Genomic DNA, 144,179 nt, shown 5'->3' with positions numbered 1-144,179 from the left:
ATGACTGGACATGGCATTTCAGGATATTTGTGCTTAAAAACCCAAACAAAAGTATAGTTGATTTCTAAGGTAAATTGGGGATTAAGATTGTAAGACACGCTTTTAGAAATAATGTGATAATATATTTTCATACAAAGCACACTCGGTTCTTTTTTGGGCACTCAAATGGCACAGGATACTTGGAAAGACCTGCAACAACAACAATGGGTGTTAGGTGTGACAGAGGTGCACCTTAGACAAACTCAAATTCTGTCAACAGCACACTATGTTGTCAAAATATCACAACAGAGTCCACTGATACTACTACCAAAACTATGTTCATATAATAATATTCTTTGTGAAGAATAAACATAGATGACAGGTCAGAAAGATTGTAGGGAACAAGAAAGCAACAATTAAAAGAGCATGACAAGAAGTGTGAATGTGTCCTTGGAAAAAACCCCAGAAACTTTAAGTTTTACAAATAAATTTATGACTAGTTGTGTTTTTCATACACAAATCCATCTTATCCTAATTCAGATATTGTTTTTAAGAAAACGCACCCTCTGCTGTGGCTCTAATGTATGAAAACCTGTCAAAAACACATATTTGTGTGTGAAAGGTTGAGATGAAAAACTATTATCTCATAATAAAAATCTTAAATCAATGGTCTGGATGACTTGTTACCTTTAAATATTTGTAGGTAAATACAATCACAGTTTTAATTGTAATTTTAGATAAAATACATTGATGTTCCTTTTAATTACAGGGGAATTACGCGTTAGTCGTGGGCTATATTATAAAGTGTTGCCATGTTTTTACCTTCTGTGATAAGTAGACTGATTTTACATGTACTGAAATGTGCTATATAATTGTCATTGTCATCTGAATGAACCATAACTAAACTCATGAAATAAAACCATTAAAGTAGATCAAAACATATGTAGAGTGATGTGAATCTCTTTCAGTTTTTCCTCCAACTTCTCTGCTAGCCTCAAGATTTAAAACATTAAAAGAGACAAATGTCTTACAGAAATAAAAATCCAGAATCACTTTTGACATTCACAAAATCAAAGTCAAATGTCACCAAAGACCAAATAAAAACAACTGAAAAGGATTGAGACCAAATCGGATGTTTTCTTTGTTTTAAACAGCACTTCCTCTGGTAAGACCTGTTTGTGTCCAGGCTTCTGCAGTTTCTACCTGGTCAGCAAATCTGAAACATTAAAAAAAGAGAGCAAAGGTTTGACAATAAACAATAACCAATGAACATAATATAATTTCTACATTTTTAAAATCGTAATATTGCTTGTAAAACTCCTCACACTAAAGAATACTAATGGCTATAATTAGTTTAAATGTTGAATTGCAGATTCCCCTAAAATGGACTCATTGCAGCCTCTCAGCTGATCATCATACTTTGGCTTAAAATAATTGTTAACATTGTTAAGAGCAAAAATTCTTTATTTTTTGTAAAATTTTTAATATTTAATGTAATACCATTGATAACATATTAGGAGTTACCCAGTAAGGGACACTTCATCATCTGGAGTGCCTGGAAGTTCATCATAACGTTTCTTCACCATATCAAGCTCTGTTGAAACATCTGAAAAACAAATTTGAATTTTTGTGAATCAGTAATTTATAAGTTAATTTAAAAAATAGATAAATAGTTACATAGACTAAGTTATCAGGTGCAAGATTGCGAAGATAAAGAGAAAAGGACGGAAGCATTATCAAGCACTTGGAACCGATGTAATTACAGCAAACTGTCCTGTTTACCTGGGAGTGAGCTCCCATCAGTTCTGAATGAAAGTTCAAAGGATTCCTTCATAGTAGTCTCCAGAATCTCAAGGATGTCTCTCTAATTTAAAAAAAAAAATTGTATTCACTTATCACAGATCAAATATTGTATTAAAGTCAAATTAAATTACATTTAGAAATTTCTCAGACTTGATTTAAAACATAAATGGAAACATAACTTTTTGTATAAGTCTATTCCAGTTAAACACAGAAAAAGCCTTCAGGTGAGCTATAACAAAATACGGTCATAATATTCCTTCATAAAACATGGCAAACCCTTAAACTGCGTAACTTCTCCAACATGGTATTTTTTGCCTGCTCAAACATGTCCTTTTTTGAGTGCACATGGTTCTTAATAGTCTCCCTCATGTTGTACAGCGTGTCTTTTCCAATAAATTCTGCAGCCTCTACAATAAGACAGAAAACTCCAATCAGATTTCTCTTGCTCAATAACGATAAATATAAATATGTGTTTTAGTGCCAAGTTGTGAATAATATTATCTCTTACTCTTGTAGCCTTCTTCCATAATGTTCACAATTGTCTCTGTCAGACTGCTGTAGAGTTTTTTCTTCTGTTCCCGGATCATTCTGTTCAGTTTTGCCTTAATTTTTTCTTCCTTAGAGACAAAACATGAAATACAGATGAACGTCGTTTTAAATTACATCAAGCTATAAAACTAATTTTTCATTTTTTCCTTTTACTGTACTTTACTGTTTGAATTGATGTATAGGAAAGTTTCATCTCTTACCTCTGTCTTGAGAAATCTAAGCTGCAGTTCAGTATTTTTGTACTTTTCAATCAGAGAATCAGTGTTAAGAGAAAAACTCTTGATGACGCCGTTGAATGCTCCACATTCTGAGTCATTTCTAAAACATGTAAACATTGTGGTTATTAATGGCAGAGTTGGCAAGTTTATATTTGAAAATTGTGATATGTTATAAATTACATATCTTGAATAATATTATGTGACTGTTTAGAACTTGTCTTTTCTTACGGGAAGGTCTCTCTGAATTTTTCATCAATGCTGTCAGTCAGGCATGAAGCCAACTTCATGTTAAGGTTAATTAGGGTCCCTTTCCTTGGTTTGTAGACGCCACCATTCTTAACAACACGCTTCAGTAGCCCGGGAAAAGCACCACCCTTCTTTCCCTAAAGCAAAAAAGAAAACAGAATTATTTAAATACATATTACTGTTAAATATGTAATTTTTTTGTAACTAGATTTAAAATACATACGTGATACAAGAAGTTCTTGAGTTTTTCTCCGTATGAACGTTTGGATTTCTCAACGCCATCATTAAGACATTTTTCAAAGGCCGTAATGGTCTCTTCCATTTCTTTGTTGATATTTGCAAGTTGAAGGATCATGTTTCTCTCAAGTTCTGAACACACCTCACCTTTTTTATCATCCTGAAAAATATTTGAAGGAATAAAACTATATAAAAAAAATACTTATTATTTCTTATAGATCTATAAACTCCACTTGGCTTTAAGTCACTCTACTGTAAGTAAAACAGAACGGCAAAAATACATGAATCAATTGATCACTTAATAACCTATAAATTAATACATAAAAAAACATAATAAGAAACACAAAGACATTTGAGAAATCCCAACATGTAAGAGTTGGTTTTACTTGACCTTACCACTCCTCCGGAGTTGGCTCCTTGAATCAAAGCAAGAATCCCATAAGCTCCACTCACATAGTTTACTATCTCAGAGTGACAGTCATTGAGCTCTTGCAAAAATCCCTGAAGTTTGGGTATTTCTGTTAAGAAGAAATTTCAGTGCCACAGTTTGAAATTACGTACTATAATTCAAATTACATAATTCCTCTTTCAGTCAGAGCAAACTAAAACAACATGTGCATCAAGACTTCACCTACCAGTCTCTTCTGGACTTAGATGTTTCCCTTTTAGGAACTCTTTGGAGCTCACTGTGAACACTTTGAAACTGCCGTCAGTGAAGTGTTTCTGCGGAAAAATGATTTAATTTTAAAGCATCTTTGCAACTGTGGAGAGTCTGTATTATTTTCTGTCAGCCTATAAAACTCACATTAATCTTGCTTCGCTTGTTGAATTCTTCCCTTACTCCATCCTTGGCTTGCTGGTTTCTCATTACTATTCCATCATGGATATGAGCTCGTGAACTACAAGAAATGTGCACATCTGTACTGTTACCGTCATCACTATTATCATCACCATCATTAATTTGGGGCAGGCTGGGCGGTTTTGATTTATTCTTGGCCTTTAGGTGAAAATGTGTGAACCAAACTGAGCTTTGCCTGACTTTTGCACACCTGTAACTCTTTGTTAACACATAGATTGTCTTTAAAGACTGGCTGTGGCAATGTTTCTCTGCCTGATGGTGCTGGTACTCCAGTTTGTTGCCTTCTATTTTTAAATGTCTGGTCTGGTTAATATCCTCTCATACTTGCTAACTTGGGTTGTCAGAGCCTCACACCAAAATACTTACCTATTCACTACAGTCTTTCCTTCCAGCCAGTCATTGAGTACTCTCTCCCAAACCACCACCTTAGGGTGGTGCTCTCCACTAAATCACCAGTTTATTGTATACATTTGTTTCATTGGAAATAAACCTATTGAGCTTCAGTTGTGCGAGTCTGCTTTGCGGGTCCAGTCATATATGATTATATGGCTTTATTTGCTTAATGTATTTATTTTGACTGTTTAAAAAAACAAACTCGCAAATATGGGAGTTTGCATGGAAAATGTACTTACAAATCATCTGAATCATCAAGAAGATCAGACTTGGTGCAGATAAAGTGAATTTGCTGACATTCGCCACCATTTCCAATCAGACTACTGACACTTTCCAGGATCTCCCAGGCCTCTTTCTCTGATGCTGCTCGATTAATTTCAGTCACAATCCACACAGTAGAACAATCTCCAACTATCTGAAAGGAGAATAACATGTCTCAGTGCTTCATTGAAGGATAACTGTTTACAGACAACACAGTATAAGCAAAGAGCAGTAAATGTGAATTACCCCTTTCCACATCTGATCTCTGCTCTTGTTACAGTCGCCATTTCCAGGAAAGTCCACAAGTGTGACATGCTGGAGAAGAGACTTGTTTGGCACCCTGACAGTCACACACTTCACTAGTGGCCAAAACCACTTTTTTCCTTCATTGCCTTCTCCTTGTTTTGAATCACTTCTTGTGTACTTGACAAATTGTGCAGAAAGTTCATTAGCCTGCAATAAATAATAAAAGCAGTGCAGTTTAATTTTAATCCTACAGTTTAAGTGCTTTACAAAAACCATTAAAAAGTCTGCGACATAAAAAAAACAACTTAAAGAAATTGGATCACTAAAAAAAGATTTTTTTTAAAAATTATTTTATTTTTTGCTTTTATATTAAACACAGCATGCTTATACAGATTCAACTGAGGACAATTACTACATTTAGCATTTGTGAACTTATAAGGAAAAAAGAAAAAGGAGAAAAAAGAGGAAGAAAAAATTATAACAACATTAACTAAATAAAGAGTAAAATAAAATAAGAAAATTCGCACAGCGTGTGAGGCATGAATTATGATCAGTTAATTAAGAATTCTAGAAATGGCTACCAAATCGTACAAAAACTCGCCAGTTTCCCCTTTCTATCAAATATTATCTGTTCCACCCTGGCCACAGACACCATCTCATTAAACCACCTTTTAAAACACGGGGCCGAAGAAGACCGCCACTGTAAAAGAATAAGTTTCTTTGCAGCCAGCATACCCATTGTAATTATCTGTTTTTGTGAAAAGGAAAAAAGATTCGATTGATGCAAATGATCCAATTATAGCCAGTGTACCACAAGTGGTACTTTTTTCCTAAATTGGTTTGAAAACCACGTAAAAATCTGGCTCCAAAAAGCTTTAAAGACAGGGCAATGCCAAAATAGATGTGCAAGGGAACCTTCGTCAATTTTCGATTTAAATGATCAGATTGTGTCATGTACAAGCTTCCCCTTGCGTTATATTGGATCAAGACTGAGGAGAAATTCAGGTCATGTGAAACCCTTTTTAAAACAATCAACCATTTGATAGTTTTGAGTAAGTCTCTAATTATCATTCGACAGACAGAAATAAAGAAAGAAAAAAACTGTTTTTGGTGTTTTGTGTTTTTTGGACTTTTGGATCTATGCTGCATTTTGTTTTCAGAAGTGAGATGTGTTTCCAATTCGTAATCTTTTGTTAATTTGGTCAGTTCCCTTTTGTGTCCAAGATGTCCTAGTTTCACCTGTGTCCCCTTCCCAGCATCCCCAGTGTGTAGACTATCATGGCTGTCTGTTATAGTAGCAATATGAGTTTGTCTTACTGATTCACATCTCAAAATCTTTCGCCTGGATTGGAGAAATTCTGGAATTTCTTTGAAATATTTGTTCTCCATGAGGTTTTCAGAGGACTTTTCTTTCCATTCTTCTCCATAAAGTGCTGACAGCTTTTCAACAGCATCACGATAATCATCATCGCCTTCCTTGTCCTGATCTTCATTATTGTCAAGAAACTGACGAAATGACCACAACTCATCTTTCCACTCCTACAAAAATAGATGACAAGCCATTTATTGGAGGAATGTACCCAGCCTTAAGCTCCAAGAACTGCACTATAACAAATGATTTAGTTTTAAGTACAAATCAAACTTTGAGAATTCATTTTACCTCCTTTGTGATGAACTCAATTTCTGCCTCATAATTTGTGCTACGTGTGTTAGCTTCCACTTTGATCATGACTGAGGTGCAGGCATTGATGCGTCCTGAGGGTAAAAGATTCTTCTCTTCAATGATGGCATTTATCAAAGAGCTCTTTCCAGCCCCAGTTTTACCAGTGACACCAACCAGCTCCCTCTTGTCCAAATCACTGATCTTTTTCCTGTTGAACAAGATTTTAAAGATGGGTTAATTGATTCAGTCATGAAAACATTTTTAAGCATGCTTCAAAAGGTTTAAAAGAGAGTTTTGTTATTTTTAATAGTAATCACTACTAGGTATTTCAGTTTTATAGACTCGCTCCACTAATTGTTTACTGTATGTTGTTTTGATCTACACCTTCTTTTTTGTGTCAGCTAAAGTGAAAATGTTTCCTTCAAGAGTTGGTAGATACCGGGAACAGGAAAAAAAATGTAGCTAAGTCACCAAAACTTCCTAAAAATATCAGTCTTTGTTGGTCTTAACTTGGAAAGTTTTAGTTTACTACCGAATCATTCCGTCATCTATAATTGTGCGGCTGTAAGTCAAAAGTATGATGTAAAAATAACTAAACAAAGAACCAACACGTCAAACAGACTGACACAAGAAACTAACTGGTGACTATTGAACCAAAAGGGTTCATGTTCATGATGGCACTGTTGTCTCACACCACCATTTGGTTGGGGGCCTTTTTGTTTTGAGTTTACGTGTTCTCTCTGTGTTTGCCTCTGTTCTCTCCAGGTACTTTGGCTTTCTCCAACAGTCCAAAGACGTGCAGTTAGTGCATTTAGGTTAATAAATTTTAAATCCTCATCAATGTAGTTACTCATTCCTGTGACTGTATCTTGGTGTAACCAGTGTGACTTCCATAAAGTTTGTTTGGACTGAATCATTTTAATTGTTCTGATCATGTGAATATACTGCTTATTTTTGCGTGTGTCAAGACTCTTGAAAAGGGACCATCTTCTCTGTGTGACTCAATTACACATAACTAGGAGTTTTTGAGGATGTTTTACAGATATTTTCTGCATTTTTGGTTTCTTCAAACACAATCTCTCTTTGATCTGTTTGTGAAACTGTCACATGATCAGGAGTGGAACCAGGCCCATACATTACAAAATATGAAAAAACTTAATACTCACTTTAAGAAATCACTGAGTTTGTCTTGGTCATTTAGTCTTTCATGTACAAATGTCATGATGCTTTTCACATCAGACAGTATGATTGATTCTGTGGACAAAGAAAGGAAAAAACTATTTAAAACAAATACCGTATTTTCGCAACTATAAGGCGCACATAAAAAAGCCTTAGATTTTCTTTAAAAAGTGCGGCGCGCCCTATAGTGCAGTGCGCCCTGTGTGTTGTAAGGAGGACGTAGTAGAGAACACCATGAGAACGCTAGAGGGTGAAGTGTGGGCGTTGATCGTATATACACCGGGACAATTGCACATACCTGTATAAAAGGACAGGTATGTGCATTATGTGGAACATCGTTGTTTTAACAACCCTGAAAATGGCAAAGAGACACGCATATGAAGCACAGTTTAAACTGAAGGCCATCAGCTACGCGGAGGAACATGGAAATCGAGCAGCCGCGAGAGAATTTAAGATTAATGAATCGATGGTTCGCAAGTGGAGGAAGCTGGAAAACAAGCTCCGACAGGTCAAGAAGACGCAGCAGAGTTTCCGCGGACATAAGGCGAAGTGGCCCGAGTTGGAGGAAAGACTCGAGCGTTGGATCATCGAGCAAAGAACGAGCGGGAGAAGCGTTTCGACGGTCACCATTCGACTAAAAGCAGTTTCGCTAGCAGAAGAAATGAAAATTGAACATTTCCGAGGAGGTCCGTCTTGGTGCTTTCGTTTCATGAAACGGTGCCATTTTTCCATCCGGACCAGGACTACGGTAGCGCAGCAACTTCCAGCAGATTATAATGAAAAGCTGGCCATCTTCCGCTCCTACTGCAGCAAACACATCGCCGACAAACACATCCAGCCCAGCCACATCACTAACATGGACGAGGTGCCGCTCACTTTCGACATCCCGGTGAGTCACACTGTGGAGAAGAAGGGGACCAGCACGGTAGCGATACGCACAACGGGGCACAAAAAGTCTTCTTTTACTGTTGTGCTTGGCTGCCATGCTAATGTACAGAAACTGCCACCTATGGTGATTTTTAAGCGAAAGACTTTGCCTAAAGAGAAGTTTCCAGCAGGAATCATCATTAAGGCAAATGAAAAGGGCTGGATGGATGAGGAAATGATGAAAGACTGGCTGAAGGAGGTGTATGTAAGGAGACCAGGTGGTTTTTTCCACGCATCACCATCGCTGTTGATCTGTGACTCTATGCGTGCCCATCTCACAGCCGATGTGAAAAAACAAGTGAAACAAATGAACTGTGAGCTTGCTGTCATTCCGGGAGGCCTGACAAAGGAACTCCAACCGCTGGACATCGGTGTGAACCGGCCGTTCAAAGTAAGGCTGCGAGCGGCCTGGGAGCGATGGATGACCGATGGAGACCACAGTTTCACCAAGAGTGGAAGGCAGCGCCGGGCGAGTTACGCCACAATTTGCGAATGGATTGTAGATGCTTGGGCTAACATGTCTGCTGGCACTGTTGTTCGAGCTTTCGCAAAAGCCGGCATCATTTCCGAGGAGCCGCACGGCACGGAAAGTGACTCTGACAGTGAAGAAAGAAACCTGGCATGTTTGATGGAGATTTAGCGCAGCTGTTCAATTCAGACACAGAGGATGAGGACTTCCATGGGTTTGATTGATGACAATTACCGGTAATAAAAATGTGAGTTCCAAACTCAGTTTTGCTCCCGCTTTATTTTTAAACACGCATAATTGTATGCGCCCTATAATCAGGTGCGCCTTATGTGTGTGTTAAATACAGTAATGGCACACATAACTGAGACTGCGCCTTTTAGTAAGGTGCGTCTTATAGTCGTGAAAATACGGTATTTAGTCTGGCATGTACAAATGTCATGATGCTTTTCACATCAGACAGTATGACTGGTTCTGTTGGCATAAATGTAAAGAACTATTTAGAAGGAATTATAGACTAGAATAACCAGAAAATGTAAATTCTCATGTTTAACAAGAAAGCAAACCTGCGTGAATTAGAGAATATCAGGACCATAATGTGACCACTTACCAATCAACCATAATATACCATGCAACATGTGACTGTTAAATTTTGACAAAAGCCCAAAGAAAAAGTAACTTCTAGCATCAAAGATGTTCGACAAATTGTGCTGCACAAAGGTTTAACCCTTAAACTGTGACACTGTTTAGTAAGAAACCTAAATACCTTCAGATCCTGGCATAGACAGACGTTGTCGCTTAGCTGGTGACTGCAACCTGATGGTGTCACTTTGAAGGTCTGATTTTCTCTTTCCTGATTGGATAAAAACAACAACAAAAAATAAGAACAAAAAAATGGTTTTCTCTCAGCACTTAAAGTTATTCTTAGTAAAGTTATGTAGATTGCAAAAAATATTTGTGCCTTTAAAACACAGAATAATATGAGATGCAATAAATACGATGCATGTGTCTCACCTGTATCACTTGTGGATGGCAAGACCTGAGGATGAATATGAGTTATACAGGAAATTATTACTATTTGCATTGGCATTGTTCTTTAACAAAATTTAAAGGACACTAACATATAAGTTTTACAATCAACAAACTTAAATGCAGTTATTTTTTATTAACCAGCAGACTGATGAAAAATAAATTACAATAACCTTTTTCTTACTAAATATCAGTGATCCGACGAGATAGTTGTTTTACATAATTAAGTCCCAGTCCCAATGGAGCTTTACTTTGTCTCAGGCAGTTGGCTCATATGTCTGAAATTCAGTATAATCCTTACCTGAACCACATCAGCTGCTTCTTCATGCTCCTGTTCACACTGAAGATAAAAAGTGCAAAGCAGTGTTTAATATTAACCTCTTAAACATGTATTAAAATTGTATTTGTCGTATGGACATTCAATCTGAAGGAAAAAAATGTTTTAAACTGACTTGAAAAGAAATGACTGTTTCCTGATTTGAGTTTTGTTCTTCCTGCCACAATCAAAACAACTCAAATTATATTAGTTAAGAATTAATAAAATTACTCTACAAATAATTACTGCCAGTGAGATGCTGTCAAACACCAGTGGGTCGCTGGTGTTCGCTCTCTGCGGTAAACTATCACTTCTTGTTCCAACACACAGTGATGCTTTTATGTAGCTTATCTGCGTAGCCAATTTAATTAAAAACTTATAACTTACGTCAAGGTGTAATCTTCACACACTCTGTGTATTCACTCACAGTATTCACTCACTTTGTCTTCAGGGGTTCACTAGCTTAGCTTGGCCATAGCCAACTCATTAGCAGCATGGCCTTTTCACCTGTCCCTCTTGCACTTTCCTGCTCATTGTGTCAGATGTTTAGTTACTCCTCAGCCTCCTTCAGCAATAATGATACTTGCAAAAAATGTAGCCTATCTGCAGCTCTGGAGGCCAGGATCACAGAATTGTAGACTCTGCTTCGAAACCTTAAAAATCCCATAGTTATCCAGGCCTCTTTAGCCCGTGCAGCTAAAGGTAGCGTAGGTCCCGTTAGCTCCCTCTGGGAGATTGTCCTGAGCAGTAGTGATGTTCGATTCGTGAACGAATCATTCAACACTCGAGAATCACTTTACTGACTCGTGAATCATGATTCACAATCCCAACTGACTCACTGACTCATCCCTGTTGCTGTTAGCAAGCTAATTCCATTAGTAGAAATATATCTAGCTTATAATTAAAATTGTGTGGGGAAAAAACAACAGCCAGTTTCTTAACAAAAGCATTTCTGCTCTGAACTGGAAGAAAAAACCTTGAGTAGAAACCTCACATCAAGAAAATAGCTCCTTGGTTCACTGTAGCATCGCTCAGCTAACATGCTAACAGCACATTTGAGTTACTCACCCCCTCCATTCCTGTGCTGAATCATAGCATAAGCGAATCACTCAGGACTCACTAATCCCATTCCTTGCTGTGCTGAATCGTAGCACTGAATGGTAAAGCTCTGAATGGTTTGGGACCAAAATACATCAGTGACCTCCTGACCCAGTATGAACCTTCCAGATCCCTCAGGTCATCTGGATCCGGTCTTTTATCAGTTCCCAGAGTCAGAACCAGACACGGAGAAGCTGCATTCAGCTTTTCTGCTCCTTATATCTGGAACAAACTCCCAGAAAGCCTCAGATCAGCTGAAACACTCAGTTTATTTAAATCCAGGTTGAAGACTCACCTATTCTCAGCTGCATTTGAATAAAGCACCAAATCCACACTTTTAAGCTTAAATTTCAAAACTTACATTAACTACAGATTTTATCTACTGTTCTGGTTTTATCTGTTTTGATTTTATATACTGTTTTGTTTGTTTGTTTGTTTAAGTGGGTTTAGAGCTCTGGGTAGCTCCCCAGCTGGGTCTAGACTGGGTCTAGAGAGTATTTTAAATTCAGGGAATTTAAAATAGAAAGTAGCTCGTCCACAGAAGGACTGGTAGCTCCCCTTACAATAAGGGTTCAGATCGCGCGAACAGGTGTGAATGAATGTGTGTGTTTAGTTAGTTTGTTTGCTTGTTTTAATCAATTTTAAATCATGCTTTTTATTTGTTTTTGTTTCTAATGTCTCTGTAAAGCACTTTGAATCACCTTGTTGTTGAATTGTGCTATACAAATAAATTTGCCTTGCCTTGCCTACCCAGATAGCAAGGAGACATTGAACAGATGTTGATTTTCCATCTGAACCATCAGAATCGTCAGGATTGAAATGTCAACACAAAACCAATGTTGAAACAACATTGAAATACTGATGAAACCTGACACTGACATTGAAATAACATTGATTCACTGTTGTTCTGTCATCGTTGATTGTTGATCTATTTATAGTTGACAAGGTGACAACAATCACGTTGAAAAATCATCAATTTATGGCTGAGCGGGAAATTAAAGCTGCTACCACTTGGACTATTCCGCAGCACCCCTATCACATTGGTATGTCCCTCCAGGTAACCATTGTCTTGTACAGTAGAGCGGGACATTAGATTTACTCTCAGCGGAATTGACCGGAGAAGGCATCAGTTCATGGACTGCACTGGCCTGCACCACGATTAGTATAAGGTAAGAATGAATTACTTTTGTTCTATTCGTTATTTCCATGGTTGCATTTGAATAACAGTAAAAAAAAAAAAAAAAAAAAACTTGTTAATGTAAAGTTTCGGATAAAATGTGGGAGCCCGAAATTGTGTCTACTTTCATCTTACAATCCGGCAACAAATAAATTGCACTGCGAACAAAGTCTATCAACAAAGAAAACATTTTCGTTTCATACTTTTCCATTATATTCCCTTACAAAGCTAGCTTTAACGCTTCGAGGGTTCCTTTGTTCTTGCTGTCGCCTCGGCGCTTGACCCAGACTTTCGCTCTGTAGTTGCTTTTTAGCATAGTACTACAAAAAATTGTAAATCTGTGATATATGATTGATAAACGTAAAGGTAACTGTATAAATGTGTTCAATGACTTTGTTACCTATCTTTATCTTTGATTGCTAAGAATTTATGATCTTGTCTTTTATACATATCTGTGGTGCTTCCATACTGCAATATCACCACATAATATAGTCCAAAAAGTGGAAGCTTGTAAACTTTTTATAAATGCAAAGCCGTGTACACTTGTGCACTTCAAAAATTCCTTGTATACTGTACCTTCTTGCACATCTCCGTTTCCTGTGTGTGTTGTTATAAATCAAACTGTAACTTTAGGAAATAATATTCCAAAAGCACATTTGTAATTATTTTTGACCGTTTTCAACTTTTTTTCTTTAGACCAAATCCCCTGTACACATATAGTGACTCAGAGGATGAGCAGCCCACAAAAAAACGGTTTCCCCAGCCCCCTCGAGTGAAAATACCAGGTAATAAAATACTGTCTGGTGTCTTTGTACATATCTGTGTGTGACACAAGGAAACTTTTGACAAGTTGTCTGTATTCTTAAATACTTAAAAAAAAATTATCTTTTTCTGTCAGACCTGACGAGAGCTGTTAACGAACTCCGTGAGGAGGTCAGAGCCATCCGCAATACCGGCTGCAATGAATCGGTAGATGCTGGGGTACTGCCTCTGGATTTGCCCTTGCACAACATTGAGGAGCTAAACAATGCAGAGGCAGCTCTTCAATCACAAGAGGCAAACAAGGCAATGGTAAGTATATAAAGGTTATGTACACTTTGTAACTATAAAGTGTAATAGCTGTCAGATGTGATTTAAATACATAACAACGGCCTGTTGATTAAACACACAAGCACTTGCATACACATTAAAGACATGAGACACGCTAATTCCATCTCTTAAAATGTGTCTATAGGTGAGATGCTTTGCCTTGATTGGAGGGACCACACTGGAGGTGCGAGTACGCCGTGTAATGGCTTATGCCATTACAAACGAGCTGGCCTCGGTACTAAACTGGGCAGGGAAAAAAACCAAGGACCAGACAAAGCAAAAAAGGGCATTTAAAGATACAGCGCTCTGCAAATGCATATTTGGTAAGTTTTACCGTTTTTTTGCTATATTACTTTGTCCTTCTTAATAACAAGACTTTCATGTCCGGTTAATCTGGAGATGGAGTCTTTGGTCTTTGGCTCGGGTTGTAGTTTGTACAGCCCGAGGACCCCATGTTTATTTTGTTTTAAAGACAGTTAACAAGAGCTTATTCATGTGCTCTAATTCACTTTTTTGTGTGTGTGTGTGTGTGTGTGTGTGTGTGTGTGTGTGTGTGTGTGTGTGTGTGTGTGTGTGTATTTTTGTCCTAGATGGCCTGACGCAGCAGTTAGGGGCAAACTCTATGTCCGAGTTTGTCTTTGCACAAGCAGTGCAGAAATGGCTCCGATACGCCCCAGATCGTTTGGGTGGTGCAGGACGCACATCATGCATCCCCATCCCAGAGTAAAAAATTACAAACTTCTGTGAAACATATAAATGTAAATAGGAAACTGTCTTTTAATAAAGTATTTAGCAAACAAAACATGCCTATTGACCTTTTTTTGTTTAGTTTTTTCTCTGTTACATCACATGCAATGCTTTCTTATTTTAGGATATTAATATTGACATGATACATTGTGAGACATTTGTTTTTTGTTTTTTTTTAAAGGGTGTCCAATTTGAGGAATAAGTACAATTATGTGTTTAGGTGGTTTAAGTATTGATGGAAACATGCAGTAGTTTAGTGTTGGTTAAAATACCTATAAAGAGAGGTAGATTTCCAGTCATGATTTAACTGTTGTTTTAATAAAAAGCAACTGTGCGAAAGAGGTGGAAAATCAACACCATAGCTCAACAGTGTTTCAATATCAGAATCTGACATTGTTTCAATGTCAACAGTATTAGAATATATAACGTTGAATCAATGTCAGGTTTCAACATTGATTCAACATCAAAACCTGACGTTGTTTCAACGTTAAAGGGTGCAAGAGTGACGTTAGGTCAACGTCACACTTCAAAGTTGATTCAATGACATCACCTGATATTGACTCAACATTGTTTCAATGTTTCCTTGCTATCTGGGTAGAGTAAGCGAATCACTCAGGACTCACCCCCTCCCTCCTGGCTCACAGCTCAAACGAGTTGAACGAATCACTGACTCACTCACCCCCTCCCTTCCTGTGCTGAATCGTAGCATAGAGGAATCACTCACTCACCCCCTCCCTCCCGATTCGCAGCTTCTTTTTCTTCTTGGTTAGCAACCAACATTAAGGTACATTAGCGCTCGTGCTTCATAAGACACACTCACCCCTCCCTCTCGGTTATCAGCTGTTGAAACTCAGAGCGTGTTACCTTGGAAGAGTCACCTTCACTGAAGACGAAGTCCGATAGTCTGACTGACGCAGTATAACATTCAGTCTACACTTTGTTTTTTTGAAAAGATCATAAGCAGACTTAAGGAAAAAATATATGAACTCAGTTCCACCACTATTAAAAAAATAAAAATGCTCAGACTCGCATTCTGCTGCTGCAATAATGTAAGTTAAATAATTAGAAATTCGCTATTTCACTAAATTATTTAGATAAGAAAATATATATGTGACATGTTTGAGGAAAATACTACTAATAAAAAAAACAGAAAATTCTAAAGGTGTTTTTGTTTTTTTCCACGTGTATGGGGCAAGGGGGCAGTACTACGGTGTTGTTTGCCGGCAGTGCGAGTTAATGATACGAGGAAAAATGGATAGTCGTCGAAGAAGCGATATTTGGATGCATTTTCAAATGAAAAGTGCAACACACGCACAATGCAACATTTGCAAGACAGTTTTGTCTTTTCGAGGGGGAAGTACATCAAATATGAGAAGACATCTCAGTAGCAAGCACCACACAGTTATGCTACAACAACAGCACAGTCAAAACCCAGCTACTAGCATTGGAAAACCTAGCGGCCAGCAGCAGGAGCAACAATCTTCAAAAGCAGCATTATCAACAGCGGTCACATCACCTGTTTATTCCAGCAGCACATCAACAAGTACTCAGCAAGAAAATACAAGCACACACACAGCAGGGCAAGGACAACAATCAGCAAAAAGAATACAGAGGCAGTCTTACATGGGAGCATTTGTGTCAAGGCCCATGATGCCACTTCAGCAGAGCAAGGTTGACCAGGCTCTGGTTAAAATGATTGCCCAAGATTTTCAGCCCTTTTCAATCGTTGATGACAGAGGATTTAGGGAATTCACCAAGGCACTTGATCCTTCATATGTTCTTCCCAGTAGAAGTACAGTATCCAGACAGCTGATGCCCGATTTGTTTCAGAAGATAAGAGCTGATGTTCAGGAAAAAATCAAGACAGCACCTGCTGTGTGCTTAACAACTGACTGCTGGACCTCCAGCACATCAACAAGTTACATGTCTGTTACATGCCACTATGTGGCCGAGTTTAAACTGCAGTCAAACTTGTTGGACTGTTTTGAATTAAAAGACAACCATACATCTGAAAACCTGGCTAGAGAGCTGGAAAGGATTGCAACTGAATGGGCCATTATGGAAAAGATAGTTGCATGTGTAAGTGATAGTGCAGCCAATGTCAAGAAGGCTGTGGGTGACATTCTGCACTGGAACCATCTAAATTGTTTTGCACACATTTTGAATTTAATTGTCAGAAAGGGAATCCAGCAGTCTCAAATTCAAGAAATTATTAGAAAGGTAAAAGCAATAACTGAATATACACGCCGCAGCACAGTGGCTTCTGCTAAACTGAGAGAGACACAGCAGCAGATGGGAGAGCCCCAACTACGACTGAAGCAAGATGTGCCAACCAGGTGGAATTCCACTTATTACATGCTGAAGCGGATTGCGGAAGTGAAGGATCCCCTCATTTCCACCCTGGCCTTGGTAAATCCACAGCTGCAAACCCTGTCACTTGAAGAGTGGGAGATGGTCAAGAAAACCTGTGAGGTCCTGCAGCCTTTTGAGGAAGTGACTGTGAAACTGAGTGCCAAAAGGTATGTTAAAATAGTGTCATAATACATGTATATATTTCATGTTGTGTCATTACATTTGCCTAAACACATTTTTCAATTCTTTCCCAGATAATAGCATTTAAGATGTTTCTTACAACAGCTTATAATTAAATGTAAACTGTAAAATGGTTTTATATGACAATGTATGCTTAATGCACTGCACTGCAGGGGCTGTAACTGCATTAAAACACATGGAACTATAGTCTTTCCTTTATTTCTCCTCAACAGGTTTGTTACTGGATCAAAAGCCATTTTAATGGCAAGAGGGCTGCAGAGGATTACTGCACACAGACAGAGAAGTTCTTCCATCTATCAGCCAATCCGCAACATGGTAGACATCCTCATGGCAGAAATTGTCAAACGGCTGGGGGGGATCGAACAAGTGAGCCTGCTTGCAGATGCTACACTTTTGGATCCCAGGTTCAAGAAGCATGTATTTTTACATGATAGACATGCAGAAGATGCTGTAACAAGAGTTGTGGGAGCTGCATCAAGGTCCTTAAGACCACTGCCACTGGCAACACCCAGCACAGAGGAAGGAGAGGGTGTCCCACAGGCCAGTACTTCCACTGAGACAGTGCCTGTGATTTGGGCCGATTTTGAGGAGCGGGTTGCATCACTGAGGCCAGGAGTCCAAAACCCCTTCACAGAGGCAATGCTGGAGATTAAAGGATTCCTGTCAGAGCCACTCCTACCCCGAACATCTGACCCCCTGGAGTGGTGGAAGTCCCATACCACTGTCTTCAAAAAAACCTGCGATATTATGAAGACGAGACTCTGCATAGTGGCAACTTCTGTTCCATCAGAGCGGATCTTTTCAAAGGCAGGACAAATAATTACAGACAGGAGGAACCGTCTCAGCCCTGGAAAAGTTGGGGAGCTTATTTTCCTCAATGCCAATCTGTAAGGGACAATTAATTTTGAAGTGGACTAGTACTTTTGAACACAGTAATCTGTGAATTTTATTTATTTTTATTTATATTTTTGATTTTGATTTTGTTGATTCACATTTCATTTTCTATCTGTCAGAAATTTCATTGATATTCTATTGAAATAAAAATAAATGTTCCCTTTACAAATCTTTATTTTTTGCTCTTTTTTGCTCTATAAAAGAGTTGTTTTTCTTTTTCAATCACTCATCTTAGCAATAGGGTTTACATGAAAAGACAAACAAATTAAGTTTGCATGAAAATGTACATTTTTTGCACTCTCCTAGCAACTGACTCAGTGACTCAAATGACTCAAAACACCCGATTCATTTTGGTGAGTGACTCATTCAAACTCGATTAAGTAAAAGGAATCAAATTTACCATCACTATTAGTGATATAGTGGTTGGTGGTTGTAAGGATTTTAAGTCATAGACTGGTCTCTAGGCTTTTGTGACTGGGGCTTTACTTTGACTCAGGTCACTTTAGCGCAGTGGTTCCCAAACCTTTTTTGCTAGGCCCCCTTTGTTTTATTAGAAAAATGGTTGTGAATTAAAAATCAAGAATGTGGCATACTGTTTGTCCGTGATGTGAAGAGCCCAGCGCGTGCTCCCGACGCAGGGAAAACCAATTCTGCAGAGGAGACCTACCTTGGCACTTGTGCAGTCGAAGCCAAAGGGATGATATGCATCACCATATTTTCTAGTCTTTGGCTTGAAAGGTTGGTTTGGAAACATATTTGGTGATGCTTCATCTCCTGCTTTGCATTTGTGTGGATGCCCCGTCAAAAACCTGTCCATTATGCGTTCTATTTTTTTTCCTTTTCATACCGTAGTGTCAAGTGCGCCAATTGGTTGAACGATGCACAGTGACTCCATCTGATGCAAGATGATGTTGTAGGTCTTTGGTGCTGGTGTGACAAATGGTGGACTATGACTGTTCTCACCATTTGTCGCTTCTGTCTATCCGAGATTTTTCTTGGTCTGCCACTTAATTTGAACTGAGCCTGTGGTCTTCCATTTTCTCAACATGTTCCTAACTGTGGAAACAGACAGCTTAAATCTCTGAGACAGCTTTCTGTATCCTTCCCCTAAACCATGATGGTGAACAGTCTTTGTTTTCAGGTCATTTAAGAGTTGTTTTGAGACCCCCATGTTGCTACTCTTCAGAGAAAATTAAAAGAGGAGGGAAACTTACAATTGACCCCCTTAAATGCTCTTTCTCATTATTGGATTCACCTGTGTATATAGGTCAGGGGTCACTGAGCTCACCAAGCCAATTTGACTTCCAATAATTAGTTCTAAAGGTTTTGGAATCAATAAAATGACAACAGCGCCCAAATTTATGTACCTGCCTGATTTTGTTTAAACAATTATTGCACACTTTCTGTAAATCCAATAAACTTCATTTCACTTCTCAAATATCACTGTGTGTGTCTCCTATATGATATATTTAACTGACATTTTTTATTGTAACAACCAACGATTTATACAGGAAAATAATGACTATTAACAAGGTTGCCCAAAGTTTTGCATCCCACTGTATGAATGAAGGAAAGCATGCTGGTTCATTATCTGAATTTCAGTAATTCCTACCTGATCGAAATCAGCTGTTTCTTTATAGTTTTGTTTGCAGAGTAGGTAAAGCTAAGTGCAAAGCTATGTAAAATGTTTACTTAAAAATGTAACTTGCAGTACAGATACTGAAGAGGAGTGTCATGAAACAGTTTTTTATACTTACTTGACCAGAAGTATTGACTGATTCCTTTTGTGGTTGAGTTGTATTTGGCTCTTCCTAACACAATAAAAATATTGCAAATCCAAATCAGCATAAAAGTTAAAGAATTTTTCTGAATAATGCTATCAATGTGTGGGAAGGTGTGGTTTTTGCGGTGTTGTGGTGTGTGCAGGGAGGGGGGCACAATAGGATATTCATGAATGTCCCCACACTAGTGATGTGATTTGGTATCCATCTGATACCTTGTAAACACAGGCCCAGTATCAAAGATTCTGATACAGATACTGATGCTTTTTAATAATTAAGGTGGATGAATCATCAAATTGCTAAGTCTGAATGAATTTTCATGACCTGTTAGTGTTTTGGGAGGTTTTTTTCTTTGGATTATTAATTAAAACCAGGCAAGGACAGAAATAATAAAATGATAAGGCTGTAGCACATCTAGTTGTAGCTTAAATATAGTAACTTTACAGTATCCCTTTTACAGTTAACACAAATGGATAATTGTACTCAAACAAATCCGAGTCGAAATCGGGATATTTGCTTCGATTACAGTAAATGTTGCTATGACACTTGAAAGCATCAGCATTTACACAGACAGCCAGGTTGCCTCTTTGATGAATTCGGGAGTAACAAAGAAACAGAAACTAGTATCCCAAAAAGTTGATTCTGTTCATCTGGACTGTTTTCAGTGGGAGGAATGTTTTGTCACTCATCCAAGTGACTTCTTCAGTCTCAGCTGACTGCAGGTTTCAGCTTCTGATCGTTACGGAGGCGAAGTTAATTGGATCCGCTCTCCCCACCAAGCAAATTCACCTGATCCGGGGAAAACAAATTCTGTCGGGGATAACTACCTTGTCACTGAATTTAAGCTATTATAAATGACTTGTTGACTTAAAATTGGTCAATCATATCTTTTACAAAGAATATCAATTTAGAGATCATTTCTATCACAAAGTAGTAGTGCTGAGATTTCCGGCTCTTTTTAGAGAACCAGCTCTTTTGGCTCCCAACTGGCTCTTCAGGTTGTTTTGTTGCTTTTAATTAATTTATTATTAACAACAATATAAAATTATGCACGAAAGGAATTACTAATGTAAAAAAACAAAACAGAAGTGGTTTTATTTATATATGTTTATATATAAATATATACGGTGGCCTCTAGAGACAAAGCATGTACAAACTCCAAAACACATTTCTAGCGTTAACTGAACTTCAAAAACAGAGCTACCTAGATCACTTAAATTACGCAATTGAAAGCATACGTGTAATTTTTGTGTATTTATACACAAGCACTCATATATATTCAAATAATTAAAAAAAAATGTTCATTTACCTTTTACTACCACACACCAAATCCAGTTGTTGGTACTTGCTGGCTTGTGTAGCCACTAGGTAACAAAAGCTCAACACTGCGCGTTTTGGAGTTTGTACATGCTTCGGGGTTTGTATGTGCTTTGTCTCTAGCAGCCACCGTAAATATACTTTTATTCATTCACTCCACATAAAATGTAATAAATAAATCATATAATACAAAAACCAGCTATTTACATTTCAACTTGGGCCTGCATGAATAAACTTTCTGAATCCTTTATCATCCGCAACTGAAAATAGTTGTGGATCATTACTATACTTTTCTAATGTGACATTGTTGTCCATGGCTCTTTTTCTCTGTCTCCCTCCTGCTCTGTTCCTGTGCTACTGAGAGTGTAACTACCACCCCTCCCCTCTCTTCCCAGCGCAAAGCACAAGGCTCGCGTGCGGAGTGAAGCCTATTTAATCTCAAAAAGCTCCTAAAACAGTCAGTGATCACTGTTGACCTCCCTCGGCTTTTATTACCGCTAATCATTTATTTAAGCTCAGTTTTTAAAACCTTGGGATGTAACTACAGCCCAGCTCATGCAGCAGTATATGAATGACTAACCTCGTATTGTGGATGGATTATCTCAGTTGTTCTCCTGACTGAACTTCTTTATTCTAAAGAAACCCCAAACAAACAACAAAAAAACCTTGGTATGTGCCACTTGATTTAACTCTCTGGTATCTGCATTAATTTCAACACTTTCTGTAGCATTTCTAACTCTACACATCTAAATTCAAATCACTTGGATGAGTGACAAAACGTTTCTCCCACTGAAAACGCTACATTCAGATGAACAGAATCCACCTAACTTCTTGCTAACTTCTAACTCCGTTTAATGTCATAAATTCCGTTTTCATGGATGCCTGGATGTAAACTCAATTGTTACACCTGGTAGAGCAGAACGCTGATCTTTTTATTAAAGATGAAAGACTTTAGACAGTTTTTCAACTCTCAGTAATGCCATAGTGATCGTTTGATATATGGACTTGCAGTGGAGTTTAGGCCCAGACACGGCTAGTGATGTCAGACTTAACGACCGGATAAGGAGCCGGCTCGCATTGTTCACTTCCGTTCGCGACTGACACATCACTACAAAATAGCTGTTGCAATCAATTTTTGGCAAAGTAACTGGTATATAACCGGGATTTTTTTCTTCAAGAGAGAGCTAGTCAAGAGTGCAGCAGAAATAACAAATATAACAGCACCTTTCTATAAACAAAAAGAAATGGATTGATGAAAATATGAGTACAAATACACATAACAAGATACTTAGAAAGCAGACCATTTCTTTATTTGATGTACAACCCCTTTGACTAAAGTCTATTTAATAATATAATTAAAAATATTAGATGTTAAAAAAACAAACAAACATCGAAAGTCACTCTTTGGGAGACACTTACCTCCCCTGGCATCAATATTTCTTCCATGCGGTGATGATGGTCTTCTGGGGAGAGTTCCAGCCCGTCCAGAGGGGGCGGATTCGCAGCGGCCCCAAACTGAGCCAAAAAGTTTTGTAGCACCTGCGTCTGCCGCTCAGTCAGGGCCTGCAGGTCTTGCAGATGACGTTGGTGCTCTGCCGCCTGCTCCTGCTGCAAGGCCGCTATGCTGACCATCATTTGAGCTAGTGCCTGAGCTGGCTGGTAGTTCTGCGGGTTTGACATGTCGTAGCGGGAAGCTGGGCACCACTGTATCACTCTGTTCCTGATCTCCGTTATGACGCACACACACAAGGAGACAGTTCTGTGTCAGGTTTCAGTAATTCTTTTCATTCAGTTCACACTTCACTTCACACTCTTCAACTCCCACTGGCTCAGCTCTCTCACTCCGCTCTCAGTTCATTCCTTTTCAGGCCCCAGCAGCTACTAAACCAGGGTGTGGCAGTCATCAGCTCTTTCTCCCAGCCTCCCCTGTCACTGTAACCTGAACCTGCTGCTCCACCCCTCACCTGGTGCTAAACCACAAATCACACCCCACCATAAAATGACATATTGAAATTTAATGTAATTAGCGCACCATAATATTTCTAAAACAAATTCAACTGTAAGCATTTACTGTAAGTGACATTTTTCAGATGAAAAGTAACAAATGTGAAAGGATTTAATTAATTAGTGTGAATGCTTGAAAAGCATTCACAGTATTGTTCTTCTAATTATTGTGAATGCTTGTAAAGAAATTATTTTTTGCAGTGGCACAAATAATTTATGTGGCATCTTATTTAATGCAGAACACCTGATTGTTATGTAAATAGTTTGAAATGGTTATTTAAAAAAAAAAAAAGGTAAATGGCTGCAAATTTGCAGCTAACTTGTGTCATGGTCCTGGGTCGGTGACCCAGTGTTTTGAGTTTTGTGTCATTATTGAATTTTGATTTTGTCATAGTTTATCTTTTCTAGTCTTTCATTTCCTGTGTTCCAGGGTCTGCTGTATTCCCTAGTCAAGTCTGCGTCTGTTATGTTTCCTGTTTTACTTTGGAAGTCTGTGTCCAATGTCAGTGTCTTTAGTTTCACTTCCCCTTCTTTAGGTTCATGTGTGTCAGCTGTGCTCCCATGTGTGACCACTTCCCTTGATCATCCCTTATGTGTATTTAGTCTCTGTGTTTCATTCAGTCTGTGTCGCGTCGTCTGTGTTCCACGCCGTATGTCATGTCAGGTTTCAAGTCTCTGTGCAGGTCATGGCTCATGATGCTTATTCTTATATTTCACAGTTCCCTCATGTTCTGGCACAGTCTTGTTCATAGCCTCACTGTTGTTAGTTTCTTCCCAATTTAGGTTCCTGTTTAGTTGTTGACCCTGTTCACTTCTCGTTTAGTTTAGTTCATGTACTCCAGCCTCAAATAAAGGCTCGCCTTTTGTTTAAAGTTAATTTGGTCTGCTTATCTGTGTCCGCACCTGGGTCCTCCAAACACTCTCCACACGGTCAGCCACTGCGAACCATTACAACTTGTGCATGGGATTTTAAGATTTACAATTTATATTTGTATTTAAGTTATGAAATATGATTCATTAAACATGTTTGTGGTTGTTACAGCATAAAATATAACTTTTTCTACTCAGATTTTGTTTTTTTTGTTTGATTTTAGATCAGTTGTGTTAATAGAGTATGTCAAAATTAAAACATAACTGTAAATTCAGACATGTGAGGCTGTACTGAAAAGAATGACACCAAACAAGGCAAAGTAAATAGTTTTTAATGGTGATATGTAGAGGTCAAATTAAAAGTAGTCAAAAATGGTCAATTATACCCGGGACCCCAGAAAGTTAATGATAGGTTTTGTATTGTTGATTGTCATTTATGCTTAGAAACATTTACTCATATATGCTTAGAAGTGTATAATCATTTGTAGATTGAAAGAATGTTTCATCTTAAAGGAGGTCTGTATTAACTCTGTGTAGAAGGAAGTGCATTCATTCCTCTAGAGTGTATCCTTGGTATAAATCACATACTCCCTAGGAGAGTTTATCTTTTCTTGTTGATTTATGGTATAGCAAGCACACGTATATCTGTTTAAGTATGAGAGCCTTTTGTTAGATGGACTCAGACACCTGGCACCAGCTTTAGGGAGTCTTCACAGGGTCACATCTTGACCTCACACAGATCTCTCACACACACCCATATACACACACACACACACACACACACACACACACACACACACACACACACACACACACACACACACAGGCAAGGTACTCTTTGTGTGAATGTAGACGTCATATGTTAATGAACCTATGCATATTCATGTAACCTCAATAAAAGAACAGTGGTACGGGAGAACGGACGAGAGCAACCGGGTCAGGCGAGGGAACGGCGCCTCTTCGGTCTCTCCCGTGTGCGAGAAACATGAAGAACTTTGCCTACTTCGTGTCTTGCTTTGCGGTGTAATTATATTGTCTTCAACGTTCCAGCGGATAGGTACAAGCTACAAACCTATCAGTTAAAAACTTTCTTTTAAAGTAATGCAATAGTTACTTTTCCTAGTAATTAATTACGTTTAGAAACTCAGTTACTAACTCGATTACTTTTTGAAAAATAACTAGTAACTATAATTAATAACTTTTTCAAAGTAACTTGCCCAACACTGGTGACAAATAAAGGTTGTTTGTTTTGTTTGCTTGTTAAAAATACACCATTATTCGCCATGCCACATGCTGTGAGTTGGGTACTGACTTCACAAAGAATTTTACCAGTACTGTGTTAGTGTTTAGAATATTATGTGTTTTTAGTAAATATCTGAATACAACTATTATTCAATATTTCTCCCACAAGATTGATCAGTATGTGATTTTAAAAATTTTTTAAATTATGCACTTTGACATCTTAATTCACTTACCGATTGTCTGAAGGATCAGACTTGGTGCAGATAAAGTGAATTTGCTCACACTGACCACCATTTCCAATGAGGCCATGTGCACTTTTTAGAATCTCCCAGGCCTCATTCTCTGATGCTGCCAGAGTAATTTCAGCCACAATCCACACAGTAGAACAATCTCCAACAATCTGAAATAAATTATAGCACGTCAATTATAAATAATTAATACAAAAGATGTTAAAACAACACCAGAAAAACAACAAGAAGTTGATGTGAAAAATTACTTGTCTCCACATTTCGTTCCTGCTCTTGTTGCGATCGCCATTTCCAGGAAGGTCCACAAGTGTGACATGATCAAGAAAATCATTGTCTGGCACTTTGACAGTCACACACTTCACAAGTGGCCAGTACCACCTCTTTACTTCTTCTGTCTCATTTGACTCACTTCTTGTATATCTCACAAATTCTTCAGACAACCCTTCAGCCTGCAAAAAACAACAACAACAACAAGATAAATATAAGCCAATTGAATGTATGTGCCCATAACAAAGGTTTTAATGATTGCATGAAAAAGAAGATGGGAAATTAAAATAAGACATCCTATCTCAAAAATCTGAAATGAAAACCAGGAAAATAAATCCAAAGTAATTCGATTTTTTTATTTAAAAAAGAAAGAAAGAAAGAAAGAAAGAAAGAAAGAAAGAAAGAAAGAAAGAAAGAAAGAAAGAAAGAAAGAAAGAAAGAAAGAAAGAAAGAAAGAAAGAAAGAAAGAAAATAAACCTTTTTTATATTTTACTGTGGATCACAGTAAGTGGCCTGGTTCTTATATAGTGATTTCTTGTACTGCATGTAAACATTTGAAGCACTTTATAAAACTTGCCTCATTACCCCAAGCACTTTTTTCTGGGTATGTTATTTCTAGCTAACACTTACAAACATTCATACTCTGATGGATGCATCAAAGATCAACTGGGGGTTTGTAGATATTTGGCATGCTGACTTGAGGGAGCCAGGGATTAAACCCCCAACCCTCCGATTAGTAGGTGACCTGCTCGACCTTCTGAGCAGGAGTTTTACAAATGTGAAACTCTTCAACACCTCCACAAAGAAAATTGCAAGCTCCATAGTAACAGGATAATCAGACAGCAACAGGATAGTAAACCATAAAATTTTAACCACCACAATTTCACTTGTTTTTTTGTTTCTTGTTTGATGGATGTCAAACATTCTGGAAATGAGGCACATCTACATATTGCCGACATATATCTGCTCAGCAATAAACTGCAGCAACATCTGCTTCACCAGTGCTTTGATTCTGTCTGCACTTTCCATTAGGGTGGCATTACACAGCGTGGACATCTTCCTGCTGCAAAGGTGCAGCATCAGGGAAGCTTAATGCTGCTTGGGTAACTATTGACTGCTCACTATGTGATGTTCATAAGCCACACACTGCTATGTATCTCACCCAAACTGTGGTCTAATACAGTGGTCCCCAACCCCCGGGCCTCGGACTGGTACCGGTCCGTGAGTCGTTTGGTACCGGACCGCGAGAGTTGAGGCTCAGGTGTGAAATGTATGGTTTTCAGCGTTATTTTGTTATCGTTTTTATCGTTAACTCGGTTTTCCTGGGTCTTTTCACGTGTGTTATGAATGAATCTTCTTTTTTTCGGTACCGGTACTAGTTTTATTTTGTTGTATTTATCCGCAACACCTTAAAGGCCGGTCCATGAAAATATTGTCGGGCATAAACCGGTCCGTGGTGCAAAAAAGGTTGGGGACCGCTGGTCTAATATATGCTTTAAACTGCAAGTATTCCTTTGTTCTAGAAGAAGAACCAGATTTTATTTTGGCCTGTATTACTGCAGACTTACTGAGTCACTTTCCAAAATTTTTATCTTGGGCTTCAGAAACTCTGGAATATCTCTGAAATATTTGTTGTCCATGAGGCTGAGAGTTGATTTTTCTTTCCACTCTTCTCCATACAGCGCTGATAACTTTCCATCATGGTCAAGACAATCATCATTACCACCACCATCATCATCATCATCATGATCTTCAAGAGCCTGTTTTAGGGACTGCACCTCATTTTCCCAATCCTAAAAAATAAATAAATTATATCTTAATTTTAGTAAAGCAGTTTTCTAACACATTACTTTACTTCAAGAATCACCATATTCATATTTCATTCTACCTCTTTTGTAATGAACTCGATGTGTGCCTCATACTTTGATCCATTGGTAGCCTCCACCTTTATCATTACTGAGGTACATGCACTGACACTTGCAGAAGGCAACAGGCCCTCCTTATTTATGATGGCATTGATTAAAGAGCTCTTTCCAGCCCCAGTTCTACCAAAGACACCAACCAGGTGTCTCCTTTCTGTCTCCAAATCTTTGATTTGATCCCTGTTGAAAGAGATTAAATATGGATTAACTGACCCATTCTCAGAAACATCAAACTGAAAATGCAGTAAAATCAGAAAGATTTGTTTTTTTTTAAATGTGTTGAAAAAAATCGCCTTACTACTGGAACAAACTACACAGCTCCATGTTGAGCTCTGACCGAGTTTAAATCTTTAGTTTAATGTAAAGGTGGATATGTAAAGCCAGCTCATATACACGTACTATAACGTTTGTGCCTTTATTTTGGTAACTTCCTTTGCAAACGGAAGTGAATGTTGTAACGGTAACTAGCTTGATGTACAAAAGACGCAAGAAAACGGTAAACTACTGGTAACGGAGAAAAAAGAGAAAAACACGGCTAAACTGTATAAAAATGAATGGTTCTAGCTACAGTCGACAGGGAACAAGGTATGCAATCTACATAATTTAATTTGAGCAATCGGAAATGTATAATTTGTATTGTATAGTTTAATAGAAAGCACCATAATCATTAGTTAAACTAATGTAATGAACTGTTAAAATGATGTTATATGTATAGCATGCAATTGTTTTCTTTGTTTGTCTAGCTCTTACGTTGGTTCGTTGTCTCATACACAGCAAGCAGTAATAAAAGTCATTCAACAACCATCAGTTCTGGCCTTCTCAGTTCGACTGGATGCCACAATCTTTATTATACCCAATATCAGCAAAATGTTCCTCCTGTGGAGGTATGTAACAACGACAGGAGAGGTCTCAGTGTCTCACTCCAACAACTTTATTAACTGACAGAACTTCACATATAGTCAGCGCCAAAATCTCCACCCCCACACTTCCTTTCAACTTGTGTGTGAGTGGAGCCACCTGGTGGTCCGCCACACATACCCCCCCTTGAACACACAGTCAGGTCTCCATTCAGTCCAGGACCCTGGGTCTAAGCAAACGACCCGCACGACTGAACCTGGGAGGGAGAGAACAGGCAGAGGAAGGTCCATCCTGTGAACGAGGCTGGTGAAGGCGAGCAGGAAAGGCAGGAGGAGGCTCAAACGTTGGTGGTCCGGGGGTAGTCCTGGGGGGAAAACCAGAGACTGTCAACCCCAGCGCAGGAGGTCGGCCACGGCGAGGGGCCTGGGCCGGCACTACATCACTGTCCGGAAGAACATGTGCTGGTTTAAGTCTGTCAACACACACAGTCTCCCTTCGACCCCCAAAATCCAAAACAAAATGTTTCTGGCCCGGTTCAATAACCCTGAACGGGCCGTCATACAGCGGCCGCAGCGGTGTCCTGTGGGCATCGTGCCTGACAAAAACAAACTTAGCAGTCTCTAAAGTCTTTGGAACAAAGGTGTCAGGCACGCAATGGTGCACCGGACCAGGAACCCGAAGCGAGTGCAAAAGCGGGGTGAGAGAGAGCACCGATGGATCGAAGCAGGGAGGAGGATTTTCAGGCAAGAATTCTCCAGGCACGCGGAGGGGCTGACCAAACACTAGCTCAGCTGGGGAAGCGCCGAGATCCTCCTTAACCGCAGAGCGCAGCCCAAGCAAAACCCACAGGAGGCGGTCAACCCAATTGCCATCCTTTAAGGAGGCGCGAAAGGCAGCCTTCAGCGACCGGTGGAACCGTTCACACATCCCATTAGCCTGCGGGTTGTATGCGGTTGTGCGGTGGACTTTAGCCCCCAGTCCATCAGCCATGGCCGACCAAAGCTCGGAAATGAACTGGGGGCCTCTGTCTGACGTAATGTCCGCGGGTGGGCCGAAACGCGAGACCCAGGTCGACAAAAACGCCTTGGCCACCACTGCTGCGGTAGTGGACGCCAGGGGGACCGCCTCCGGCCACCTGGTGGTCCGGTCAACAACAGTCAAAAGGTGCGTAAAACCTTGTGACTGGGGCAAGGGACCCACCAGATCGACATGCACATGATCGAAACGTTTGCCGGGTATGAAGAACGGCTCCAGGGGCGCCTTGGTGTGTTTATGAACCTTCGCGCGCTGGCAGGGAATGCACGCCGACGCCCATTCCTTAACAGATTTGCGAAGGCCTGGCCAAACAAATTTAGAGCTGACCAGTTTAACAGAGGCCTGGACCCCTGGATGAGAGAGAGCATGTACCGAGTCAAAAACTTGACGACGCCAGGAAGCGGGAACCACAGGGCGAGGGCGGCCGGTGGAAACGTCACAGACGAGGAGGGGACCACCGTCCTGCACGGGTCTGTCCTCCAGTATGAGGCCCGTCTGGGTGGATTTAAGCGCGAGGATGTCAGGGTCACCGCTCTGATCGGCAGCCATGGCGGAGTAGTCTATGCCGAGAAAGACGGGAGAAACCAGCGCACGGGACAAACAGTCAGCCACATGATTGGATTTACCAGCCACGTGCCGAATGTCCGTGGTAAACTCAGAAATGGCTGCCAACTGGCGCTGCTGGCGTGCACTCCATGGATCGGAAACCTTGGACATGGCAAACGTCAAGGGTTTGTGGTCCACGTATGCGGTAAAGTGACGACCCTCGAGAAAAAACCGGAAATGACGAGACGCCAGGTGGAGCGCCAGTAGCTCCCTGTCAAAAACGCTGTAATTGCGTTCGCTGTCACGTAGCGTACGGCTGAAAAAGGCGAGCGGTTGCCAGACACCCGAGATTCGCTGTTCCAGCACCGCACCCACCGCTATGTCCGACGCATCAGTGGTCAACGCAATCGGCGCTGAGGGGGATGGGTGGGCCAGAAGGGCAGCATTAGCTAACGCTGACTTAGCATCAGAAAACGCTTGGATGCTGTCCGGAAACCAGTCAACGGGGTCATTAGCTTTTTTACCCTTTAACGCCCCATAAAGGGGCTTCAGCAGATGTGCCGCTCTGGGGAGAAAACGGTTGTAAAAATTCACCATCCCCAAAAATTCCTGCAGTGCCTTAACAGTCGTGGGACGCGGAAATTCCGAAACAGCTCGGACTTTGTCAGGCAACGGAACCGCGCCCTCGGCGGAAACACGGTGCCCAAGGAAATCGAGAACGGGCAACCCAAACTGGCATTTGCTCCAACTTACTTTCTACCCCCCCTTCCTAACCTTTATTTTTTCTTAAAATGGTACATTTTCTCAGATTAAGAACTTGATATGTTTTTGTTTTCTGTTGTCAATAAAATATTAGAGTAAGAGATTTCATGAATGTTGGTTTTTTTTTCCATTTTCATTTTACAGACTGTCCCAACTTCCTTGGAAATGGTTGGAAGAGCGTCCAACAAAAATAGGAAATCTTTATTACTCACTTTAGGAAAGCGCTGAGCTTGTCACGGCCATGTAGTCTTTCACTGACACGTCTCATTATGTCTTTGACATCAGACAGTATTTCTGTTTCTGTCAGAGGGAAAGTAAAAAACTAATAAGTAGGAACCTGGAACCAGTGTAACGCAAATATGGTCCACTGATATGTACCTGACTGTGATCCTGCTGCAGAGTTGTATTGTCGTTTAGGAGATGGTTGCCATTCGACGAACTCACTCTGAAAAAGTTCTGACTTTCTTTTTCCTTTTTGGATTTAAACAAAATGATAAAATTAAAAAAAAAATATCTATGAATATTGAAACTTCTGATTATGGTGTATTTTAGATGTTGCAAAAATAATACTGTGAAAATAAATAAATAAATTAGATGTATTAAAATGAGAGTGAAATACATTTTTCTCACCTTTTTCACTTATGGATGGCAAATCCTGTGGAAGCATATAAATATTCAACTTTCACGTTTGAAATTAAATTATTATAAATTGTACATGTATGCATAATTGAATTTATAGAAGAAATCATTGCTCCTGTACAGAAACAATTTGTTCTTTAACAAACTGTCAAAAACATTCACATGCACTTTTTAAAATGCACACACTTATATTTACATATATTCTCAACTAGCACAGTGATTAAAAAAAAAAGGAAAACTTTTGCATTCTTGCCTCTCAGTAAACATGATCCCATGAGTCAATGTTTCTGCCTAATTCAGCACCAGTGACACAGACCTAGAGATCAGTTGGTGACCATCCCATCCCTGGCAACCACCAGCTGTTAGGGTAAAGTGTGTATTCCAACATCAGGCAACTACATCAGTTGTTTAGTGGTTGGTGGAGGTTGTAAGAACTTTAAGTCGCAGGGTGGTCAGGCTTGTGTGACTGGGGCCTTCACTTTATATAGTTGGGAAAACTTGGGATTTACTTACCTGGATGATTGAGCATGTATCAAGACAGAAACTAATATCAATCTCATTATGCTCCTATTTATCAATATCAAAACAAACTTTGGCATCTATATTTTGGTTTGATCCGCCCACCACCAGGGCCATGCAGAGCTGTTTAAAGGGGCGGGTGCTCAAAGTTAAAAACAGGCACATAGAGCCAGGCTGAACAACAACACACATTCTTTAAGAATCTAATACAGAATCGCATCATACTATATCACTGTTTTACCTGATGGGGTACAATGTTGCTGTTGAGGAGTTTCTGCTGATCCTGCTCCTGATAGTGCAGGAGGAACGGGCTGTGTTGAGCTGCTACTGGAGACTGTAAAAAGTCCATAGGAGAGATGGTAGCTGATTAAACAAGTGCTATGAGATAATAATAAAAAGATTGGTGAAAGTGCCATGTCAGCAACCATAAGGCAACAAAATTGTGAGAAACAAACTAGACTATGAATCACTCTTTGCCTCTCTTCTTCCTCCCATCTCCTCATCTCATTTATCACTCTCCACTTGCTGTCCATCTGAGGCACAATTTACTATTGCAATAAACTATTATTTAATTATCCACACTTAAAAACTCATCCATCTATTCTATAATAAAACAATAAGAGAAAAATGTTATAGAACCAAAGCATTGCAGGTGAGTTTATCATTGTTTTATACTGGAATACCTCTGCAATGCAACAACTGGTACATGTGTTCTTGTGACCTGTGCTGTTTTTTTTTTTATTCCAGCCAGAGAGGGATCCTCTGCGTTTAGCCTCAAAAAGCTCCCTTTGTCACTGTTTCCTTACAGGGCATGTCTGGACAATGTCATATCATGAGTAAAAATGATTAAAAAAAATCTATATGCATAAAATATGCACACATACATACAGGTACACAGGCACATACAGTGATATTTTATACCTTCTCCAGAATACTGCATATATCCTACTATGGCCACATGTTTGCATCATGGTCCTGATCAAGAATCCTTATTGTTTATTCCTAGCGCTCTAATAATAAAGTAATTAAAATTAAAAAAAAATTAAGTAATAAATATATAATAAAGTATTTATGATGATTCAGTTTGTTTGACTATCTACTCTGTGCAGGCAGAAAGCCTATTAAATGCTTAAACTGTAGAGATACAATAATGTTGCTGCTGTAAAATCAGCATTTTGTCATATTTGAAATATAAATCTAATATATTCCGTTTAATATCTTTTCTTTAAAACAGTGTTTTTCCATAATACTGTAATTATAATGAACCATAATTATGTGGACATGCATATTAGATAGTTTTTAGTGAAATATAAGCCCTCCAGAAAGGCAGGGAAACGCCCTGTAACTTACTTTAATACAAAACACGTTCCCTAAAACGGTGGACAGAGCTACAGACCCGTGACAGCGTTACCCAGTTAGCTGGTGGCTAAAACCAACACTACTTGTGCAGTTATTAAAAGGACAGGTAATGTTTGTCCCGCTGTTACACACACAGCACGCTCATTTGTTTCAATTCGTCAGTTGTCACAAGACAGTTTACCAACGTGTATAAAATAAGCTAATACTGCTGTGTGCTGTAGACTAAAGAATACGCTGTACACCTACTTACTGGCTTTTGTTGCATCAGTCTCCTACAGCTCTGCACCGCTCAGACAGCAAAAAATGCACGTGCTCTTTGCGAGTTCGTTCCCGGTTCGTAACCAGCGCGCTCTGCCATCAAGGGCGATCATTGGTTAATGGTAGTCATGTGACTGATGGAAACCACATCCTGTTACTTAGCAAAACTATGATTAATAGTTAAATATTATTGTTGAGGGGAACAGACAGGACTCCACACGCACACAAAAATAAACAAAGAATAGTAATAAAAATAAAAACTAAATAAAAATTATTCTGGCAAACCGTCAGGCGTCTCAGGAGGGGAAAGCGGTGCTCTACCTGCACTGTGTATAGTGCTGGCGGAGCGCTGTTGACGTCGACTGAGAAAATTGTCAGGCGATGGAAGGAATACTTCGAGGACCTCCTTAATCCCACTGACACGTCTTCCGAGGAGGAAGCAGAGTCTGGGGATGAGGGGAATGACCCGCCAATTTCCGGGGGCGAGGTCACTGAGGCAGTTAAACAACTCCTTGGTGGCAGAGCCCCTGGTGTTGATGAGGTCCGCCCCGAGTTCCTGAAGGCTCTGGACGTTGTAGGGCTGTCCTGGTTGACACGCCTTTGCAATGTTGCGTGGAGATCAGGGGCAGTACCTGTGGACTGGCAGACCGGGGTGGTGGTCCCCATCTTTAAGAAGGGGGACCGGAGGGTGTGTTCCAACTACAGGGGGATCACACTCCTCAGCCTCCCTGGGAAAGTCTATGCCAGGGTGCTGGAAAGGAGAGTTCGTCCGCTAGTCGAACCTCGGATACAGGAGGAACAATGCGGTTTTCGTCCTGGTCGTGGAACACTGGACCAGCTCTTTATCCTCTCGAGGATACTTGAGGGTGCATGGGAGTTTGCCCAACCAGTCTACATGTGTTTTGTGGACTTGGAGAAGGCATTCGACTGTGTCCCTCGGGGTGTCCTGTGGGAGGTGCTGCGGGAGTATGGGGTGTCTGGCCCATTGCTACAGGCCATTCGATCCCTATACAACCGTTGCAAGAGCTTGGTTCGCATTGCCGGCAATAAGTCGGACTCGTTCCCGGTGGGTGATGGGCTCCGCCAGGGCTGCCCTTTGTCTCCGGTTCTGTTCATAATTTTTATGGACAGGATTTCTAGGCGCAGCCAAGGGGCGGAGGGCTTTCGCTTTGGTGGCCTCAGAATCTCATCTCTGATTTTTGCGGATGATGTGGTTCTGTTGGCTTCATCGGGTGAGGGCCTCCAGCTCGCACTGGAGCGGTTCGCAGCCGAGTGTGAAGCAGCGGGAATGAGGATCAGCACCTCCAAATCTGAGGCCATGGTTCTCAGCCGGAAAAGGGTGGAGTGCCCACTCCGGGTCGGGGATGAGTTCCTGCCCCAAGTGGAGGAGTTCAAGTATCTCGGGGTCTTGTTCGCGAGTGATGGGAGAAGGGAGCCGGAGATCGACAGACGGATTGGGGCTGCAGCTGCAGTAATGCGGACGCTGCACCGGTCCGTCGTGGTGAAGAGGGAGCTGAGTGTAAAAGCGAAGCTCTCAATTTACCGGTCGATCTACGTCCCTACCCTCACCTATGGCCACGAGCTGTGGGTAGTGACCGAAAGAACGAGATCGCGGATACAAGCGGCAGAAATGAGCTTCCTCCGAAGGGTGGCTGGCCTCTCCCTTAGAGATAGGGTGAGAAGTTCGGCCATCCGGGAGGGGCTCAGAGTAGAGCCGCTGCTGCTCCACATCGAAAGGAGTCAGCTGAGGTGGTTCGGGCATCTGACAAGGATGCCCCCTGGGCGCTTGCTGGGTGAGGTGTTCGAGGCATGTCCCACCGGGAGGAGGCCCCGGGGCAGACCCAGGACACGCTGGAGAGATTATATCTCTCGGCTGACCTGGGAACGCCTTGGTATTCCCCCGGATAAGCTGGAGGAGGTGGCTGGGGAGAGGGAGGTCTGGGCCTCTTTGCTTAGGCTGCTGCCCCCGCGACCCGGCCTCGGATAAAGCGGATGAAAATGGATGGATGGATGGATGGTACACTTCAACTGTGAGAGACAGAATGTGAAAAAAAAAAAAAAAATCCATGAATTCACATGGTAGGATTTGTAAAGAATTTATCCATAAATCAGGGTGGCAAATAAGTATTTGGTCACCTCAAACATGGAAAATCTCTGGCTCTCACAGACCTGTAACGTCTTCTGTAAGACGCTTTTCTGTCCCCCCACTCGTTACCTGTATGAATGGCACCTGTTTGAACTCATCAGCTGTATAAAAGACACCTGTCCACAGCCTCAAACAGTCAGACTCCAAACTCTGCCATGGCCATCTACAATAGGCAAGCAGCTTGGTGTGAAAAAAAATCAACTGTGGGAGCAATCATCAGAAAATGGAAGAAATACAAGACCACTGATAATCTCCCTCGATCTGGGGCTCCACGCAAGATCTCATCCCGTGGGGTCAAAATGATCATGAGAACGGTGAGCAAAGATCCCAGAACCACACGGGGGGACCTGGTGAATGACCTGCAGAGAGCTGGGACCAAAGTAACAAAGGTCACCATCAGTAACACACTAAAACAGCAGGGAATCAAATCCCGCAGTCCCAGACGTGTTCCGCTGCTGAAGCCAGTGCATGTCCAGGCCCGTCTGAAGTTTGCCAGAGAGCACATGGATGATACAGCACAGGATTGGGAGAATGTCATGTGGTCAGATGAAACCAAAGTAGAACTTTTTGGTATAAACTCAACTCGTCGTGTTTGGAGGACGAAGAATACTGAGTTGCATCCCAAGAACACCATACCTACTGTGAAGCATGGGGGTGGGAACATCATGCTATGGGGCTGTTTTTCTGCCAAGGGGACAGGACGACTGAGCCGTGTTAAGGACAGAATGAATGGGGCCATGTATCGTGAGATTTTGAGCCAAAACCTCCTTCCATGAGTGAGAACTTTGAAGATGAAACGCGGCTGGGTCTTCCAACATGACAATGATCCAAAACACACCGCCCGGGCAACAAAGTAGTGGCTCCGTAAGAAGCATTTGAAAGTCCTGGAGTGGCCTAGCCAGTCTCCAGACCTCAACCCCATAGAAAATCTGTGGTGGGAGTTGAAAGTCCGTGTGGCTCGGCGACAGCCCCAAAACATCACTGCTCTTGAGAAGATCTGCATGGAGGAATGGGCCAAAATACCAGCTACTGTGTGTGCAAACCTGGTAAAGACCTATAGTAAACGTTGGACCTCTGTTATTGCCAACAAAGGTTATGTTACAAAGTATTGAGTTGTATTTTTGTTATTGACCAAATACTTATTTGCCACCCTGATTTACAAATAAATTCTTTACAAATCCTACCATGTGAATTCATGGATTTTTTTTTCACATTCTGTCTCTCACAGTTGACGTGTACCTCTGGTGCAAATTACTGACCTCTGTCATCATTTTAGGTGGGGGAACTTGCACAATCGGTGGCTGACTAAATACTTTTTTGCCCCACTGTATGTATCTTATTTACACCCTGAGCTGTTTCCTGTTGTTTTCGTTATAAGGCCCATGATCATGAGTTTCACATCCTGTACCAAATTTACCATATGCAGTTACAAGCAGAAAACTTCTTTTAATACCCTATGATTTGCACATTTATTAACTTCTGGATTACTATGTATGTATTATATTACTATGTACTATATCTATCTATCTAAAACACCCAGCACGCCCCTGCGGGCGGTTTATCCTTCAAGCTCAGGTCCTCTACCAGACGCCTGGGAGCTTGAGGGTCCTGCGCAGTATCTTAGCTGTTCCCAGGACTGTGCTCTTCTGGACAGAGATCTCCGATGTTGTTCCCGGGATCTGCTGGAGCCACTCGCCTAGCTTGGGAGTCACCGCACCTAGTGCTCCGATTACCATGGGGACCACTGTTACCTTCACCCTCCACATCCTCTCGAGCTCTTCTCTGAGCCCTTGGTATTTCTCCAGCTTCTCGTGTTCCTTCTTCCTGATGTTGCTGTCATTCAGAACCGCTACATCGATCACTACGGCCGTCTTCTTCTGTTTGTCTACCACCACTATGTCCGGTTGGTTAGCCACCACCATTTTGTCCGTCTGTATCTGGAAGTCCCACAGGATCTTAGCTCGGTCATTCTCCACCACCCTTGGGGGCATCTCCCATTTTGACCTCGGGACTTCCAGGTTATACTCGGCACAGATGTTCCTGTACACTATGCCGCCCACTTGGTTATGGCGTTCCATGTATGCCTTGCCTGCTAGCATCTTGCACCCTGCTGTTATGTGCTGGATTGTCTCTGGGGCATCTTTACACAGCCTGCACCTGGGGTCTTGCCTGGTGTAATAGACCCCAGCCTCTATGGATCTTGTACTCAGAGCTTGTTCTTGTGCTGCCATGATTAGTGCCTCTGTGCTGTCTTTCAGTCCAGCTACTGGTAGGATTTCTGGATATCAGCCACCTCCTCTATCTGCCGGTGGTACATACCGTGCAGGGCCCTGTCCTTCCATGATGGTTCCTCGTCTCCCTCCTCTTCCTTGGGTTTCTGCTGCCTGAGGTATTCACTGAGCACTCGGTCAGTTGGGGCCATCTTCCCAATGTATTCTTGGATGTTCGTTGTCTCATCCTGGACTGTGGTGCTGGCACTCACCAGTCCCCGGCCCCCTTCCTTCCGCTAAGCGTACAGCCTCAGGGTGCTGGACTTGGGGTGAAACCCTCCATGCATGGTAAGGAGCTTTCTTGTCTTTATGTCAGTGGCTTCTATCTCCTCCTTTGGCCAGCCTATTACCCCACCAGGGTACCTGATCACGGGCAGGGCGTAGGTGTTGATGGCCCGGATCTTGTTCTTACCGTTCAGCTGACTCCTCAGGACTTGCCTGACCCTCTGCAGGTACTTGGTGGTTGCAGCCTTTCTAGCGGCCTCTTCATCGTTCCCATTTGCCTGCGGGATCCCCAGGTGCTTGTAACTGTCCTCTATGTCTGCAATGTTGCCTTCTGGTAGTTCAATTGATGTCTCGTCTCGTTCACTCTTGGCATACAGCTTGATGTCATCCATGTACAGGAGGTGGCTGACAACTGCTCCGTTCCGTAGTCGGTATCCGTAGCCAGTCTTGTTAATGATCTCACTGAGGGGGTTCAGGCCTATGCAGAACAGCAGTGGGGACAGAGCATCTCCTTGGTAGATCCCGCACTTGATGGTGACTTGTGCTATGGGCTTGGAGTTGGCCTCTAGTGTTGTACGCCACATCCCCATTAAGTTCCTGATGAAGGCTCTTAGGGTCCTGTTGATCTTGTACGATTCTAAGCATTCCAGTATCCAGCTGTGGGGCATTGAGTCATAGGCCTTCTTGTAATCAATCCAGGCAGTGCACAGGTTGGTCAGTCTGGTCTTGCAGTCTCGGCTGACTGTTCTGTCTACCAGTAGCTGGTGTTTTGCGCCTCTGGTATTCTTGCCAATCCCTTTCTGTGCCCCATTCATGTATTGACCCATGTGCCTGTTCATCTTAGCCGATATGATGCCTGACAGGAGCTTCCATGTAGTACTGAGGCAGGTTATTGGTCGGTAGTTGGATGGGACCGGTCCCTTCTTGGGGTCCTTGGGGATCAGGACCGTTCGACCTTCGGTTAGCCATTCCGGGTGTCTCTCGTTAACTAGCAGCTGGTTCATTTGTGCTGCCAGACGCTCGTGGAGTGCAGTCAGCTTCTTTAGCCAGTAGGCGTGAACCATGTCGGGCCCTGGTGCTGTCCAACTCTTCATACTGGAGACCCTTTCTTGGATATCTGCCACTGTGATGGTTACTGGACCCTGTTCAGGGAGGTCGCTATGGTCTGCCCTCAAATCCACTAGCCACTGAGCATTGCCGTTATGGGTTGCGTCCTTCTCCCATATGCTCTTCCAGTATTGCTCCGTCTCCAGCCTTGGTGGTGCTGTTCTCTTATTATTGTTCCCTTGCCACAGAGTACACCTTTGCTGGTTCTGTGGAGAACAGCTGGTTTATTCTCCCTTCTATCTCTCTGGTGTACCTCCTCAAGCGGCTGGCCAAGGCTGTAAGTCTTTGCTTGGCAGTTTCCAAGGCCTCAGGTATGGACAGTTTGCTGTATTTCTTATGCACCTTCTTTGCCGCACCTTTCTGCAACTCCGTTAGTTGGCTAACCTCCCTCCGTGCTACTTTGATCTTGCCCTCTAGCCTCCTTCTCCATGGAGGGTACTGCCCCTTGTGGCTGTTCAACTTGTAGCCAAGCATCTCATCTGATCACTGCTGCCGTATTGTAGATCAGCTTGTTAGTGTCAGTAATCGTGGTTGTAGGTATCGTCCGTAGTGCTGCATTAACATCATCTAGCAGACCTTCTGAGGGTACTTCACGTAATCTTGGTAACCGGCTATGGGGGATCCAGGTTTCAAGCTTGGCCATGATCCTATTTTTCAGGTCAGTTCCTCTCGCACTCAACGATCCTTCTCCTATCGCACTTGCCCTATCGGGCTATGTACCCAATCTCGGGTGGGGGTGATGATATCTCCCCCCTGACCTGGCGTCCTGACTCCTCCTTGCCGTAGCATTTATGTTGTACCTCGTCAATCTCTAGCTGTGATAGCAGTCCCTTCTTTAGTTAGTTAGTTGTGCAATGGATCACGGTTGATCCAAAATCCGAACCGATCCCATTCCACGGTTCGGTACGCAAGTGATCCGAAGATTCGAAAAACAAAAAAAAAGTATGTGTATGGTACGCATGGTCAGTCTGTCAAGAGGTAGTGGTCTGCGCTAGCGGTCCAAGTAGCGGAGTAGAGGAGTTTGCGGCATTTAAGCAGCCATTTGCTGCCCAGTCCGACCGGGCTAAAGGCTAATGGGGTGTTTAGCTGCAGACGGGAGGCCATATTCCGTTGTGCAAAACAAAGGGTTTAAACTGTGGCGAATGTGCTTGAGCCATGCTATGATATCTCGTTGCGCGTCCACTTCCATGTGACAAGATCGTTCCAAGCATGTATGAGCAGGAAAACTTTAAATTTATGGCTGAACTGTCCCAGGCATCTTCTGTTGCTCTAACTACAAATGGGTGAACCTCCACGGCAACGGAAAGCCACGTGACCGTGACCACTCGTTGTATCACAGCAGAGTGGTACATACAAAGCCCTGCACTGCCCTATAGATTACATTAGCTTAGATTAAACTTTATTTATCCCTCGGGTGGGTTCCTCCGGGAAATTCAGTTTCCAGTTGCACAGCACCGACAGAATGTGAGCAGAAATATACCATATATACACACATATATAAATACGGAAAATACAAAAGGGATAAATAGAATAAATAGGAATAAGAATATACAAGGTCACGGCACATTTCAAGTATTGTGAGTCTATTACACCGTTGGTTATTAACAAAAACTATTGCACAGTGAAAAGGCACTACAGCTTACTTCTTCCCCCCTCCGTTGTCCCCGTTTCCCCTCCCTCTCCCCTCCAGCGAGGAGTTAAACAGTTTGATGGCGTGTGGGACAAAGGACTTTTTAAGTCTGTTGGTTCTTGTCTTTGGGAGAAGCAACCTGTCACTGAACAGACTCCTCTGGTTGTTTATGGCCATGTGCAGAGGCTGTCCAGCATGGTCCATAATGTCCATATTGCACCTTAATTTGTTTTTATATAAGTGCGTGGAATTAGTCTTCAGCTGAATGTTTTTTAATAGGCAAAAAATACTTAAATAAGTAAATGGTGAGTCGAAGTTTTGTCTTTTTTTTTTCTATTTTTGCTGATCCAATCCGTGACTGAAAACCGTGATCCAATCCGAACCGTGAGATTTTTGATCCGTTGCACCACTACTCGACACCACCGAACAGAGGCAGCAATATAACATAGCTAACATTAACAGTGCAGTGAATCCTGCTTGTGCCGTCATATTCAGGACTGCAAACCGAGCAGCATCACTGACTTTCAGCTTGTTGTGTTTGTGGATATATGACTGACTTTAATTATCCACAAAATCATCACATTCTCTGTAAAATTAAAGTCGACTATTGTATTATTAGATTTTAAAGGCTTTAAAAGCAAGTAAAAGCTGAACGTACAAACATCGCTAATGGCAAATAACTTTGCCGACATGTGGCCAACAGTAATGTTTTCATGTTCCTCATTATTAAACATTTGCACATAAATAAGTGACATAATATTCAGTACTTACTTTTCACAGTTTACTCTTCGGCCGCTCCGCTTCTGCCGTCTGCGGCAGAATTATCCACACCGACTGCCGCGCTATGAATTGTGGGATATATGGGACCACGAAGTCTACACTGCCACAGCCTTAAAATTCAGGGAAATGAAGGACGCATTTGAGGGCAGCATTTCGAGCAGCTTTTGAATTGGGACAGCCTTCGGCGCACCACTGTGACATAATTGGCCTTGAAATGCAGCCTTTAAGGCTGCAGACCCTGAATTGGGATACAGCCATTGTCACGGCTGCCGAGGCGAGCTGTGTGGTGTTGGAGGGAGAAAGGACCCAAAACGCAGGTAGTAGATGATAATGCCTGTGATGTTTATTTACACAGTGGCGTGGTGGCAAAACAGGCAAAGAGGGATAACAAAACTAAAGAAACCTAAACTGGGAAAACTAAATAACCAACCTGAGATGATACCAAACAGGGTGAGCGGCAGAGCGCCGCAGACAAGGCACAGGACACCGTGGAACACAGACAAACCAGCAACAAGCAGAAGAACACACAGGGCTTAATTACACACAGCAGTAATCAGGGGATGAGAGACAGGAGGGCAACACACCTGGGAGAAATCAGAGCCGACGGGACAGGGGAAACGTAAACAGAACACACTCACATGAGACGAGGACCTTCAGAATAAAACAGGAAACTCAGACACAGAGAACCAGACAAGGCACTGAACTAAACAGACAGATTCACAAACAGACAGTGTGACACCATAGACAGACAGAACACAGAAGTGGGACCAGGTGAGGCACAGAACAAAAACCTAACAAATGGCAAATCATAACAGAATACATACTCAGAATAAACAAAAGCATAAAGAAACACAAAACACTGAGTCAGTAGACTCAGGACCATGACAGATATGCCATGCCATCGCATAAACAGTGGCATCATTGCCAGACGTGCCCCACACCTGGTTGACATACACTGTGCCATGACACTGGTCAGTCAGAAGTGCCAGCTTGATGCCAGATTTGGGCCAGACCTGTTTTCTATGGGCCTGGGCCACATATCCACACCACAATCTAGCCCAGGGGTGGGCATTGGGCAATCTCAGTCCACGAGGGCCGGTGTCTCTGCAGGTTTTAGATCTCACCTTGGGTCAACACACCTGAATCACATGATTAGTTCATGCATGTATGTGTGTTGCGTAAAATTTTCACTATGTAATAAATGTCCCCTACAACCACTAAGAGGTCGCATGTACACATAAACACTGCAGTACCAGACTGTGGTCAGACAGTGACTCAGTTTTCTTTTGGATAACCAGGTTTCATATTTGCATAAGGAAATATGCAAATGTTGTGACATGCAAAAATAAAGTACAAATGATTTGGGAACATGATGTCCTCCATCCCCTCTTTCCAACCACATTTATGCAAATGTTCTCTGCCACCACTGCACACACCCCAAATATTTTCACTGTGATCCTCTTTTCTTTGATTTTTTGCTCCCTGTTAGAATTTCTGGATGCAGTTAAAATGATATTGTATGATGAAATTGTGCAAAAAGAAACTGACTTATCATAGTGTCTGAAGGAAAGATTTAAAAAACATTTGACATAACAAGTGTTATGTCATCTTTGGACATGCTTTTCACATCAAGTTAACTGGAGTTTAGTTTGTTAATGATGATGTGGTTATCATATGCATCAGATTTTTAATCTGACGTGAATTTACCTTGCCTATTGCCCTATGGTAGCTGGGATAGGCTTCACCCTTCATGACCTTGATACGGATAAGCAGAAAAGGATGGTGAACTTATGACATGCTGAGGAGGTAATTTAACCATTTAAATCAACTGTGATGGATCAAGGACACATTTAAAACCTGCAGGACACCGGACCTTGAGGACTGGAGTTCGACACCTGTGTACTAAAGCAACAGCTATTGCATGACTCTGTAAAATGAAACTTTCCTGTTTTATGTTAACCTAAGTCAGTCACCAAACTTCCAGTCTGTGAAATACTGTGGGGTTTTTTTTTTTTTTACTTCTGTATACAAAAAAAATAAATTCTTGAACACTTCCACCACAATTGTCACTTTTTGTTCCTTATTTGGTGGGTGCCAAACAATTTGAATGGAAATTCCCAGGCAGCACACTAACATTTTGCCAACATATATTGGCTCAGCAAGACACTGGGCCAACATCTACTTCACCAGTGCTTTGTCTCTGTCTGTGCTTTCCAAGTAGGGAGGCATTAAGATCTCACCCAAACCGAGGTCAAATGTTCTATGTTCTAGCAGATGAAGAACTGAAGGATTATCTATAAAATCACTTCAAAAATACTTTTCTAAACGAGTTCCTCATTGATGTATGAGTTGAATGCGTGTTCGCTTTTGTTTAAAATAACTCTGTAACTTTTAAATTTTAGCACATTTCCATTTGGTTACACATTTTGTGCAGTAAGTATAAAAAAATGCAAGTGCTAACAGATCATATAAGTATCAATATTTGTAGCCATCACTGATGCATAGAAATAATTTATCTTTAAATGTCTCTATCCATTCACTGAGTTTCCATTCAGTCAGTGTGTTTTGCTATCCATGATCAAGAATAGAAACTGAAAGATAAATTGTAATTTCTAAAAAGCCATAACTACTCTATATATTAGACATTTCAGCTCTTTAAATTGAAGGGGAACAGCAGTTACATAGACACACAGATCATAAATTAAGATTTTACAGTGTGCTCAGCTCTTTTTAAAGGTAATACAGCAACTGGTCAGTTATGGAGGGTGATGTTAGCAGGCAAAAAGAGAAGTCCAAAAATGAGCAGATTACGAAGAAAACTAGATTCAGATTAAAGAAAAAAAAAAGCTAGACATGTATGGCTCTGATGGTGCAAAAGACTGTCTGACAGAAATTCATTCTCATGTCCTTTTTCATTAACAACACACATGATTGACAAAACAGAAAAACAAGCTCTGACTTCCAAAGCTATGTTTAGATAAATAGGCATAGTCAAAAAATGCTTGTGTTATACTCTGTGATGAATAAACATGTAATAATATATGTTACAAAATAACCTTTTTCCAAATGACAGAAAAAAGTGTCATGTTCTTAATGGAATGACAACAAGACTGAGTGACTTTCAGTTTCTCATGAAAAGAAAATGAAACTGAACTAAAGATTAAATCCTGCCACCTTTCCATTTCCATTTTGTTTTCATACACAAATAATGTAATTTGCAATAACCAAATTCTTTCTTGTATGTATGATTAACCTCTGTTTCAGTCCTCTTCTTTAGACATGACAACGATCACAAGACACAAACGAAGCAGGGAGAGCAGTCCACAACTAAACCACTAAAAGGCCTGGATGTGTTTTACAATCTGTAGGCTTATATTTTTTAAGTGAGGTTGTGGTATATTTTTTTTTTAAAAAAATGTGTTTATGTAGAAGTAACCTTTTCTGGAAGAATAACACAAGAACAAGGCCTCTCACAATTTGCACATTTACTCTTTTATTGAACAGTATACCATATCAAATACATGCACACGTTTAGATTTAGAGCAGATTGAACTAAAGAAAACAAATAACATAAAATGCTGTAAATAGTTGAATGATGTCATTTTGATCCTGGTTTAATACTTCTTCTTAGAAATAATTCTTCTATTTTGCAACATTTCTCTTTTGGATATTGATATGAACCGTCATCGTACAATAGGCAAATATTTATCCTGAATGTTAATGGCCACTTCAATCATGAAACTGATCAATGATCAGCTGATCGTCTTTTCTCTCTTGTTTGTTTATCTCCCACTTTGCGCCAGAAAGAGGAAACCAGCAGATGTCGCGCTAAACAACAGCAGCACGATTAAGCTTGATCAGCTGTTGTTAGAATGTATTTAATATTAATTTCTAGTATCAGCTGATGTTTGCTGGAGCCAAAGCTGTAAACCTGCTGGTCATGATATCGGTTTGGATATGTGGTGAGAGGGAAACATGAAGATGAAACCAGGAGATGTCCTTACTGAATCATCAGAGCTGAACAAGTGATGGAGAAACAGGTTTACCTTTTAGGTGACATGAATGAGTTGAAGGGAAGTTATGAACTGTTTCTGAGAGACAAATAACACCAGGATCCTTTTTTATGTAGCTGACAGCTGGTAACTGTGCAGGGGTGGATCTAGGAAAGTTTTGCCAGGGGGCCAGGTAGGGCATTAACAGGGAAAGGTGGGGCACAAAGAAATACTTTTCTTTCTTATTCTCATTTAAAATACCTAGTTTTTATTAAATAATTATCTAAATCTTACAACCAAAGTTTTTATCTGACGTAAAATGTATAGAAACCATACATATACCAACAAGACAGTGTACATCACTGTCACAACAGCATTTGTTTTCATTCAAAGTCTTTATGGCTTTAATACCTGGTGGGCTGGTCTCTAGTCAAAATGCCCGATTTTATGTCCCAGTCCAGCCCTGCAGGTTAATACTGGCAGTGTCACCATGCCAGCTGACTGTATTTCATCATCAGCCAGTGTTGTTCTTGATCAATATTACCAAAGTTTACCATAAGGCAGCATATAAAGTATTTACTTGCTTTCAGGTTTTATTCAAATGTTAGTCTTATCAGTTGTTTCCCCACTTTTTTCCTGTTTCAAAATCAAACACCAGTTTGTGAGAAGATTATCTTCTTTTTTTAACAGGCAGATAAAGTTTTACATTGGAATTGGCTAATTTGTCAATTGTTAGTTACAAATGTTCGTATTTTAATATTCAAAAATGTTTTTGCCCAAAACATATGTGCACTATATGTCAGTAAAAATACTATGCAAATATTGCTGACCTTGAATGCTGAGTAAACACTGACAAAGCACTGATTGTATCTCTTGTACTTTATCAACGCAGTATCTAAAAACTTTGCACCATAGTGGTTAAAATCTCATTCTAATAAGAGTTAAAAGTGCATTCAGTTATTAGGTTTATAGGATTATTGAATTATGGTTAACGGTTGGTAGAATTTTTTTTAAACATTATCTGCCAATTACATCTGCCACCCTTCTCCAAATCTGTGCCCCTACCTGGCCCCCCCAACAAAACTTTTCTAGACAAGCCACTGATTGTGTGGACTGATAACAGCCGAAGCGGGTGAATAAAGTCACCCAGTCGCTAGCTGTGCCATTACCCAGCATACACCACTCCCTTCATAAATGCAATAAACGATACAAAAGTAATAGCCTATAATTAATTTATCTGCTGTATCTGCTGTTTCTTAGGTAGTTGTTTACATTATATAATTTATTGTGTTCTGTATACGTCACTGCAATGTGATTTTGGAAATATATATACGGACAACAGGCTCTTCCGCGGCAATCTCTTGTTGTCAAGAAGCAACATTTAGGGAGCTCTATAGTATTCAATGAGAGGACCCTGCACGTCAATTCTCAACGCGAGGGGGGTCGATAAGTGAAGCAGAGGGAGCCTGACCATGCGTCACACATTTGACGAGTTGGGAGTGAGAACGTGTTGCAATTAAAGGAGTTGAACTGACTAACAAATCTCAGTCACCTAAACTAAGACGAAAGTTTAGACAACATGTGATTTTTCATTAAGATAACAATTGGTTGTGTTACAAGAACAAACTCTATTTCTTGACTTAACTTAAAAATTTAAGGCAGCCCTATTTTTAAGTTGAAACAACAAGTTATATTTTACAGTGTAGGAAGGCAGCAATCCAAATACAAAAAATTACTGTTGATATCCCAGAATAGGACAAGTTCAAATCATTTGCACACATAATGACTCGTTTGCACACATGATAAATGGTGTTGGTGGTGCAAGACGTCATTGGTTTTGAGGAAAATTAGGCCACGTCTAGTCAAACTAGTGTGCAAATCACTTGTATGTACTCCAGGATATCTACAGCAGCTTTTTGCCTATCCAAATAAGAAACTTCTTTATTCTAACAAAAACCAAACAAACAAAAAAAACCTTGGTGTGTGCCACTTGTGCCACAACTCTCTGGTATCTGCATTAATTTCAACACTTTCTGTAGCATTTCTAACTCTACACATCTAAATTCAAATCACTTGGTTGAGTGACAAAACGTTTCTCCCACTGAAAACGCTACATTCAGATGAACAGAATCCACCTTTTGGAATTTTCCTACCTGGATGACTCAGCATGCATCAAGACAACTCTGTTGTGACTTAATGTCACACTGAAGGGGTTTATTATTGTCATGTCCAGGAAATAAAGTGTTTCAATCACCTATATGGTCACAGGGGTATAAAACCAAGCGCCTAGACATTTAGACTTATCCTACAAACATTTATGAGACCAGATCACCTTTGTGATGAACTGACTTTGAGACCTATCCCCTCCATCACAGACACACACTGCAGTACCAGTCTCTGTGGCCAGACAGTGGCTCAGAGTTTTTGTTTAGGATAACCAGGTGTGGCATTAACCCGACCCGACGACGTTCAAAACACTCGTTAACACCTTTTATTGCACACTTTTTTCACACTGTTGCCGTTCAGCTTTCCAGCTGCCAGCCACACACCACCACCACCAATAATAATAATAATAATAATAATAATAATAATAATAATAATAATAATAATAATAATAATAATAATAGCAGAGAGAGCACAGACTTTAAGCCGGCGAGGCATAATTGACGATGCCACTGCAGGTGCATCCATCACCCCTGCAGCAGCACCGCAGACCACGCCCTGTTATACCAGGTTTCATATTTGCATGGGCAAACAGCTTCTTTGATTCCCTGAAATATGAAGTACAAATGATTTGGGAACATGATGTCCTCCATCTCCTTTTTCCAGCCACATTAAAGCCAATGTCCTGTTCCACCCACTGCACACACCCAAAGCAAACAACCTCGTGCAAACAGAACACACCATATTTAGTCAGAAGAAAAATTAAGCTTAAACCACTTGCTGAACACAGGCCATCTGATTGCCTGATATCATACCAATAATCTCAATCTAATATTCTCTATCAGTCAATATTTTCTTTGTAATCCTCCTTTTCTCTATTTTTTTGCTCCATGTTATCGTTTCTGTTGAGAGAATTCACCTTTTGGGACCTTCATTTAGAAACTCCATTTTGTGTTTACTTGTATTATTTTTTTGTCTAATGTTTTTATTTGTTTGCTGTTCTGAAACACTGAAGGGTGACAAACACAAAAAAGTAAGAAATCGGGAAGGGGGAACACTTTTTCACACCACGACATGTTGGTCTTGCGATGCAAATTTTTAATGGCTTTAGGGTAAAAAAATCTTATGTAAAAAATAATATATTTGCTTGCACTTTGGATTTATTGAACAGTATACAATATCAAAATGTCAGTATAAAACCAAGCATTTATGAAACAAACAAACAACAAACATTTATAAAGCCTGATCACCTTTGTGATGAACTGACTTTGAGACTGTGAGCCTATCCCCTCCATCACTGAGAGAGGTCACATGTACAGATGCACGCTGCAGTACCAGACTCTGTGGCCAGACAGCAGCTCAGAGTTTTTCTTTAGGATAGCCAGGTGTGGTATTAATGACCGACCAGACCACGTTCAAAACAGTCGTTAACATCTTTTATTGCACACTTTTTTCACACGGTTGCCATTCAGCTTTCCAGCTGCCAGCCACACACCACCACCAACAATAATAATAATAGCATAGAGAGCACAGACTTTAAGCCGACGAGGCATAATTGACTATGCCACTGCAGGTGCATCGATCAACCTTGCAGCAGCACCGCAGACCAGGCCCTGGTACACCAGGTTTCATATTTGCATGGGCAAACAGCTTCTTTGATTCCCTGAAACATGAAGTACAAATGATTTGGGAACATGTCCTCCATCTCCTTTTCTAATGAGCTATAATAATTGATAAATCGCCAAGAGAGCTTATATAAATCCTCGCTGTGAAGGAGATATTATTACAGTAGTATAATAATCAAAACATATCTGTGGCTTTAACAGTTTATTGTGCCAAAAAAAATGAAAAAATGAAAGAACACTTATAATTAACATTTAAATGCTCTATGCCACAAGCCTAGTTTTGATAACCTTATTCTTCAACGTGGTCTAAGGAGCTTGGAAAGAAAAGCGTCTGGACTTCTTGAGTTGCTTGAAGACGTTTCACCTCTCATCCGAGAAGCTTCTTCATTTCAGTTGTTTTAGATTTTGCTGTCAGATTATAAATTTACCTTAAGTTGGTTTAGTGTCTGTTATTTACTCATCTTAGGCATTGTGTCTTTGGTTAAGTGTCAAGTCTTTGTGAAAATCATATTTAAATTTAGTTAAATATTTTGAGCAGAACGAAATGTACCCCTAAATACATGAAAAGTAAAAGCTGTGATCTTAAGGATGGTACCTCATCATTCTGTTGGTGGGTTAGACAAGTATATTTCTTTACTGGTTGTGTGTGTGTGTGTGTGTGTGTGTGTGTGTGTGTGTGTGTGTGTGTGTGTGTGTGTGTGTGTGTGTGTGTGTGTGTGTGTGTGTGTGTGTGTGTTTTAATCAGGTCAGTTGTCTCAGTGTTTGAGACAACTGACCTGATTGTGTTGTGTTATGTTCCCCATGCCACATCCTTGCGGTGAACAATGCTGCATCATACTTTACCTCCCCATATCAGATTACTTTGCTGAAATTTCACTCTTTTTCTCATGCTTCTCAAATAGCAGTTTATCTGTACTGCCGCACATGGGATTGTGCAGTCGTAATTGAAATTTCGTATCATGTGTGATATCACCCTTCATTTTCAAAATTATTGTAAGGAAGGAGCAAACACATCAGGAGTCTGAAAGTGTGATTGATCCCTCACACGGTCATAGATCCACTTTTTGGGGTCCTTTTTAAGATTTCCTGTGAAAGTCTGAAATGGTTCATATTTCCATTCCATTCCCTCCCCCCCACCCCCTCTCTCTCTCTCTCTCTCTGTTTCATTCCCTGAATCTTTCTTTGTGTGTCAGTCTGTGTGCAGGCAGCAGCAGGACAGCTTCAGTGCAGACAGACGTTCCACGCTCCCTGCAGAATCATAGCCCATCAATCATGTTAACATGTTAACTAGTGGGATTTATTTTATTCACCAGAAAACAGTGAGGATCCCATTACAGAGAGTGGCCTAAGGGCAGAATGTGTATGTGTGTGTATGTGTGTAAATGTCTGAGTTGGGGGGAGACCCTCTGGGGAAGACCCCTTTCTCTTCTAGTGCAACATCCAATCTCTCTCAGTGGCACAGTGTGAGAAATAACGATATGTAACGAAGATGTAATGAACAAAAGTCAGTTGTTTTGCTTTGTTTTATTTTTTAAAAAGTCACTGAGTTGTTGTCAAAATTGCAATCTACTGCAGCGGATTTCCAGTATGTCAGGTTCGATTCACCTAAAAAAAGCAAACTTATATTCAAATCACTGGTTCCTTGTTATCGAGAGAAGTTAGTGTTAGCAGCAACTTACATGTGCGAATTGGAGGCCTGCTCAGATGCGACCAGAGATTTACACTCCACTGCTCACTTTCAGAGTGTAAATAGGATTAGCAAATAATACCAGGTGTTCAAGTTACCACACCTGACAGCATATGACAGGTTTCGTTTTGCCTGAATCGCAGAGGCATGTATTACAGTCTGGCTGGGATGCACACACTGACTGTGGTTTTGCTTGAATTTGCTCTCTGTGCATGCTCACGGGTGATGGGCAACGTAGGTATAAGTATGCAGTAAAGGTGATGCTGATATAAGAATGAGCAGAATGTCATAGATATGCCCATAAAAGTTTGTATTTTAAATGTCCTTTCTTCTTCTTTCAGTCTTCTGACACATCAAATTTGATGGAAAATAAACATGTTAATGTATATTCTGTGTGTGCATGTGTGTCTCCACATGTATGTTTTCATACATGCCTGAGTGCAAAGTGTGGCTAATTAAACGGCTTGTTGCCATTTTCATTTCCACGCCTAAGTGTTTTTGTATTTGTGCATGTGACCGAGCTTTTTGTATCTCCGTGGGTGATATAAGTTTAGGGCTGTTTGATTGTTTCACCACCTGTGCCCGACATGTCTGCAGATTGGTACCTCCCACCCTGACACTCAAATCAAACACGGCTCAAGTTTCCTGAGCTGTCTTTTGTGTGGAGCGTGTTAAGCAATTTTTAAAGTGGCCCTTTCTGGTTTCTCCTCCAGGGCTGAGGGGACACACTCCCTCTGGCTCGCTCTAACTTTCTCTCAGTTTTGTTTTCCCTTTGTCAATTGCAGCTTCTCTCAATGTATCTACCCATCTTTTCTGTGTGTGTGAGGAATGAACACAGTGAAGAGAAAAAGAAGAATTTATTTTAGAAAGTTTTCTAATAAAAAAAAAGTTTCCTTGAATCTTCAGTGGCTACAATAAGATGCATTTGCATTTTAGCAGTTAGTTCTCTGCATTCCACAGATGGTTCAAATGCTCATATCTCACTTCTCATTAAGTATTTAGCTGGCATCCTATTTGCATAGCTGAGAACAGAGGGGAGAAATGTGTAGATGTGTATGAGGTGGCTAACGAAGTGGCCTGGAGATTGCACGGATGGATTCTTGCCAAGCAACGCCCCACCTGCTTGCACCCGCCACTTACTCCCAGTCGTGACTGCCCCCAACCCCCTAGCTCATTGAGTGTGCCCACCCTAAGCTCACAAATTCTGCTCCCTTTGACAATGGTTAGGTCAGCCTAGATAAAGCACGTCCATTAGAGGCAATCGAGCCGGCAGGACAGAGTGACAGAGACAGACAGGAGGGCAAAACAGGAGGGGAAGGAGTAGGAAGGCTTTGACAAATACCAAAGGTGGCCATAACTCTGCTTGTCTTCCTGGGAAATTTTTGCACGCTTTTTTTTCCTTAGAGCTTGATAAGTGTCTCTGAATTAAATGGGTTTTAATTAGCAGTCATTAAGAAGTTCATTAGCATATTGCCTGGCTGTTTGGCTGTTTCGATGGGGATGATGGCGCTGCTCTCCGGGGCTTGCTCTGTCTTTTTACCGTGGCAGTAGTGCGTTTGGGTTTAAAGGAGAGGAAGCAGACATTTAAAGAGAGAGTGTGGATTTAAAAAGGAGAGAAAGCACAAGAGAGGGAAAAATCTGATCTGGACACTTTGCACTTGTTTCTAATTTTTTCTAACCTTTCTCACCTCCTCTCATTCTGCACCTTTTTCTCTCTCACTTCTGCATCCTCCCCATTTTGCCCACATCTCTCTCTCACTGTCAGTGGTTACTTTGTGGTTATGTGGTGATGGAAGCTGATAGCTGGCAGTTGAAGGCTGTTCTGTAGGGCTTAAGAAGAATCCATCTGTGACTGTGTGGTTGCAGTTTAGTCAGATGGTGCAGACTGGCCTGCTGAGGTGGCGTTACAGAACGGTACTCGAGATGAAAGCACAGGACATGGACAACAAAAGCCATGATAGTAGCACAGTTATAGAAGCAGATAGTATTTGGTGGCTAGGCTGTTGTACTTACACTGCTTGAGAAATTGTGTGGAAATGTAGCATGGTTAAGCAAGACAAGTGACTGTGTGTGTGTGTGTGTGTGTGTGTGTGTGTGTGTGTGTGTGTGTGTGTGTGTGTGTGTGTGTGTGTGTGTGTGTGTGAGGGTGTTTTATGGAGAGACACATGGAGATAAAAAAAAAAGCTTCTTATTTGTTTCTTTACTTTATGGTTGTGGTTCACTCATGTCATAACTGCTGCTGTGTTTCTTTAATTCATTACTGTAAAATTGTATACAAAAGTACACACAATATTTAGTCTTATTTACTTATTATTAGTCCTATTTTTAGAGTTTTTTCAGTTTAAAATAATGATATAAAGAATATACAAATACACCAATTGTGCTCACCTTGATAAAAGCTTTGGTCACATTCTCACACAGATAACCAGACCTATCAGCATGCACCAATATCTTTTAGGAGAATGATTAGAGTTTGGAAATGAGGAAATGTGCTGGCTTCCCTCACATGAAGACATGTACAAATTAACCTTCCTTTAATCTCTCTTTCTCACTGCTGAACATACATGAATGCAAAGACATACTGAGCAAGATAAGTATTGTGAAAGGAATATATTTGCTGTGATTTGAATTGCATATGTGAGTACTGTGAGAGATCAATAGCTCCAGTTTCCCCTCCAAATCACCTATCCCGCATCCTCCTCTTCTTTCTTTACCTCTTTAAATCAGGCTTTTCAGCTCTGTTTCGATCTTTACCTTTATTTACGCTATCGTTTCCTTATTTGTGCATTACTCTTTCCTTTTTAATCTCCCCAATCTTGCCTTGTTTTCTTTTCCTCCCCCTTTTCTATCCCTCATTTCTTACTGACATCATTCCTTGCCTGTGTTGTAATGCGTAATGTTCTAAAGTTGGCTCAGCCCATGGCAGACTGCTGCCGATACAGACTGATTAGCTATAAATCTTGCCTCAGTGACCAGTTACCTTACAGAGATCAGACAGACAGAAAGACACACATGAGAGGAGGCTGAGCGAGTGTGTTTGTGTTATGCTGTGTGTGGGTACAGCCAACCTAGATCTGTCCGACTTACCGAGCCTTATTAATACAGCAATGACTGATACTCTCACTTTCAATCCATCGTGCACCCAGTTTAAATATTAAGCTATAACCAAAAGCCAGGCCGATGACCTGAGCTTTTCCTGTTCTCGAGCCTGTTTGAATGGGAAACACTTGTGCTCATAATCTTTTGACTAATCCCACAGGAATGTGTCAGTGTGTTTGCGTGTGTGTGTCTTTACTCTCTTTGCTCTTCTTTCACCTGCTAGCGCACAATCAGCTCTGTCAACATCATTAGCTGAGGCGGTTTTCACATCAAAGTTAGCAACAAGCTAACATTTTGTACATCGAGAGAGTTTAACCGGACATTATTGTGACTATTGCTTAAAGATGTTTGATGTGTTGCTGGTTGTTTTATGAGATTTTGTGAGTTAAATGATTAATTCATCTATCAAAATGAGTAAGGGGTCCATAAATATTCCTGATCTCTGAAATATTCTCTAATTCATTAAAATGCTCAATTTGAAATGTGAAGTGTCTGACACATCTTTGGATTGTGGGAGGAAGGTGGAGTCTTCAGAGGGAAACCCCTGTGAAAACGGGAAGAGTGTCCAAACTTCACACAGAAATGGCCAGCACTCAAATTATGTGCAATTGGAGATTGACCTATATGGAAGATTTCCCTAAGTAGCTCTGCAAAATCACAAGAATGCACAAAACACCCAGCCCTTTTCATAAACCTTTAAACACTAGTGCAGATTATATTTGGCTCCTGCCTCTTAATTTTGGAACATAATTGATTTATTTTCTGTTGAGACAAGGGAGGCAGTGATGAGAACTATGAGCAGACAGCTTGACCTTGGCAGTCGGACTCCACAGCTTTGCTCTGTTGAGTCCAGAGAATGGTCTTAAGCTACTCCCACAAGTGGTGTGATTGTCGAACGGACAGACAAGGAATCTGAATTATTTTCTACTTTTATCAGACCTTCCATGTGTACTACACCACGTCCTTTAGCTATTTGCTCTTAACAATGCCTTCCTGCACATGACCATCTGAGAAGACTTTTCCTTTTTTTTGCTTTTTTTATGCAAGGATGATTAGGCCATTTTCACACTCTCTATTGATATACTTATCAATCCTCATGATACATGTTTTCTTGTTACTGCTAGTGCATACACATTGAAAATTATTACTATATCAGCAGCTTCAGGTGCAAGAGGGCACAACCGGATTCTATAACTATTTTGGAATAGCTTTTTCACTTCCTGTTAACTCGAGAACGTTTAATCATATTTGATGGATTTTATCAGTGAGGAGATCAAACTGATCAAATCCTTGTTTTAACTTACAGTGTTTTTACTGCTGTGTATTCCCACTGTGACGACCCACTGCACCCTGCCTTCCTTTTGGCTCATGTGTGTCTTGTTTGCAGGCATTGAAGAGGCGGAGTTCCCATTTACAATCAGTGACATTGGCAACACCTGGGCCAGTGTGCCAGGACACTATACAAAAAGCCTTTAGGGCAAAGCCCTGCCCATCGTCTATCATGTCGGCCGGCCTTGTGGGATTTTGAACAGCTGTAGCTGCTTCTTGTTCTTCGATAAGCCAGGTCCGAGCCAGCTCCAATCAGCCAGAAAAGTTATTGTGGTTCCGAATTGGTAGATGTCCTTCAAAATCCTCCATTGAGACTGTCAAATTCAAATTTTATTTGTCACATACACAGTCATACACAATACGATATGCAGTGAAATGCAACTGCTCGTGACCTAAAATAAAAGACTATGAATAGGATAGAAAATACATATGAAAATTAAAATGAAGGGTAAATTTAACTAGGAAAGAATAAAATAAAATATAAAAATTAAAGTTAAAAATAAAATAACTGTACAACAAAATACACAATATAGAAAATATAAAAGAATATATGAAGAAATACAGAACAATAAGAGCAGCTGTACGAGTAATAAATGGTAATGAAAGAAATGTAATGTCCAGGGTTGTGCAATCCACATATTTAAGTGTCTTGTGCAGTGCAAATATGCTTAAAAGTGATTTATTTAAGTGAGTGATTTGATTTGATGACCACGCGGTGTAGTTGTGCAGTGGCCACTAGTGTAAACAAATGTCCAGTGTGTGTGTAAAAACCATATGTGTGGGTCAGTACTGTGTGGTGGTGTGATTGAGAGACCGTATCGCCTGCGGGAAGAAGCTCCTCCTCAGTCTCTCTGTGTTGGTCTTCAGGGAGCGGAATCGCTTTCCTGACCTCAACAGAGAGAACAGTCTGTTGTTGGGATGGCTGAGGTCCTTCACAATCTTCCTGGCCTTGGTCCAGCACCACCTGCTGTAGATTGAGTGCAGGTCAGGGAGCTCGGAGCGGATGGTGTGCTCAGCTGATCGCACAACCCTCTGTAGCGCTCGTCTGTCCTGCATGGTGCTGTTCCCGAACCAGGTTGAGATGTTCCCCGTCAGGATGCTCTCTATGGTGCAGGAGTAAAAGTTCCTGAGCACCTTGGAGGGCAGTCGGAAGTCTCCCAAGTGTCTGAGGTGGTAGAGACGCTGTCGGGCCTTTTTCACCACAGTGTTGATGGATCTGCCGCTTTGACCAAGGTCAGAGCCACATCACCAGGCTCCTGATTGGTTGTCGCGGCACGTTTTGACGCTGGAGTTCAGATTTTTCCAACTCAAGCGGTAGATGTGAAACACGCGTATGCACAAAATGCAACACAAAAACTGACGCGCGTGGTTTTATTCGCGAGCCAAACGCGCCAGACGCGTACACTGACGCCCGTTTCTCACGTTTTCGTGATGCAAATCTGCTTCCAAATTTTCGCGGGACACGCAATCGCGTGTCATCGCGCTTTTTCCATTGACTTTACATGTAAACCTGACGCTCTGGCCGCCTCTATCGCGTTCGGTGTGAACACACGGTTAGAGTGTGGAAAACCTCTAAACCTCAGGCTTAAAATGACCAACAGTCTCCTTTAAAAAGGACATAGTCACAGGCTCAAACCTGTCAAGGACAGCAAAGCAGGAAACAGAGACTGAGGGGTCATGAGCACAAGGCAAGATTTGAGCCCTTGTGGAGGAGACCTTCTCAATAAAAAAAAATGTAAAACATTTTCACAGGCTTCAGACGAGGGCTTGATACAGTCGATATGTGGTGCACTAAGAACAGAGTTAATAGTTAAAACACATGGGTTGTGACAATTTGACAGAATAATGTCAGATAAGTGTTTCTTTTGGCATCTTTTACAGTTTTTTGATATTGAAGCCAACAGTCCTTTAGCATCTCGAATGACACTTGTAGTTGGTCCTTTTCCCACTTGTGTTCAGCTTCACGGTACTCACATCTGACAGCTTGGGTCATGTCGTTCAACCAGGGCTCAGATTTAGCTTTAGGCAGTTTGGTTTTTAATGGAGCGACAGTGTCCAAAGCAGTCCAACAGGTGGAATAAAACCATGAGCTCAGTTCCTCAGTCTGGCTGCATAAAAACTCTGGGATTGTACAGTTCTGGTTAAAAACTGTTGAAAACCCAGGAGCAGCATGAGGTTTAACTGAGGTACAGGCAAGAGGAACTTCAAACATTACAGGACTGTGGTCAGAAAACACAGCATCACGAATCTCTACGTTAAAAACATAAAAACTATGAGTTAAAACAGGATCAAGTATGTGTCCACGTTCATGTGTGGGACCAGTCAAACATTGCACCAGATTAAAAGAATCAATTTAAAAAGCTCTTTGCCATGGGCATATCAGGACAACACACATGAATATTAAAATCCCCACCAATAAGAACACAATCATATTTTGGCATGTATTCAGCCAAGAAGTCATTCACAAAGTCCTTATTTTATTTTGGAGCAGCCCAGCTGAAACACAGACAGTTTAAAGCTGGTGAATGACGGTGTTGATAGCTGCTTACATTTAAAATGACTTTAAAAATCGTAGCTATTCCTCCTCCTTGGCCCAACATACGCAGGGAATTAAAGTAGCAGCAATTGTTATTGATCTATAAGGAAGAATATTATTTTTCTGTATTTGATTCTTTTAGTAATTTAAATTATTTTAAATTATTTCATTTAATTTGTATCTATATATTAGCTTAAATTGAAATGGATAAATGAACAACTGTTTAGTGGAAATAGTTTTGGTGATTTGCAGTATTATATTGTGAAACTGACTCTAAAATTTGATTCATATATTTTACAATTTCAAAACTTAAATTTTTATATTTTAATGAGTGAAGAGGGGAAAAGCTATCAAAAGAATGTGAAATTAAACTAAATTATAATAATATTGAGGAAATCTTTCATAGGTAACTTTCCAAGTCAAAGTTTTGTGAACAAAGGGCTATCTTATCACACTGCAGTTGCCCAGGAGATACACAGGAGAAGGAAGGGGGACTCCAAGCAGTTGACAATAGGCTGACAGTGGCAATTCTAAGTGGCCGTATGTGTATATAGTGTTTAGTTTTAGTTTAAAATGCATATCTCAGATTGTGATTTAGTGTTAGTTGAAGCTTGCAACCTGTAAGTAGTTTTTATCAAGCAGCTTAGTTTTAGGGCAAGTAAAGGACAAGAACAAGGTTTGAAAAACATTTTCATCTTACAAAAACACTTAAATCAAGGTTTATTGAACTGTATACAAAATCAAATGTTTGCATGCATATACAGATTAGAAACAACAAAAAATAAAATTATAAACTAGTAGCTGAAGTAGAAGCTGATAGTAATGCTGGTGTATTATTATTCATGACACCCAAAGAAACCAATGTAATGCAGGAAAAAAATTCTGATTCTGAAATTGCAATAAAAAATATTGTGCTATATAAGGCTCAAAGATAAAACTGAAAAACATATCCATAAACTAATGGCTCTCATTTCAATGAACTAAGACTTAACACATGCAATTAAAACATTAGAATATACTATAAGATGCTAAAATGTGAAGCAGAAATAAATCAATGTCTTCTTCTGATTATCCAAATCAGGCTTGCCAGGGATATAAGTTCTAGTTTAGTAAAAGCAATATTTATGTAATTAAACACAAAACAGGTAATCAAAGCTGATTAATTTAAGTATTACAAAAATAATAATACCATTTTTATTTTTACCCAGCTACTGTTGTAACATTTCTTCATCTTGACCACCTTGAAGTTGATTATAATGTGTTGTCAAAGTCTCAAGATACTCTGAAACATCTAAAACAACAAAGTGATTTTATTAATAATACATACAGGATTCCTAGTACTCAACATGAAAGATTTACTTTATATTCTGTTTACCTGGGAGTGAGTAGGCAGCAGTCTTCAGTGAGAATTCAATGGCTTTCTTCATGATTTTCTGGAGCGTGAACAGCATGACTTTCTAATTTAACATAAGAGCCTTTATTAGTTTTCACAGAGCCAAATTACGAGTTAAAAAAAAGACTTGAATTACTGATTACATGTTTGTTTAGAGTGAGAATTATTAAAGTGCTGAAAGTAGCCTTTTTCAGTTTAAACTCTTCTATTGGAGTCCTAATTGCAACGCCCAGTAAAAATTTAACAGCCACCTCACTAATGTTTTAAAAAAACAAAAAACAACAAATAGAAGAACTTGGTTTACATTCTCCTTAGACGGGGCAATAGTACTGATTCTGATATATATGTATTACAGAAATATAAAAGAAGCCTTTATGTGAACGAAGAACATTTTGCAAGATAACCTTAGACTATGTTTTTTCTAATTTTCTATTTTGAACAAGTTTGATTCTTTTTTCAGTTTATGCTATTTGTATATGTACAGCACTTTGGGAACCCTGGTTTAATTTAAAGTGCTTTATAAATAAAGGTGGTATGGTATGTTATATAATGTGACAAACCTTCAATGCATCCATCTTCATCAACATGGTCTTTTTTGCCTCCTCATACATTTTCTTATTTGAGTACACATGTCTCTCAATAGTCTTCCTCATGTTTTCCAGTGCTCCAGGTCCCTCAACTTCTTTTACTTCTACAAGAAGACACAAGGTTTTGCAACAAAAAAGAACCCAAAACTTTTTATGCATAATTGCGATGAATGCCTACATTCACAATAAATGCAAATGTGTCAACTTACCAATGTAACATTTTGTCATGTTTTCCTTAACTGTCTCTGTTAGACTGGTGTAGATTTTATTCTTCTGCTTCAGGATGAATTTCTCCATTTGAGCCTTCATTTTGTCCTCCTTAGAAATAGGAAACATTGGTAAAAATGTATTTAAAAAAAACAAAACAAGAGATCAGGGTAATAGAGATGATTCTATTTTTTTCTCCAAAAGTTAATTAGAGCAGAACATACTAATATTTACACATTCTATTTTTTTGTGTAAATATTAATCTTGATGGTAATGGAATCATAAACATTTACAATTAGACAGTGTACCTGTGTCTGAAGAAATATCAGCTGTAGTTCGACATCATTGTATTTTTGAATCAGTGAATTGGTGCCAAGTGAAAACCTGCTTATGACTCCTTTGAATGATCCACATTTAATGTCATTTCTGAAAAATGTGTTTCAGAATAATAGTGTTGATGGCAGCATTGACAAGTGAATAATGTGTATGATGTATATGAGAGAGAGAGAAAGAGAGAGAGAAAAACACTTAATATGATAACACTTTATTATTTATTCTGTTTATTCTTACGGGAAGGTCTCTCTGAACTTTTTATCAATGCTGTCAGTCAGGCATGAAGCCAACATCATGTTGAGGTCTATTTTTTCCCCGCGTTTTGTTGTGTGGATGCCGTGCTTCTTAACTACAGCCACTAGTGTGCTGAAAAAACTGCGGTCTTTCTAAAACAAATCAGGAAAACATTTTTAAACGCATGCTCATAAAGAGTGCAAAATCTGCTGCTTTGATTTAATTATAATTAAGATACATACATCATCCAAAAAGGTCTTCAGTTTTTTTTCAGAGGTTATGAAATTTTTAATCCCTTCTGCGAGACACTGTTCAAAGTCCTTGGTTGCTTCTTCAACTGCTGTTTTTACTGTATTAAGTTGTTCCCTCATGTTTTTCTCAAGGACTTTACATACATCATCTGCTTTTCCAACACCCTGAAATAAAAAACAAATATGTATATATATATATATATATATATATATATATATATATATATATATATATATATATATATACTTTTTTAATATATTTTTTATTTTACATTTTTTTTTAGGTGTCAGAGTTATGCAGACATTTCAAGTTATACATTTTGTCATTATTACACTGAATAAAAATATAAACGCAACACTTTTGCTTTTGCTCCCATTTTTCATGAGCTGAACTCAAACATATACACAAAAGACCCATGATTCTCAAATATTGTTTTCAAATCTTTATAAATCTGTGTTAGTGAGCACTTTTCCTTTACCAAGATAATGCATCCCACCTCACAGGCGTGGTATATCAAGGGGCTGATTAGACAGCATGAATAATGTACAGGTGTGCCTTAGACTGCCCACAATAAAAAGCCACTCTAAAATGTGCACAGTTTTGCTTTATAGGGGTGGAGGGGCAGAAAACCAGTCAGTATCTTCAACACCATTCTTCCCTCGGTTCTAAAGGACAAGCTGGTGAACTCTGGAGTGGACCATCACCTCACTACCTGGATTTTGGACTACCTCACCGACCGACCACAGTATGTGAGGACTCAGGGCTGTGTGTCGGACAGGGTCATCTGCAGTACGGGGGCCCCACAGGGAACGGTTCTGGCTCCGTTCCTCTTCACCATCTACACTGCAGACTTCTCCCACAATTCCACCCAGTGCTTCCTGCAGAAGTTCTCTGATGACTCTGCAATAGTCGGCCTCATCACTGATGGGGACGACAAGGAGTACAGAGGTCTGACCCAAGACTTTGTGGACTGGTGCCAGCTGAACTACCTCCAGATCAACGCCAGTAAAACCAAGGAACTGGTGGTAGACTTCCGCAGGCACAAGCATTCTCCACTGCAACCACTGAACATCCAAGGTATGGACATTGAGGCTGTGGACAGCTACAGATACCTTGGTGTTCATCTGAACAATAGACTGGACTGGACTCATAACTCAGACGCCCTCTACAGGAAAGGGCAGAGCAGGCTGTACCTGCTGCGGAGACTCAGGTCATTTGGAGTGGAGGGCCCACTCCTGAAGAAATTCTATGACTCTGTTGTGGCTTCTGCTATCTTTTATGGTGTGGTCTGCTGGGGCGGCAGCATCTCTGCTGGGGACAGGAAGAGACTGAACAGGGTGATCCGAAGGGCCAGCTCTGTTCTAGGATGTCCTCTGGACCCAGTGGAGGTGGTGAGTGACAGGAGAATGGTGGCTAAGCTGTCATCCCTGATGGACAACATCTCCCACCCCATGCAGCAGACTGTGACAGCACTGAGCAGCTCCTTCAGTGGGAGACTGCGGCACCCACGGTGTGGGATGGAGAGATTTCGCAGGTCTTTCCTCCCCACTGCTGTCAGACTCCATAATAAAGACTTTAACTGATCAAACACACACATCCATACATATGCAATAATACTAAGTGCAATAATCCTTTCTGTCATCGTTGTATTTTTACTCAGTTGTATATAGCATTTGTATTTGTATTCTATTTTTATCTTATTGTATATTAATTTATTTTATTCTACTGTATATAGTATTTTATTTTATTCTATTCTGTACAGTTGTGTACTGTATTTATTCTTATTGTATCCTAATTTTTGCCTCATAACTTTTGCACTGTCCACTTCCTGCTGTGACAAAACAAATTTCCCACGTGTGGGACTAATAAAGGTTATCTTATCTTATCTTATCTGGTGTGGCCACCATTTGCCTCACGCAGGGCAACACCTCCATCGCATAGAGTTGATCAGGTTGTTGATCGTGGCCTGTGGAATGTTGGTCCACTCCTCTTCAATAGCCGTACGAAGCTGCTGAATATTGGCAGGAACTGGAACACGCTGTCGTATACGCCAATCCAGAGCATCCCAGAACATGCTCAATGGGTGACACGTCTGGTGAGTATGCGGGCCATGTGAGAACTGGGATGTTTTCAGCTTCCAGGAATTGTGTACAGATCCTTGCAATATGGGGCCGTGCGTTATCATGCTGCAACATAAGGTTTATGGTTGTGGATAAATGGCACAACAATGGGCCTCAGGATCTCATCACACTACCTCTGTGCATTCAAAATGCCATCAATAAAATGCACCTGTGTTTGTTGTCCATAGCATACGCCTGCCCATATCAGAACCCCACCGCCACCATTGGCCACTCGATCCACAACGTTGACATCAGCAAACCGCTCACCCACACGACGCCACACACGCTGGCTGTGTCCCAATTCAGGGTCTGCACGCTTGAAGTACGCATTTTAAGTGCGATTACGTCACCGCCACGCGACGACGGCTGTCCCAATTCGAAGTGTACTTCAAATGCATACTCCAAATGCGCTGTCGATTTCCCCAAACAAGTTTAATGTTGAGAAACCTAAAGGACCTAAAAATAAATGTTTGTTTCAGTTCTATGAAGCTTTGAGTAATTTGGATTAGTAGTACTGCTTTGTTTGTTGCATCATTTTGCTGGAATTGTTTATATGCTTTATATATTCTGAGGTAGGTTGATCTATAGTGTTACATCATATTCTATAAGGATGTTATGTGTTTGTATACTTTCTGCCCAGTTTGACCCATTTAGCAGAAGTCAGCCTGTTTAAGGCTCTGATATCTATTCTGTATGACTTAAAGCAGTTATGACATGGTCTGATTTTCTCACCCAATACAGGAATATTTAATATATCAGTCTACTCTTCATTCTATGATAATAATAATGGTTTGGATTTATATAGCACTTTTCAAGGCACCCAAAGCGCTTTACAATGCCACTATTCATTCACTCTCAGATTCACACACTGATGGAGGCAACTACGGTTGTAGCCACAGCTGCCCTGGGGCAGACTGACAGAAGCAAGGCTGCCATATCGCGCCATCGGCCCCTCTGGCCAACACCAGTAGGCTGTAGGGTAGAGTGTCTTGCCCAAGGACACAACAACCAGGACAGAGAGCCCGGGGATCGAACCGGCGACCTTCCGGTGACAGATACGCTTCCCAACCCCCTGAGCCACGGTCGCCCCCAACAGAAACAGTTTTCACAGCTCGTCCATTTTCCTTTTTACACATGTATGTAAGCATTGAGCCAAATGTAATAATGCGAACATATGAAACGAACAATATTTGTCTCTTATGTATAATACATCTGTATATACACTTTTGAGTGAAGATTTACGGTGATAGGAAATATAAACAACTGCAACTTGAATCTTTGACCCAGAGTTCAAGCTCACTGCTGTAATATATACATATATATACACGCATATACAGTGGGGCAAAAAAGTATTTAGTCAGCCACCGATTGTGCAAGTTCCCCCACTTACAATGATGACAGAGGTCAGTAATTTGCACCAGAGGTACACTTCAACTGTGAGAGACAGAATGTGAAAAAAAAATCCATGAATTCACATGGTAGGATTTGTAAAGAATTTATTCGTAAATTAGGGTGGAAAATAAGTATTTGGTCACCTCAAACAAGGAAAATCTCTGGCTCTCACAGACCTGTAACATCTTCTGTAAGAAGCTTTTCTGTCCCCCACTCGTTACCTGTATGAATGGCACCTGTTTGAACTCATCATCTGTATAAAAGACACCTGTCCACAGCCTCAAACAGTCAGACTCCAAACTCCGCCATGGCCAAGACCAAAGAGCTTTCGAAGGACACCAGGAAAAGTATTGTAGACCTGCACCAGACTGGGAAGAGGGAATCTACAATAGGCAAGCAGCTTGGTGTGAAAAAATCAACTGTGGGAGCAATCATCAGAAAATGGAAGACATACAAGACCACTGATAATCTCCCTCGATCTGGGGCTCCACGCAAGATCTCATCCCGTGGGGTCAAAATGATCATGAGAACGGTGAGCAAAGATCCCAGAACCACACGGGGGGACCTGGTGAATGACCTGCAGAGAGCTGGGACCAAAGTAACAAAGGTCACCATCAGTAACACACTACAACGGCAGGGAATCAAATCCCGCAGTGCCAGACGTGTTCCGCTGCTGAAGCCAGTGCATGTCCAGGCCCGTCTGAAGTTTGCCAGAGAGCACATGGATGATACAGCAGAGGATTGGGAGAATGTCATGTGGTCAGATGAAACCAAAGTAGAACTTTTTGGTATAAACTCAACTCGTCGTGTTTGGAGGAAGAAGAATACTGAGTTGCATCCCAAGAACACCATACCTACTGTGAAGCATGGGGGTGGAAACATCATGCTATGGGGCTGTTTTTCTGCCAAGGGGACAGGACGACTGATCCGTGTTAAGGACAGAATGAATGGGGCCATGTATCGTGAGATTTTGAGCCAAAACCTGCTTCCATCAGTGAGAACTTTGAAGATGAAACGAGGCTGGGTCTTCCAACATGACAATGATCCAAAACACACCGCCCGGGCAACAAAGGAGTGGCTCCGTAAGAAGCATTTGAAAGTCCTGGAGTGGCCTAGCCAGTCACCAGACCTCAACCCCATAGAAAATCTGTGGCGGGAGTTGAAAGTCCGTGTTGCTCGGCGACAGCCCCAAAACATCACTGCTCTCGAGAAGATCTGCATGGAGGAATGGGCCAAAATACCAGCTACTGTGTGTGCAAACCTGGCAAAGACCTATAGTAAACGTTTGACCTCTGTTATTGCCAACAAAGGTTATGTTACAAAGTATTGAGTTGTATTTTTGTTATTGACCAAATACTTATTTTCCACCCTGATTTACAAATAAATTCTTTACAAATCCTACCATGTGGATTCATGGATTTTTTTTTCACATTCTGTCTCTCACAGTTGAAGTGTACCTCTGGTGCAAATTACTGACCTCTGTCATCATTTTAGGTGGGGGAACTTGCACAATCGATGGCTGACTAAATACTTTTTTGCCCCACTGTGTGTGTGTGTATATATATATATATATATATATATATATATATATATATATATACATTGTTGTACGCCACATCCCCATTGAGTTCCTGATGAAGGCTCTTAGGGTCCCATTGATCTTGTACAATTCTAGGCATTCCAGTATCCAGCTGTGGGGCATTGAGTCATAGGCCTTCTTGTAATCAATCCAGGCAGTGCACAGGTTGGTCAGTCTGGTCTTGCAGTCTCGGCTGACTGTTCTGTCTACCAGTAGCTGGTGTTTTGCGCCTCTGGTATTCTTGCCAATCCCTTTCTGTGCCCCATTCATGTATTGACCCATGTGCCTGTTCATCTTAGCCGATATGATGCCTGACAGGAGCTTCCATGTAGTACTGAGGCAGGTTATTGGTCGGTAGTTGGAGGGGACCGGTCCCTTCTTGGGGTCCTTGGGGATCAGGACCGTCCGGCCTTCAGTTAGCCATTCCGGGTGTCTTTCGTTAACTAGCAGCTGGTTCATTTGTGCTGCCAGACGCTCGTGGAGTGCAGTCAGCTTCTTCAGCCAGTAGGTGTGAACCATGTCGGGCCCTGGTGCTGTCCAACTCTTCATACTGGAGACCCTTTCTTGGATATCTGCCACTGTGATGGTTACTGGACCCTGTTCAGGGAGGTCGCTGTGGTCTGCCCTCAGATCCTCTAGCCACTGAGCATTGCCGTTATGGGTTGCATCCTTCTCCCATATGCTCTTCCAGTATTGTTCTGTTTCCTTGGTGGTGCTGTTCTCTTATTGTTCCCTTGCCACTGAGAGTACACCTTCTGTGGAGAACAGCTGGCATGCCTTCATATTTATCTGTCTCGCTCATGTCTGCGGTAGGCTTGCTTAGCATAGGGGGTCTAGCCTTATATATATATATATATATATATATATATATATATATATATATATATATATATATATTTTTTTTTTTATATTTTGTGGTAAGCTTTTCTTTGGCTGTCACTTCTTCACCCTGACCTGTCTTATTTGGCTCAGCAGAACTAAAATATATATCTGTCTGTGAAGGTTCTCAGTCATCCAGGTCATTGTAGTCAAATATATATCCTGCTGCTTTTACACACGCACTCACATAAGCTCAGCGATTCTCTGCGCGATCAACCTCTCACATGTTTAAGCTTGCTGCGGGAGATTTCACTTGTCATGTTTGCGTAGTAAGCTAACGATTAATAAGACAATGTCAGAGGAATTGGTGCACAAATTATCATCACTCACCAATCAGTGCTGTTGCTCTCTATACACAGTTCACGCGATTGCAAAGTGAAAGCAAAAAACAAGCGCAAATTCAAACGCGATTTCAATATGTCACATATTGACAGTGGCTCACCGATGCCAATGACATAATTACCCAGCTACATTTCTGAAAGAATGCAAAAGCATTGACATATATTTTTCCTTCCTACAATAGCCGGACGGGCAGGGCAGAGATAGATTTTGGTAGCCCGACTGGAAAAATCTCTAGCCCCAGGACGTCGGGCTAGCGATTTTGCGAGCCCTGTATCTGATTGAGGAATCCCTCATCTTTGGAAAAGAGAGTTTATTACAGAGAAACGTCTCTTTCCAAAATAAAAGCTATACTATCCGCTTCTTCTGGGCTATATTCTCAGGAGCATATTAAACATATCAGGTCCCCATAAGGAGAATCATGTGCTAACGGCTGTCTAAATGACTCGGGTAAAGTTTGTAGCATGCATGCTTGTTGTTTTTGTCTTTGCACTAGGATGATGTCGGCGTAAATGTGCAGTCATATTCGTTGTGTTCCCACTAGTGCTTTCAGGTTAACCTCGTTAAAATGACCTTAACGCCACAACACCGCAAATCTCCGTTAACGAGCTACCCCTGATAGCCCCGTGCATGGGGCTAGACAGCCAACACGTTAACGAGCTAACTGCGCTAACACACTAGCTCCCACCCATGTAATTGAGCATTGCGTGGCACATCCAACATACTGTTTTACTTTAGTCCATGACACGCTTACCTCCAGGGTCATACGTCACATGAAAACCAAAATAATTCCAAACGCCAGATCTGAATGAGGGTGGGGGAGGTTCAATTTGCCATGTTGCAAGGAGAGCTTAACTTCTGTCTCGCTAGCTTGCCCTGCGCTCTTCCTTCTGACTATGCTGTCTGTGTGGAGCGCTCAGTGGATCTGCGCTCGACAGTGCAGCCTAGGCGGAGTAGTCGAACGCAGATTCACTGAGCGCTCCACACAGACAGCATCGTCAGAAGGAAAGTTGATGAAATAAATTACAAATGTTGTATTGTTCGATACATATGCGTACCGAACCGAAAGCACTGTATCGAACGGTTCAATATCGATACGAATATCGTTGCACCCCTAATATATATATATATATATATATATATATATATATATATATATATATATATATATATATATATATATATATATATATATATATATATATATATATCATAATAATCTGACAATACATATAATATTGGCCATATTATATTTACATTACCACAGTGAGATGATTTTAGTCTCATGAAAAACATTAGCTAATTGTTATTTACTAACTACTCTTGAAATGACTGTTCAGTACAGAAATGAAGCCCAACAATCATGTTTTACAGTCCTGTGGTCTCAGCCTCAGATACTCAACTAATCACAGTGATGTCATGACAAAAATGAATGACCAACAAAACATTTTTTCTCCTTCATTTCTGTCAAACAATGCTGTATGTAACGTTTCTCGCGGTTAGTATCATGGTTGCTAGGCAACCTGAACAGCGTGACAAAGGCTAGACCGTCCCATTTCACAAGCCTCTCACTTCCGCACTTCTCGTACTTATAGTACGCACCGTACGTAGTACGCGTAGTGCACGTACTTCAAGCGTGCGGTCTCTTAATTGGGACACAGCCCCTGTCTGCCATGTGCCCTAAACAGTGAAAACCGTGACTCATCTGTGAATAGAACACCTCTCCAACGTGCCAAACGCCATCAAATGTGAGTGTTTGCCCACTCAAGTCGGTTACAACGACAAACTGCAGTCAGGGCCAGACCCAGATGAGGACGACGAGCATGCAGATAAGCTTCCCTGAGACGGTTTCTGACAGTTTGTGCAGAAATTCTTTGGTTATGCAAACTGATTGTTGCTGCAGCTGCCTGGGTGGCTGGTCTCAGGCGACCCTGGAGGTGAACATGCTGGATGTTAAGGTCCTGGGCATGTGGGGTCACACGTGGTCTGTGGTTGTGAGGCCGGTTGGATGTACTGCCAAATTCTCTTAAACGCCTTTTGAGACGGCTTATGATAGAGAAATGAACATTCATTTCATGGGCAACAGCTCTGGTAGACATTCCTGCAGTCAGCATGCCAGTTGCACACTCCCTCAAAGGTTGCGACACCTGTGGCATCGTGCTGCTTGATCAAACTGCACATTTCATGGTTGCCTTTTATTGTGGGCAGTCTAAGGCACACCTGTGCAATATTCATGCTGTCTAATCAGCCCCTTGATATGCCACACCTGTGAGGTGGGATGGATTATCTCGGCAAAGGAGAAGTGCTCACTAACACACGCAGACAGATTTGTGAACAATATTTGAGAATCATGGGTCTTTTGTGTATGTAGATAATTTTTCAGATGTTTGAGTTCAGCTCATGAAAAATGGGAGCAAAAACAAAAGTGTTGCGTTTATATTTTTGTTCAGTGTATATTTTCACACGTATATAACTTGATTTTACCTCTTTTCTGCGCCTGGCTCCTTCAATCAAAGACAGAATCCCACAAGCTCCAGTCACATAGTTACATGAGTGACAATGATTGCACTTTTGCAAGAAGTCTTGAAGTTTGGCTATTTCTGTAAATAAAAGTAAATTGAATATTGAATTAGATACTTTGGTTTTAATCTTACAATCCATTTCTGATTTATGAGGAAAAATAAAACAAGATATGCACCGAACAATATATTTTCTTTGAATCACAAAACATCTTGAGATTCTGACTGCCTACCATTGGCATCTTCTTTTACACCTTTTCTTTCTAGGAACTCTTCAGCACTCACTGTGAACACTTTGAAGCAGTCCTCACTGAAGTGGTCCTGAAAAATAAAAGAAAGAGTTTTAATCTTAAAGAAGCTTTGGCTCGCCAAACAATTTTTGGAATGTTATAAAACTCACACTCAGACTCTCATTCAGTTCCCGGAATTCACTCGTCACTTCTTTCTTGGCTTCCTTGTTTTTTATATCTCTTAAATGGGCAGGAAGGGAAATAGGATCAACATATAGCTTAATCACAAAGCAACATATCAAGAAAACAGCTGAGAGGTTTTGTTTTTGAGGATTTGCACATGGAGGGCAACATACCATGAAAAACTTTGAAAACCTTTACCACTTTCAACATGATTAACATTATTAAAGGACTGACCATTTCAGGCCCTGCCCTCCTGCTTTCTTTTTATGTTCTGATGGATCTTGCTTTCTATCCTGTAGATTTCTGTTTTCCTCATAATCTAACATCATACAGTGTAACAGCAGTCTGGCGAGGAAGGAGCGGCTAGCAGGTCCAGCAAGCATGTGGTGTGGAGGTTAGCCAGATAACTCGAAGCCAGTTGGTTAAATCAAACAACAGACCTTTATTCAGTGTCAGCAACATTACACCTTACGAGCCAGGTCTCCACGGCTGTACTCGTCCGTGCATACATGAATGGAGATCGGTATCGTACAACAGTACGGTTTTCTGAGAACAGAACACGAGCGGCATGTAATGGCTGCTGCTAAAAACACACACCCACTAGGAGACTCCCACAACTATTATAATAGTAGGGCAACCCCCCCCCCCCCCCCCCCCCAAGTGGTGCTATAACCCAATAAGGGTTGTTACAACAGCTCTGCCTCATCTGAACCTGCTCCACACAGAACAACTAGACTAGTACAGCAAAAAAGTCTGCTACAACAGATAGAGGTTAGTGTGAAGTAATTCAAATTAATTTGAAGTAATGTGAATTAACAATTATTTAATCTTATTGAAGTTTAATTAATTTGTCCTTGTATTAATTGGAAAAGTTAAAGGTAAAACCCAGATTTTATGTCTCAGTATTACCTAAAGATTGAATGTGCAATTAGAAAATTAAGTATTACAGTTTTTCTTTTGCGTAATTATCAAAGCAGAAAAGTAATTTTCCCTACTGAACTCCCAACCCGTAGTTCTCAAATCAGTAACACACTTCCTCACTCACTTTTGACATTCTCATTGTTTTTTCTACACATACTTTACTACTAAAAATATTTGTCACTATGTTGATATTTCCTACTTAAATCTGACAGCTTATAAAAAGAGTTATTTTTTCTTATATTTCGTGAATCTGTGCAAAATGTAGCCCCAGTTTCCTGTTTATAGCTAACAAGAGTTGTCTCAAATGTGGTCTTCTTTTGTTTTGTTATGTTTAGCGGGAAAATCCCAGTCCATCAACAACGCCTGAAATAATGACACCAGCCCATCTGACATCAACAACAGCGTAGTGTTCAATCATCTTTCTTTCTTATTCTAATGTTCAGTTTGAACTTTGCTTTTCTCAATTTAATAAATTTTGTACCATTACCAGAAGTTCCATGACTTTATTTTTTGTGTCTTTAAAGAGTAGTGAATGGTTTTTATGCAGTCATGGGTTTTTTTTAAGCTATTTGGTCAAAGCTCACATACCTTATACTAAAAAACATGGTTCATTGATTGATTCATTATCATACAACTGTTAAATCTTAAGATAAAAAGTAATTACTGTAACAACTGTGTTGGGTTTAAAGAGCCTTTTAAAAAGTTGAAAATCCCTGCCCATGAAGTAACAACAAACACACATGTGACAGGGTGTGGCTCGAGGCTAAGATGCAGGGAAAGGGTGTAGCAGCCGATTGAGGGGGCAGGGAAGAGTGGATGTCACAGCTGGTTTGTATTAATTCCATCATGTGTCCTCTATTTGGAAGCATGCTGGGGCCCGGGCAAGAGAAGTTAAAGTGGACTGAGTAAGCTGTAAAGAGTGTGAGCACACCGAGAAGCTGAAAGGCCACACAACTGTTGCTGTACATAAAAGCACTGTGAATATGTAAGTTTTTTTTGTTTGTTTTAAAAAAAAGAAAAGCAGCTGGATAGTGCAGTGGTAAGTCTACTCACCTTTGGAGTGGGAATCGCAAGTTTGATTCCCACCTGGTATCCAGTAAGGGTCCTGGATGGTCCCCCCAATGCTAAAAAAAACAAGCCATAGAATGGCGTGGCTACGTCCGCAGCTTGGACACAAGCATTTCACTACATGTTGTACTCTCTATAATTGTGTATGTGATGGGAAGAACGGTGTTAATTTTTTCAGCAACAAGTAATCTAACTAATTACTATTTCTATCGGTACAACGCCGTTACCGTTATTAACAAGAAAATGCGCTTTACTATTTTTCAACAAACAGACAGTTGAAGCTGTCTTCAGCTTACCGCACCTTATATCATTTGCACGGAAGTAGCTGTCTGCGTAAGTAATCTGGGCGCTACAGTTTTAAGCAGTTGCGTGCGCTCCCGCGGACGGCAATCACTTTCTGGCAGACAATCACTTTTTGGCACCTAGAGCTAGGGGGCAAAACAATCTCGTGAGTGCTGCTGTTTGGCTGAGGAAGAATAAAGTAGTAGTGGTAAACCAATCACATGACCACTTCAAGATGCCAAAGTAACAAGGTGCTATATCACAGTTTTTAAATTGTGTTGATAGGCCATGTAAAACCAGAGTCATGATAAACAATATATACGCGGTGTTTTTTCCTGAATACTTTCCTCATGTTTACTGTCCAAGGACAGCGCTAGCAAGCACTCTCTGCTTATGACCAAAAAATAAAACAAAACGAAAAACACCCATTTCGTGTTTGTGGAAAAATGTACAATGTCGACCAATTAAAAATGACATGGCAGCATGACATTTGGTTGTTTAGGAAGAGGGTGAGTTTTAGGAGTGACGGCGAGAGAGAGAAAGAGAAAGAAAGAGAGCTGAAAAAAAGAGAGCAAGTTTTGAGATGTGAGAGATTTGTGACGTTTAGCGTGTTTGGAGTGTGTAGTTAGTGTGTTGTCTTGTGTAGTTAGTGTGTAGTGTTGTGGATAGTTGTGTGTTAGAACAATGAGGTGACTGCTGAATGTTACAGGTGCTGCAAAAAAGGCAACAAAGGCAGATTGCAGTGTTAATGGTGTCTCCAGGTAGAAAAAAGGGGGAGTGATACATCTCCTCTTGTCAGACCTGCAGGTATCAGGCTTGTGATATTCTTCTTTATAGTGGACAGAAATTATTTTTGCAGTGGCCCAAATAATTTGTGTGGCATCTTCTTTAATGTAGAACACCTGATTGTTATGTAAATAGTTTGAAATGGCTATTTTAAAAAAAAAAAAGGTAAATGGCTGCAAATTTGCAGCTAACTTGTGTCATGGTCCTGGGTCGGTGACCCAGTATTTTGAGTTTTGTGTCATTATTGAATTTTGATTTTGTCATAGTTTATCTTTTCTAGTCTTTCGGTTCCTGTGTTCCAGGGTCTGCTGTATTCCCTAGTCAAGTCTGCGTCTGTTATGTTTCCTGTTTTACTTTGGAAGTCTGTGTCCAATGTCAGTGTCTTTAGTTTCACTTCCCCTGTCCCGTCTTTAGGTTCATGTGTGTCAGCTGTGCTCCCATGTGTGACCACTTCCCTTGATCATCCCTTATGTGTATTTAGTCTCTGTGTTTCATTCAGTCTGTGTCGCGTCGTCTGTGTTCCATGCCCTATGTCATGTCAGGTTTCAAGTCTCTGTGCAGGTCATGGCTCATGATGCTTATTCTTATATTTCACAGTTCCCTCATGATCCGGCACAGTCTTGTTCATAGCCTCACTGTTATTAGTTTCTTCCCAGTTTAGGTTCCTGTTTAGTTGTTGTCCCTGTTCAGTTCTCGTTTAGTTTAGTTCATGTACTCCAGCCTCAAATAAAGGCTCTCCTTGTTTAAACATGCACCATGGTGTGGTCTTTCTTTGCTTGTGACTTCTTGATGTTGGTAAATACAATAATTGAAAAATACCACTTTACATATAATATATACATATAATAATGTACAACACATTATGGAGTATGCTTCTGCTGTGAGGTCTTGCCTCCATGCACGTATGCATTTAATCGCTAGACGGGTGTATTTATAAATAATATTATATTAGGGAAATTTTCCCAGACATATTTTTGACCTGGGGGTAGAATTGATTGAGAAATGGAAACGGAAAATGCTTATGAACTTGCAAATTAAAAACATGATGCATTTAAGGTAACCCTTTTCCATTTTTATTTAAAAAGAGAATTTGTTCTAGTGTGCGATGGCCGAACCTGTTCCTTTTCGTGGAGATAATTTCTCCTGCCTTAAGGAAATTCCCTTCACATGGCACAGAAGAGGCTGGAGTGCAGAGAAACTGGTAGAGATGCAGTTATACAGTCTACCTGGGCCCCACAAACTATCAGCTAAAGAGAATAAATAAATTCAATTGCTGCACATTTGGCAGACTAACATTTTCAGATTAATTAAACAATAAAATATATATTTTTACAACATTACATGTAAAGAATCAAGTGGAAGTTTTTCTAAAGTTATTTAATGATATTTATATTATGGAAGCAGATGTTTGACATTTTACCTTTTTCCCATTTTCAGATATAATAAACACGCACAAAACAAAAGCAAACAGCCAGAACACAAAGCTGGAAAACCCACCCGATTGACAAAAATCAACTCAAAATTCTCCCACACAACAGAACCTCCTCTATTCCTCGCTGGCTCCAAATCTCTCAGTAGAATGATCAGTGGTTCGCTATCTGTCACCAGTGTTGGGGAGTAACGGAATACATGTACCGCCGTTACGTATTTAAAATACAAAATATGAGTAACTGTATTCCGTTACAGTTACCGTTTAAAAAGGTGGTATTCAGAATACAGTTACTTTGTTGAAATAAATGGATTACACTGCGGTACTTTCCTGTTTCATTTTGTCGCGGGTCAGGACTGTTTGGGTTTTGTTTGACAGCTACGTTCTGTTGTTCCAGGCGGCAGCGTTACGGTTGCCATGGTTACAGGGCGACGCTCTCTCTCTCTCTCTCTGCGACTGTGTGTTTCCTGGGTGAGAGAGCGCCTTTTCGTTGTTGTTGTTGTTGTGCTAAGCTAACAGGCAGAATGCTACAAGCATAGCTCTAAAGAATGTAGCATCATGGGCAGTGTAGTCCGTGTTGCAGGGAGAATGGACTGCCATACACGTTATGTGTCTGTGAGCGCGAGGAGGGAGAAAAAGGGGAGTGGAAAGGTACGAGTTGTCATCGAGGAAAAACGGGAGCTGGAAGCATGTAAATATAATAATAACCACTTCAGCCAAGAAGAGTGCCTGACGAGCCCAGTTGTAAGTAAGCTATTAAGACTCGACTGTACACCGTGTTCGTGTTTTCCTCCGAAAACAATAAGTTCCGTTGGAGCAGCATTTCAACGCCTCTCTCTGTCTCTCGCAAGAAAAGTTGACCCACACAACAAAGTAAAGCTATTTTTTGGCTACGAGCCGACAGGGACCCCGCTGTATTAGTCAGAGGTCCCTTTACTACAGTTCGGAGTCGCGGACCTTCAGTAATAGTAATAAATCACACAGCAATAGTACATTCACGTTGTTGTAAAAAGCACGATAATATATTAAGTAATCCAAAGTATTCAGAATACGTTACTGTCATTGAGTAACGTAACGGAATACGTTACAGAATACATTTTGGGGCATGTATTCTGTAATGGAATACATTTTAAAAGTAACCTTCCCAACACTGTCTGTCACCATCAAAACACTCCACAAATCCCGCGAATGATTCACCTGCTTATAAACCATTGAATCAGACACCGAAGCAGTTAGGTTCTAAATGAAGCTTCGGACGTCACTGATCACGTGACTCTGGCCAAACGAATCAAGCTTCGACACAGTGCTTCTGAAGCAGTGTGTTGATTTTTTTGACACACGCACCGGAGCTTCAGCTTCAAGCGGGCCATCACTACTCCACACGGTCAGCCACTGCGAACCGTTACAATTTGTGCATGGGATTTTAAGATTTACAATTTATATTTGTATTTAAGTTATGAAATATGATTCATTTAACATGTTTGTGGTTGTTACAGCATAAAATATGACTTTTTCTACTCAGATTTTATGTTTGGTTTTTTTTGTCTGATTTTTAGATCAGTTGTATTAATAGAGTATGTCAAAATGCAAACATAACTGTAAATTCAGATATGTGAGGCTGTACTGAAAAGAATGACACCAAACAAGGCAAAGTAAATAGTTTTTAATGGTGATATGTAAAGGTCAAATTAAAAGTAGTCGAAAATGGTCAATTATACCCGGGACCCCAGAAGGTTAAAAATTTTTTTTTAAAGTAATGCAATAGTTACTTTTCCCAGTAATTAATTACTTTTAGAAACTCAGTTACTAATTTGGTTACTTTTTGAAAAATAACTAGTAACTATAATTAATTACTTTTTCAAAGTAACTTGCCCAACACTGGTGACAAATAAAGGTTGTTTGTTTTGTTTTGTTTTTTTAAAAATACACCATTATTCGCTGTGAGTTGGGTACTGACTTCACAAAGAATTTTACCAGTACTGTGTTAGTGTTGAGAATATTATATGTTTTTTAGTAAATATCTGAATGCAACTATTAAATATTTCTCCAACAAGATTGATCAGTATGTGATTTTAAATTTTTTTAAATTATGCACTTTGACATCTTAATTCACTTACCGATTGTCTGAAGGATCAGACTTGGTGCAGATAAAGTGAATTTGCTCACACTGACCACCATTTCCAATGAGGCCATGTGCACTTTTTAGAATCTCCCAGGCCTCATTCTCTGATGCTGCCCGAGTAATTTCAGCCACAATCCACACAGTAGAACAATCTCCAACAATCTGAAATAAATTATAGCACGTCAATTATAAATAATTAATACAAAAGATGTTAAAACAACACCAGAAAAACAACAAGAAGTTGATGTGAAAAATTACTTGTCTCCACATTTCGTTCCTGCTCTTGTTGCGATCGCCATTTCCAGGAAGGTCCACAAGTGTGACATGCTGGAGAAACTTATTGTTTGGCACCCTGACAGTCACACACTTTACTAGTGGCCAGTACCACTGCTGTGCTTTATATCCATCTTCCTGCTTTGGAACATACTTTGTATATTTAAAAAGTTCTTCAGATAGCTTTTGAGCCTGCAATAAACAAGATAAATAAGATTAATACATTTACAATTAAATCGGTAAATTTAAAAAATAAACCCAAATTGTAGACTAAATTTTTATCTTGGGAAACATTTTAGATTTTTTTTAATGTTTAGATTTAAGGATGATCAAACTTAGGCACATATATGCACACAGCATCACAGACGCATTTGTTAATGCAGCTTCCCTAGTGTTTTATGTTTACAGCTAACAGACGCCCTGTTTGCAGACCTATAGTCTTGTGATATCCAATGCAAATTGTTAACTTATTTGCACGAGCAGTTGAAACTGTTCCTGTTATACCCTTAAACTTTTACATTCATACATTTCTATCATCATACAGGCCTGAGAATTACAGTAAAGTGACAGAGCGTTGTGGTAATGGCTCCTAGACTCTGGAGCTCTCACCCACTGAGACGTGTGATTTGCGTTAAAAAGCAGCTAAAAACTCAACTTTTAAATTTTGGTTTTGTGTAGCTTTCTCTCTTTATGCTGCCAGCACTTTGGTTCTGAACTACATTGTAATATTTATTTCAAAAGTTGTAAAACGGCTTACTTTTTACTTAACATTACAAAAAGTTATTACTTATGAAAAATTGACATTCTTCTGGAGAAAAAGTATAGGATTGACATCAGTAGCTAGTATTGACCCCTTTAATCCTAAACTAGAGATGGTACGATACCACTTTTTTATGACCGATACCGATATCATAAATTTGGATATCTGCCGATACCGATATGAATCCGATATAGTGTTTTTTAATCAATAAAAATGTTTTTTAATATCTTGTTGCATTTTGTATAAGTTCATACTCAAGTTTAAATAAACAACAACACTAAAGCTATTCTGTTATACCTGTATGTAAAAAATACACTGCACCCAAAATATTTCATAGTTCAGCATAGTGATCAATCTAATAAACTTAAACCTACACCATCCTTCCTATTCTGGTATTTTAAAGAGTACTTAGCAGAAAAATTAAGCAACCTAACTAATAGGGTTGCAAACTCCCAGCAAAAAAAATAGGGAACCACCCTCCACCTCATGATGCTTAATCGAAGTAATCAACTTTAATTTGATGCAGTGTGAAAAAAAATGCACAGAATTAAATTATTTTTCAAGAATAATTAAATAGATTCAACATCTTTCTTCAACAAAAATGCAGACTGCACAGATGGTATCTTCCCAAAGGAAAAAGTAGTATAGCTTACTTGGTATATTAGACTTCACAGTTACTATATACAGTAATGGACTTCTATACATTTTTCATCAGATTAAAACTTTGGGTGTAAGATTCAGATAATTATTTATTAAAAGCTAGACATTTTAAATGAGAATAAGAAAGAAAAGTATGTCTTTGTGCCCCCTTTTCCCTGTTCATGCCCTATCGGCCCCCCCTGGCTAAACTTTGCTAGATCCGCCCCTGCACAGTTACCAGCGGTCAGCTACGTAGAAAAGGATCCTGGTGTAGAAAGTAATATTAAATAAATTCTAACAACAACTTATCAAGGTTAAACGTGCTGCTGTTGTTCAGCCGCTGGTTTCCTTTTTCTGGCGCGAAGTGAGCCAAAAACAAAGAAGAGAAACGTGAGTTGCGACAGAAAAGCCGATCAGCTGATCATTGATCAGTTTCATGATTGAAGTAGCAACAGGAGAGGGAGGAAGAGAGAAGAGGCAGTCGCTCCATATATCGGTTGTTAAGCTTAACGTGGGAATGCTTTACAAACATTCAGAGATGAACTTACACACTTGCTTTACTTCTCTCGGGGATAACTTCCTTGGAGATGAAATGCTGGTTTGGTAGCGAGGCTACAATACACAAAGCTGCTCTATCATGTGACGCATACTGCTCCAACGTGCAACAATTATGAGGCAAGTTATGCCGTGTCGCAAGTTTTGTGAGGTGCTTTTTTGATATTTAATGGATCTCGGATTACATTTTTTATTTCTCTCCGATATCCGATCCAGTAATTTACGTCAGTATCGCACCGATACCGATACGTAATATCAGATCGGTCCATCTCTACCCTAAACCCAGCAACTTATGTCTTTTAAAATTATCCACCAATCTCTGACATTAACCTATTGAGAGATTTAACTACTCTGTTGTGCAAATATCTTTACAGCCATAAAATGCTTGATTATTTTCTCAGTTACTGTTACAGTTACTGTGTGATTCAAATTTCAGTAGGATTCAATATTCACTAATAATAATAATAATAATAATGGATTGCATTTATATATCGCTTTTCGAGACCCTCAAAGCACTTTACAATCCCACTATTCATTCACTCTCACATTCACACACTGGTGGAGGCAGCTACAGTTGTAGCCACAGCTTCTTCGGGGCAGACTGACAGAAGCAAGGCTGCCATATCGCAAATTAAATGCTGTGGCCCCAGAAACGGAAACACTAGGAAACGTGGAACACGGAACCAGGAACGATTGAATAGGGACATACGGAGAAATTTAAACCACATGGGACAAGGCGACAGTGGGCAGAGGAAAACACAGGGCTTAAATACACAAGGGAGTAACAAGGGATTGAGACACAACAGGAGAGCACAGCTGGGAGTATTCAAACATGACGAGACAAAGGGGAAGCATAACTCAAAACACTGAACACAGGACATGAGGCTATCAAAGTAAAACAGGAAACACAAGACAGGCATGGAGAAGCAGACTTGACAAGGAGGTATGGCTGACAGGGAAGACAAAGCAAACATAGAGCACAGAAACAAGAGTAACAAAACATGGAAAACAGGGAAAGAAAGGTAACAGAAACCTAAAGACTAAAACTAAGAATATATTTTAATGTGTCTGGGAAAGCTGACCAACACAGCTAATCTCCATCAACTAATCATGCATCTGGGGTGCCTTCAGCACACGAGGTAGAACCGGTTGTCCAATAATCATAAGGTTGGTGGCTAGATCCCTCTAACTTGGGGCAACATACGCCAAGTTAGAGCTATATACGAATCAATCTCTCCTATTTAAGTAGGATGCTTGGACCTGACAAGGGAGCTCAGCTGCAGGAGGCAGCTGGAAAATGTAAATAAACATCCACGTGCCTTGGGTCCTTTTTCCACATCTAGTTTTCAAACCAGTCAAAAGCAGCACTGAAGTTTGATAAGGCAGGAACAGATTTGTTTTAATATTTTGGTCTGCACATTCTACTTTCCTTTTATATTGTTTTTTTCTTATTTTTTTAATAACAGAATAGGCTGTCTATAAATTATATCATATTATATCAATGCAAGCAAATTCCACTCATTGAAACAACAAACATGGAAAAAAAATGAAGTAATAGAATAGTATTTGAACTTACTGTGTCACAATGCAAAACTTTCCTCTTGGGCTCTAAAAATTCTGGAATATTTTTGAAATACTTTTTTTCCAAGAGGTTTTCAGGGGATTTGTCTTTCCATTCTTCTCCATACAGGGCTGACAGCTTTTTAACCATGTCCCGATAATCATCACCTTTCTTAAGATTCTTCAGTGACCATAATTCATCATGCCACTCCTAAAAGACAAAAATCATTGCATTTTAGTTTTATAAATGATAATGTAAAGCAAATACCTGCTGTATTTTTGTAAACGCATATACTGTAGCTTTAAATAAAATATTTAATTCTCACCTCCTTCGTAATGAACTCAATTTCTGCCTCATACTTTGGGCTGCAAGTGTTAGCCTCCACCTTTATCATGACTGTGGTGCATGCACTGATTATTCCAGTGGCCAAAAGATTCTTCTCATTAATGATGGTATTGATTAAAGAGCTCTTTCCAGCCCCAGTTCTTCCAAAGACACCAACAAGCTCTCTCTTGTCGGTTTCCAAATCATTAATTTTGTTCCTGTTGTACAAGTGGGTTAATTTATTCAACCATGAAATGTGTTGCAAAATGAGGAAGACACCTTTCTGTGCCCAGATTGTTAAATAATAATTTAAAAGTCATTATATTATTATATTATTATTATATTATACTTTTAAACGAACAGTAAGATGAGCTATGTACATATGTAATGTACATATGTACAGTATGTAAATGCTCACTGGAATTAGTTGGCTTGGTGGTTCATTCTTCTTGTGTGTTTAAAGTTTTACGATCCAATATTTAACCTATTAATACTACAACAGTTTGGAATGAATGCTTTTGTTCTAATTATCTTTGTTCTAATAAAATCTGTATATGATTTTCTTTCACCATGATTGTTACTAAACTAAAATGTTTTTTACCCAGATGTTTATGTAACAGAATAAGGGAACGTTGATACTCACTTTAGGAAAGTACTTAGCTTGTCTTGGCCATGGAGACTGTCACTGACATCTTTCATGATGCCTTTCACCTCAGATAATATTCTTGTTTCTGTCACTGTGAGAGTAAAGAAGTGTTTAGCAGGCACCAGTTTAATGCACAATGTTATACACTGATAATGAAAAACTGGACTATATCACTTATTAAAGGAGCAGTGCATGGCAGTAGGTTGATTACTTCATTTAAATATTATTTTATTGTATGCCAGACACGACACCAGCAAACCAATAAGAAAGTATTTTCTGTTTCTCTGGCAAAGTCAGACACATGCAATACAACAAAAGATTCACTGCATAGAAGTTTTACCATACAGTGCAGTGAAACTGTCATTCTTTGGAAACAAATGTAAAAACCTGAGTCACGTTGTCTTTTAGTTGGTGATTGCCATTTGTTGGATTGCCCCTGAAGATCTGATTTTCTTTTTCCTTATTAGATTAGAAAACACAAAAGGTTAGGTTTGTTGTCTCTGTCAGTGGAGGTATTTGGTCAAAATCAAAGTGTTTCTGTCTTAAAAGATGAATATTATAAGTAATTCATATGTGACATGTGTCTCACCTTTTGAACTTGTGGATGGTGGAACCTGGAAATTAAAATGGACATTTAGTTTTTTTTTTTTTAATGCAAAGAAATGAAAGCTCTTCACACAGGTATCATTTAACCGCATTTTTAAGAACATATGTCTGAACACATACTTCCGCAATCCACACAGTGAAATGCAAATTTACTTTCTGTCTCATCTGGGATTAGAAATATTAACCCTTAAAAGCTAAATACAGAAAATGGACAATGTACATCAGCTGTATATGCATGAAGAATAAAGGCGTGTCTTGAAATTTAACATAATTCTGACCTGAACCAATTTTGTTGTTTCTTCATTCTCCTGTTTACAATAAAGATTAAACACACAGGTGCAAGATCATGTAAAATTTTGAGCAAACAGTGAAAGTATGACTCCTGGTAAAAAATCATAGCCAATCAGAATTAAACTTCTTAACTTACCTGAGTGGAAAAATCAGGTGTTTCTTGCCTTATGTTTTGTTTACTCTAGCAAAAAGAAAATCCATAACTGTAAATGAGTGATACAATTCTAGAAAATGCTATTGTTGTCACAAAGATATAATCTCAAAAAGCTGATCGCAATTATTTATGAGGGCTAGAAGGATCACGTGAAATGAAGCATTTTGTGCTTTAATTAAATGTGCAGTTTATTATGGTTAGTAAATGTATTTGCAAATCCTTTTTTAAATTCTTTTATTTATTTAAACATTGCTAAACTCAAGTTTATAGAAAATTAAAAGGGTAATTGTAAATCCACACTTAACTGACTTATTAATTAATTAACAAATACTTAAAACTACAAGTGGATTTCACAAAATACAATTGAACTGTCAATGAAATTAAACCCTTTTTGAATTGAACCTTTTTTTGCCTCTAAAGAACACCTACCTGCCTTTGGTCTTCATGGTAATTATAAAATGTTCTCTAATATTCATTGATTCATATGATCTGTTTCACAATGTCTATAGGTTTTACAGTTAAGCACCAAAAGTCACTACATGATTGAAGTACAAACTTCATGTCTCTGTAATAAATATTATACATTTATGCACACCTCACGCTTTTATTGAGCAAAAACAAACAGTTCATCTTATTTTTTTATTTTAGTAGACAACGCCGACACTTTTTAATAGACAGCCAGTTAGCTGTTTAAATTTTTTTTATGTGAATTTTAATTCAGAAATGAGTATGGCATTCTGAAATTGATGCATCCTCAGGTTTTATTGCTGTTAGAGTAGCAGGAAGTGGCATTTTAAAAAAAGCTGGAGGTTTTTTTAACAACATTTGCGCCTAAAAAAAAGTTAATTTTGTGTAATAGAAATAGCAATCATTTTTTTACAGTTTAAAGTTATCTGCCATTCCTGGTTTGTGACTTTCGTATGAAATGCATTGTGGGACAATTGGCTGCACCAAGAAGTGTGGGTGCTTGTACCAAGGCTATTTGTTCTTGGGATTCACATCTTGGGATTTTTAGCTGCTGTAAGAAAGCAACTAAAAACTGTAAGAATCAGCACTGAGCCCTCTTAGAGCAACCTACAACCTTTAAAACATGTTTAAAATGCTGTCTGTAAACACATCGGTAGAGATGTTATCACATTGATTTTTAAAACTCTGAGTTAAAAGAATTGAGACAAAAAATCTTTTAAATAGATCATCAATTTTAGATATGAAGTCTTTATTTTTTCCAGACTTCTATCTGAGTTGGCCTGACAACATGCAGACGAATAAAGGTCATGTGTTAAGCTTATAACAGTTTCTTTAATACTGGTTTTAGCATCTTTGCATTCAACATCTTGTATCAGTAAGAACGTAATCACTTCACTTTTTTCTTTTCTTGTCTAAGCTGCTAAAATAAGAAGTGTTTCCCCCTCTTTAATCCACCTTGCTCTGGATCAGGTCGAGACTGGAACAAAAATTCAGCCCTGACATTTTTGGTCCAGGTGGTCTACAATGATCAATCAATTGCCCACCAACACAAATGGTGGGCAACTGAGTTAAACCTGTGCATATATTTGTACAGTTTGTAAAATCAATGCTAAAGTTGAATAGTGCAAGCAAAAAGGGAAACAGTTATCTTTCTTACCACTGTCATTACACTTTCCTCCATGGTTTCCTCACTCTGTTGTTGGGACTGCTATCTTTCCTCATGTATTTCTCCACAGTTAGTGCTACCAGTAGTAGCCCGACTAGTGATGACTAACTAACCTGTGACTGTGAATTGTTGCTCTTGGTGGTGCAGCTGCAGCTTAATGTGACAAATTTTGCAACATCTATTTCAAGTTTATTTTTTATTTTCCTCTCTTAGCTTTTCACCTCCACCTGTTGTTTCTCAATTTCTATCAACCACTTCTTCCACACTAAACTCTGTCTTACAAGTGCATGAACACACAGGCATGGTAAAGGAGGGGCTGGTTGTGTTTAGAGATTTGACTGGGAAATTCAGTCATAGTAATGGAAATGAATCATCATGGGCTGATATCATGCTTGTAAGGCTGGTGTGCAGCAGCCCCTCAAGCCGGTCTGTAGCCTTTATGATTATATTGACACAGAAAAAACAAATGTCAAATTGTGGCGGACCACCAGGTGGCTCCACTCACACCCAAGTTGAAGGGAAGTGCTGGGGTGGAGATTTTGGCGCTTACTATATGTGAAGTTCTGAGAGTCAGTTAATAAAGTTGGAGTGAGACACTGAGACCTCTCCTGTCGTTACTACATACCTCCACATTGGTGACCCCTGTAGCGAACATGCTAAGGCTCGACGACGAAGCCAGCTCCGGCCTGGAAGCATCGGCTGCCGCTGGACTTTCACCTCCGCCGGTGGCGCTTAAATTGCCGGATTTTTGCAGTGTTCATGGCATCTAACAAAAGCACTTCTTTCTTTGCATACATATAATCTAATTTGGATTGTAAACTGTCTTTATCTTGATAATTTAATACGATTTTATCACCGAATTTCACACGAATCACAGATCACATAATTTCTTGTAACAATAAAGCTTTCTTTGTTTTTTTACTTTAAACATTTTTTTAGTTAGCAATATTTAAAATAGACTTTTTTTAATTTCAGAAATTCCCATTTATTATAGTTGGTACCCAAAGACATAAAGAATAAAAAATAATTTGGAAATAAATTGACCAATGTTTATTTTGTTGCACAATTTATTATTAAACCACAAAACGCTTTATGTTGATGCATGTGACTCTTCTGCTCCTCCATATTTATATGAGATTTTTAAGACCAAATGTAAAATTACATAAGCAGACTTTTTTTTTTTTTAATTACCTTTAAGTCCTCAAGTCTCTTTCTGAATCTTGACCTTAGACCAACTTCAGGGATTAACTCAGTTATGTCTTCATTGGTAAGACAGAAAAGGCTTTCCTCTGTAACTTTGTTAGCTGTAATTAAATATTAAATCTCAGTTATAGAGATGCACACAATTTCAAATTTCATTAGAAATCCACTTCATGAAATAAAATGAAATAGGCATGGTTATTTCTTTTAAATGCCACTGAGCCTTTTTTGTAATACATTTTCTGTGATGACAGTGTAGAAGTGGCTATAGAAAAGCACTTCTCTTCCAGATGTGTAAAAGACTCAACAGCTCTCTTTAAACACAGCGTAAAATAGAAAATATTAGTGTTGTACAGCACAACCATATCAAGAGATTTTTAGTTTGAGATATTTAAATCTTTGTTTATGAAGAATTAATTATAATTTACCTTCAAATCGTTCCTCCAACTCTCTTAGCCCCCAGTCAAGCAGTTTGCTTCTTATGAAATCGGCCATGATCAAGAAATGAAACTGAAAAACGTAATATTTAACCAGACAGTACTGCTTTACAGATTAGACCTTCGTGATCACCTTCTGCCTCAATGCATATATAATCAGAGAGGCTAACATTAAATTTAAAGTTCAAACTGCTCACCTTTTGTTAAAAGTAATGCAGGAAAAGGCTGGTGAGGGAGATGCGAAGTAAGCAGTGAGACACAAACAGGTGGGAAAAAAAGAAGTCAAATTGCAAAAAAACCCAACACCACAAAAACACTGTATCCAAGGACAGATACGGTTAAAAACAAACTGGAACTGAGTGGCGAACTGAGAGAGAAAGGCAGGAAGAGCTGGTTTTGTGCAGGGCAGATGGGAGTGGCTGAGAGAGGGGGTAACAACCTGCCCCGCAGCAAGTGTAACAAAAGTACTTGTGTTGTTCCCTTATTAACTAAAGGTCATCACAACAGACAGCTCCACATGTTAGGAATTTGTGCTGTGAACCAGGATAAAAACAGGAATCACTTGTTTCTTAGGAAAACTGAAAAAACATTACATTGTGGAGCCATTAACATTAGGCCAAGGTTAAGCTGGACTGGCCATCGGGCATACCGGGCATTTGCCCAGTGGACTGATGGTATTTTTTTGTTTTTATGAGCCGATGTTTTTTTGTTTTGTTTTTCGGTAACGGTATAAACAACGAAAGGTGGTGGATTGGCCAATTTGTCATGATAGACTCTGGGCTGGACCAGTTACAGCCGAGGTGGTTGGCTGCACCCTCCCCATTGCTTGGGCAAGAGCTCTGAAAGCAATCTTATCACAGACAAACAAAGAAAATGGTATTGAGGTGAAAAGAAACACAACTTGTCCAGTAGTTTAGCTAGAATAAAAAAAAAGAAAGACACAAAGCTGGAGTTATTCTGCATCTTTACGCTGTCAGCTGCCTCTTCTTCTTCTCTCATTCTCTCACCCTCCCTCTCCTGTTGATACTTCTTGAAACATGAAGTATCTCTCATGAAACTGTTCAATGATCAGATGATTGACTTTTCTCTCTTGTTTGTTTATCTTCTTTGTTTATCACTTTGCCGCAGAAAGAGGAAACCAGCGGATGTCGCGCTAAACAACAGCAGCACGTTTAACCTTGATAAGCTGTTGTTAGAATTTATTTAATATTACTTTCTAGTATCAGCTGATATTTGCTGGAGCCACAGCTGTAAAAGCTACAGGAGCACGTTCCGTGAGAGACTGAGATTACCAAAAAGCACCACTGAACAACACAGGAAATCCTTCCTGCCCATGGCCATCTCCCTGTACAAGTCCTCCATCTAATACACTATATACACTGTAAACACTGCAATAGTTACAGCCTTTTTTGCACACGCTCTTTTCTACTCAGTAATGTTGCTGTCAACATTCACTATAATCACCTCTGTCAATCCTTGAGATTTATTCAGTGATTTGTATATATTGTGCTATTTCTTAAAATCTGTAAATCTGTAACATATTGTATTGTTAAATAGTGTTGTTTGTTGTTTCTGTTACTGTATTGGAGCAACTGTAACCTACATAATATACTTAGGGATTAATAAAGTATTCTGATTTTGATTAGCGAGATAGCAAAAGAGAACGAGAACAGCACCATAAAACACAACCACCTGGGAAGGTGAGAAAATGAGTGACAGAAACACAGTAAACATTTGCACTGATCATACAAAGATGGGCTTAAACTGTTACCTGGATTCAGATTTTTTTTCTTTTTGTTTTACATATTTCAATTTGTATTTTCTTGTTTGATGTTGTTTCACTGTAATAGTTTAAAAGGCCGGGAGAAGGTGATTGGACTAGACCAGTGGTGACACAAACTGCTTGAAAGCATGGGAGTGATGCTTGCCATTGTAAAAATATACACTTTCTCAAAAAAAGTCCCACCAAGATGCACAAATTTACATAGTTAAAGACCAAATCATTGCACGGCCTAGGGAAAGAAAGGATGTGGCATTTTGAGATGGCACATCTCAGCTGTGGTAATAAGGCAGACCTGAAACATAGGATGAGAAAGAGCTCTCTCACATGAGGTGAGCACCTAGAGGTAGAGCTGGGTGATATGAGATTTTTTCATATCACGATATGTTTTTTTCATTTCAGGCGATAACGATATCTATCACGATATAAGCCAAATAACTATATTTGTAAGATTTAAATGTGCCGTTGCTCACAAGTAAAATGTGAAATAATCAGCAGCTTGTTTTTATTTAAATATTTATTTCCCATAATAAGTTCAACAGGGTAGATGTACTTAAGGAACATGAGACTTTTTCAGATAAATAAAGGCAAATATTGCAAACTACACAAAAGGCAGCCGCTAAAGCGTTTAAGTTTCAAAATAGAACAAACGAAACAGACTACTAAATTGTCAATTCCACTTAGAAACAAAATATTAATTCTAAAAATAAATCTTAGTTTGTTTTACAGAAGAACAGACAAAACTGACTAACTTTTGTCAATATCAAATAAACTGAGAACTAAAAGGAAATTCTCAATCTCTCCTTGTTGTATAGCTGAGCTTTTCAAACAGTTTTAACAGTTACTTTAGTCTGACAAAAGCCGAATGACGAATTAGCGCTTCCAGTCAGAGACTGAGGCTACGTCCACACGTGCACGGGTATTTTTGAAAACGGAGATTTTCCGTTTTTGTTTTAAAAAATAATCCCGTCCACACATAAAGGCAGAAATGAAGGAAAACGCTGCTATGAACATGCCAAAGCAGCAGGTGGCGCTAGATTCCTAACCGTGCAGAAATGTTGGCCAATCAGAAGTCTAGAAGCCTCGGTGGGAAAAAGTAAACAAAGCTGGGGCACAGAAGCAGAACCGAGTTGTATGTGTGGAGGGACAGTAACTGTGTGTATATGTAAGCATTTAAACACTGCAGAGAGTAGAATTAACAGTAACAGTATTGTAGAAATTCATTTCACCGAAACAATAACGTGGCGCACAGTGTGACGCATGCACCAGTTTATTGTATTTCCAGACTTGCTTTCGGCACAATTTACAGTGCATGCTACTCTGTTTTTTGTCAGACTTGAAATAGCCGAAATACCTTCACACTACGGAACTTCTTTGGCTCTTCCGTTCGACAATCTCTCCGGCATTGGAACCATCATCTGTTTTCTCTTCGGTCACGCTTGGTTGATTTTTCTAGTCGGCACACTCATTTCCTCCATTACGCGCTGGCTCCATTACCCGCTGGCTGCTTCCCAAACAAACACACGTGCGGCTTGGCACTTGTGCTGTACGTAACAAGTCACGCGACGTGACGCTGATTGTTCGGCTCTGCGCTACTTAATTTGGATCGGCTGACCTTTTTTTTAAGAGGACAAGAGCGGCGAGGTCTATCGCGATAGCTTAATTTCTCTATCGAGTAAAAGTTATATCGCGATACATATCGTTATCGTTCTATCGCCCAGCTCTACCTAGAGGTCAGCAACTTTAACACCCTTCTTGTACACAGCATCACTGTTGGTCCTCCAGTCCAGTCTGTCATTCAGGTGAACACCCAAGTATCTGTTGTTGTCCACCGTTTCCAGAAATTTACCCCTGATGCTGATGGGCCTAATTGCAGTTTATTTTTCTACGGATGTCAGCCACCATCTGTTTTGACTTATATTTAGAAAGAGGAGATTTCTTCCAGACTATTCAACAAAGTTCCTCACCAGCTGCCTGAACTCTGACTTCTGCACCTCATAATACACCCAACAACTGCAGTGTCATTAGAGAACTCCTTCAGCTGGCATGTTTCACTGTTGTACTGGAAATCTGAGCTGTACGAGGTAAACAGGACTAGAAATAGGACAATCCTTAGTGGTGCCCAGTACTACTAAGCACCACATGAGAGAAGGTGTTCCCCAGTCATGCAAACTGAGGCCTCTCTGAGAGAGAGTCAGCAATCCAGGAGACAGTAGACGTGGTGACGCCTATCCTGAGCAGCTTCTCACTCAGCACAAGTGGTTGGATGGTATAAAAGGCATTGGAAGAATTAAAAAACATGATTCTGACAAAGCTAGCAGTGTCATCCAGGTGAGAGTGAACACACTGCAACAGTGAAACCAGCATCATCTACCCCCACATGAGGCTGGTAAACAAACATGAAGAGTGTCAAAGCCATGCTTCACCTACAAACTAAACCGAGCAAGAACCACCTCGGGCACCTTCATGACATGTGACATCAGTCAACAGGTTTGAAGTAGGCAGACTCTGGTGCTACGGCCAGGCAGGCCAGTGTGTTTAAAGTGCCATTTATTTAGGCTGTGTTGTGGAAGTTTTCCATTAAATAAAGCCTGCAGACGAGCGGTGAGTGGTAGCTAACATTCTTTAATCAAAACACAAAGAACAGACAACCAAGTTGGTGGAGAGCCTGCATGACCGCGGGGCAGACGGTCAGCATAGTCTCTCTGAGCTTAGCATGGCTCTCAGTTAAATACCTTCCACAGGAACAAAAGGCAGTACACAGCTGTTTCACACCTTAAGGTTCACACTCCCTTGCTGCCTCCCAGAGTCCTCGAAGAGACAAAAGACTCTTCCTGTGGAGTTGTCTGCTTTCCCCAACTTCCTTACTAGACCCCCACCATTTGTCTTACTGTATGAGTGTGAGACATGTTAAAATCCAGTGGCACCAAGGCATTATACAATAAAATAATGTGATTAATACAAAAGTAAAAGAAATTCCTATACAGCAAAACAAAACAGGGCGTGGCGAACTGAGGGAAAACTAAACCAAAATCTAAACTGGGAAGAGGTAAGATTACCTACGAAGACTGTGACATAAAACATGATCATGAATCTCAACTGGAGCATGCAAAACCAAGACTTGAGGCAGTCAAAACATGAACCTGAACAGAAACATGAAAAATCCTGAGACCTGAAATGACATGAATCGAGACAAACAGATAAACCAACACTGAGCAGGGGGAGAGAGGACTTAAATGCACAAAAGGGTAATGAGGAAAGTGAAAACACCTGGGGAAACGGAGCTGACACAAATGAACCTGATGCCACAGGGGGTGCAAAACTAAACACTTCGAAACACAAGACTTTCAAATTAAAACAAGGAAAGGAGCATGAGAATGGGTAAGGGAGAGGCACGAGCACAACTAAAAGTTATACATAAAGGACAAAACAAACTTACACAGAAAACAGGAAAAGACTCATAAACAAGCAGACATGGACGATGACATTGACTTGACTAAACCCCAACTAATATTAACACAATAACTTAACATAAATACAAAATAAACTCAAAATGCTGGGTCACAGACCCAGCCCCCTGATATCAGGTTGAAGAGAGACTGTAGGATGGGGTAGTGCAGTAGTAGATTGTTTGATGGATAAGGAGGTGTTTAGATTCTTGGTATGTGAGGAGGGCCAAGAGTGGGTCCTGTACTTGTATTTCATTATTTTTTAACAGATTTTGTGTTTTGTGTGTTTTTTCACTCAATGTAATTTCCAGATGATTATTGTTCCCATGGGCTATTTACATACTTTCAATATTTCTTTACTAGAGTGTTGAAGCTAAGCCAAAGAAAACTGGTACATACTGTAAAACACCTTATACGACACACCCATTGCTAGGGATGGGTATCGAAACCCGGTTCTTGTTGAGAACCGGTTCCCACTGTTTCAATTCCTTGGAATTGTTTGCCATTTTTGCAAACGATTCCCTTATCAATTCCAGTCGCCCCGAATGACGTCACCACGTTGCGGAGCGTCATTTACCTGGCAGGGCGCCTAAGCGGCTCAAACGCTAAAAAGTTTGGTTATACTTTACGAGAACGGATGACAACAGGGCAACTTGCAATACTTGCAAAGTAGATATTTCATTTAAGGGAGGAAACACTACGAATATGCAAAAGCATTTGCTCACAAAACACGCGATGACCTGAAATGAATGTTGTATTTTTTATTCCGCTCCGGACTCGTGAATCTCAACCAAGCAGCAGCGGTAACGTTTGCACGTCCTCTCCCGGTAATGCGGCAAGTAAATAGCGCGATCTGCCTTATTACAAAACCTGCCATTACTGTGCGCTGCATTTAGGTGACCATGATGAGAGAGACAGACAGAGTCTGGTTGGCTCAGATGCTGGCAGTTCTCGCTGCAGTCTACTGTTAGCGTCTCCTTTCAGGCCGGGATAGACGAATGTCACCGAACAGTGACTAAGTTTGTGGTAAAAGGTTTGCACCCATTTGCCACAGCAGATGCCCCCGGTTTTCGGTAAGTGAATGTGTTTAATTGTAGACAGGGACATTACTGGATATTCTTGTGTAATTGCTACAGAAGAATATTTATTTTATTATTTTACATTTACAATTTTTTTTCCTGGGGACCCTGTGAAACCCCATTGAAGAGCCATAGGCTGTGGATGTCTTAAGGTCTCACTGTTGGGTTTGTAAGGCCATGTTACTCCTAAATTTCTATCGTGTTCAAAGAGAAGATATAAAACAAAGTTTTAAGCTAATCGACCTTGGTGTTCTCCTTTTTTAAAAAGAATCGATAAAGAATCGATAAAGAATCGAATGGTTAAACAGAATCAAAAATGGAATCTGAATCGTGAAAATCTTATCAATACCCATCTGTTTCAGTTCAGTTTCAGTTTTATTTGTCATATGTAAGTTAGCACAGGGTAAACATTGCAATGTCACTCAGCAGAATGGTACAGTAGAAAAAAATTAATAAAATAAAATAATAAAAAATAAATAGAAAAATACTAAAGAGCAAAATATTAATAAGATGTAGTAAAAGAAAAGAGATTTTCAGTTAACTGACTAAATATATATATATGTATATATAAATATATGTACACACTAGTGATTAAATAAAGAAAATCTTAAATAGGAATGTGAGGGGGGCGGGGGGCAGATGGGATATTGCACAGGAATTAGCAGCAATACAAACTAAACAGTACAAAAGTTTTTTTTGTGGCAGTTGTTACAGTATTGCACTTTTTAAAATATAAATATCAATAAAGTGGAGTGACCAGTGCAGATTGTACAGAGTACTTGTGAAGCTGCAGGGTAGCTTCTGAGTGCGTCCTGTGTAGTGTGCTGTGTGTGTTTAAGTGTTGTGGTTGAGGTGTCGTATGGCTTGATGGTAGAAACTGTTTTTAAGTCTTGTAGTCCGAGCAGACAGACTCCTGTAACGTCTGCCAGATGGTAAAAAGGAGAACAGCTGATGTGCTGGGTGGCTGTGGTCCTTGATGATGTTGTGTGCTTTACGGAGGCATCGCTGAAGATAAATGTCCTGAGTGGCAGGAAGCCTCATACCAGTGATGTGCTCTGCTGCCTTCACCACTCTCTGTAGTGATTTACGGCTGCTGGCAGAGCAGCTTCTGTACCAAACTGTAATGCAGCTCGTCAGCAAGCTCTCGATTGCACACCTGTAGAAATTTGAGGTGATGTTGGCGTTCATGCCAAACTTCCTCAGCCTCCACAGGAAGTAAAGCCGCTGGCGAGCCTTCCTGATAGCAGCGTCTGTGTGAAGGGTCCAGGAGAAGTCCTCGGTGATGTTGACTCCAAGGAATTTGAGGCTGCTGACCCTTTTGACCTTGACACTGTTGATGTGGATGGGCTGGTGTTCCCTGACTGGTCGTTTCCGGTAGTCCACTATCATTTCTCTAGTTTTGCTGATGTTGAGAGTCAGGTTATTTTCCAGACACCACTCGTACAGTGCCATCACCTCCTCTCTATAGGCCGTCTCATCATTGTCTGTGATGAGGCCTATGATGGTTGTGTCATCCGCAAACTTGATGATGATGTTGGACACGTGTTTAGAAACACAGTCGTGTGTGAACAGGGAATATAGGAGGGGGCTAAGCACACAACCCTGTGGCGTACCTGTGTTTAGGATGAGTGATGAGGAGGTGTGCTTACCAACTCTCACCACCTGGGGCCTGTTTGTGAGGAAGTTTAGAATCCATCTGCAGATCGGTGTTCCCAGCCCAAGGTCGACGAGCTTTGTGGCAAGTTTTGAGGGGATGATGGTGTTAAATGCCGAGCTGTAGTCGATGAAGAGCATCCTTGCATATGTATTCACTTTTTGCAGGTGAGTGAAGGTGGTGTGCGTTGCCAGGGCGATGGCATCCTCTGTGGCTCTGTTTGTCCGATAGGCAAACTGAAGAGGGTCCAGTGTGTCAGGGAGGGAGGAGCAGATGTGACCTTTGACCAGCTGCTTGAGGCACTTCATGATGACGGATGTCAGTGCAACAGGACGGTAGTCATTCGGACAGGAGACCACTGATTTTTTGGGAACAGGAATGATGGTGGATGCTTGGAGGGATGTGGGGACCACTGACTGCCTCAGGGAGAGGTTGAAGATGTTGGTGAACACCTCTGCCAGCTGGTCGGCACACACTCTGAGAAGCCGCCCTGGGATGCCGTCCAGTCCTGGAGCTTTGTGAGGATTGACCTTTTTAAAAGTCCATCTCACAGCTTCTGTTTTCAAGTTAAAGTTACAGCCTCACTGTCCTCCTGAGGGTAGAGGATCTGCTCTCTGTTGTCTGCGTCAAAACGAGCATAGAAGTTATTGAGCTCATCTGCGAGAGATGCAGTGGGCTGAACACTGCCTGTGTTGTCCTTCTTTTAGTCAGTGATGCAGCGCAGTCCATTCCACAGTCGCCTGGTGTCAAAGCTGTGGTAGCTGGACTCCATTTTGTCCCTGCAGTCCTTTCTGGCCTTTTTTATGAACTTTCGGGGGTCATACCTGGCTGCTTTATATGCATCAGCATCCCCGGAGTTAAAGGCAGAGGTCTGCACTTTTAGCTTGGCGCGAACATCTTTATTTACCCAGGGTTTCTGATTTGGATATATGCAGACAGTGGTTTTTGTGATGGTATGATCCATGCACTTTCCAATATATCCAATGACAGAGTCTGTGAGTTCATTGATGTTGCCATCAGCTGCATCCACAAAATCTGCTGCATCCCTCCCCATTGCTTGATGTAATTTTCTGGATAACCATTCTTTCCCAGCTCAGTTTCCACAAAGCTTTAAATGTTTCTTTTTTGTTGTTGTTTGATAATTAATTACAAATCTAACAACATCTTAATCACATATTAATAAAAGTAGCAGTCTTTAGACAAACCTGTTTTCGACATATAAATAAAGATATTTGTTTACACACTGGCATCCTGTTACATTAATGTAGCTTCACACAAACACAGATGTACAGCAGGCCTTCAGTGTGGACTTTGTTTCAGAAATGGTCATGATATCGGTTTGGATATGTGGTGAGAGGGAAACATGAAGATGAAACCAGGAGATGTCCCTACTGAATCATCAGAGCTGAACAGGTGATGGAGAAACAAGTTTACCTTTTAGGTGACATGAATGAGTTGAAGGGAAGTTATGAACTGTTTCTGAGAGACAAATAACACCAGGATCCTCTGTAGCTGACAACTGGTAACTGTGCAGAGGCAGCTCTACCAAAGTTTTGCCATTGGGGACAGGTAATGCATTAACAGGGAAAAGGGAGCAAAAAGAAATACTTTTCTTTCTTATTCTCATTTAAAATGTCAAGCTTTTAATAAATAATTACCTGAACCTTACAACCAATGTTTTCATCAGTTGTAAAATGTATAGATATCCATTATTGTACATAGTCATTTTTTTCAGGGTCCCATTATAATTTCTTCAGAAGTAAGTACTGTATATGTTGTATATGTCCCACATTTTCTAGATTCTGTACCAGTACTGTGTGTAAAATGCCATCAAAAAGTCAATGAAGTGTTATTCTTCCTCACCTTCTGTCTCCTTTCACTTTTTAAAGGTTGCCATGTTAGAAAAAACATTTTGCCCTGCCATGCTGTTAATTGATGTGGTAAATAAATAGTTTATGAAAATATCACTAAATCTGTCAGTTATTATTTTTAATATTCAGTAATGATCATGTCTCACCTCTTAGTCTCCTCTGTCTTAATTTCAGGTTTCCACCATGTGTTGTAGATGGTTCAAGAGGTTAACGCGACCAAGCAGGCTTCGGGTTTCAGCTAAGTACTGTTTAGAATACCAGAATAGGGAGGATGGTGTAGGTTTAAGTTTATTAGACTGATACATATATACCAACAAGACAGTGTACATCACTGTGACAACGGTGTTTGTTTTCATTCAAAGGTTTTTATTATAGTGGTGGGCTGGTCTCTAATCAAAATGCCCAGGCTGATTTTTTGTCCCAGTCCAGCCCTGTATGCAGCTCATCTGCAGTCTGGAGTTACCTACATCTTCCTACTCGGAAGGCAGAATTTCCGAGTACCGAGTACAATCAAAAGTACCACGACTGCAGTTTCCGTGTTGGACGTAAAAAGCACACGTGATGCTGTGACGTAGGCTAGAATCATGGCAGAAGTCGACGACGGTCCAGGCCTGGGATTTCTCTCGTGGTAATATGCACATTATTTTTTCCTTTCTGTTGGTAGGTGGCACAGTGCAATTGTGGCTAGACAGTGCTAACATGTAAGCAAGCTAGAAGACTGGCATCCTTGCTGGGTATCCAGTTAGGGAAGCAACACATCAATACAAGAATTCTGAGTAAAACCAAAGTTACTTTCCCTAGTAACTAGTTACTTTGAAAGTACCGAGTAACTTGAAGTAACTGAGTTACTTTTGATAGAAGTAACTAGTAATGTAACTAAGTTATTAATTTAAAATAACTTACCCAACACTGGTTTTCAGTTCTTTGAGTCATATCAAAGTGTTTTAGTATTTGGTTAAAATGCCTTATGAAAAGGAAAAAAGATAAGATCACTGACATCTTCAGTATTCTGAATATTTTTTCATGAACTATAAACTACATTCACTCCTACAGGAGAAAGCCAAGTGCACCAAAGAGAGAGTGGCTCTTTCTGCTACCACACAGAGGTCTCTAGACAGGAAAAAGTAGTAAGACATAGAAATAGAAACACATGTTTTACATTAATGCTGCTGAGATCCAGTGATCAGTGGTGCATGTGGTACTTCTTTAGGGTTGGTGAATCTCCAGCACAGACTAGAAAGATGCAGCAGAAGCCAGATGCCCCGCTACCAACAGGTGTGGGACACGGCTGTGGGATTTTATTACTTTTTAATTCATTTTGTGTTTCCCTCTATGTAATTTCTGGATTATATTCCCCAGAAGTTATTTACATACATTTAGTATCCCTTTCCTGGAATCTTGAAGCCAAGCCAAGGACAAACAGTTTGTGCCCCCAGGACAACTTAACCGTCAGGGGCAAGTCTGTACTGGTCCAGATTGTAAAACAACTTTATAACACAACCATTTCCTGAAGTCATTTTCTAGATAATCATTCTTTCTCAGTGCATTGGACACCAAGATTTAAACGTTTTTTTCTATTAATTAATTAGAATTGTAAAATCATTTGTCACATATTAATAAAAGTAGCAGTCTTCAGACACACCCTGCTTTTGACGTATTTAAAGTCACCACAGTGTGACTTTTTTCTCTTAGGAGCTGGTACAGAAAGACCCCAGAGGAGAGGGTGAAGCGCACGGAGAACCTGAAGAAGCAACACTCGCTGGGCTAATTCATGACAAAACATGCCCCGACCTGTGACCTGCTCACCACATGATTGTCCTTCAGTTAGCTTTGGAAATTCACATGAATGTATTCACACACAAAAACACGATCACAGCGCTGTTGGTTTCTGTTGGTCACTGTTGCTACTCACCGAAATTATTAGTTTCAACAGCTGATTGTTATGATGAAGAAAAGAATAAGTAGCTGTAGTTAAATGTGAGCCACAAGAAGCTCAATTGAAAACACGTAAAAACATTTCTGTGCCTGAGTACTCTGCCTTTGTTGTCTGTCATGTTTTAGCATGCATATATTTAATATCAAGTGCTTATAGCTGTAAGTTGCACACAGACAGTCACATAATGTAGTTGTTCTGAAAATACAATATTTTAATGTATATGATTTATTACTTCAAGGGCTTTAATTACCAGTTCGTGCATTGTTTTGTTCTTTATGCTAAGTGTATTATAAAATGTATAGTACTCCAAGTCTGAGTCGTATCAGGGTGTTTTAGTATTTGGTTTAAATGCCTAATGAAACGGAAAAAGGATAAATATCTGTGTTTACACTCTGGCATGCTGTTACATTAATGTAGCTTCACACGACCACAGATGCACAGCCGGCATTCAGTGTGGACTTTGTTTCAGAAATGACTGTAGAAAAATAAATTTACAAGACCAAGAAACAATATAAGACATTTTAATGAAATAGTATTTCTGAAATATTGTGTGAACTGATGCGTTCACTGCAGCACCACGCTGACTTCATATTTGTGCACTTGTAGCATTCACACTGCAAAAACAGCTATACTTGAAACAAGCCAAATATTCTTAAATCTGACAAAATTTTCTTGTTTTGAGCAAAAAAATCTGCCAATGGGGTAAGCAAAAGTTGCTTGACTAGAATTCTTAAAACTAGCAAATTAATCTAACTGCCATATGCCTTTTAACTAGACAAAATTGTCTAAAATGTATGCTTATTTGAAGAAAATATGACTTATTATAAGTAAAAGATACTTTGATATTTAGAAAATCTGTACCTAAAATGAGTATTATGCTTTCTTGAACAAGCTGTTTTCAAGAATTATTTGCTTACTTTAAGATTCGACACCTTAATTTAGATTTTTCACATAAAAAAAACACCTTACTATAGGACAAATTTTCTTAAAACTGAATTGTTTCTTTCTTGATTGAGCTAACTATAAGAATTATGTTTCGACTCTGAGAACAATAATCAGCAAAAATTCCTGAGAATAAGACACCATCTCTTCAAAAAGCTACTAAAAATAAGGGAATTCATCTTAAATTAAGACAGCAAAAGCACTCTTAGATTTTGCGCTTTTATTGACACAGCAATGGGTCAGTAACTCACTGAGGTCTGTTCCAGGAGAATCATGTCTAAAATTATACATTTCAGCAGGGTACTGTGTAACATGGCCAATATAAGAAGTGCATATTCCAGATACTCTTAACATGAATAATAACAGTATAACACACTCATGGCTGGTATCAAAAATAAATTTTGCTGAAGCTTAAAACAATCACTATTTCAAATCCTATATTACATAACATTTTAGAAGAACAAGTTTAACGACCACACAAACAAACATGTGTTTTACATTTGAACAACTTTTCTAGAGAGAAAAAAAACAACCTCACTGACCAACACTGAGTCTGATAAACAAGGCAGATGGAGTCTGTCATCTGAGAGACTCACTCAATGAATGACTTCCACTCACCAAGCGCCTTCTTGTAAGAGGGGGTTGAATCTCGGTCATGGATGGAGTCTTTGAGTATTTCAGTTTGCAAGACAGACAGCAGCGTGGAAATGCACTTTGGATATGTGAGGTGGAGGGCATAGTAATATGCCATCAGATAGAGCAGTCCCTCATTAAGATCCTTCCGGTCAAAAGTGCTCACTGGTGTGGTTCCAACAGCTATCATGCAGTTGCCTTCAGAGACAAGCAGAACTGGACAAGCCAGGGGTCGCTGACGCAGGTAGCCTTCAGGGTCTTCTGAAGTCTACATGACAGAAAGAAAGAGGATTAGAACAAGACCGTAAGAAATACAATTTTTGAGTTGCATTACAGTTTAAAATAGATCAACTTTTTTTGTAGGTTTTATTAACATCAACATGTTATGGGGATCTGAACTTTAAGAATATTTGACTGACTCCACAGTAAAATATATAAAATGAAAACATGAGTAACTGCAAAATTCAACAATATATACACATAGAATATTGCAGCCTTACCTTTAGGACATGGAAAAAAGCCTCACTACAGATGCCCAGCTTCTTAGGTGGTACTGTGCTGGAAGGGAAAAGCACGGGAAGGGCTCTGAACACAGCTGCTGCATGTTCCACTGGTTTGAAAAAAGAAAAATAAGACAGGGCAACACCATTAAGCATTGCAAATAATGTAATCTGCAAAGCATAAATGTAGACAAATCAAGATACTGTAGCATTACCTCCATCCAAAGTTTTTGGCGGCTTCATAACTTTCTTCATGACACCATAAAACTGCACCTTCGAGTAGAAGATTTCCCATCTATCCTTCATCTCAGAAATGTATTTCAAGTTGGATGGTTGAATAATTCTCCGCAGCTCATCAAGGACCTGAAAAATACAGACAGAAACCCAACTGAGATAGATCTGTCTAGCTCTGTATCTGGTCTTGACAATAAGTGATAACAATTTAAACATGAGGGCCAGTATTTAAGAAATTTGAAAATCATATCAAAATGTCCCCAAAGGAATAACAGGATGGCTAAAAGAAATAAGTGCTGCTTACATGGTCCAGTTCTCTGAAACAAGGATATGCCTCTAGTATCTTCACTGCTCTGTCCTGCTCCTTTATAGCATCAGAGTTAATGAATTGTCTTCTAGACTCAAACTCCAGGTTCAGCAGTTGGGTAACAGCAGCTTTGTTCGGTTTTTTGGTCTTGTATATTTCTTGAAGTGTCTTGTAGTGTCTTGCCTGGGTTTTTTGGCTGTCAAAGAAGTCAGCTGAACCAGCTAAACACACAGAGCAGAGGTGTGTAAATCATTTATTGCCACAGTAAGGCTTTATATATCTGTTATTGATGCAAAACAATAATACAAAAATACCAAAATATTTCTGTAAATTAGATCAACAAATTAACTAACCACCTATCTTAAAATTGTTCATTAATCCTGTGAAGTTGTCACTATTAAATGGAACACAAAGATTCCAAGATAAACAGTGAAGTAGTTGTGTTCCATTGTTAGCAGAATTAAAAAAAAAAAAAAAAAAGGATCGTCCAAACCACATTTACACTCAGGCTGTAATAAGAGGGTGCATTATATTATACTTACATTCTTCATCACTGCCATCCTGGTGGTGCACTGGGGTGCCCATCGATCTAACTGGTGATTTATCTAGAATAATAGTTGATGCACTGGACTCCCCACTGCTGTCACTTTTTGCAACGCTTTCAGTCCCAACCTTTCTTGGCTTCTTCGCAGGAGGTTTTTTGCCCTTCCTTGGACTTTTGACATTGGAGAGTCTCTTCATTAGCTTTTTAGCAACATGCTCCTAACAGGTACAAACGGTAAAAATTAAAAGATGATAAGATACATCACTCATGATTAACACAGAGTGGTATTGAGCAAATGCTACTTACCCACTCACCACACGTTTCTTTAAGCATTGGGTAGTACTCCATTAATCGCTTTGCCATGGCATCAACCTCATGTTTGCTGGGGTATCTGGAGTCTTCAGCTGCTCTTGCTATCGAAATCATGTTTGTCATGGTGTTTCTTACAAGTCGACAAAAGAGTTCCTTTGACAAAGGTTCAGCACACTCTGTCCCCAGCCGCTTCTTTTCAAAGTAGGAATGTCGAGCTTGCTCAAGTTCACTGTCTGTGAAGACTATGTACTCTGGGTTGGACATAGTCACAAACTTAGAAGTGCTGGGTTCCTCTCTGGAGAAGTCACCATCTCCAGTAGTTGTTAGCATTTTTTCAGCAGCAGTCTTGTTCTAAAATACAGTGTACATGGGGCTAATTTCACATAAAATTGCACAAGAACTTTAGGACTCTACACATGAAAGAAAGTACAACAAAATATCAGTAAAGTGTTGAACAATAAAAAATATGTATATTTAATAAATGTGTGGGCCACTTGATTTAAATCAAAACTAAAGAAGATTCTACTGTCTATCTGTTAAGTGAGTATTGGTGGAATTACTTGAAACTGCATAAAACAAGCTGGTGTGTTCTCAGTTTTGTCACACAGCGATAGGACAGAACTTACTTCTTCACATTTGTGCACTGCAAGCCATAGAGCCCGACGCCTGAGGAAATGTTCAGGACCAGGAAACAGATCTTTGATGTCATCTCGTGAAAGTGATGAGAGCAGGTCTTCTCCAACATTTGCTTCTGCAATAGGAGTTTCCAATTATCACTACATTGCATCATCCTCATGTGCAAGCCAGCTGACAGCTTTGCTTGGGTAACAAACAGGATGCACAAGAAACATAATTTAATATTTACCATTTAAAAACAATACTCTATTCCATTATATTCCCTCCTGACTGCTCCACAGGTTCTAAATTACCTTCCTCCCATTGACTGGAAAAAGTATTATATTTGTGATTCGCTTGCACCTTTCGTCCACACGTAAACAGCGTTTTCAGTCACTGAAAAAGGAGATTTCTAAAAACGCTTGCCAGGGTGGATATTTTCGAAAACTCCTTTTTTGCATTTAGGTGTGGACGAGAAAAACGGAGAAAACGCAGCGTCAAAGGTGTGGGCCTTGTGCGCCACGTTATTGTTTCGGTGAAATGAATTTCTACAATACTGTTACTGTTAATTGTACTCTCTGCAGTGTTTAAATACTTACATATACACAGTTACTGTCCCTCCAGACTGGGTTCTGCTTCTATGCCCCATCTTTCTTTACTATTTCCCACCGAGGCTTCTAGACTTCTGATTGGCCAACATTTCTACACGGTTAGGAATATATCGCCACCTGTTGCTTTGGCATGTTCCTAGCAGCGTTTTCCTTCATTTCTGCGTTTCCGTGTGGACGGGATTATTTTTAAAATGAAAACGGAAAATCTCCGTTTTCAGAAATACCCATGTATGTAGTGTAATAGCACTAGCATATTTAAATATGCTAATGCAACTAAGCTAACCGCACAAGCTAAGCTAACAACCGGGTATAGCCTGCCATGCTAGCGAATTACCATGCAACATAGCAGAACACAAAACATAGAAAAAACAAAACAGTCACATACCTTTCAGGGTGGCAATTGTTATTTCGTCCAGTTTCTCCATAGCATGCCTTAATTTCTTCACACTGTACCACTGTATCCCGGACCCAAAAATATTACTAATCCTGCAATCCAAATTTGAGGCGCGAAGCTAGAGGCGCGAAGCTGGACTGTACCAACTCAGGAGTATGGGGTTGTGTACAGAAATGGTTTAGTTCGCTGTTTTATATCTATAAAATTCTATATATTTAAAGATTTAACTATTTAGTTAGATTATATTAAGTAAATACTGACATGTCGGTACTATTACTTAGTACAGCTGTTATAAGGCACCGAATTAGGATAGCCATTCCTACCCCTTAATGGAATAATCCTGGTCATCTTGGCTTTATGGGAGAAACGGTTCACAGACCAGTGAAACAAAATGATTTGGCGCTGTGTTATCTGCTTCGTTTTTGTGGGTCTGACCCTCAAATCCTTACTGAGTCATATTAATTCTGCACATAGCCATAGTCCAGATTTCCGTGTAGTTTGTGGCATAGATGGATGTGTCAAAGAATATCGTGTTTACAATTCATTTTGGTATCACATTCGTCGAACACACTCCGACCACCTTGGCAATGGACGATGCAGCGGATCGACTAGGACACAAAAATCTGTGAGGTGAGACTGACTATATACTTTGATATCTTTGAAAATAATCATATAAAGTATTCATGTTAGATTCCTACTTGTGTTTACAGCTTAACAGTAGATATGTTAATGCTAATTCCTTATGATCCACATCAATGCTATTTCTAAACAATTTTTCTGAGTGCTTAATTTCTCCTAATAGAGAAAACACCATTTTTATTTATTTTTTTTACTTTTGTTTTAAATAAACCAATGGGCATGGTCCAGAGTCTCCTTGGTTGTTTGTGTTTATTAATATTCATTGTTTCAGTTAGTTTCCTGGTTATTTGTTAATTATTTCCTGTGTTTAGGTGTTCTCCGTGCCTCCCTTGTCTTGAGTCAAGTGTCCCTGGTTTGATGTTCATGTTTATTCCTGTTTTACTTTGATAGTCCCATGCCCTGCATCAGTGTATTCTGTTGCCCTTCCCCCTGGTCTCTTCTCATCTGATTAGTGTCAGCTGTGTTTCGTACCTGTCTGCCAATTCCTCGTTTCCCTGTGTGTGTGTATATTTAGTGTGTGCTTCCCTCTGTTCTTTGTCGGATCGTCTGCATTTTCTCCTCTGTGTCATCTGTGTTCCCTCCCTCAGGTTTTCATGTCTCATGCTCCTTGCTCCAGGTTGTAAGGTTTTTGCAACATTTTCAATGTTTCCTGTGTTCTTTAGTTTAGCTTTCCAGGTTTAGGTTTTTGAGGATTTTTAAAGCTTTTAAACTACAGTTAAGCTACCAAATATCAATCAGCAATAAATTAGTAACAATTTATTAAACTCAGTCTGAAAACATACATATTTTGGAGTAAATTATCAAATGCAGAATAGAATTATTTAGAAATGATCAGTGTAGCTTGTAATTAATATCTTTAACTAGTCAATTAATCAATTAATCTCAATTGCAGTTCTAGGAGGGAACCCTCATCAGCGGAGAACAGAAGTCTGAGTAACATGTGGGCCTACAGGACTGATCCAGTGGTCGAAAACCAGCCAACAAGCCAGCCAACAATGGATGCAGCTGTAGACACCAGATTGAACTCAGGAGAAGATGCAGTGATTGATCAAAACACAATACAGCATGATCCAGACAGTGTGTGCCCCGAACATTTTGGTACTTTTGACAATAATAAGACATTGTACTCTGGCTTCGATGATGGTGCCCATATCTCGCAAAGGCCCCTTGTTCCATCCCAGACCAACAATGATACCTCGACTCCAAACATTTCAGCAGCTTGTCCAAGCGGGTTCGCAGATGGAGTAGCATCATCCCAATCTATGGTGAGTCTATCACTACTGAACAATAACAACTTCTTTTGATAAAACATTTTACCAGTTTATAACATTCCTATATTTATTTCTCTTTTCTGAAGGATGACTCCTGCCACGATGTTCTTACCAGACAAGCAACAGCTCTTGTATTGACTGCAAGAGAGAAACATCGTCTTTCACAGGTTTGTGCTCATACAAAATTAGAATGATTATTTTAACATGTGGCTCTATTTTTTTTCATCATTTATTATTAACAATTTCCCTAAACTGTAACAACCTTTAATTCATTCTGATTATCCTAATAGTAACTATGCAAAACCGAGCATCACTTGTATGTGCCTCCAACTTTCCAACAAATGACTATGACTGCCTTAGGTAAACTAAGGCAGTCATAGTCTCCAGCCATCCATCCATTTGCCTCCGCCTATCCTTTTCAGGGTTGCTCCCATCACAAGCCTTCCTCTGCCACCTAACTCTTAGTCTCAGTTTAAAAAGGAAAATTGTAATCTTAATTAAACTAAAAATTTGAGTTTTGCAAGAAATCCGAGAAGGAATTTAAAAAAAATTTTTTTTTTCTTCAGTTTCAGTGAGGGAAAAAATCTATAAGAAACAGTCAAATAATTCTATGCAGTTTTTTGGTTGCAGAGCTACGTACGTTATTAGTCCTTACATTATAAGTTGTCTATTCGCTAAAAATAAATCTCTTTTAATAGCAAACAACTAAGATGTCGTTTGTTCTTTTTGTCTGTTTTACAGAGTGGTGTGAATGATGTCGTTGCAGCATTACAACAGTATCAGGCATCGTTGGTCAATAATCTGAGAAGTCAGGTACAAAAGGTTTTCCAGCAGCATCATGGAAGTGGACTTGAAAAAGATGTTTTGGCAGTCTTCGACCAGATTGAGGATCCATTTGCCTCTGTTTCAACAACATACAGGCAGGATGATGTGATAAAGAGAAATTTCAATTTTGTGGAGTCCGAGGAGGTTTGTGTTGGGTATACTGCTGTCATGGGAAAAAAAGGGAAAAAAAGATTCCTCACTACTGTGCCCAAATGTTTTCATTATGTTCCGCTTGTCAGAAGTTTGGAGCAGTTATTGTCCCATCCAAGAGTTTTGGCATTGATAGATGAGCAGAAAAATTTGAGAAATGAGTATTTATATGATATCATAGATGGAGAACTCATGAAGTCTCACCGTTTATTTTCTGCACACCCCTCTGCCTTACAGATTATCCTTTACTCAGATGAAATTGAAATTTGTAACCCACTTGGGTCTCATGCCTCCAAAAATAAGTTGGTAATGTTCTATTATACTTTGGGAAACATTAATCCTAAATATCGATCAAAACTACCTGCCATTCGTCTACTTGCCATTGCAAAAAAGAGTGCGCTTTCTGAATGTGGTGTAGATGGAATCTTGCAAAGGCTGCATGAGGACTTAGTGAAGCTATATAATGGAGTTAAAATTCAAACTGGAAATGGTGAACGTGAAATATTTGGAGCATTAGTTTCATTATGTGGAGACACTTTGGCGCAACATGAGCTTTGCGGGTTTAAAGAGGGTGTTGGGTTTGCTCATAGTAAATGCAGGCAGTGTGAATGTTCATTTGAGGACATGCAAATTTATTTTGATGAGGATAACTTTGAGGAACGGACATTTGAACGACATGTCCGGCAATGTAGCGAAATTGAGAAGGCCAACACAGAGTATCTAAGAAGCAGCTTAAAAACAACATATGGAATAAACAGAAGAAGCAAACTTATTAATTTCCCAGCATTCAACTTGATCCAACAAACACCCCAAGACATGATGCATGTAATTTTTGAAGGGATTGCTCCATTAGAAATAAAGTGTGTGTTGAAACACTTAGTTCTCATGGGAGAGCTAGACTTAGATCTCTTCAATGCTGCAGTGACTGGTTTCCCATACTCTCCAGTTGATATTAGAGATAAACCAAGTGTTATTACCTACAGTACATTAGCTTCCAGTGACAATAAGTTGAAGCAGTCCTCGGGGCAAATGATTGTTCTTCTGAAAATTTTGCCATTTCTGATTGATGCAGCCAAAGGTACTGAACACTACGCATTCATTCTTGAACTCATTGAGATAGTTCAGATTTTACTTGCTCCTGTCATCAGTCTGCAGACTATTAACAAGTTGAAAATCCTCATTGAACAGCACTTGAAGCACATGAAAGCCCTATTCCCATATAACAACATCACACCAAAACAACATTATTTGATTCATACACCAAGCCAAATTAAACGTTTGGGACCAATGGTCCGTCATATGTGCATGAGATTTGAATCGAAACATTGCTTTTTCAAACAATGGGCGTCAAAAATAAATTTTAAAAATGTTTGCAAATCTTTAATAAAGCATAATCAAATGTATGAATGTTGTCAGAATGTGGATAGTTTTGATCACCCCATTTTTTCCAATGAATGCACATTAGGACCAACCTCAGAAGTAAGCATAATGTCATACTTAAAAGAAAAAATGAGGGCCTTCCTTGGAAATGATGAAGTAAACCATGCAGTGACTGTTAAATGGCTTAATCTAAATGGTAACAAATACATAAGGGATAGGTCATTAATTGTTTGTGCTGTTGGTTCTAGTGGTTTACCTATATTTGGGCTTGTGAAAAATATCTATGTGATCAATTCATCATTGTACTGTTTTGAATTCCAGCAGCACAATACCATTTGTTATGACAAAGATTACATGTCATATAAGATAGAGATTCCAAACATGGCACAAGCAACGGAGCTGATATCCGCTGATAATCTTATGGATTTCACTCCATATTACAGTTTCACACACAAAGATATGACATATGCAGTCATGAAATATTACCTGTGTGATGTAATTGGACTACACATGAGTTCAACAGATGTTTTATAAAAGGCACACTGCTTTACATGCATGAACTGTATTATCAGGTTATTGTTTTGGATAGTTTTGTTGTTGAGTTTTCTATCAAATCTGACAGTTGAATGCGATTGTAGCATTGCCACAGTGAAGATATGTGTACTGATACTTGTCTGATGCTGATCTATTAATCTGTTTGACATGGCCTAAAGTGAATGAGTTATGCCGTTTCTGTTTTTCAAATGGGCCTGTATTTCATGTTTATCATGTGCTTTTAGTTCCAGCTTTTGTGCATGTTTTGTCAAACTTGACAGCAGTTTTATTACACTTTAGTGTCAATAAATACATTTCTTAAACTGAGCAGCTGTTTAAGTGGCCTTACTCTTGAAATGAGAAAAATAATCTTGTTTTTATTAGGGAATTAAACCAAACGGTTTTCATACCTTGTAACTGGTAAATAAAGCTCAAGATGAGCTGAAATATCCTTTTAAGGAAAAGTTAGACATATTTTCCTAGAATAAGATTTATTTTCTTGTGCAAAACTTGCTTGTTAAGAATATATTTTCTTTTTAGACAAAAAATAAGAAAAAATGTCCATAAACAAGGGTTTTTTTACTTTCTTGAAAATCGTTTTTTGCAGTGCAGCATTGATGTTTTTCTCCCACATTGCTGTGTGTGTCTTTTAAAGGATGATTTATTTCATTTAAAATGTCAGATTGTCTTTTTTCTTCAATGTCCAGAATAAAATCTGAAATTATTTAAATTTTCATTGAATTTAATTCACAATACAGTTAAATTATAACCTAGCTAAACTAACCTAACTATAACTTAGCCATAAGTTTTTGACATGAGCTTCTTTTCTGTTGTTTGCTTTACCGATGTTTCATGACCCAGTAAATACGTTCAGCATGGTTTCAAACAAGGATCCTACTTAGATATTAAATTCTCGCCTATGATAAGGTAATAAAGCCAAATATGAACAGCGGTTATGTTTATTTTTCAAAAATCTCTAAAAATAATTTACTGTATTTACACAAACTATGTAAAACATCATAAATAAAATATAATAAGGACAAAAATAAAATACTAATATACAGAAAAGGTCCTTAGTTTTAGATTGTAGAATAATTTTTGTGTAGTGTTTAAAACTACAGTAGTGTGAAAACATATTTGTCACCTACCTGATTTTCTTTTTTTTTTTCTTGTATGTTTGTCACATTTTAATGTTTCAAATCCTCAAACGGGGGATTTAGGAAGGAACGCTGGTTTGAATGGGGAGTCGAGGAGGGCATTTACGTGAAAAGGCAAAGATCATCTCTGAATCGAGGAGGGGGAATAAGGGTACATCTTTTGCCATCTTACAATGCTGTGATTGTAGACATTCCCAAAGTCTGTGATTGGTACTCAAGGCAACTAATCAATGGTCATGACAATTTGCATATTAATGATCAAGAAACTGACCTCGCAGTCCATTGTTTATTCAGTGGGCTAGTTTCAGTCCTTGTGCAATGTGCTGTTTATAAGGTTGGAGAAACCTGCAGTCAGCTGAGACTGAAGAAGTCACTTGGATAAGGATGTTTCTCCCTCTGACGCTACGTCCAGATGAACAGAATCAACCTTTTGGGACCTTCATTTAGAAACTCCATTTTGTCTTTACTAGTATTATTTTTGTTTGATTTGTAAATTTGTTTGCTGTTCTGAAACACTGAAGTATGACAAACACAAAAATAGGAAATCAGGAAAGGAGTAAACACTTTTTCACACCACTGTATGTTTGTCACGCAATGCAATCAATTTTTTGGTGATTTTAGGGTAAAAAGATCTGGGTTAAAAACAAATTTCCTATCTAATGATTACAATAAATATTTGCTTGCACGTAAGATTTATTGAACAGTATACAATATCAAATGCATGCATTCTTTTAGAATCAGTACAGATGAAGCAAGAAAACTAAATGATATACTAGCTGCATCACAGTGTGCTGGATTAATTAACATTTAAATGCTCTATGCAACAATCTCAGTTTTGTTAATCTTTTTCTTCAACAACTGTATGGTCACTTAAAATTATGAGATGTAAATATCTTTGTATCACCAGTGTAATAAAGGAAGCACCTTAGTACCTTTTTGTAATGACATTACTAAGGTTACAGGAAACATGACAGTAAATGCTAAACGTGAATGAACTGTTACAGGAAGAAATAAAGTATGGTGGGTGGAAGAAACACGAGAGAATTACTGAAGACAAAAATCAAAACAGGAATTTAACAATATGCACAGAAGTAATTAAAATTTTAAACATTTAACGTAACAAAAAATAACAAAGAAACAACCTGAACCTAAACTCAAACTGTAATATATTCACCAATAATTCCAAACCCAGAAAAAGCTAAATGGCAGGGAGATGACAGAAGTAGCTGATGATTTCCTGCAGCTTTACTTAGAGCCATTTCTCACTATTTGTCATGTACACATATTGTATAACTGCAACAAACAAGTATTTGTCATTAGAACTGTGATGTAAAAAAACTTTTCAGTGCTGGATGAGGCTCAATGTTTAACTGATAAACACTTACATTAAAATAAACGTTCCCGTCCCAATGAACCAACAGTATACACGTCAACTTAAAACATTAAATTATGATATTTAAAACAAGCAAAAAAATCAAAATGCTTTTGGAAACCGTAGTCTCAGACTCTTACAATTAAAACCATAAATCTCAGGTTTAAATGGAGAATGCATTACATGTCTTCACGCTCTGCTATAAGTGATTAAAAACTACAACAAATTTTTAAAAAGAAAGAAATCAAAACATGATTTAGACACTCGTGATTAACACCTTAATATTAGCAGTTTTAATTGATATCTATAATATTCAAGATGCTTTTTGTATAAAATTCATTAAAAAGTCAAAAGTACACATAAACACAACATTAAAAGAGAGCAAAACAAATATTACTGTGATAATATGTAAAGACCTCGTGTCTCTAATCAGTGTTTCCTCAGGGATGTCCTGTGGGTTATCAGGCCTCAGCTGTTTCTGTGGAGCAAATTAAAAATGGGTGCTGGATGGATCAGTTAAATTTAAATAAAAACCAGTGCTGTCACCGTTAATCTCGTTAACGTGAACCGATCCATGTTAACATGTCAAAACTGGCAAATCCCTGTTAACGAGTTAACGAAGATTAGTCCTTGTGAGGGGTTACTCGGCATTAGCGTGTTCACGCAGACGCTTTAACGCCGTCATCACGACTAACACGATTAATAATTAACTCATCTGGAGAACAGACTGACTCAAAATCCTCTGAATGTTTCTATCAATGCATTTCAAGCAGTTTGTCCGAAGTTTGTCTATTCTGCACTACAGATGGGTTGAGTGCATTAAAAATGTTTATCGTGTTAACTTTGATGACGTGTATTAACATGATTAATGCTAACAGCACTAAAAACATTGTTCAAAATGATCAGAAAAATAGTTCATGATCACAGCCTTTTAAACAATTTGTGACATTTTAAGATTTACCCAGTGTGGTTACTTTTTTTCATCTTGATCGCCATTAAGTTCATCACAGTGTTTCTTCACCATCTCAAGATGTTCCAAAACATCTAAAAACAAAGTATTTGTTTTTATTAAATATTTATTGTTAGTGTTTGTATTGTGAGGATTCCTAACACTTTATATATTCTGTTTACCTGGCAGTGAGCAGGCCTCAGTCTTGAGTGAGTGTTCAATGGACTCCTCCATGGTTTTCTTCAGCGTCCTCAGGACAGTTTCCTAATTTATCATCAAAGCCTTTGTTACTTTTTAAATAGGCAACTATTGAATCCAAGAATAACTGGACAAGAGATAAATTATTGGTTTGATATGTTTCAAGACTGCTTGAAAAAAAAAAAAAAAAACCTTCAAATCGTTCAACTGCTCCAACATGGCATTTTTTGCCTCTTCAAACATGTACTTCTTTGACTCCACATGTCTCTCAATAGTGTCCCTCATCCTCTTCAGGGTGCCTGGTCCTTCAAATGCTGCTGCTTCTACAAGGAGACAATCATTTTCATGCACAGTTGAATAGAAATACCGAATTTTTCTAACCATAAGGCGCATCGGATTATAAGGCGCATTAAGCAAAACAAAACAGTAAGATAAGTCAAACTTTACTCAACTCATTCTTCTTGCTTCCTCCACTTCCGTATGTGAAATGTGAAAATGAAAATTACCTGAAGCGCCTCAATGCTATGCTTTATATTAACCAAAATGTCATATAACTGTATAGTGTAGTAATAAGTGGACACGACCCTGATAATAAAGGCATTAGACTACGTGTCCTTTAGTGGTAGAATGTTGGAGACTCTCGCCCACATTTGTCTGTAGAAGTAGATAACAGGGAATCATCTCTCAGTGGAAATGTACTAGAATACTGTGGTTTAGACTAGAGTGAGACAGTTTGTAATAAAACTGTTAAGCGCACACTGCCATTTGGAGATTCGTGGCAGAGTGTCATGTAGGACGCATCTCCCTTCTGGAAGTAATAAAAGTGTAAAATGGTCTAGTGAGCAGTGAGTTGTCTTCCATTAGATGCCTATGAGGAATCGAAAGAACTCGGTGAAGTGTTGATATTTAACACGTACCATTGATTCATTATTGTTGAATTCTCTCACAGCTGCTCTATTCCCATGTTGTTGCACTATATTAATGACTAACCTCGTATTGTGGATGGATTATCTCAGCTGTTCTCCTGACTGAAGTTTGGTCCGTTTACAGCATCTTGACTTGTGAATGCATTTCTCCCTAATCATCGGGAACCTCCACATTAACTTTCATCGAGTGGAAAAAAGTTAGCATTCATCCTCCAGCTTCACTGTGTTTATGTTATGCAAACATAGGTATGTTCCTAGCGATTACGTAGCACATCATTATATACCAGCTAGTCCAACTTCAGTGTATAAAAGGCTCTGAGATTTTATGTCCTGCAATATTGTTTGGGGTGGAGTTGTGGGAAATGACATAGGCAGAGGTTTGAGGTACTGCACTGCTGCTCCAGAAGGGAAGATTGTATTTCTGAGTTAGTTCTGTTACCTCCTCGTGTAAGTTTTGTTCCTGTTTGCCATTCTTCACCGTGATGCTCCGAGTGTTCAGTTCATGACTAGAAGTAAATTTCCTTAAATATGTTATTTGGCATGTGCCACTGGCTGCTGCCATTATGTAGTAGTTTATTTGGCCACACGACGGCAACAAAGTTCCTTGTCAATGGTTAGGGTGAATGTTTCTGCTTATAGTATCGCATTACCGCTGTGCTTAATTGGAGTTATTATATATTATGTCATGGACGTATTTATATGGATGTGTTGGTTTATTTCATTGGATATTTTTGAGTTTATATTAGTTTAGCTGCTGCTGTAATATATTCGGTCTCATGGCAATTTATTTGTTACTACAGACTGCTGGCAACACTGAGCATCTAGTTGGCAATAAAACGGACGGCGGTGACAATCCAGCAAAGTGGAAGTGTCTTGTCCTCCTTCCTGTATCCTGACCGATACACCATCTTGTTAGCTGTTGAACCTAAAAGAACTAGCCCTCACCTAACACTTCTCAACATTCAGTAACCCTACAAAAGTCACTGCTGTTTAGTTTGCTCTCTTCATTTATGTCTGAAGTGATAGCAGAGCTATACGTTTTGATTTTTTCAAAAATCTCTCAGTCAAAATATATATGTGGTATATCGTATTTAGATGGAAACTAGTGAGCTAACTTCCTGCTAACTTCTAACTCGGTTAAATTTAATAAATTGTGTTTTCATGGATGTCTGGATGTTAAACGGATTACGACTGGGATTATTCTGCGAGGCTGCTGATTATGGTAGCCGTAATGTTCCGACAATCCATCAAGCGGTGCGGCTTCGTAGCTTACCAAAGTAGTACTAAAACATTTTTGACAGATTTTTGAACGCTGTGTACCACTTAAAATCAATTCGAGGTCAGTAGGCATAACCAGAATTCATACATAGGGCGCACCGGATTATAAGGCCCACTGTTGATTTTTGAGAAACTAAAGGATTTTAAGTGTGCCTTATAGTGCGAAAAATAAGGTAATTCACCTCTTTCTTACCTTTGTAGCATCCTTTCATGTTACTCCTGATTGTCTCTGTCAGACTGTTGTAGATCCATTTCTTTTGTGTGAGGATGGTTTTGTTGAGCTTTGTCTTCATTTTTTTTTCCTTAGAGACATGAAATACGGATTAACATTATTTAAAACAACATTAAGGTAAAATAACTACAAGTTCAGTGTTTGAATGACTTTCTAATAATAGCTAAGCTAACAGGTTCATGGATAGGGAAGTTCTTTTACCTCGGTCTGGAGAAATGTCAGTTGCAGTTCGACATTTTTGTACTTTTCAATCAGTGAATCAGTGCTGAGTGAAAACGCATCAATGGCCCCATTGAAATTTCCACATTTTAGGTCGTTTCTGAATGGGGCAAAGATGTGGTTTATAATAGCAGTATTAGCAAGTTTATGATATAGTGCAATTTGGATACATGTATTGTTGTACATATTGGTGCTGTTCAGAATTAGATTATTCTCACGGGAAGGTCTTTCTGAATTTTTCATCAATGCTTTCAGTCAAATAAGACGCTAATATCATGTTGAGGTTTTTAGGTTTTCCTTTCTTTGGTTTCTGGATGCCATCATTCCTAACTGCAGACTTTAGTGTCTTGTGAAAAGATCTGCCACTTGTTTTCTGAAACAAAACAGAATTTTTATTTAATTTTTTTTAAACACATGGTCACAAAGTATCCTGAGGTTTTGATCCTGTAATTAAAACACATACACTGGGGTGCAAGAAGGACCTCAGTTTTCTTTCACATAAATTTTGGGATTTTTCAACTCCCTCACGTAGGTGTTGTTCAAAAGCTTTTGTAATATCTTCAATTGCTTTTTTGACTCGATTATGTTGGATGCTCAAGTTTCCCTCAAGGACTGCACACACCTCGTTTTTTTGTTCAACCTGAAAAAAAAGAAAGATCATTATTTAAAGCAGTAAAACATCACATAATGGTTCTTTACTCATTTTTGAGGCGGTCTTGAGAAACCCAGGCTTTTAACAGGAATCTCATGCATAAGTTCAGTCAGATAGGTCTGTCATCATTTGTCTGCCTCTGTCTATTCGTTATGTCACTTCCATTTTTCCACACTATTGAACTCATTACTCTAGTCTGATCATTTTTTGCCTTCTGCAAATCAATCATCCTCTGTTCTCTGTGCTTTTATATGATTTTTTGTCATTCTGCCTTTCAGACTCTCATTCATGCAACTTGCCCCCTCCCCAACTTCACCTCAACCTTCCTGCGGTCACTCAGAGCACCATCCAAACTACCATCTTCACTACCCCAAGAATCTAGACTCTGGGAGCCTGTTCTAACTCCCATCATTTCTGTGCTCTCATTGGTTCACTGGAGTCTCATTGGTAAATAACTATTTAATCAAATTCTGTATCTCAATAATTTTCAGTTCTTCCAAATAATCTCTCTCCTTTCGATCACTAATAATAAATTACCACATATAGATTTATGATGTCCAGTATCCCACATTTTCAGTGAAGGTCAGCATGTCTTACAATATATGTTAGTAAACTTTAGTGAACATTTTATGAACATTTTTATTTTATGCATTTTTATGACCTTTAAGGAGATTATGAATGAGGCTTTATTGCCTGATCTTACCACTTCTCTGCTTCTGGCTCCTTGAATCAAAGACAGAATCCCATGAGCTCCAGACACATAGTTTGAGGTCTCTGAATGAGCGTCATTTAGATTTTTCAAAATTTCCTTGAGTTTCAGTATTTCTGTTATAAATTGAAAAAGAAATATAAATCTGAGCAATACATTTTCTGTTACACAAAAACATACCATCACTGGTAGTGACTTCACCTACCATTGACATCTGGATTTACATTCTCCCCTTTGAGGAACTCTTTGGTGCTCACTGTGAAGACTTGGAAACTATCCTCACTGAAGTGATTCTGAGAACATTTTTGTTAGTCAGTTTTTATTTTTGGACCGTTTAAGAAGATAATTGTTTTAGATTTTGCTGTCAGATTATAAATTTACCGTAATCGTTTCCCGCTTTTTGAATGCATTCATCACTGCTTTCTTAACTTTGTTTCTTTTAGAAAGGAAATAAAAATTGGATGTAAAAGTAATTTATTGTTAGTATTGTAATGGAAAATTTCAATTATTCTTATTTAAGGTTCAAGCATTTGTGTGCATACTTAGTTGTGGCACTGTAATGAAAACTTCCACTGAGCAGTCTAAAACTAGATGAACTTATTTCAGCCTCAGTAGTTGAAAAAATAACTCCTTTTGCAGGTGGTGATAATGCCAAGAGCATGAACAGGATACGCATTGTTCAGTTAGGTTTCAGAGCGAGCTGCGTCATGTGCTGTATGATCACTTTCGGACTTCCTCACTTTTTTGGGGAATAAATAAAGGTGAGAGCTGCACTTCTGTTTCAGAGACTGCATGACGGCGCCTGACTGTGTGTGCTCTCTCTCATGCGCATGATAATAACGAATGTTCATTACAGCCGAATGTGTCTGTGGAATTAAATTAAATTTCCACAACAGTATTTATCTAATTAAAAACTTATTAAAACACATATACATAGATTTTTTTTAAATGTATAACTTTTAATAATGACTTTTAAACAACAAAGCAACAAAAAAGTGAATCATATGGTCACCATGTGTATCTGTAACTATCTGTGTAACTTTCTTTGCAATTTGATTTTTTTGTATATTTGACTTACATATCATCTGGTTTTTCATGATCTGACTTGGTGCAGATAAAATGAATTTGCTGACACTCGCCACCATTTCCCAGCAGGCTGCTGACACCTTCCAGGATGTCCCAGGCTTCTCTTTCTGATGCTGCTCGAGTCATTTCAGTCACAATCCACACTGTAGAACAACTGGCAATAAGCTGAAAAGGAAATGAACGTATGTAAATTATAAATAACTAATGCTTTGAAGAAACATGACATGACTTCTGTGAATTACCTCTGTCCACATTTGATCTCTGCTTCTGTTAGAGTCACCGTTTCCAGGAAGGTCCACGAGTGTGACATGATCAAGAAAATCATTGTCTGGCACTTTGACAGTCACACACTTCACAAGTGGCCAGTACCACCTCTTTACTTCTTCTGTCTCATTTGACTCACTTCTTGTATATCTCACAAATTTTTCAGACAATCCTTCAGCCTGCAAAAACAAACAAACAAGATAAATACAAGCCAATTGAATGTATGTGCCCATAACAAAGATTTTAATGATTGCATGAAAAAGAAGATGGGAAATTAAAATAAGACATCCTATCTCAAAAATCTGAAATGAAAACCAGGAAAATAAATCCAAAGTAATTCGATTTTTTTATTTAAAAAAAAAGAAAAAGAAAGAAAAAAAGAAACCTTTTTCATATTTTACTGTGGATCACAGTAAGTGGCCTGGTTCTTATATAGTGATTTATTTTACTGCATGTAAACATTTGAAGCACTTTATAAAACTTGCCTCGTTACCCCAAGCACTTTTTTCTGGGTATGTTATTTCTAGCTAACATTTACACACATTCATTCACTGATGGATGCATCGAAGATCAACTGGGGGTTTGTAGATATTTGGCATGCAGACTTGAGGGAGCCAGGGATTAAACCACCAACCCTCCGATTAGTAGGTGACCTGCTCGACCTTCTGAGCAGGAGTTTTACAAATTTTAAACTCTTCAACACCACCACAAAGAAAACTGCAAGCTCCATGGTAACAGGATAATCAGACAGCAACAGGATAGTAAACCATAAAATTTTAACCACCACAATTTCACTTGTTTTTTTGTTTCTTGTTTGATGGATGTCAAACATTTTGGAAATGAGGCACATCGACATATCGCCGACATATATCTGCTCAGCAATAAACTGCAGCAACATCTGCTTCACCAGTGCTTTGTCTCTGTCTGCACTCTCCATTAGGGTGGCATTACATAGCGTGGACATCTTCCTGCTGCAAAGGTGCAGCATCAGGGTACCTTAACGCTGCTTGGGTAACTATTGACTGCTCATTATGTGATGTTCATAAGCCACACACTGCTATGTATCTCACCCAAACTGTGGTCTAATATATGCTTTAAACTGCAAGTATTCCTTTGTTCTAGAAGAAGAACCAGATTTTATTTTGGTCTGTATTACTGCAGACTTACTGAGTCACTTTCCAAAATTTTTATCTTGGACATTTGAAACTCTGGAATATCTCTGAAATATTTGTTGTCCATGAGGCTGTGAGTTGATTTTTCTTTCCACTCTTCTCCATACAGCGCTGATAACGTTTCATCACGGTCAAGACAATCACCATTACCACCATCATCATCATCATCTTCTTCAAGAGCCAGTTTTAGGGACTGCACCTCATTTTCCCAATCCTAAAAAAGATTATATCTTAATTTTAGTAAAGCAGTTTTTGTATCTACATTGTAACACATTACTTCAAAAATCACCATATTCATATTTCATTCTACCTTTTTTGTAATGAACTCGATGTGTGCCTCATACTTTGATCCATTGGTAGCCTCCACCTTTATCATTACTGAGGTACATGCACTGACACTTCCAGAAGGCAACAGGCCCTCCTTATTTATGATGGCATTGATTAAAGAACTCTTTCCAGCCCCGGTTCTACCAAAGACACCAACCAGGTGTCTCTTTTCTGTCTCCAAATCTTTGATTTTATCCCTGTTGAACGAGTTTAAATATGGATTAACTGACCCATTCTCAGAAATATCAAACTGAAAATGCAGTAAAATCAGAAAAAAATTGTTTTTTAAAATGTGTTGAAAAAATTCAACTTACTACTGGAACAAACTACACAGCTCCATGTTGAGCTCTGACCGAGTTTAAATCTTTAGTATGTTTATTATACCAAATACCAGCAAAATGTTACAGACTGTCCCAACTTCCCGGGAAATGGTTGGAAGAACATCCAACAAAAATAGAAAATCTTTATTACTCACTTTAGGAAAGCGCTGAGCTTGTCACGGCCATGTAGTCTTTGACTGACGCGTCTCATTATGTCTTTGACATCAGACAGTATTTCTGTTTCTGTCAGAGAAACAGAAAAAAACCCTAATAAGTAGGAACTTGGAACCAGTGTAATGCAAATATGGTCCACTGATATGCAAATGTAACCCATGGTTATTTTATTGCCAATTGTATTCTATTTTTATTCTAATTTTAAGTGTTACTGTTTTGTTAAGTGTTGAGTTTTCCCATTTTCCCATGAATGCACCATAGCGCTGTGCGCGTTGACTTTCTTTCACTGCATCCGCCTGCATGGAGCTAGATGCGCAAAGCTGTGTGGAGATTCAGTCCTGCAACGTGTTGCGCTACAGAATTAATGTTTTCTTTGAAGAATATCCTGGCTGTTTTTTTTAAGTGGTAGAAATCTGCTGCAAGGACCGAGCGGTGCCATCTAAGGACTGGATGCCACTAGAGGTGCCTAGAAAGGACGTTCTCAATCTGAAGGCCACCTGTTTCCTTGGAGAGTGGTAGGATACAACGATTTGTAATTTTGTTTAAGGATTAACGTTTTTTAATGAGCTCTCAGGACACCTTATGTTGCTACTTTTTTCCTTTTTGGGTCAGATCTGATTCCACTTAACACAAAACCTGATGCACCAAAAAGCAAAACAGTGACTAAAGACAATTCAAATAACTTGAACGCTTACCACATACTGAACACAAAGTGCACTGAACTGAAATGGACAGCATGCCTGACACATTTATGGACACTTGAAGTGATATGTTGTACATTGTTGAAGATTACATGTTTGAAATTATTTAAAGGTTTGTTCATGTCTATGTTTTGAACCATTTAAATGTTGAATACACTCAAGTCACTTTTTTCCTTAAGTTGTTGTCAGTGTCTCATTCTGAGTGGAAGGTTTTTCCTTCTTTAAGTTGAGTTACCACTGCCAGTCTCCTTACGATCCTAACTGAACCCAACAAGAGGAGATTCTGAAATATTGTTTTTTCCTTGACCTTGGATGACAGATTACTGTGGATTTGACTGATTTTGACTACTCAGTTAAAAATGGTGACACAAAGCAGGAATAAGTGTGAGGATTTCATATATGTGTGTACCTGACTGTGATCCTGCTGCACAGTTGTCTTGTCGTTTAGGAGATGGTTGACATTCGTCGAACTCAAGTTCTGACTTTCTTTTTCCTTTTTGGATTTAAACAAAATAATACAATTTAAAAAGAAAATCTGAATATTGAAACTTCTGATTATGGTGTATTTTAGATGTTGCAAAAATAATACTGTGAAAATAAATAAATAAATTAGATGTATTAACATGAGAGTGAGATACATTTTTCTCACCTTTTTCACTTATGGATGGCAAATCCTGTGGAAGCATATAAATATTCAACTTTCACATGAAGTTAAATTATTATAAATTGTACATGTATGCATAATTGAATTTATAGAAGAAATCATTGCTCCTGTACAGAAACAATTTGTTCTTTAACAAACTGTCAAAAACTTTCACATGCACTTTTTAAAATGTACACACTTATATTTACATATATTCTCAACTAGCACAGTGATTAAAAAAAAATGGAAAACTTTTGCATTCTTGCCTCTCAGTAAACATGATCCCATGAGTCAATGTTTCTGCCTAATTCAGCACCAGTGACACAGACCTAGAGACCAGTTGGTGACCACCCCATCCCTGGCAACCACCAGCTGTTAGGGTAAAATGTGTATTCCAACATCAGGCAACTACATCAGTTGTTTAGTGGTTGGTAGAGGTTGTAAGAACTTTAAGTCGCAGGGTAGTCTTAAGGCTTGTGTGACTGGGGCTTTGCTTTGACTCAGGTCACCTTAGCGTATATTTATGAAGAATGAAGGCATGCTGCTTCATTATCTGATTTCCAATAACCCTTACCTGATCCAAATCAGCTGTCGCTATCACTATGTAGCAGGGTGACACAATAGGACTTTCATGAATTTCCCCCATGCACATTAGTGGTGTGAGATACTGCTGGATTTGGTATTCCTTTTATACTAAGTAAATAAAGGCCCAGTATCAACGATTCTGATACAGATACTAATGCTTTTTAATAATTATGGTGGATGGTGGATCAAACTGCTAAATCAGAATGAATTTTCATGACCTGTAAGTGTTTGGGGGATTTTCTTTTCTTTGGATTATTAATTAAAACCAAGGACAGAAAACATATAATGAGAAGTCTGTATCACATCTACTTGTAGTTTAAATATAGTAACTGCACAGTATCCCTTTTACAGTTAACACAAAGGGGTTATGATATATTCGGGATATTTGTTTCAATTACAATAAATGTTATTATGACACTTGAAAGCAGCAGCACTTAGATGGCCAGGTTGCCTCTTTGATGATTCTAGGAGTAACAAAGAAACAGAAACCAGTATCCCAAAAAGTTTATTCTGTTAACCTGGACTGTTTTCAGTGGGAGAAACGTTTCATCGCTCATCCAAGTGACTTCTTCAGTCTCAGCTAACTGCAGGTTTCCCCAACCTTATAAACATTTGCACTTTATATAGTTGGGAAAACTTGGGATTTACTTACCTGGATGATTGATATTAGTTTCTGTCTTGATACATGCTCAATCTCATTATGCTCCTATTTATCAATATCAATACAAACTTTGGCATCTATATTTTGGTTTGATCCGCCCACCACCAGGGCCATGCAGAGCTGTTTAAAGGGGCGGGTGCTCAAAGTTAAAAACAGGCACATAGAACCAGGCTGAACAACAACACACATTCTTTAAGAATCTAATACAGAATCGCATCATACTATATCACTGTTTTACCTGATGGGGTACAATGTTGCTGTTGAGGAGTTTCTGCTGATCCTGCTCCTGATAGTGCAGGAGGAACGGGCTGTGTTGAGCTGCGACTGGAGACTGTAAAAAGTCCATAGGAGAGATGGTAGCTGATTAAACAAGTGCTATGAGATAATAATAAAAAGATTGGTGAAAGTGCCATGTCAGCAACCATAAGGCAACAAAACTGTGAGAAACAAACTAGACTATGAATCACTCTTTGCCTCTCTTCTTCCTCCCATCTCCTCATCTCATTTATCACTCTCTACTTGCTGTCCATCTGAGGCACAATTTACTATTGCAATAAACTATTATTTAATTATCCACACTTAAAAACCTCATCTATCTATTCAATAATAAAACTGTTTTTGACTTACTTGACCAGAAGTATTGACGGCTTCTTTTTGTGGTTGAGTTGTATTTTGCTCTTCCTAACATAATGAAAACATGGCAAATCCATATTGGCAAAATATGTGAATAATATAGCTATCATAGACACACTGATAGTTAAGTAGTTTGTGCACCATAATAATTCTACAACAAATTCATCTGTAAACTTTAACACGAGTGAGGTTTTTCAGACAAAAAGGAAAGAAATCTTAAAGGATTTAATTACCTTTAACAGCTTTAGTTTATCCTTGAATTTTACTCTAGGTCCAGCTTTTGTGATCAATTGATCAATTTCCTGATCATTGAGAAGATACAGACTTTCCTTATCAATTTCTTGAGCTGTAATAAAGTTAAATAGCAGAAATAACGATTATTTATAAAATTACTTCAGAAACAGTTTTTTAAAGGAGTTCTGCATTGATGTATGATTTGAACACATTTAATTCCCTTTTATTTTAAGCAAGTATCACTTTCCAGTCTTAGGACATCTTCTCTTGCACATTTTGTGTAGTAAATATGAAAATGTGTATTAATAGGTATTATTTTTCAGAGTTAACAAAACGTATAAGTATCAATATCTGTACCCATCACTGATGCACAGTAATAATTTACCTTCAAATGCCTCAATCCAGTCACTTAGTTTCCATTCAGTCAGTTTGTTTCGCACAAAACCATCCATGACCAAGAATAGAAACTGAAAGAAATTGTAATTTCTGATCCTGTCAAGGTGAACGAGTGGACTCTAGCGCAGAACTAAGGTTTCAATTAAAGAGAGTTTATTTACAGTGACACCAGGCGCTATAAACAACCGTGCAGGGCAATTAGTGCTCCCGGGAATCCAGGGAAAAATGAACACGTCCAAAAGTCCTCTTCTCAATCGCCAGTCCCTCACACGTTCTCTTTTGTACGATACACGACGTCCACATACGAATATCCAAACTCACGTCAAAGACAAGGGAAAATAGGGAAGCGTCCAGTAGGGTCTGTACACGGGAAGAGAACACAAATTAGACATCCACAGAAACACGAGCGCCACGATCCAGCGATAAGTAACACAGAGCCGCCGCCCTGCGCAGCAGGTGAGTGGAATAATTGCAGGTGCGCAGGCCAAGAGCGTGGACCAATGACTGTAGAAAATGTGGGCGGCCTGACAGCTCCCCGTTATGCTAGCTGCATTGTAGATCATAAACCCCGCCTCCTCCGTGTTAACGGATGGCACTGGGGTCAGACCGACTAAAATGAAAGCCTTCTCCTCAGAAACCTTTTTTCTAGAGTTCCATCCGCTATTTTAAGTAGTTCTTATCACATTAATTTGGGTTTAAGGAGTCATTTTTCTCACAAATGTATTTTAATCATAACTAGATGCTGTAATGCAGAGGCGGAGCCAGACATTTGAAACACCCGGGGCTTAGCCCTAAAGGATAGTATGCATGTGGGGGTTTTTTTTGGTTTTGTTTTTTTTTTTGGGGGGGTTAGAAATGACTGAAAGATTGATAGGCTCTGTTCTGAGTTTTGTTCAAAAAAGAATGACTTCATATAGGGAAAAATATATATCACACATGCAGGACACCTTAAACTAGTTTTTTAATTAAGCAGCAGGGCAGAACAAAGTCGGGGCTGTATCAAGACACGAGGACTAAACCCCAATTCAACCAGACCCAGAACTGATCCGGAATTAAAACAGGACTACAACAGTTCAAAATCAGGACTACTTAGGACTTAACCAAGACAGAACCAGAACTAGATGATAGTAGCACTAAAAATCATCATAGACCTGCACTACACTTATTTTTTAATTCTACCAAAGTCCACTATTTAGATTGAGAAAAGTTTATATAATTATTTAGCCTTGTTGTGCAAACAAGCCTAATAAATGTTCAAGCTTAATAAATGTAGAATTTGAAAAATAGCAAACCTAAAAAGAAACACTAGGTACGAGATACATGAGGACCTATGATACGGTGATACTTTTGGTAAACAACCATTTGACTAACATCTCTGTTCTGTCCTCATTCTCCATCTCCCTCTCTGTTCCTCTCTCTCTCTCTGTTCCTCTCTCTCTCTCTGTTCCTCTCTCTCTGTTCCTCCCTCTCTGTTCCTCTCTCTCTCTCTGTTCCTCTCTCTCTGTTCCTCCCTCTCTGTTCCTCTCTCTCTCTCTCTGTTCCTCTCTCCCTCTTTGTGCTGACAATCATCAAATATACAGTTGAAACCACATATTTATGTACTCTTCAGATCAAAACACAAACACTTTTTTAATTGTAACATCAAATCAGACTAAATGTTTATTTTTTTAGATTGATAAATATAAAAAACATATTTGTTAACTTTAAGAGTAAGGAGAGAAATTATCTGTATTTCTTAATTGCAAATGGCACCAAATTGTATGCAAAACTGAGCCACACTTATGGAGCTCCACAGTTCTTTTCCTGGTGTTTTGGTTGACATCTCTTGATGTTCCCATGTCACAGAAACAGGCTCTGTGTTTTGCCTTATATGCATCCACAGCTGTGCCACCAGTTTACTCACCTGGACTCTACTAACCTATCAGAAGCTTCTTCAGCTCAGAATGGAATCGTCTGGAGTTTTCTTATTAATTAACAATAAACTTAGTGTATATGTACTCCTAAATTTGATGAAAGTGATAAAAAATAGACAGCTCTGTCTCTCTTTATTCTGACATTTAACTAATTCAAAAGATATTTCAATATTTTTCTAAAACAAAAGTTTACTCTAAATTGATGTTGTACAGTAAAAATGTTTTCTCCCTAAAGTGTATGTAAATATCTGGTTACAAATGTGAATATCCTGCTGTGTACTGAAATCCCTCTTGTTTTGCATAGAAATATACTGAACAACATACAAAGCATAATATATAAAATAACATTTACCTGAGTTTTTTCTTTGAAAGAAGCCTCTAATGTCCATTCTTATATTTCAGTACATAACTGAAACTGATTTAGTCGGGGAGGGTAAGAACTGAAAATATGAAATAAACACACGTAAGCTAAGACTCTCTAAAAAAAAATAGCATCTGTTCGGCTTTTCATTTCGCCATTTGTTGATTCACTTGAAGAGCAAGTAACGTAATATGGGTCAAGTGATCAGTTTGATATCAATCTTTCGTGATGCACCGTCATATTTACATTATTTGTACAGTACGAATGATTTGCTTTGGTACCTGCTCAAACTTAAGCTCTCCTTAGTATTAGTGATGGGTCGTTCGCGAACGAAATGGCTCTTAGAGCCGGCTCTTTGACGTGAACGACGCGAGCCGGCTCCTTATCGCGAGCCGTCACGTGGTTTTTTTTTTTTTTCTTTCTCTCAGCCTCTCTCTCGCACTTTTTTTCCGCTTCACTCTGCACGCGAGCCTTGTGCTTTACGCTGGGCAGAGGGGGAGGGGCGGTAGTTACACTCAGTAGCACAGGAACAGAGCCAGAGAGAGAGAAAGAGAGGCAGGGACAACAACATTAGAAAGGTATAGTAATCATCCACAACTATTTTCGGTTGCAGATGATAAAGGATTGAGAAAGTTTATTCATGCAGGTCCATATGACAGAGAATATGCATGTTCTTTTTGTTTTCATATTATAATTTATATTTAATTGTGTTGTGGTTTGCAGTGTTTTGTGTTCTTTTCACTTTAAATTTGTTTGTTTTTCTTTCTTTCTTCCCCACTTTCTCACCATCTCTTCTCCCCTCTGGTTTTCTTTCTCTCCCTCTCTTTCTTTCATTCTTTCTCCCTGTCCTATCCCTCAGTCATGTCTGTCCCGTTTGTTGCAACCGAAAATAAAATAAATACATAATTATAATAAAGGTCAATCAAATGGACCAATATGGCAAGGCCATGATGATCCACTTGGTAAAATAAATCCGCTTGGCATCTTTCTTGGCCTTAAGACAACAATTCTGATGGCTAAAGATCCAAACGGGACACACAAAAAAAAAAAAAAAAAAAAAGAAATACCAAAAACCGGCAAGCTGGTTCGTGGACAGATTATCAGACTGATCCATTTTTATGGAGAGTAATGTGCAATACCTGATGCCTTTTAGTGGTGAATGATTTATTGAAATTATTTCCGATTATTATAACATATATTCTAATTCAGACTAGATTTGGAATATATATTTGAAAGTAAACAGCTTTGACTAAACAATACAGGGAGTGCAGAATTATTAGGCAAATGAGTATTTTGTCCACATCATCCTCTTCATGCATGTTGTCTTACTCCAAGCTGTATAGGCTCGAAAGCCTACTACCAATTAAGCATATTAGGTGATGTGCATCTCTGTAATGAGAAGGGGTGTGGTCTAATGACATCAACACCCTATATCAGGTGTGCATAATTATTAGGCAACTTCCTTTCCTTTGGCAAAATGGGTCAAAAGAAGGACTTGACAGGCTCAGAAAAGTCAAAAATAGTGAGATATCTTGCAGAGGGATGCAGCAGTCTCAAAATTGCAAAGCTTCTGAAGCGTGATCATCGAACAATCAAGCGTTTCATTCAAAATAGTCAACGGGGTCGCAAGAAGCGTGTGGAAAAACCAAGGCGCAAAATAACTGCCCATGAACTGAGAAAAGTCAAGCGTGCAGCTGCCAAGATGCCACTTGCCACCAGTTTGGCCATATTTCAGAGCTGCAACATCACTGGAGTGCCCAAAAGCACAAGGTGTGCAATACTCAGAGACATGGCCAAGGTAAGAAAGGCTGAAAGACGACCACCACTGAACAAGACACACAAGCTGAAACGTCAAGACTGGGCCAAGAAATATCTCGAGACTGGTTTTTCTAAGGTTTTATGGACTGATGAAATGAGAGTGAGTCTTGATGGGCCAGATGGATGGGCCCGTGGCTGGATTGGTAAAGGGCAGAGAGCTCCAGTCCGACTCAGACGCCAGCAAGGTGGAGGTGGAGTACTGCTTTGGGCTGGTATCATCAAAGATGAGCTTGTGGGGCCTTTTCGGGTTGAGGTTGGTGTCAAGCTCAACTCCCAGTCCTACTGCCAGTTTCTGGAAGACACCTTCTTCAAGCAGTGGTACAGGAAGAAGTCTGCATCCTTCAAGAAAAACATGATTTTCATGCAGGACAATGCTCCATCACACGCGTCCAAGTACTCCACAGCGTGGCTGGCAAGAAAGGGTATAAAAGAAGAAAAACTAATGACATGGCCTCCTTGTTCACCTGATCTGAACCCCATTGAGAACCTGTGGTCCATCATCAAATGTGAGATTTACAAGGAGGGAAAACAGTACACCTCTCTGAACAGTGTCTGGGAGGCTGTGGTTGCTGCTGCACGCAATGTTGATGGTGAACAGATCAAAACACTGACAGGATCCATGGATGGCAGGCTTTTGAGTGTCCTTGCAAAGAAAGGTGGCTATATTGGTCACTGATTTGTTTTTCTTTTGTTTTTGAATGTCAGAAATGTATATTTGTGAATGTGGAGATGTTATATTGGTTTCACTGGTAAAAATAAATAATTGAAATGGGTATATATTTGTTTTTTGTTAAGTTGCCTAATAATTATGCACAGTAATAGTCACCTGCACACACAGATATCCCCCTAAAATAGCTCAAACTAAAAACAAACTAAAAACTACTTCCAAAAACATTCAGCTTTGATATTAATGAGTTTTTTGGGTTCATTGAGAACATGGTTGTTGTTCAATAATAAAATTATTCCTCAAAAATACAACTTGCCTAATAATTCTGCACTCCCTGTATAATCCAGTTTTGAGATCCCTTCCCAGACACCTCAACACCCACACACATCATAGGGCCTTCTGACCTCAGGAAATCACATGATAGGGTGGGGCTAGGTTTCACAATGAGCTCACCCCAAACCTTGGCTGATTGTGACAACACCTGTTTTCACACCTTGGCTCATGTGATTAGGTAGAGGATCAATAGGGGGTCCATGTCCATCTTAGGGGACACTCCAATAGGGTTTAAATCTGGGACTCTCCACCATTTGACCCAGGAACTGAAGAAGCTTCTCGGATGAGAGGTGAAACGTCTTCAAGCAATTTAAAGAAGTCCAGATGCTTCTCTTTCCAAACTTCTTAGACAAGCCTGACCTGGATGACTGAGAACATTCACAGACATACTACAAGCTACTACAAGAGACAAAACGTCACCAAAATAAGACAGGAAATGTCTGAGATTTACCTGGACTAAAATGCATGCGCTTCACACACACAGAAGGCAAACCACAGAGACACGATAGGCTTAACAAAAGAGACACTAAGGACAAAACACATAAACAAGACTAGGAAACAAAAGAGAACCAACAAAATTAAACAAGAAACCGGAGACTATAAATATAGATAACAAACCTCAGAACCCCTATGAAATACTGAACTCTGGGCAAAATGCAAAGTATCAAGTGAAATTATTCCTGAGATTGAAGAAAAAGAACCGTGAGTTCATAACAACAACAAAAAATGCTGGGACTAAGACCCAGGACAATGACAAATATAATAGACTGATTCAGTATCTACTTACATGTGGTCTCTTCTACTGAACTGAAGTCTGTTTCTTCTGTGTATTTTGCACTATGTATGAATAGTCCCCTCCCACCACTGACACAGATCACATGGTGACATATTTTGTGTTACGCAACAGAACAGCAGATCTTAAACACTGCGTCATTACTCAGATAAATCTGTAAATTCATGTTGATTAGAAGAAATAGAAAAAAAAATCATTCTAGCAACTTGAGTTTAGATGTGTGGAGTTAGATATGTTATAGAAGGTGTTGAAAGTAATGCAGATACCAGAGAGTGAAGCCAAGTTGCACACCCTGAAGGTTTTTTTTTTTGTTTTTTTTTTAATAAACTGGTTTCTTATTTGCATAGGCAGAAAGTTGCTGTTGATATCCGGGAGCAGGTAGTGTAAATGACCCAGATTATTTGTTTATTTGATAGTTTTCAAATAGTTAAATCCCTGAACGAATTATACCTTATAATATAGATTAAACTCTTATTTTGAAATTCGGAACGGGCAACTTCCGGGAAGGAAGATCGTACCGCAACTGCTTGCCGCAGAAAGGATTAATGAGAAGGTTATCGTTTTCGCACACTACGTCCTTGCTTGCTATAGAAGGGTCCAAAGCAATCCATTCCACAGTAGGTAAAGGGTGGAGATGGATTTACTCGCTCTGGAGGGAGATCGGCCATTTTCTGTTCTTCTGTCCGTCTCCGAAGCTTCCGACAAACTACACATCGGCGAAGATAGGATGCAACCGTCCTGCCAATTCCTGGTATCCAGTAACCTCTTGTCCTAATTGCACTGAGAGTCATTCCCTTGCCTTGATGTTTGACTTCTTCATGACAGTATGCTATGATCATCCTTGTAACATGATGTTCCTTTGGAATGATGGTAGGGTGTTTAACTGAGAGAGGAAGGTTTGAATCACGGAGTCGACCTCCCACCTTAATCACACCATTGTTGTCCAAGAAGGGGTTGAGGTGATGTAGCTTGTTATGAGGTGGCAGCTGACAACCTTTCTTCAGTAGCCGCACTTCCTCCGAATATGTTTGTCTCTGCAGATCTTTGATGATGAGGCGCTCGGCTGTGCGAACTACGGATTGAAGCATTTGGCTACAGAAAATAAAGACCGATACCCATTAGGCTCTCAGTTCATTCTGAGAAATTTCTATGTCGACGATGGAGTCACAAGTACAGACAGCTCAGAGAAGGCTATCAAGTTAGCAGAAGAAGCCAGAAAACTTTGTGCCCTGGGTGGTCTTAGGCTCCACAAGTTTGTGTCCAATGACAAAGCTGTCCTGGTAAGCATACCAGCAACTGAACGTGCATCAGACATTAAAGACCTCAACCTTGCCTTTGATAACTTACCTTCAGAGAGAGCGTTGGGTATCCAATGGCACGTCGAATCAGACTGCCTGAAGATCAGCACCAACCTTAAGGAACAGCCTGCAACACGTCGAGGCATATTGTCCATTGTTGCATCCCTGTACGATCCCTTGGGTCTCATAGCCCCCTTTTTGCTCATTGGAAAGGAAGTGCTGTAGCAGATGTGCTGCCATGGAACAGGTTGGGACGACCCTCTAACCAACGAACTTCGTCCACGGTGGGAGAAATGGAAAAACGACCTCAACAACTTGGAGAGGATAAATATACCCCGAAGTTATGCCCCGGCAGATTTCGGAAGGGTTATTAAACGTGAGTTACATCACTTCTCCGACGCAAGCACTACTGGCTATGGACAGTGTTCATATCTAAGGCTTAGCAATGAAGAAGGAGACATCCACTGTGCTTTAGTCATGGCCAAATCTCGCGTCGCCCCAACAAAGGTCACCACGATCCCAAGATTAGAGTTGACGGCTGCAGTCATCTCTGTGAAAACCAGCAATGTTTTGAAGGAAGAACTTGGATATGCGGACATTGAAGAGCATTTTTGGACCGATTCCAAGGTTGTACTAGGGTACATCAATAATGAGGCTCGACGTTTTCATACATTCGTAGCCAACCGTATCCAGAAGATACATCTCTACACGAATCAAAGGCAATGGAGATACGTCCCTACTGACCAGAATCCTGCGGATCGTGCTTCTAGAGGTTGTTTTGTCCATGAGCTAATATCATCGGACTGGTTTACCGGCCCTGCATTTCTATGGGAAAAGGGAGTTGACCTCTCAGAAGAGGTGGCTCCGGAACTGTCAGTCGGAGATCCAGAAGTTAAGGAAACACGGACTCTAAACACGGAAACTGTAGAACAAGATTCTCTTACTTATCGGCTGGCAAAGTTCTCATCCTGGACTCGCGCCATCTGTGCAGTGGCTCGCATTCTTCGAAGGATCAACAAGGATAAGTCAATCGGCCTCTCTACAGTGCAGGAAAGAGATGGCGCCACGTACAATATTTGGCCGAGCAGTTCTGGAGCCGTTGGCAGAAAGAGTACTTAGCCAACATTGCCTTTAGACAACGCTGGCACACCCCAAAGAGAAACCTGCAGATCGGGGATATAGTCATAATGAAGGATGAAGACTTGCCCAGAAATGAATGGAGGTTGGGAAGAGTCGTAGAGACTACAATGGACAGAGATGGACTGGTTAGGAGAGTGAAGCTCTGTCTAGGTGACAGGAAACTTGGCAAAAATGGTGAACGTCTTACTAAGCGGTCAGTGCTCGAACGGCCAGTTCAAAAACTAGTCTTATTGTTGGAAGGTGACTAGTCCATTCCTTGCATACTATGCTTCTGTTGTTTGGTCATTATTTGTATTATGAAATCATTGTGTTCTTTCTTCCTATGTTTATGGAGTTATGTTTTTGAACACTAATGATTTGGTGGGAGTGTAAATGACCCAGATTATTTGTTTATTTGATAGTTTTCAAATAGTTAAATCCCTGAACGAATTATACCTTATAATATAGATTAAACTCTTATTTTGAAATTCGGAACGGGCAACTTCCGGGAAGGAAGATCGTACCGCAACTGCTTGCCGCAGAAAGGATTAATGAGAAGGTTATCGTTTTCCATCCATCTTAAAATTAGCATCTAGCTGGAAGGCGAACAGGTATGTTTGTGTGTTGTACTTGTTGTTTACATTTCGGACAATTTGTAAATGTATTACTTGATTGTTAATAAGTTTATGAGCGATCTAGCAGGCTGATGCTAGCACCTCCTGTGCCTTTTCTGTGAATTGATTAGCATAACAGAAACGTGGTTATATCAAGTGAATGTTTATTTGTTTTATGTTATGATTACAGCTCTTACGATGTGTCTATGGCAATTTGTGAATAAATGGGTTGGAATACCCCACCATGGTCCATCCGTAATGATCATTGAGTGCATCGTCTGAATAAAGTCTGGCTGGAATGCTACAGGTAGAAGTGATTTGCACACTAGCTTGAATACCCACTCCTAATTTTCCTCAAAACCAACGACCTCTTGCACAACCACCACCAACACCATTTATTATGCGTGCAAACAAGTTATTATCTGTGCAAATGATATGGTATCCCTATCCTGGGATATCAACAGCAGCTATGAAGACTATATAGATGTGCTCATTGCTGATGCAGGCCTTAACATGTGAAGACTGCTGTTGTACCTACATGCATTTAAACCAAAGACACACACACCAACTAAAACTGAGTGCAAATATTAGGGTACAAATCCACACAAGGAAACACAATGTCAAACAAAGGAAGTCTGGAAAGCAAGGATACTTATTTTACTCCGTACTTTGATGTGTTCTTTTCAGCCTCTCTTACATTTTCAACACACATATTTGTTAATCTTGATGTTTGTTTCATTTCATCATATCGCTGTGACCTCACAGATACAGAGCTTTGTGCTACCACTGTGCCAGGGTGTAAACACCAGTCACCAGCAAATTCTCCATTGAGTGGTTTGCAATTCTGGAGAAGTGGCCTTGTCACAGCATCAGACGAGCAAACCAAGCAAAATAATTTTTAGGAGTGATCTATGAATGGCTTCATGTGTGTGAAACGTGTTTATATTAGGAAAATTTTAATGGCTTTATATTCCAGGATTTGGCTGTTTTTTGTTTGTTTTTTAAAATTACCTGTAATATTCTTTTTATAAACTTTACTCTTGGTCTGATTTTAGGAATCACAGCAATCTAAGCTAAACTGGCACTGGAAACTAAACACAAGGCAACACAGGCTTAAAACGTGACAAGAGAACCACAGCACAAAGAGAGGGTACAACACCACACAGAGCAAACACAGGGCTTAAATACACACTGGTAAATAATCAGGGAACTGGAGACAGGATGGAAACACACCTGGGAGAAATTAGAACTAATGAGAGAAGGGGAAGCAAAACTAGACCCACTGCACGTAGGGCTGGGACTATCAAAATAAAACTGGAAACAAAAGACAATTCACAAAGACACGGACTTGACACTGAGAGACAGACTGAAGGAATATGACACATGGAACACAAGGAAGACACTGACTTAAACTAGAAGGCAGAACAACAAATAACATCAAGAGAACAAAACCATGAGTAACTAATAATCAGGAAGTAGAACTTAAACACAAAACACTGGGTAACAATCAGGACCTGAAACCTGAAACCTGACTGAAACTCTTCAAATAAGCCATTCCTCTGCAGATGATCTGTTAGCTGTTTGACAACTACTCTTTCAAGGATTTTTGATATGAAAGGAAGGTTGGAGATTGGCCTATAATTAGCTAAGACTGCTGGGTCTAGAGATGGCTTTTTGAGTAAAGGTTTAACTACAGCCAGCTTGAAGGCCTGTGGTACATAGCCGATTATTAGAGATAGGTTGATCATATTTAAGATTGAAGCATTAATTAATGGCAGGACTTCTTTGAGCAGTTTTGTAGGAATGGGGTCTAAAAGACACAGAGGATTGGAGGAAGTAATTATAGAAGTTAACTCAGAAAGATCAATTGGAGAAAAAGAGTCTAACTTAACATCAACGGTACTAAAAGTAGCTGTAGATAATGTTACATCTGTGGGATGATTATTGGTAATTTTTTTCTCTAATGATAAGAATTTTATTTGTGAAGAAGTTCATGAAGTCATTACTAGTTAACGATGGTTGGCTCAAAAGAGCTCTGACTGTTTGTCAGCCTGGCTACAGTGCTGAAGAGAAACCTGGGGTTGTTCTTATTGTCTTCAATCAGTGACAAATAGTAAGATGTTCTGGCTTTGCGGGGGGGGCTTTCTTATAAATCAGCAAAATATTTCTCCAATTATGATGATCCTCTAAATTTGTGACACGCCATTTCCTCTCCAGCTTACGAGTCATCTGCTTTAGGGTACGTGTTTGAGAATTATACCACAGAGTCAGGTACTTCTGATCTGAGACCTTAGTTTTCACAGGAGCTACAGTATCCAGAGTCATATGTAGTGAGGAGGTAAAATTATTATTAACAAGATAATTGACCTCTGTTGGGGTAGCGTTCAGATAGCTGCTCTGCTCTGTGTTGGTACAGGTCATTGAAGATGATAACAGTGGGTGGATTACATTCTTAAACCTAGTTACAGCGCTTTCAGAAAGACATCTGTGATAAAGTCTACTCTCCACTGCTGTGTAATCAATTATTGTAAATGTAAATGTTATCAGGAAATGATCAGACAGCAGAGGGTTTTCAGGAAACACTGTTAAATGTTCAGTTTCTATGCCATATGTTAAAAACAAGATCTAGAGTGTGATTAAAGTGGTGGGTGGGTTCTTTTACATTTTGAGAGAAGCCAATTGAGTCTAATAACAGATTAAATGCCATGTTGAGGCTGTCATTTTTAGCATCTACATGGATGTTAAAATCACCCACAATAATTATTTTATCTGAGCTGAGCACTAAATCAGATAAAAAGTCTGAGAAATCAGACAGAAACTCTGTGTAAGGCCCAGGTGGACAATAGATGATAACAAATATGACTGGTTTCTAAAATTTTTCAGCTGGGGTGGACAATGCTAAGCATCAGGCTTTCAAATGAATTAAAAGTCTGTCTTGGTCTTTCATTAATTAATAGGCTGGTGTGAAAAATTGCTGCCACACCGCCCCCTCGGCCTGTGCTTCGAGGTTTCTGGTAGTTAGAATGACTCGGGGGTGTTGATTCATTTAAACTAACATAATCATCCTGCTAAAACCAGGTTTCTGTAAGGCAGAGTAAATCGATTTGTTGATCAATTATTAAGTCATGTACTAACAGAGACTTGGAGGAGAGAGACTAATATTTAATAATCCACATTTCACTGTTTTACTCTTTGGTTCAGATGTGGATACTGTATTGTTCTTTCTTTGTAATTGTTTATGTTTAAGTTGTTTGTTGCTGGTTTTTAGTTTGTTTTTTGTCTTTTTGGAAGCTGACACAGTCTCTATGGAGATGGGTTTTTTGGTGGGGGGGGGGGGGGGGGTAGCAGGAGGAGAGAAGCTGCAGAGAGGCGTGTAAGACTGCAACTCTGCTTCCTGGTCCCAACTCTGGATAGTCATATTATGGGGGGTTTAATTAATTTGTCCATATTTCTAGAAATGAGAGCTGCCGTCTCTCCTTATAAGACCAGGTTTCCTCCAGAAGGTTTGCCAATTATCTATGAAGCCCACATCGTTTCTGGGACACCACTCAGACAGCCAGCAATTTAAGGAGAACATGCGGCTAAACATGTCACTCCTGGTCTGATTGGGGAGGGGACCAGAGAAAACTACAGAGTCCCACATTGTTTTGGCAAAGTTACACACCGATTCAATATTGATTTTAGTGACCTCCGATTGGCGTAACCGGGTGTCATTACTGCCGACGTGAATTATGATTTTACTGAATTTACGTTTACCCTTAGCCAGCAGTTTTAAATTTCCTTCAATGTCGCCTGCTCTGGCCCCTGGAAGACAATTGACTATGGTTGCCGGTGTCTCTAGCTTCACATGTCTGAGAACAGAATCACCAATTACCAGAGTTTGACCCCCGGCGGGTGCGTCGCCGAGTGGGGAAAAACGGTTAGACACATGAACGGCTTGGTGGTGTACCTGGGGCTTCTGTTTAGGACTATGTTCCTCCTCACAGTCACCCAGCCACCCTCTTTCCCCAGCTGCTTGGGGTCTGCCGGGGAACAGCTAGCGGGGCCTACGCTATCTTCGGCTGCACCAGCTACAGGGGCCTGGCTAGCTACGAGTGAATGAAGGGTGCGAAGCCGAGTCTCCAATTCAGTAATCCTGGCCTCCAGAGCTGCAAATATGCTACATTTGTTACAGATATCATTACTGCTAAAGGAGGCTGAGGAGTAACTATTTTAAATGGTAAATGGTCTGTATTTGTATAGCGCTTTACATATCCAGTCATCCACCCATTCACACACTGGTGATGGCAGCTACATTGTAGCCACAGCCACCCTGGGGCGCACTGACAGAGGCGAGGCTGCCGGACACTGGCGCCACCGGGCCCTCTGACCACCACCAGTAGGCAACGGGTGAAGTGTCTTGCCCAAGGACACAACGACCGAGACTGTCCAAGCCGGGGCTCGAACCGGCAACCTTCTGATTACAAGACGAGCTGCCAACTCTTGAACCACGATCGCCCCCATTAATACCACATATATGTTATTGAAAGCACAGTACATATTTTAGCACAAACATGTCTTAACAGCCGGGGTTCCCTTAAATAAGCATGAATCTCTGGCTGCTGATTGGCTGTTAAGTTTAAAACTGTATTTAAACAAAGTCAAACCTGAGGATGAAGCTCGATGTGAGGCATGTTGTTGGTTCAGGTGATGATGTCACACCTGAGGAACGATCACCTGTTGGTCATAAATGGTGTCTAGCTCTCACCTGGGGTGGCTGTAGCTGAGGAGCAGGTCACCTGGTCTCACTCAGAGTGTGGTGGTTCGATCGCTTGCTGCTCCAGCCTGCCTCCTAAATATCCGTGGGATATTTGTGTGGGATTCGGCTGTAATTGGTCCAGCCCAGAGTTTATCATGACACTTTGGCCAATCCATGAACTTTCATTGTTTATACCGTTACAGAACAAAACAAAACAAACAAACAAAAAAACATCTGCCCATCAAAAAACGAAAAATCACCGCCTACTGGGCAAATGCCCGGTATGCCCAATGGCCAGTCCAGCTATGGTCAGAAACAAAGTAAAACCTGATCTGCCGATCAGGGAATGAGAAAAGCAGGAAGGGCTGACGAGAGTGGCTGGATGTTTGTCAAATGTAGAAACTGTCTTGGTTCATTGTTGTCTGTATGTCAAAGAGTTAAAGGGGTCAAGTAGAAAAAGAAAGAAAAACAAAAAAACTTTGCAAAAATGAATAATAATAAATTAAATAAAAATAACAAAGAAGAAAAAGTTACATCACTTACAACAGCAACAATGAGTTTGGTGACAAACAGAGGTGCTGTTTCAACTTATTCAGATTATTCTCATGTACTATTTCATCAGAAACACACATTGATGACAAAGCAGAACAACAGGATCTGACTATCCTTCTTCCTTCTTCTTCTGACAATAAGAGAAGTAAAAAAAAAAATGCAGGGAGGCACACACTGGAACAGGGTGAAAAGAAAAATCTAGCTAAAAGCAAAAGACCAAAAACAAGACTGAGACTCGGTTTTGCAAAAGGTGTAGTTGACTGTTTGGCAAAAGGCAAGTGAAAGTGGATCTCTGCATATAACACAACGCTAAACCTAGACAGAGTAAAGTGGGTGTGCAGGGAAAAGCAGAACTCAGAAAACAAAAAAGGGGGTGGGGGAGATGAAGAAGTGGTGTTGATGCATGACTATCCTTCTTCCAGAGCTGTTTAGATAGATAGGCATAGTCAAAAGATGCTTATATTTAACTCTGTGACGATTAAACACATAAAATATGTAATAAAATAGCCTTGTCCAGATAACAGAAAAATAACTGCTATGGAAAGTCACACGTAAAGCAAGGTCAGGAAGCCTGCGGGAGGCAAAAAGTGTCATGTTCTTAATGAAAGAGTACGACAATAAGACTCACTTTCAGTTTCTGATAAAAAGGAAATGAAACTGAACTAAAGATTAAATCCTGCCATCTTTCCATTTACAGGTTTTCATACACAAATCTCCCTAATGCAAAACTTCCCAAAACCTAAATGCATTCACCAAATTGTTTCTGGTTTTCTTTATTACCAGTGTTGGGGAGTAACGGAATACATGTACCGGCGTTACGTCTTTTAAATGTTATACCTCTGAAAACAGTCGTTTATTGCAATGAAAGTCAACATAAACATTTCACATTCTGTACTGCTCAATGTCACAGAGTGGAAGGAAAAGATAAATAATAAACCAAAATAATAAAGCGCTAACTATATATATATATCTGAGCACGTTTCCTCACAAAATGGATGATGATAGCCACCTTTCTAGCTCCTGTCGTTTGCTTAACGGCCATTATATAGTACAAAACTGAGGCTTAAAATTACTTTGTCTGTCTACTAAAAAAACTATAATAAAATGCTTCAAGTTTGTTAGGATAAATTGAAATATTTAACCAGACAGTGCTGCTTTACAGATTTGACATTTGTGACCAACTTTAATGCATATAAAATCAGAGACACTGATATTAAATTCAGATTAAAAATTCAAACTGCTCACCTTTGGTTGAAAGTAATGCTGGAAAAGGCTGCTGAGGGAGATGTGAAGTAAGCAGTGGGACACAAAGAGGACACGTTAATTATTATTATTTAAGTCATCCTTTGCTTTGCTCCTGCTAAATAGCTTTAATAAAATATCCTGCATTCAGAAAGTCTAAAGTAAAGAGCACAGAAAAAGTGGTTGTATGAATGGGCGTGAATGAGGCAAGTTGTCTAAACCCCAATTTAAGATGGGCAGCAACACCTCAACTGAACATAATGTCACTGGACACAGAATAAAAAATATTTCTGACAAAATACTTAAAGACTTTTGCACTTTAAGAACGGAAGGAGAGGAGAGTACTTTTTCTCAGACTTAAGCTGAGTTTGATAGAAAAGTTCTAACGGTCTTAAGTTCTCCATTCTAAGACCTCCACCCATTTTGTGGATGAAAAAGTTATTTTAGCCACAGAACATCTGATATGATTTTCTTGGCTGTGCGGACCAATCAGTTTCAGTTTATACTGTTTATTCTTGTGCTCTGTGTACAGCTGGGTTTGCTAGTTCAGAGACTTTATAGAGCGTATTAGATCGTGACAAGAGGAATGCAATGTACACTTTATGTCTTACACCCTAAACCTCCCCACCCCCAACTTCCTGGCACAACCCACGGCTCTGGAGAATGTACAAAATGTTTACATTGGACTGCAGAACAATGTTGCAGCACTTTATGTTTCACAGTTAACATATCACATCAGTATTAATATCTGTACCCATCAGGGACACATTTCAATACTTCACCTTCAAATCTCTGCAGCCACTACTTAGGCCTAATTTTTTCGCACAAAATTATCCATATGCAAGAAACTAAAACTAAAAGATAAACTGTAATATTTAATTTTAAAAGTACTGCTTGAAAATGAGGTCTTTGTAATCAACTGCTCCTTAAATGCATTGGCTCTGATTCTATATTCAGATAAACTTTTATTCAATTCGGATTAAAAGTTTAAACTACTTACCTTTGGTTTAAAGTAATGCAGAAAAAGACAGTTGACAATAAGAGAAGTAAATAAAAAAAATGCAGGGAGGCACACACTGGAACAGGGTGAAAAGAAAAATCTAGCAAAAAGTAAAAGTCCAAAAACAAAACTGAGACTCGGTTTTGCAAAAGGTGTAGTTGACTGTTTGGCAAAAGGCAAGTGAAAGTGGATCTCTACATATAACACAACGCTAAACCTAGACAGAGTAAAGTGGGTGTGCAGGGAAAAGCAGAACTCAGAAAACAAAAAAGGGGGTGGGGGAGATGAAGAAGTGGTGTTGATGCATGACTATCCTTCTTCCAGAGCTGTTTAGATAGATAGGCATAGTCAAAAGATGCTTATATTTAACTCTGTGAAGATTAAACACATAAAATATGTAATAAAATAGCCTTGTCCAGATAACAGAAAAATAACTGCTATGGAAAGTCACATGTAAAGCAAGGTCAGGAAGCCTGCTGGAGGCAAAAAGTGTCATGTTCTTAATGAAAGAGTACGACAATAAGACTCACTTTCAGTTTCTGATAAAAAGGAAATGAAACTGAACTAAAGATTAAATCCTGCCATCTTTCCATTTACAGGTTTTCATACACAAATCTCCCTAATGCAAAACTTCCCAAAACCTAAATGCATTCACCAAATTGTTTCTGGTTTTCTTTATTACCAGTGTTGGGGAGTAACGGAATACATGTACCGGCGTTACGTCTTTTAAATGTTATACCTCTGAAAACAGTCGTTTATTGCAAGTGAACATAAATATTTCACATTCTGTACTGCTCAATGTCACAGAGTGGAAGGAAAAGATAAATAATAAACCAAAAATAATAAAGCGCTAACTATATATATATATCTGAGCATGTTTCCTCACAAAATGGATGATGATAGCCACCTTTCTAGCTCCTGTCGTTTGCTTAACGGCCATTATATAGTACAAAACTGAGGCTTAAAATTACTTTGTCTGTCTACTAAAAAAACTATAATAAAATGCTTCAAGTTTGTTAGGATAAATTGAAATATTTAACCAGACAGTGCTGCTTTACAGATTTGACATTTGTGACCAACTTTAATGCATATAAAATCAGAGACACTGATATTAAATTCAGATTAAAAATTCAAACTGCTCACCTTTGGTTGAAAGTAATGCTGGAAAAGGCTGCTGAGGGAGATGTGAAATAAGCAGTGGGACACAAACTGTCACGGACCTGGCTCTGGAGGACTCAGGGGTCCGTGAGCAGGATGGATTATTATTATTATTATTATTATTATTATTATTAGTGTTGTTGTTGTTATTTGGGGATGTGTGTTTTTCTGCACTATGCTGTGTTCGGTGTTCCACTCATATGTAGAGGCAGGGTGTGTACATGTGTGGCTGGAGGATGGAGAACAGCCACATGCAGGCCTGATGGGTGTGGCCCTGCAGGAGGACTGGCCACACCTGAAGTTCCTGCCACACACCTGTTGGTGATCAGGGCTCGTCGGGGGAGCTACTTAGGAGAGTGTTGGAGCTCCCACCGGCACGGGATCATTAAGCTAAGACTCCAAGTGGAACGAGGGACTAGAAGGGCAGCATGCACAGGGTGTGCAGAAACACAACTGCCGGGAGCACGAGCACGGACGTCGGAGGGGAACACACACATGGGAGTCTAGGGAGCAAAGGGGATTTATTGTGCATCTGTTACCTTCACTGTAAATAAAGTGCACTGTTTGCATCGCAGAACCATGCGTTTTGGGTCCTCATTCCCCCATATCCCCACGGTCTGCCAGCCAGACCATGACACAAACAGGACACATTAATTATTATTATTTAAGTCATCCTTTGCTTTGCTCCTGCTAAATAGCTTTAATAAAATATCCTGCATTCAGAAAGTCTAAAGTAAAGAGCACAGAAAAAGTGGTTGTATGAATGGGCGTAAATCGGTGAATGAGGCAAGTTGTCTAAACCCCAATTTAAGATGGGCAGCAACACCTCAACTGAACATAATGTCACTGGAAACAGAATAAAAAATTTTCTGACAAAATACTTAAAGACTTTTGCACTTTAAGAACGGAGGGAGAGGAGAGTACTTTTTCTCAGACTTAAGCTGAGTTTGATAGAAAAATATTTACAGTTTAAAAACCAAATATAAACAGTTCAGCTAATATGACACTTTTGGTTCAATCCTTTTTTCTTCCGTTCTAACACCTCCACCCATTTTGTGGACGAAAAAGTTATTTTTGATCTGATATGATTTTCTTGGCTGTGTGGACCAATCAGTTTCAGTTTATACTGTTTATTCTTGTGCTGTGTGCAGCTGGGTTTGCTAGTTCACAGACTTTATAGAGCGCATTAGATCATGACAAGAAGGAATGCAATGTACATTTTATCTCTTACACCCTAAACCTCCCCACCCCCAACTTCCTGGCACAACCCACGGCTCTGGAGAATGTACAAAATGTTTACATTGGACTGCAGAACAATGTTGCAGCACTTTTAGTAAAAGATTTTATGTTTCACAGTTAACATATCACATCAGTATCAATATCTGTACCCATCAGGGACGCATTTCAATAGTTTACCTTCAAATCTCTCCAGCCACTTACTTAGGCCCAATTTTTTCACACAAAATTATCCATATGCAAGAAACTAAAACTAAAAGATAAACTGTAATATTTAATTTTAAAAGTACTGCTTGAAAATGAGGCCTTTGTAATCAACTGCTCCTTAAATGCATTGGCTCTGATTCTATATTCAGATAAACTTTTATTCAATTCAGATTAAAAGTTGAAACTACTCACAACGCTAAACCTAGACAGAGTAAAGTGGGTGTGCAGGGAAAAGCAGAGCTGAGAAAACAAAAAAGGGGGTGGGGGAGATGAAGAAGTGGTGTTGATGCATGTAGAAAGCGGTTTTGTTTGGTGACAAACAAATCGAATGGATTAAAGTTTACAGATTATTACAGATTAAAAACAAAAGACAAGAAATAAGAACACTGTCTTATATACGTATATAGCAAAAATAGTGATAAAATCGCACAATTATGTCCCGTTTTCTAAGCTTCATTCCGTACTAACAAACAGAGGCGTCATAAGGATGAGAAAAGTGATAACATGAGCGCTAGAAAAATAGTAAACCGTCAATTACTTTTAGTTTTAAAAAATATTATTAACCTATTAGAATAAAGGCATGTTTGTTTCATAAGGTACGTGTTGGGGGCGTTACAGGAGTCAATTTCGTTTTGTTCTGGCAGCAAATAATGAAATCGAGTCAGCGTCTAATGCCCCCCCCCTCCTTATTTCATGATTTGGTTCGGTCCAGTGCGCCAGGCTGAGCGCCAGAGCACTAACGGATCCGGTGTTTCATAAGAGTGAGAGAGACAGATGGAAATAATAAGAAGATAACGAAGTCCATATGAATGAAACTGCTCGACATTCCTGGTATTTGTAATGTGTTGTATTGTTTATTGTTTGGTTTTCCAAAACAAAAGGAAAACCAAACAATAATGATTATTTAAAAAAAGGGGAAAAAAGTGAAGGAAACGGCTTCCAGGGCCTAATCCGTGGATCGGCTTCCTCCGAGGCGTGGGCGTCTATCAGCAGAGATTGTACCTTCACCTATCAGCAGAGATTGTCCCTTAATCTGTAACACAGTCAAATATATTCTCAAGTAACATTCAAGCATGCCATTCAGCGTGTTAGTACGAGCTCGGGAGCAGCTTGGGAGAACAAGAAAACAGAGACTGCTTCAGGTTGTCTTCCCAAATCGACTCAACTTTATTCTCAAGTACAACAGTTTATATAGAGGGAAAAATTCATGAGTCAGCAGATTCTCAGTTTAAACCAGTACAGACCAAGATAAGGGAGCGTCTTCCTGCCCTTGGGTGAAGAAGCACCCTTTGTATAGTTTATCAGTTCAGCTACAATTGTGATTATCTCAGCGACATATTTTCAAGGGACGAAATAAAGAGTTCTTTCATTAGTGAATTCTGAAACAAACCATCTGGCCTTCAACAGGCGTCTCCTAAGAGATTTAGAAACTAATGTAGCTGAGGGAGTGATCTCTGTGGTATTTCAACCTTGTACCAGCCTGTGATTCTCACACATCAATTCTTGGGTCAAAGAGAAAAATAACTAAAACAAAGGGGCCTTATTGAATGACAGAGTTTTCCTGTATAATGTCACTATAAAACAATATCCAGTAAATGCTCCCATGGTACTAAAATACCTAACAAAAAGCATAGCATAAGCATAAGCTTTTTTAATCCCACCCTCTTTCCACTAGTTGGTGTCGTGCAAAATTTAACAATAACCTGCAACACACCCAGTGAGCTTGATTTGAAGTGGGTTTAATAAACACATTGCAATGTGGAGAGAGCATCCCAGTGAAACACCAGGACCATCTCTGAATTGTGGCCACCGCCCTTACATCTTATATACAGACACACAGACAAAGAACATTCCACAAACTCGTACACGTTGGTATAGCCCCTCCTCTCACGGGGGGCTATACCTTCTCCCTCACAGAGAGAATTATGACCTTGTTTTCTGCTTGCCCATCACCTAAAGATTTACATCCCTGATAAGCAGAAGGAGTCTCACTATCTGTTTAACGTCTCCCATTACAACGGCCTCACTGTGTTAACTTTCCACATGCATGTAAACTAGTGACAGGAGTGCTCTTACTATAGTAAAGTGAGAAAGTGATATTACTATAACTGATGTAATATTATTAAATATGTGATTAATATATGAGAAAAGAAATCTGCCACCACATTGGTTACTAACAGTCAGCACTTTTTCTTCCTGTTTATCGATCATAAATTCTTCCTTACAATTTGTTACATGTATTTGCTTTTATAACCCCAGTAACGCATGTAAAATCTAAAAAATACAAAGCAATGATAGGAACAAAGCATGATGATAACAACAACAACAAACTTTATTTATAGAGCACATTTAAAAACCAGCGGTATACCAAAGTGCTTAACATAAGAGACAGAGAAGTAACACGAGTATTATAAGGCTTTAGCAAAGTATCAAATATACTCACAGGTCAATGCCACTAATACACAGGGGTAATATAAAATGCATATCAAAATAAAAACATAAT

At 39.5% G+C, this 144,179-nt stretch overlaps 5 protein-coding genes and 2 long non-coding RNA genes across 8 annotated transcripts in view; 2 read left to right on the top strand and 5 right to left on the bottom strand.

The window, feature by feature from the left end:
* The window catches only part of LOC113020773 (nuclear GTPase SLIP-GC-like), a 23,197-nt gene extending 279 nt beyond the window's left edge, over positions 1-22,918 (bottom strand). Inside the window, exons 1-21 of the mRNA XM_080300269.1 lie at positions 22,447-22,918; positions 19,687-19,740; positions 10,357-10,395; positions 10,041-10,065; positions 9,793-9,879; positions 7,621-7,708; positions 6,452-6,662; positions 6,109-6,330; positions 4,792-4,998; positions 4,524-4,699; positions 3,838-3,931; positions 3,668-3,755; positions 3,429-3,550; positions 3,019-3,192; positions 2,778-2,932; positions 2,532-2,649; positions 2,291-2,399; positions 2,059-2,189; positions 1,762-1,843; positions 1,504-1,585; positions 1-1,195 (exon numbers count right to left, since the gene is read on the bottom strand). The exon at positions 1-1,195 is cut by the window's left edge and continues 279 nt beyond it. Of these exons, the coding sequence (XP_080156395.1) occupies positions 1,126-1,195; positions 1,504-1,585; positions 1,762-1,843; positions 2,059-2,189; positions 2,291-2,399; positions 2,532-2,649; positions 2,778-2,932; positions 3,019-3,192; positions 3,429-3,550; positions 3,668-3,755; positions 3,838-3,931; positions 4,524-4,699; positions 4,792-4,998; positions 6,109-6,330; positions 6,452-6,662; positions 7,621-7,708; positions 9,793-9,879; positions 10,041-10,065; positions 10,357-10,395; positions 19,687-19,740; positions 22,447-22,707 (2,595 nt within the window). The 5' untranslated portion in view covers positions 22,708-22,918 and the 3' untranslated portion in view covers positions 1-1,125. The remainder of the gene's footprint in view (positions 1,196-1,503; positions 1,586-1,761; positions 1,844-2,058; positions 2,190-2,290; positions 2,400-2,531; positions 2,650-2,777; positions 2,933-3,018; positions 3,193-3,428; positions 3,551-3,667; positions 3,756-3,837; positions 3,932-4,523; positions 4,700-4,791; positions 4,999-6,108; positions 6,331-6,451; positions 6,663-7,620; positions 7,709-9,792; positions 9,880-10,040; positions 10,066-10,356; positions 10,396-19,686; positions 19,741-22,446) is intronic.
* The window catches only part of LOC145428456 (nuclear GTPase SLIP-GC-like), a 58,187-nt gene extending 26,935 nt beyond the window's left edge, over positions 1-31,252 (bottom strand). Inside the window, exons 1-4 of the mRNA XM_080300672.1 lie at positions 31,160-31,252; positions 30,994-31,081; positions 27,547-27,760; positions 27,227-27,451 (exon numbers count right to left, since the gene is read on the bottom strand). Coding sequence (XP_080156798.1) covers positions 27,227-27,451; positions 27,547-27,760; positions 30,994-31,049 — 495 coding nt within the window. The 5' untranslated portion in view covers positions 31,050-31,081; positions 31,160-31,252. The remainder of the gene's footprint in view (positions 1-27,226; positions 27,452-27,546; positions 27,761-30,993; positions 31,082-31,159) is intronic.
* LOC113017315 (uncharacterized) lies at positions 13,064-15,287 on the top strand. The gene is made up of 4 exons (XR_013908518.1): positions 13,064-13,431; positions 13,545-13,717; positions 13,881-14,058; positions 14,326-15,287. It is a non-coding gene; the product is annotated as an uncharacterized LOC113017315 (long non-coding RNA).
* A 27,596-nt stretch (positions 31,253-58,848) lies between the features above and the next one.
* LOC113020027 (nuclear GTPase SLIP-GC-like) lies at positions 58,849-86,434 on the bottom strand. The gene is made up of 22 exons (XM_080300298.1): positions 86,277-86,434; positions 86,071-86,152; positions 85,634-85,746; positions 82,792-82,836; positions 82,643-82,672; positions 82,348-82,372; positions 82,146-82,217; positions 81,756-81,849; positions 81,114-81,330; positions 80,804-80,998; positions 77,259-77,465; positions 76,996-77,162; positions 70,380-70,449; positions 70,213-70,300; positions 69,945-70,060; positions 61,142-61,315; positions 60,903-61,051; positions 60,641-60,758; positions 60,335-60,443; positions 60,099-60,229; positions 59,521-59,602; positions 58,849-59,436 (listed from the first exon to the last, which is right to left on the bottom strand). The coding sequence occupies exons 2-22, from the start codon at positions 86,135-86,137 to the stop codon at positions 59,354-59,356; spliced, it is 2,352 nt and encodes a 783-aa protein (XP_080156424.1). The 5' UTR covers positions 86,138-86,152; positions 86,277-86,434; the 3' UTR covers positions 58,849-59,353.
* Positions 86,435-98,995: 12,561 nt separating this feature from the next.
* On the bottom strand, positions 98,996-103,289 carry LOC113023925 (uncharacterized). The gene is made up of 8 exons (XM_026170400.2): positions 102,932-103,289; positions 101,947-102,071; positions 101,315-101,671; positions 101,007-101,226; positions 100,462-100,685; positions 100,139-100,286; positions 99,924-100,033; positions 98,996-99,691 (listed from the first exon to the last, which is right to left on the bottom strand). Exons 1-8 carry the CDS (start codon positions 102,969-102,971, stop codon positions 99,383-99,385), a joined length of 1,533 nt encoding a protein of 510 aa, XP_026026185.2. The 5' UTR covers positions 102,972-103,289; the 3' UTR covers positions 98,996-99,382.
* A 1,204-nt stretch (positions 103,290-104,493) lies between these two features.
* LOC113023926 (uncharacterized) lies at positions 104,494-108,066 on the top strand. The gene is made up of 3 exons (XR_013908523.1): positions 104,494-104,844; positions 104,937-105,017; positions 105,592-108,066. It is a non-coding gene; the product is annotated as an uncharacterized LOC113023926 (long non-coding RNA).
* Positions 108,067-109,571: 1,505 nt separating this feature from the next.
* Positions 109,572-128,069, bottom strand: LOC113018019 (nuclear GTPase SLIP-GC-like). 2 transcript variants are annotated; one of them, XM_026161091.2, is made up of 23 exons: positions 127,880-128,069; positions 122,617-122,987; positions 122,231-122,343; positions 121,992-122,045; positions 121,603-121,695; positions 120,125-120,149; positions 119,885-119,968; positions 118,756-118,843; positions 118,264-118,477; positions 117,949-118,167; positions 116,760-116,960; positions 116,510-116,682; positions 115,813-115,867; positions 115,637-115,724; positions 115,426-115,547; positions 114,534-114,710; positions 114,289-114,443; positions 114,053-114,170; positions 113,813-113,921; positions 111,608-111,738; positions 111,400-111,481; positions 111,230-111,312; positions 109,572-110,746 (listed from the first exon to the last, which is right to left on the bottom strand). In XM_026161091.2, the coding sequence occupies exons 2-22, from the start codon at positions 122,681-122,683 to the stop codon at positions 111,239-111,241; spliced, it is 2,442 nt and encodes an 813-aa protein (XP_026016876.2). In that variant the 5' UTR covers positions 122,684-122,987; positions 127,880-128,069; the 3' UTR covers positions 109,572-110,746; positions 111,230-111,238. The 2 variants fall into 2 exon arrangements, with proteins under 2 accessions (XP_026016876.2, XP_080156426.1); XM_080300300.1 differs by lacking the exons at positions 121,603-121,695; positions 121,992-122,045; positions 122,231-122,343; positions 122,617-122,987; positions 127,880-128,069 and having other exon boundaries at positions 111,243-111,312; positions 120,125-120,746.
* Positions 128,070-144,179: the final 16,110 nt, after the last annotated feature.

The sequence above is a fragment of the Astatotilapia calliptera genome, chromosome 4 (assembly GCF_964374335.1).
Source record: "Astatotilapia calliptera chromosome 4, fAstCal68.1, whole genome shotgun sequence".
Lineage (NCBI taxonomy): Eukaryota > Metazoa > Chordata > Actinopteri > Cichliformes > Cichlidae > Astatotilapia > Astatotilapia calliptera.
The sequence above is the reverse complement of the archived record's forward strand: the minus strand, read 5'-3'. Positions and strand labels throughout refer to the sequence as shown.

Excerpts from the sequence above, each read along its gene's own strand:
- LOC113018019 (XM_026161091.2), bottom strand. The coding sequence starts at position 122,683 with ATGGATGGTTTTGTGCGAAACAAACTGACTGAATGGAAACTAAGTGAC. Across the intron at positions 118,844-119,884 it reads TGCAGCAGGATCACAGTCAG|AAACAGAAATACTGTCTGAT; the intron begins GTACACACATAT and ends TTTCTCTGACAG. Across the intron at positions 115,868-116,509 it reads CATGAAAAACCAGATGATAT|AAACAAAGTTAAGAAAGCAG; the intron begins GTAAGTCAAATA and ends CCTTTCTAAAAG.
- LOC113023925 (XM_026170400.2), bottom strand. The coding sequence starts at position 102,971 with ATGGAGAAACTGGACGAAATAACAATTGCCACCCTGAAAG. Across the intron at positions 102,072-102,931 it reads AACAATTGCCACCCTGAAAG|AAGCAAATGTTGGAGAAGAC; the intron begins GTATGTGACTGT and ends CTCCTATTGCAG. Across the intron at positions 100,287-100,461 it reads GTTTCAGAGAACTGGACCAT|GTCCTTGATGAGCTGCGGAG; the intron begins GTAAGCAGCACT and ends TGTATTTTTCAG.
- LOC113020027 (XM_080300298.1), bottom strand. The coding sequence starts at position 86,137 with ATGGCCGATTTCATAAGAAGCAAACTGCTTGACTGGGGGCTAAGAGAG. Across the intron at positions 81,331-81,755 it reads AAGCTAAGTACTTTCCTAAA|GAACAAAATTAATGATTTGG; the intron begins GTGAGTATCAAC and ends CTTGTACAACAG. Across the intron at positions 61,052-61,141 it reads TGAAGACCTTTTTGGATGAT|AAAGACCGCAGTTTTTTCAG; the intron begins GTATGTATCTTA and ends GATTTGTTTTAG.